Here is a 110,823-nt window from a genome sequence, read left to right as displayed (position 1 = left end):
CAGGGACTGCTGTAATTGCATTAATAGAAGATGAAGGCCCATCTGTCCTGTTTCCTCCTGCTGGCCAGCAGAGCTGCTTGTCACCAGCAGGACTAAAGTCCCAGCCTGGAGAGCCATCAGCCTGCATGGTCACCTCATGGTGTTCTGTATACCCAAGCTATAGCTGTTCAGCTACGGATTAGAGTAAAAATGGAAATAGAAACGTGGGTGTCAAATGGATTTATGGAGTTGGGTACAGAATGAAAAAAGTGGGAGTCAGTCGCCATTCCAGTTCCTTGTTCATTCTGCTGCCTTGTTTTCTTACTAATTAACTTGCCAGGATCCTCCAACCCAGAAGCAAGCTCTGTTCCTGGAGAAGCCATCTGAGCTCCAGGAGGCTGACTGCTGGAGAAGGAAGGAAACAAGACCCACAGCAACAGCTCCTCCTTATGGCCTACCTGTGGTTCTATATCTACTGGCAACCCCATCTGCCAGCTGACTTAAGAAAGCATGGTAATAAATCTGGGATCAAAACACTGTTAATGTCCATTCTGCAGATCACACAGCACGATGCTTTCGTGTTTCACAGACTCCAAATGACCAAAGCTTCCCAAAGACCTTCCCTCTTTGTCACGTCAGACTTGTTTTTACAGCCATCAAACATGAAATACTTCTGAACAAATCTGAGGCAGTTACATTTCCTATAACTCAGCCACATTCATGAATCTCCCACTGACACACTGGTAGCAACTTCTTAAATAGCAGCAAACTTACAACTTCCAGATTCAAGGGGAGAAAACAATTCTCATCTATGACCCTACCACAGAATACAAACGTTTTCCTTTCCAACTATAACAAAGTACATCCAGACTGACAACCAAACTGATGTCTCTCCTCCTGCCATAGGTAACATTGAGAACTATAAAGGGAAGACATGCTACTACATTTCACTTCATTGTAACCTTGCTTCGCTAGTTGCAGGAACTCCAAAGATCAGGCAAACACTGCTGGGAATGACTTAAGAACAGCTAATCCTACATGAGGGGAGAAGGATGGAATAGATGACCTCAAAGCTCACACCTCACCCCATTATCTTCCATTGTTTCTAAGAGGAATAACACCACATGGAAATGACCCCATGGGCTCAAAGTAACTCACTCCTCAGGGAAACTCAACCTAAATGAAAATATATTATCAATTATTGCCTGCATGGAGCCTGTATTTTCAAACAGCTCAGTGTGAGCAGCATCAAGCTATGACTAAACTTGTTATTCTCTTCTTAAATACGGCAAAAATGTGTTTTCTCTTGTGGTTTCTCAATCCCCTTTGTTGGCAATCTGAGTGGAAAAGCTGCTTAAAACATTCAAACAAGAAAGCATCAAAGAATGTTGGAGGTCCTCATAGTTTGGTCAGAGCTCAGGGCAGAAGGAACCTTTCTGCAAGGAATAATTCATGCCTGTAATAATTGCTGCATGCATTTGATATGTAAAAAATGAAACAGAGCAGCCATAAAGGCCTAGATGTATGTTTAATGTGAGACATCCAACAGAACATTTCCTGGGTCTCAGAATCCATCAAGCACACGTTGATGGATTTACAGGTTTAGGGTCTTCATACACTGAATGCTACCCTTCCAGTTGCAACAACAAACAGGAGTATCTTTAATCTTTGTACAGCCAAGGTGTTTGCTTTATATAACTTACTGAGAAGCTGCACGTGGCAAATTTACCACTTGATATCTATAGTTTAATTTCTTCCAACTTCAGAGTGGATTTTGCCTGGTTAGAGCTGTCCTGGGCCAACATGAGCACAGCCAATTACTGAGACATTTACAGGGACAGAGCTGGCTGGATTTTCTTGGGGTTGCATACCCTAAAGGATGCTTTATCCACAACTACTCAAAGGTTCCTGTTCTGTTTCCCCCAAGGCACCAGAGATGAGGGCTTGCATCTTGAGTTCACACACACAGACACACACAGCACAGGGGGATTTCACTTAGAGAACCCTGAGCAATTGAAAATGAACGAGGAATACAGAAATCATTCCCACAGTCCCTTAAAAAATAATAATACTAAAAATAAGAAATTAAGTCAGCACTTTAAAGGCAGAGCAAAGACACGATGTGAACTTTTCGCTGTAAACAAACACATGAGAAATCCATCATCCCCAAAGAGCTGCTAAGACGGGCCAGATTCCCCCGCCCTCTCTGTGTATCTAAGATTGCAGGAAAAAGTGAAGCAGGAAAATGATCTATAATCCTCCTGGGAACCATCCACTCTCCTCCCCCCCCATCCCCAGTCACTTTTCACCTCCCCATCCCACATGGGGAACGAAAGACAGACCCTGCAGTGCTTTGGATATGACCAAATTAGATCTTACATGAAGAAAGGGGATCATGGCCCGGCCTCAGCCCCATCCCTGCCTCAAAGCCAGCAGGATGTGGACAGCCGCAGCTCGGCTCCCCACAGGTCCCCCAGGATGCATGCACAGCAGCAGGGCTGGGAATGCAGCCAGTCCATCCTAAGAGAGCACTCATCCCCTGCACTGCTGCTGGGTGTGTGCCTTCTCAATCGCAGGAAGCAGTGCTTCTCCAGTTTGGGATTCTCTGGATGTGTGCACCCGCAGTGAGGTGTGGTGACATCTCCAGCTCAAAGCCCAGAGCTTGCTAACAGTGCCAGAGAACTGTGAAATAAGCAGCATCATCAGCAATGAATGTCAGTCAGATGGTGTTCCAACCCGCAGCACTAGTGACTAGATATTAAAGAAACGGACCCAAACGAAGTATTTTAGGTGGAGTCACAGCCATTCAGGTGGGATATTAGGAAATATGTATCCTAAGGAAGCAGTGATGCAGTGGCACAGCTGCCCAGGGAGCAGGGGGTCACCATCTCTGAGGGTGTTCGAGAACCATGGGGATGTGGCACTGAGGGATGCAGGCAGTGGGCACGGTGGGGTTGGACTCAGGGATCTAATAAGGCTTTTCCAGCCTGAACGACAGGGTGATTTTCAATTCCAAAACATGAGGATTTAAGGCTTGCGGGAAACAGTCTGAGAACTTGTGGAGGATGGAAGGAAAACACCCAGAAGACTGGGGAAAGAAAAAAGCACACAGCTGTTTCCTACCAGCAGATCTTCTATCAGAACACAGCGGGTCAGAGGATCCCATCGCTTCAGCTCAGGGTGGAAAAGATGCGCTCAGAGCTGCGCCGGGGAGTGAAAGCTGAAACACACGGCCTGGAATCTGAAACTTCAAAGCTGCTTCCGCTCATTGTCTTCATTTCTGTTGTGGCAGCCCAGATCTCAGCAGCCACCCGGAGCCAGGCGTGTGCCAGCAGCTTCAGGAGTACAGCTAAACAGCCTGAGCTCCTGCCCACTGAATGCCTCCTGAAACAACAGCCTTACCAATCCCTTTGGAACGACTCCGCGACTCACCCACGTAACACTCATCTCACAGGAATGATGATTTCTGGATGTTGATGGGTAAAGCTGATCCAGCCAAGCTAGAAGTCTACATATTAGTATTCAGACTTTAAAAGGATTCCCTAAACAACTGCAGCTAGGCCATTCTGCAAGCAATACTCTTTAAGGAGAGCAAATGGATCAAAGTAGTATAGAAACACCTATTTTTGTGTATTTATTTATACAGATACACACAGCCCCACAAGCCTATGTCTTACCCTGTCCATCCCAACACCAGTTCTGACTGTGCCAAGGAGTAACAGCACAGTTTTGTGCCAACACACTGCACTTTCAAAGCCCATTGCTTTCAAACAACAGCACTGTATATGCACTCTCTCCTCCAGTTAACTCAGTCCTTCAGAGCTGCTGACACTGATGTAAACCATCACAGCTTCACCTCAGCTCCATGTTTGCTATTTGCCCATTCATGCTCGCTACTCTCAGACCTCGCAGCTGGACTCTGAGCTCATGCCTCCAGTGAAACCCATAGAGAAGGCTTTGCCCCATCTCCTTTGCAGGACAACTTTGGGCTTTCAATTAGACTAACACCCCATTATCTCTGCCACCACAAGACAAGGAAGAAGAGTTACCTTCTACTCTGAGACAAGAAATACTTTGAAAACCTGCTGCTGTGAGAGTCCCTGCAACACTATAACAGGATGGGAAGTACAGCAATAACAGTGGGGTGGCCACAACCCACAGCAAGCCCTCCAACCAAGACCTCTCTCTCCATATCTCATTTGCCATGACTGAACTCCTTATGCCTTAACAACCAAATAGGGGAGCAGAAATGTGAAGAAACAAAGCCCTGCATGACACCTGATGCATTCTGGTGACAGCCACTTGAAAGAGATGCAGCCAGTCGATCTGCAATGAAATCTCCAATCCAAACGAATGTTTGGGAAAACCCTTAAAGAGGTGCCCACAACATAACAGGCCTTCCCATCTACCAGCTGATTACAGCTATCCATTCTGAAATGTATTTATCATTCTGTCCCAAGGTGCACTGATGATCTGGAAAGCATTCAGCCCCACGTTAAGATCAAGCCAGTATTAGACAAGGGCTTCACCAAAGCAGATGAGAAGCTCAGTAGCATGAAAAAACCCAAATGCTGAAGTATTCATGCTTCGAAGAAAGTTTGCCCTTTGGGTTGCCAAATCATGTTGCCTTTTGCCATCCCTATTCACAATGAAGACTATGTTGCTATAGTGGATCTATTGAAAGTGAATCTATTGCTTTCATCCATCAGATGAAGGAAGGCATTTAGGAAAGATACTAACAAATACCAGCTGGGTTAATGCTTTGGAGTTACACAGAGCTGAGCATTCCATTCTGTAGTTGTTTACAGTTATGCCTTACTCCTCAGCACTATGACTGTGCAAGAAACTTGTCAGCGTTCCTCTGTCTCAGGTAAGAGTTTATCAGTGTGACTAAGAAATATAGAATGTTTAGGCCAAGGGTTTCTCCAACAGCCAGAGCCTTGTTTGCAGCTACGCAGCAAGGTGAGAATGTCACTTTGATAAGCAGCATGTAGCCTTGTTTTGGTTATGCTTTTCTGAAGACCAGCATCACCGCTATCCATTGGGATGATAGATTTTGAATAGCAGAAAAAAAAGAGCAAACAAGCCCCAGCTGTCAGCAGGGTTTTGGTTACATTAACAGGTAGAAACTTTATTTCTTACCTTGCAGGCTCTGCAGTCAGAGGAGATTCGCTCCCATTGGACTGTGCAGCAGCAGGAAGACTATCTGAGATGTCTTGATCTCCAGCTCTTGCCTCGCTGCTCTCCTGGGGGCTCCTCTTTGTGCTGTGCTCATCACCCAGCGGTTGGCCTAATTCTGAGTCCTGTAGAACACTCTGGAATGGAACAGAACAATTCAGATCCTGCTCTTTTGGGGTGCAGGTAATGCTGGGGAACCTGACAGAGTTTTGCTGTGCCCTGTGATGGGCAGCTCCTGTGGCACATGTTGTTGCTTCAAAGGAACTTGCAGGTTCCAAAGCCAAGCCTTTTTATTTTCATTTTTTTTCTTTTCCTAATGGCAGAAATAAGGAAGGAAGTGGTTTAAGCCAGAATTAAACATAAGGGACAGAATGGGGAGAGAAGAATGCAGCAACTGTTCTAAAGCAGCTCAGGGCCTTCCTGACCCAAGGAACGAATCACTGCTCTTTTCCCAAGCCTGGCAAACATTTACTTGCTCAGTATCTTTGGAGTCAAAGAGACAACACCAACGTCAGACATTCCAATGCTCAAATCCAAGCCCAGATTATTTCCCACCCAGTTCACCAATGTTCAGAATGTCTCTGAAGCCTGGCAGGTGTCCTGATTCACTGCCATGCTGCATTTCTGTCATAGTAGCCATAAGAAACTATCACGTCCGTTGTGTGGCTATGAAAGTGTCTTATGTAAATCTGGTAATGCTGACCCTCTTCTCACAGGTAAACATTTACATAGGGTCATCACCCATAGAGGAGACATACAAATCCACACAAACAGCTGGTTTCATGCTGGGGAGGAGCAGAGCCCTGCAGTGGCAGGCTGTGCCCATGGGGTGCTTCTACAAGACCCAGGGGCTGCTCATAGCAGAGAACTTGTGGGTATTATGTTTTATGTCTTAGCAGAAGCATCTTTGAAAGGTAAAGGGTTTATCTTGTTCTTGATGCAGTCAGTAGATCTCCCATGGTGGAAAGTCATCATTTCCAAACTTACATTTCTCTTTGTGAACCTGGCATGCCCTCCCACGACCAAAGACATCTCTTGATGAGAACCAGGAATGGGAAACACCCGGCAGACAAGGAGGGCCCATATAACGAGCAACTGAAAAGGTCGGGGCACTCCAAAAGTATGAAAAGACTTCCTTTAGATTTAAGGCAAATTTGATTAACTCTCAAATCCTCTGTCTTTCCCCATAGGAACCTCCCTCACTACTGCTCTGTTTGCAGAAGTCCCCTTTATCACACTGCCTTCCGTTCGGACAGTCCAAGGGCTCTGGGTTTCATGACTGTTAAGCACTTACCCAGCATGTGCTGACATCTGGCATTTGGAGTATTTATCTAAGTATATACATTGGCCCCAGAAGCACAGCATATAGCAAAAAACTTCTGGTACGTTCAAGTAAATTTAGTTTTCCCAGACAGAAGAACAAAAAAGAGAAAAATAGAGTTTAGTTAGCATTCGGGGTTTTGTTTTGATCTTGCCAGATTGTTTTAGGAAGATTTGCTATTGTTTGCATTGAGAAAGTTTGCAGAGAATTCATTTCAGCATGCATAGATGTGTGCAGAGAGAACAAACCAACTAAAGCACATTATTTATCAAATGGATACTTACAATGGCCTTGTAAAGGACCCCAATGCTCATCTGGTTCCAACCCCCTGCTATGTGCAGGGTCACCAACCAGCAGCCCAGGCTGCCCAGAGCCACATCCAGCCTGGCCTTGAATGCCTGCAGGGATGGGGCATCCACAGCCTCCTTGGGCAACCTGTTCCAGTGCATCACCACCCTCTGGGTAAAGAACTTCCTCCTAAGATCCAACCTAAACCTCCCCTGTCTCCGTTTAGAACTATTCCCCTTCATCCTATCACTGCCCACCCTTGTTAACTGTTGTACCCACTCTTGTTTTTTATGCTCCCTTCAATCAAGGAAATAACACTTCTGGGGCCATACATGACCATGCTGGAACCAAGTATTTTTCCTGCCCTTCTGCCATCGGCACCTCTGATTTCCTTCAGCTGAAGAGCACTAAGCTCTCAGTATCGCACAGCGCTTCCCAGTGACCACTCACACATGGGATCAGCCACCTCCTCTCATCACAACCAGGGTATATCCCTGTTAGAGAGCACCTTCATGCCATGACTTTCATCTGCTGTACTGCCAAGTCTTAACATTAAAAGAAAAACACAATGGGAGAGGCAGATTGAGATGAGAACAACTGCAACAAATCTCAGTTCAATACACCATACTAAGTGTGCTATACTAAAGACTATGCCTAACACTTGCCATAGATTGCCATGCAAAACCACTGCAATCAAGACCCAAGCCTTGACCAAATCTAACAGATAATCAGGACAAGCTCTGAAACATAGCTCCTGTTGGAGCAGTGTGGGCTCCAATTGCTGACAGCCACTTTCTTTCTGCCAAGCAGCTGGAACAACCAGCAAACAAAGCTGTCCTCTTGCCTTGTCACCCAACAACACACTTGGCCAGGAAATGATGTTCTCAAGGGAAGCTCAAGAGAGGAATTTAACAGTAATATGTAGTAAAACCCATAGGCCAGCTTACAACTCACATTTAGCTTACTAATTAATTAATCACAAAAGCATACGCTCTGTGAATCTGTGCCAGCCAATGGGAAAATGTAACTCCATTTCTCTATCAAGTTTCTTTAATTTAGGAGAGTTACGCAAATCAGGAGCTGAACTTGCTTCACAGAACACGTTTCTTTTTAGCTTTTAATGAACATCTGTGGAAACAATTAACAAGCCCGTGTTTTTGTTCAGAAGGATCATCAGAAAGCTGATGTCAAATAAATGATTTTTGATGTTCCAACTCGCGCAGTCTCTGAAGTGATTTACTGCAGGAGACGGCAGCTAAATCCACCCTACAGCTGAAGTGGACTGTGCTCCTATTCAAAAGGATTCTCATGATGGGAAAAGAAAAATGAATTGAAAGACTTAATGAAATAATTACATTTAAAATCACAAACGTGGGCTCTCAGGAGTTTTGCATCTAGCATAGTTTAAACAAACAACAGAGTTTGTCACAGAAAATAAGCAAACAACAGGAGGAATGCTAGACAGCCCACATCTGAAGGCACGCTCCAAGCAAGTGACCACCCTGCTGTCTCCCTCTAGCACAGCAGCCCCCACATCCCTTCAGCTTCCCAGCACAGCATCCCTCCCTGCACACTGCCCTTATAGCAGGCATGAGCATACCCAGCTCTGGCTGCACCTGAAAGCAATCATGGAAGAATTACACAAAGTTTCCACTCTCAGCAGCTCCCTGTGTTTATGGGAGGGGAGAAGCCAGAACAAGCCATAAGGAGTCTCAATTGATAAACCAGAACCTACATTAATCCATGTCTTCCCCTATAAGCTTTTGAAAGTTGATTTTAAAAGGTGAGGCTGTGGCAAGCACTGGTTCATCTGCTTCAAGCATCCCCATTGGGACAGGCTGTTGCCATTTCGAAAGCAGTCTTTGGGAGCTCCCTTTGGGTTCCTCAAGCACCATTCCTGCCTGTTCTGCCAGTACAGTTACTGAGTACTAAATTAAACTTCTCAGTGTTTAATCCTTAATGGGCTGGAGAAATGGTACCAAATCCGATAATGAATGTACGTTGTTTTTACAAGCAATCAGCAAAAGTACAACTCACAGGACAGGAACGGGCTGGTAACTGACATATCAGGCCAAAAATGGAGCTCCATATGAGATAGGAAGAATTACACTAAACCTTGGTTTTGTCACTATGCAGTAGAGCCAAGCCCTGGTTTTAATGAACAACCTGTGCAGCAACCTGCATGATCCAGCATCCACTCATTGCTGAGGGCAACTGCTTGTGACCACTTCTTGCTTTCTGTGCTTAAACTGACGCTTGCCAAACACTGCGACTATTTGGATGTAAGTACTACATGATGAAGGGAAATCTCCTTCTGGGAGGTTATACCCATATAGATTTTTGTGACTGGAGTGGATATCTTACTTTACCAGTAATGGTGTAATTTGCTGTTGCTTCTGGCTTGGTTAATCTGTCCCTCTTAGGAGCAGCATTTTATGCTCATGCCTTTTCTAATTAAAGCCCTCAGAGTGATTGGAATACCAGAAGATTGGCTTGTAGGGGAAGCCTCATTTAATCTGCTTCCAACAAACACAACATGCATGGATTTGAAGCTTCTTACATTGTAGGCACCCATGAGCTTCTCCTAGAGAAAAAGAGCTACTTTCTTCCTGAGAAATAAATCCAAACCTGAACACTTCAGTTGCAAGCACAACCACGAAGACTATTGTGCATATATTTATACACATACTCACATATATGTCACCGTGCTATCCTTGGTTTGGCATGCTTTACAGAACACACAGCTTCCTCTGGACTACAGCAAGAGCAGTTCAGACCTTCAGGCTTCATAGCCCATGTTGTGACCTTTCCAACCCACTGAGAGCTTAACTGTTTATCTCCAGGTCCTTGTAACATCAAAGAAAGTGTTTTGTCAACCACTTGCTGTTGTATTTGAGTCATGTTCATAGCATGGGCCTGCACTGGGCTCAATGAAACACACTACACAGCTCACTTCACTGTTCTTGTTAACCTCATCTTTCCATTTGTTTACATTATTGAAGTCTAGCAGGCAAAGGAAAATTCATACTTTTCTTCGTAAGTCCTTTTGCTTCTCCGCAGCTTTTCATGTTCCCATACAACCAATAGTGGTGGGAAATGTTGGCCTGCCATTTTCTCACTATTTCTAAGTAGAAAAATACAGGGAATAATTATACAACTTCTTTGTAGTAGCATAATATATCTCTTTTCTGTACCCATAAGTATACATTTCCCATTAGAGATGGTGATGTGAAGATTACTCTAACCATTATTTCAGAAGGGAAGGAGTAGATTCCCAACTTCCTTTTCACAGTGCCTTCAAAACCCTCCTGCAACTCTGAATCTTCATTCTTCTTTCATTTGCCCTCATTCATTTAAAGAGAAGATAAGAGCAAGTTACTCACCATGAACATCGGAGCAGTAGTAGTTATTGGATGTAAGCATTAATGAATGACTGCACGTACAATAGAAGTATGTAAGGACCAGCAATGTGAACATTGCCATTGCCACTCCATGCTACTAAAAAGATATGGAGCAGACCTGCTGTTTTGTGCCCTCTTGATGTGAATGGAAGGGGTGACAGGCAATGATAACTTGGAGAGCAGAAGGGGTGCATCCCATGTAGGGTGATCGTGTACCTCATTAAAATGCGATAGGCACAAAATTATGCAGAAAATTGGGGATGTGTGTTTGTTGCCAATTGAAAAGAATGGAATGTACACAGATGTTATTGCACTATTCGAGAAGCATGTAAACACACAGTATGAGCACCACAGCCCAGAGGAATTTGTCTGGTTATCCATGGGAATGGGGATTGAAGGCAGGGAAGCTGCTTGAGGGCTCACAGCATTCTGTGTTAATCCCATAATATTGGGATCTGCGAGAAGAACCGTGCCAATTAACTAGATCCAGTAAGTTGAAATATGGGAAAAAGTTATAATGTGCAATACTAACTGCAGAACTGGGCAGCAGTCAGATTTGTTTATAACAATTAAATGGTGAGACTCCAGCAGGATCACAGCGTGACGCTTGAGACAAACAAATAAACCCTTCAGAAGTTACGGCCCCTCCAGCAACTATGCATTCGTTACCCGTCTCACACATCTCACAGCAAAAAGCAAACAAGAGCACACAAAACAAGATAACCACACATTAGGATTTATGAGTGAAATGAAACCAACAACAACATGGATGAGTAACAACCAGCTTCGTCTGGCTCCCTACTTACTCGGAAAGCGAGGAGAAGAAAGGATAAAGCAAAATAGATAGAAATGATTTCTGCGGTAACTGACTTTGAAATTCCCTCTCCCACTGTGGGGCAGAGCGCTGGTTGCCAGGAGCTCGTTTCAGCTCCTTCAAAGGGCTTTACAAGTGCTGGGTGACTTGGGCTTCTCTGGAGTCATGGGACCGGCTGTTAATGATGATGGCTCTCCTTAGAACTAAGCAGCAAGAGTTAAGAGGCTCCAGCACTGCATATTAGAGGTTCAAGCACAGCACTGCTTGGCTACCATTGCTGCATATTAGAAAATCTGTTCTGTTGTAGCTCTGGAAAGGTTTGTGGTGCCCAATAGTTGGTTAGTTTTGTTGTAGTAAGCTTGGCTTCCTTTACAAGTAGTGCTTAGAAGATGAAACATGAGCCCACCCAAACATCTAGGGCAGCAGTAATACATCAGTCTCTATGAAACAAGAAGCCTCGCTCAGGTTGTGTAGGTGATTTTTCAACACTTGGCTTTCCGGAAGACTTGGGTAAAACCTGAGGACTGGCCTTGCCATTCCTCAGTACCAATGGGTGGCTGAAGAGGTGTGTCTGATGGGCAGCAACTACTGGGGTCTTGAAGGGTCCCAGAAACTGTTATACTTCTGAGAGCTTCCCACTGAAGAATACCTCCTTTCCTTCCCATACATTTCCTCTGCTAAATCAGGGAATCTCTGCTCTTCTGGCTTCCTTCTTGTTCAGTTTAAACATATTTATCTTCACATGGAGTTTTGTTTTTGAGGAGAATGCATCCTACAAAGCACTTACATTTAGTTCAGCGTAAGCCTGACATGCTTTGCCACTGACAGGTCCTAGTTCAGAAGCAAGATGTGTCATGCTAATAGGGCAGAGCACAAGCCTAGAATCTCTCAGCAGCTCAGATTCTGTGCACTGCTGGAGCAAAACAGACCATGGTTAGTGTACGTAAAGTCACTTTGTTAAATATACTGCTGGCCCCAGCTTCATTTTATCTGTTTATTGTCTTTGCTCATTTCTACTAAATTCACACTATATTTTCCTTGGAATCAGGTCTTTAAAAGACAGAGAGGGTATTTATTTTCTGTAAGAGCCTACTACGTTCCTCATAGTAGCACATTTATCCCGCAAATCTTTCCTCTTATTAAATAAGTTCTAAACTTAGCACAGACTCTCTCATCTTTAATGCAAACCATGTGTAGGGCTTCCAAAGGGCTCAGCTGAGAGCTAGAGCTGGGGAATGGTGTTCTCTGATAAATACATAAACAGAAACAACAACTCATGTCAAATGGTACTGCCTATAACAACACCCACTGCTACACTTCAATTGTGAGAGAGCGGAAAGGGAAGCCAACGTGCAAAGAGGGTCAAATACAGGCTGCTGCTCTTAAGCATAGATTGCTACCAAAGAAAAAAGTTAAAAGAAAACAGATTTATTTTATTATTATTACTATTTTTTTGTTACAACTTGCTGAAAACCTAAATGTTCACTGCCTGGCAGATTTGCACTTAGTGTCAAAAAACAAAAGCCAAAAGCAGACGCATAAGAAAAAGAACAGCCAAGCCTGATGCTAACGTTTTGAAATGCAAACCATGCAAACCAGTTTCATCGTACACTACCTGCTGTGCTCCTTGGCTTGGTGGCATAAGGATGACTCGATTTGCACTGGGAACTTCTGACTAAAAATAAATGCATTTTAGAATTCCAGTGACTATCTCAATTTTGACGAGTTTTAAGGGATGTTTTCTCATTGAATGTTCAGCAGATTAAGTAGCTTTTGAGATGTTGTTACTTTCTGAGTCTCAAAAACATCCCAAGTGAAGGAGAAGAAATTCCCATTATTTATGTAGAATCATAGAAATCATAGAATCACCAAGGTTGGAAAAGACCTCTATGGTCATCCATTCCAACCATCCTCCTATCACCAATGCATACACGTGAAGTTACTTGAGTTGACTTGAATGAATACATCTTCATGTCCCTGACTCTTGAAACATGCTGGGACCAAACCCTGTGGTACCAATACCACTTGGCCAGAGCATCCAACAGTTACAGCAGACCTCTATTTCAGATAACTCCTTACAACAAAATTTGGCTAACTTTTAATACAGATTGTTTTGGGGGAAGGCCCACTTTGCCATGCACAAGGTACAGTGGCTTTACTCAGACCTGAAGAGGAAACAAAATGAACCCAAATGCATTTTGCCGGCTTTATCCAGATCTGGATAAAGAGAGGATGAAACGTTCTGGTATTTTAATTGCTTAAATTAACAAATCGGAACTTTTATTTTAATGTATAGCAACATAATATTATCTGATGCAATCCTACCCAGCCAGGCACAGCACATGGCTTCCCTTCAGTTCAACAATTCAAGGAGAGGTGACCAAACATCAACACACACTAACAAAGTGCTCTTCTTCTCAAGTAGATATGAACTCAATCAGCACACCAGGGTCACTTGTTGACAAGAATTACTTTGTGTCAGAGCCCTGGAGGTGCTCGGAGGCACTGCTGGCCCCCAGGGCCTCCCCCACCCTGTTCATGGCCCTAAGGCCCACTCCAGGCCAACATGGCGCGCTCCACATCAGGCCTGCACAGCCGTGGGCTGACAGCAAGCACCCATCTTGTCCCATCCCCATTCCCTAGGAAGGGCCCATGCCTGGGGCTGTCCCAGCTGCCCTGCTCCTGGTGCTGGGGACAGCCTTGAGCAATCCTTGGGATCCCCACAGCTCCTATCCCACAAGCAGCAGCCACCCACACGGTGTTGAGGCGCGATGGGGCATTAAGATCTCCAAATTGAAAAGCAAACAAAAAGTTGCCCTCAGTTATCACTGACTGCAATTACATACGAGTGTTAGTGGGAGAGGCAAATGGCTGGTGAAACAGATGGTTTGCTCTCCGGCAGTAGGGAAGGGAAAGGCAATCATGCTGTTGCACTCACCTGATTTTCTGCACTACTGTTCTCATTGCCCATTCTGATGCTGACGTCCAGTATCACAGAGCAATTAAAAAGACCACTGGAAGAAAGGAAAAAGCCCTTAGTCTTCTGTTAAATAAAAATAAAGCAAAAAAAGTCAAAAGAGCTCCGAGTTTCAGAGGAGCATCATCTCAGTCACCCTGTCAGCTGCCCCTCCTGACCTTCAGTTTTACAATGATTTTAAATCACAGATTAGGGACGAGAGCTCTTTTGTAATCTCTCCCTGCTGCCTTTCCCACACTGGCTCTGCTTGTGCTGACAGACACTCCCTGAAACTCAGCTTTGTTGCTCTGCTTCTGGATTATCCCATGTCATTTGAGCAGAAAGGCATTTTCCTTGCCAAACCTCCTTTGGATGGACAGCCCATATGAAAACTTTATTATGTTAACTGTATTCAAACCACTTTTCTTTCCTGGAGACTCTGGCCTGAGCTGCAGGCTCACTCTGCCTAGAACCACAGCATTATACCTGGCTGTTCCTGTAACCAGAAACAATTTTCCATACACACCCTCAACTTAGAACAGAAAAGATGTCATTCCTTTATCCTTATTGCTGAAGTCGTACCATGCTTTCCCAAGGTAATATTCCACTGACAATCTTATGACCTAAAACACATCTTCTCTACGCTTGACAGGATCTGCCCACCTTAATTACTATTGGTTTTACACTAATTACTTAATTTCCAGAGCAGTCACCAGCAGCTCTGCAGGCGGTGCCTCCCCAGGCTCCATGCTTTCGCTGTGTTTTAAAGGCTGCTCAAATGGAGACAGAGCTGCAGACATTTGCTTCTTGATGTAGACATTAGACTTCTTGATGTAGGCATTTAAATCTGTTGTATTTCCTGTATCATCAGGTAGGTGAATGTTACACACGCTCCCCCCTTCACTTCTTAATTCATTTTTTCTCTTTCTAAAGAATGTTAAGATTGGTTGGTGGTATATATCAAGAAAACCTCCATTAAAGCCAGGCTGCCAAAGAAAGATTGCACGTTGTTAGCCAAGAAAACCATATAAGCTTTTAAGGAATGTTATTAGTTATTACTGCAGCAGGCTTTTTTTAAACTTGAAAGGTTATTTTTCTTCACAGGAGGTTTGGAGGGAGAGGAGCTCAGTGCTGTGCTTATAAGCTATGCTCTGTTTAAACTTGAGTGTCTGCAGGGGATATACCGGTGCTTGAACTTGCTCCCGTTGAAATCCCTGGGACCAGGATTGCACTTTTAGTGATTAATTAGCAGCCCTCGCTTTTATCTGCTGTGAATACTGCCAAATCCTCTGCTGTTTTAAAGTAGTACCGGAACTACATGGAAGAACATAGGTGGTATGTTCACAGTCGCTGCTCTCCGAGCACAAGGTGCTCCATTACAAAGTGTGCATGTGCAAAGATTATCAGGTGCAGCTCAGTGAAACGCTCCAGGACAAAAGATTATAATATTTTAAATACATATTGTTATGACAGCATTCTCACCCACTGAGCAGTTAACTAAGGTTACAGTGCACAGGAGGGAAACAGCTTATCTATGACAACAAGCTTCCCCCAACAGCCACACGCTCCCCTAGGAGAGAACATAGTGTTATTTCCTTGCCACTGACCCATCAGTTTATCTTTTCCCCAACCCTTTTCTGCTCCCACCGACATCATGTGGAAACCAAAAGCTTTCAGAGCATTCTATGAGCGCTCACAGTAAGAACAGAAGTTACCCCAGTGCATAATATGGATTCAAAGCTTCTGCACCAATGCCACAATACTGACTGTTCGTAACAGCAGCAACAAACAGGTTGAATTTGTCATTTTCGCTTGAAAGCAAAAAGATTCATTGTCTTTTATTAAAACGCGGAGGCACTAAAGATAAAGTTACAAAAAACGTGGCTCAAAGTTTGGCTGTTGGAAATGTCCACCAATGCATCACCTTGTGTTTATCGGCTCTTTTCTCTGCTTAGAGCATGAAATTTCACAACAGCCACACAGCTGTGCATTAAATTTTTCTTGATAATAAAGATAAAAGTGATAAATAAGGAACGATGCATATATTCTCCATTAATCACAGAATCATTAAGGTTGGAGGAGACCTCCGGGATCTTCAAGTCCCAGCCGTCAATGAGATAAGTGAGAATAATAACAGTGAGTGAATTGCACTACGGAGTAACAAAGATATTTCTCCACATTACAATCTTATTTCCATCCTTTTTACATGCACTGTCTTCAAAATAATATCTCAGCGCACAAGCATTGCTTACATGGTAAAATACATGAGCTTTACCATATGTATGGGATTTCAAATCAACATTATAAACATGCTAAAAATCCATTCATTACAGAAACGTGGGTTCACCAAAAGATAATCTTTCTCATCTTTCTGCGCTATCTTTTACAATTTACATGTCATCATTAAAATTCTTTTAGCACCACGTATCTCAAGAACGGCTCACTGGTACCAACTTGGACATCAGCCTACAGAGACTTCTGTGTATATACGGCAGAAAAACCGCTTTCCTGACAATGAGAGAGAGAAGGTTTAGCTTTACACTTACGTTCTGGCATAACCTGGCAGTGCTGGGCGCAGCGATGCTTTCAGAGCACGTCTTCAAACCCTTTCTCCCATCTTTACCTCTTGTGTTTTTGCCTTGTTTTCCTCCTGCCTCTCCTCTGCCCAACATGAAATGTAGGCTTTCAGGGGGACCCACCTTCATAACCTGCTCAGCAACCAGTCTGCCTCCACCCCAGGCAAAAAAGCAAACGAGTTATTCCTCCTCCACCCGGCCTCCCCCTGCTCCACCAGGCCGCTGTGGCTCAGCCTTACATAAATCCTCTGCTAATGGTTTTCAACAATGTCAGCCTGGAGAACGCAGCCTTTGGTCAAAGCATATTTCACTGCTGGTGTCCCTCGGCCTATGGTAGAAGAGGTGTTTCTTGCACTGCAGTGTTGCCAAGAGAAAATTAGTACAGGGGGCAATATCTGCTCTGCATTTTGTTTGTGTATTTCATGTTGCCTTTCATTTTGTCCCGGTGTTGTTGAAAGCTCCTCTTGACAGGACAAGGGGAAACGATTTCAATCTAGAATGGGGGAGATTTAGGTTGGATATAAGGAAGAAGTCTCTTATGATAAGGGCGGTGAGGTGGTGGCACAGGCTGCCCAAAAGGCAGCGATACCCCTTCCCTGCAGATACCCAAGGTCAGAGGATGGGGCTATGAGCACCTGGTGGAGCTGTGGGCGTCTCTGCTCATTGCAGGGGGTTGGTTGGACCAGATGGCCTTAAAATGTCCCCTCCCAACTGAAATTATTCCCTGACGCTTTGAAATATCTGTTACTAAGTGCTCCTGTTCCAGTTGTGCTGCAATCACTTCCAGTGCAATTGTCCCGAAGGGCGGAGATGTGATGACAACCCTTAGAAATGTGATGTTGCAAGAAGTATAGGTATATGGGTAAGCTAATTGCTGTTATTGATGCACATTGTCTGTTCAAGCACAGTTCCATTGAGGGGTTCTCAGAAAGACAGTTGAGAACAAAAGGCAGTGCAGCAGTGTTTCATTACTGGTAGCTCCAAGGGATTAATGTGTTTGTGCCCTCACAGCAAAGGAATAGCAAACTGTTGGGTTACTGTACCTGGAAGAGCTGCAAAGCAGTGTTCCTGAGTCCAGCACACCCAGTTCCTATCTGACATGAATAAGAGGCAGGAATTTCATGTGGCATCTATGTGTTGGGCCTGGCATTCCTGTGGTCGTTCTCTGCCTCGGTGTACAAACATCTGGCTTGAGAGCATGAGGGTATGTAAAGGGGCTGGAATGAACAGCTGCCAGGGTGCCCTGCCTTTACAAGCTCGTGTTTTTTAATGAAGTCAGTGAAGCCTCCAGTGCTACGATAGCACTTTAACCCACTGTTACTGGTCAGAATTCCCCAGGTCAGAAACAGATTATGTGCATTCCCTGAGCTTTTTCAGGTTTCATGTTAAGGTACATGTGAGTGGGTTTAGTGGCACCGGGCTAAGACAAAGTGTCACATAAATCTGTGCTACACCTCAGAGAGCTCAAAATGAAGAAGTCACAGTCTGTAGTGAAGCTCTGGAACTAAAATGCACAAAAGCAGCTGCCAGATTCCCTTTTCTCTGTTCTCCCCATCCTTCTTCATGATCCAGAAAACTGAAGTTCATCAAATTAAAGTTTTAGTATGAGCTTCCTTAGCAAACAAAATAGAGCCACGGTAATATTCACTGCCTATAGACAATGTTTTTGTTTAGGCTCTCTGCCACGAATTTAAGAACAAAGATCCTGTGGGAGCTCAGGGAAACACAAGCCTGACAGTATATCCTCACTTCTGCTAGCTGGATTATTTCCTCAGAGCAGAAACTGAGCTCATATTTGGTGCTATTCCATTTCTAAAGATAAAGCGAGAGAATGCCATGAGGTGAGAGCAAAGCAGCTGCCTTGCAAAACAACGGTCTGGCACCCATGATGGGGAAAAGGACCTTTTTGGTGATTGCTTATGATTTCTGGTTGTGTATTTGTCTTTTTTATCAACACGTGTGCAAGGGAGAAGCCCTCTCTCTGGTGGGTGAACCTTGTGTAAGTTTGCAGAGCCACGCAGACAGCTGCTCTGCTGCCAGCAGTGAGTCATGAGGGAGCAGCAGACATGCTATGAGCAGCAACTGCTCCGAGCTCCGGGCCCAGAACAGCTCTGTCAGACAACGCTGACATTACACTTTGGCCTCGGACAGAGACCAGAGCTTTGGCCTCATCGGTTTTCTGACCCACTCTGGTATCTCTGGCCCTGTCCCAACCATGCCAAGCAACCTCTACTCACTGCAAGTAGTTCCAACCTATGCAGACGCTGCTCATCTGCTCTGTACCAGTAGGAAGTCAAATCAGTTTGCATAAACCATGACTTGTGAGAGCAATCCTCATCCTCTGATGTCTCAGTTTATTCTTTTTGATTCCATGACAGAAGAAGATGAAGAAGTACTCACACTGGGCTGCTTTCCTGTGATCCTTCATCCACTCTTCTTCCTGCAGGCAACTCCAACTCTTTCTTGATCAAAAGAGGATCTAACCCAGGAGGATTGGAGGACTCTGAGCAGGGGGAAGCGCAGCTCATTCTGAAAGGTGAGGTATGTATCTGGTTAATGAATTAAGCACTTCAGTAAGATCCAAATAGTTTGGCATGAGTTATTAGACTTAATCCTATTATATACAGTATTTGGCATAATTACCAACCCCACACTACTCGGATAGCTCAGTTTTATACATAGAATATATGCTACCTAAAGTATTCATATGGGACAATTTAGCATGAGCTCAGTTTGCTCGATGTTAGAAGTGCTACCAAACAAGACAGAACATTTTAATGTTTCTTACTTGCACATGACGGATAAGACACACCAAGCAATAAAAGACTGCTGGAGCGCTGAGCATGAAGTCATGCACCAGCTGTTCTTGCAGGTAGGAGGAAAGAAAAAGGGGAGTGCTCAGAACTGTACTCTTCTCCAATATAACTGAGATAAAATAATTCAAGCTAATTGCCTGCAGGATAAGAACCTGGCACGGAAATAATCTGATCAGTGGCACATGGGACACTTTGGGGTGCCTCTCTGGAAGACATGGGACTCAGCTAAGCTGTGTGTGCTATCTGCAGTCACACAGAGACGGCATGGCCACCTCAGGGTGCCTAAAATGGTGCTCACTGCCCATGTCTGCAGGTCTGGATTACCTTTATCTACACATCTAGCTTCACATATTTTAAACACACATACATTCCCCTTTTTCACACTGATTCCAAAGGACCTAATCCTCAGAAGTGATGCCAAAAGTATTTGGCAAAATTTGAGAGTCCAAAAAATTTACGTCCAAATATCAGAGCACTTTTCTCTCCAAACCACACTTATAACACCATATTTATTCACCAGGTTCCACACACAGAACTGAAGTCAATGGGAAGGCTGTTAGAACTGGGGAAATGCGTCTCTGCACTGTAGTAGTGACTGTCCAGCTGTCCACATCCGTTTCTGGGCATGGAGAGGAGAACAAGGACTTCTCAGGTAGGTTCCCAATGCCACAAGCAGTGAACAAGGCTTGGAGCTGCCCCACAGAGCTCAGCCGCTGGTCTGTGCCTATCATCGCACAGGGCTGCATCTGATTTCCTTGTTATTACTGCCTGCCTTTTGTAAACAGCCAATTATGACTGATGACAAGTATCTCACCCATACTGGATCACGAGACACACATGACTGTATAACCCAGGTCCATAGCCAACTTGGCAGAGCGCACGTGTGTTTTTACACCAATGCACAGTCATTCACTCAAAGGGAAGGATGCGTGTTCCTAAAGCTCAAAGACGAGGCAGAAGAACATTCCTCTGACTTGGGGTGAGTTCTGGAAGGAGTGGTGGCACCTCTGATGTGAAGGCCATGTTTTTGGAATCACTGATAGGTGGCTGTCCTGATGCAGGGCCCAGGCACAGCACTGGGGCGGTGATACACAGCTCAGAGACACAAATCCACATTATTCTCACTCATGATGTTCTGTGGTTTATCAGTCATGAGAACAAGCTATGAAAATAAGCCTCTTGGGAGGCTGGTATGTCAAGATAATTTGCTAATAGCACGTCCTGGGCTTGGTTTCAGACTCTCGTCCAAGCAAGTGCACCAGGTCATGGCAGGGCTCATGCTGGGAACTGAGTCACTGGCCTCTGAAACACTCTTGCACTCAAGATAGTGTTGGGAAAGCCATGTGTCATTGTTTACCAGTATGCTGAAGGCAGCTGGAAGAAGAAATATTTCCTTTGTAATGAAATTTGTAGAGTAACACCAACCTTCTGTTCCATGAAAGCTGTTACGTTACATAAGCACAATGCTTGCAGGTAGGTAGGACTGGCGATGGAAGGTCTTTACTGGTTTGCAAAGCAGGGTGACAATGACAACACTTTGCAAAGTGGAAACTGAGGCACAGAGGGGTTGAGTGATCAATGCATTGTGTAGTCCTGGACTAAGCTTGAAACCAGGGCCAGTGTTCTGCACCCAGAACAACACGCTTTAGGAACTTTTCTCAATGATGTTACATTGATTTGATCCTGCACAGAAAGACCCCATTGCATTTCAAGGCTACAGGTCCTAAATACTTCCTTAGGCTCATTTGTAAGTGCCAGCCAAGAACGTTTTTCTGCACAGCAATGTCACAGGGGTACCATTAAAGACATCACAAATAAATAAAGTAAAGCAGTAAGGCTGAAATCCACTGGACATGCTAAAGATAATAACAGCATAATAATGAGTGCTTCATTATTGGAATTACCACTCCTCCATCATCTTTATAACATTTTTCAAATGGATGTAATGAGTTGAATGCTTAAGGTGAATATCAATTATACACCCATTTCTCCCCTTGGCTCTTTTGACTCAGTGAAGCAGGCATGCAAAACAAGGCAATGAGGTCAGTTAAAGACAGTGCCTGAAGTCTGTATGATGATCCGGTGACAGTGATTGGTGCCTGCGATGCACTTACTCTAAATTGGAGCTCTCGATGTTTGCTCCTGTGGTTGTGACTTTTTTAAGAGATGATCTAATGGTAGGAAGCTGTCCTAGCAATGTTGGTGGAGATATAAAGTTAACTGAGCCGCTCGCTGTTGTTACAGATGGCACAACTCTTCATCCTTTTGACAGACATAAACCTAATCAGCTCCTCCTAACGACAGGTTTAAACTCATCTGAACACATTGCCTTGTCCAGCTGGGCCTTCACTATTTATACGCATGTTATCATTTTCCAATAATATAAACAATATCCAGTTTCAGAATTTCACTCTTCATTTACAGGTGTATTTTCTGCATTAGTGTTTCCTCGTCGTTAGCAAATACTCAGGGCTCGGGCTTTGATGGATTTTAACTCAGTCTTGCTTTTGATTTGGGAGGATTCCCTGGAGATCAGGCTCAGAAAATAACTGTTGTTAACGTGTAACAAGGAGCTGAATTTACATTCTACATTTTAAAGCAAAGATCATCATACAGAATGTAAAACTGGGACGAAAATCTTCAGAAATCATCTGCAATATTGACTTCCTGAGTCTGGAAACAGCCCGGTTCAAGATGTCAGTTCCCCATTTAATCTCAGTAAGATTTTAACACCAAAATCTAATTAGGCATTTTGAACATCAGCTGTAGTTATTTTGGTTTTGGTCATTATGACAGATGGAACTTGACAGATGAACGGATGAAACTTGATTCCACAGTTGGTTTCTATTTATCTGCTGTTTATCTATTTGTCATTGAGCCGTTCTTTCAGCCCTGGGAAAATTAAAAAAGGGTAATAAAGTGAATGGAAATAAGCAACTTTGGTCCAGCTTTCCTCCAGCCGCACCTACAATGTCTGTAACCAGCCCAGTCACTTCAGTCCGGTGACTGGAGTCATATTTGGATGTGGACTCAGTTCTCCCAGTTACAGCAGCTGTTTTTAATGAACCACAAAGCAGTCGGAGATACCACTAAATGAAAAAATAACAACACTTCCAGTCCTAACATGAAAGCACGATCGTCTCTAGTACCCAATGAGTGGACAGTAACTGTATTTTAAGTCAATGCGGTGAACACAAAATAAGGCTCACAGCTGTTTGTCCAGTTTAAAGGTCATATAAGGTTGCAGGATATGCAATACCACCCCCTGTAGCTAATGGGATAAACTGAACTGAGATTGTATCTTCTTGTATCCAGATGTGATCATTCTTTGCTTATGTGATCAAACATCCGTATACTGCAATTCACCGAGTTGATGGAGCTGCATTATTTATGGTAAGTGCAAGAGCTTATAGATTGACCTCAACCTCTTCAGTCTTCAGATATAAGAACAGAACTTGCTATGGAAAGATATGATGAGACTGTAGAATACATTAATGCAAAAGGCTTAAGCGCTATTTCCCAAACTCTTGAAACAATGGGATAATGCTGGGCCTAAATATAATGTGCATAACAACAAAGAAATGTTAAGGCTGGCTTATTACAGTGCAAGAATGTCATCTTTTGTAACAATATGTCAGTGCTCCATGCTCCTGATGCACATCACCTCTGATGAGAGCACTGAACTAAGAGCCCATCACAAAAACTAGGAACAGACTTGAGGTAGCTCATGAATTTAGATGTCCCCCATCCCACGGCATCGTGCAGAGATTTTCATCTGGGTTCCATAAAATCGTGCAGTGCTCCAAATTTGTGGCTAAAAGCAGCTTTTTCTCATAAAGAAAGTGGTTGAGTGTAATTTTCAGTTTACAGTTGGAAGTGGCACGGAAACTGTGAGTAATAGGCAGTGCAACAAGTAGGCAAGCAGCTTACTCCAACAGCTAGTAGCAATTGGTGTAGTTTCAGTTCAATATGCTGCATATGGAGTGCACACAGACACACAAAGAAATGTTGTTTGTGGGTTTTTTTTTGTTCTTCCAGGTTTTATAGAGTAAATATATTTTGGGAATGGGAGAAAACATCCTTAAGCTATCTTTCCTGAAAGACTGCTTGGCAAATCCTTGCCGCTTGGTCTGATTTGATCACTTCAGTCAGATCAGTTCTGCACACACAGCTGTTGCATTGCATTCCTCCTAAAGGTTCCTGTTTTCCTTCATTATCACTAAAGAGATTATCTTGCTTTCTTAATCACATTTATGCTGGTCTTGTTTCCTTCTAAAACACTTCTGTTGCAAATACAGCAACTGTTCTCAGCCAAAAGAATTATTAGCATGACACCTAACTCATTGTGGTTGGGTAGCTAGAAAAGGTTTTTATGCTATATACCCAGCCTGTGTGAATCAAGAGCATCTTTTCTGATTCAGAAAAGCAGATTTCATTTAGAGAAATTAAATCATTCTTACCTTTTACTCATGCAGCCCAACTTTATTGCAAGGAGTCCTGTACAATCCCCCACAGCACGCTGCTGCTCTGGATATCAAGCAAACAAACACAGCCTGATCCATTTGCAAGGACTCAGAGCTGGCTGAGTCTTGGTTTGCCCAAGCACCACGGGTGCTAGCTGGATCATATGCTTACTGTGAAACCAGAGAACTAAATGAGTCTGTCAAGTCCTAACTAGCATTTTATGACAAATTTATTTTGGCAAGAATGTATAGAGCAGTATTGTGTCAGACTTGCTGAGCCTTGTATATTCTGTATCTGTCTTGATGACTGACGTATTTTCACAGCATCCCGTGTGCAAGGGCGTCCAATGGAAAACAACACAAATTAACTCAAACTTTGTTTCCCCATGTGATCTTTAGGAGCCCATAGTTAAAAAGGATTCTGTCAAGAAAAACTACAGTCTGTGAAGTCTTTACTCTGAGACTGGCTGCCAGCAATGCAACTCTTCAGTCATTAATTGAGGTGGTTGAATGTAGAAGCAATTGAATTTAAGCTCTTTACTTGGGTTTAAGCTTAGATCAGAGACACGGGGCAAACATTCACCCTCTTCTGGGTTGTTCTGGAGTTGAGGGGCTTCTGTATGTTTCATTTCTCTGGCATCACAAAACACACAAAAGCTGATCTGACAGTTTTCTGTGGCAACTCCACCTCCCCATCCCTCCTGAGATTGGTCAGCTGTCAGTAGGAAAGCTTGCTTTCACCTTCCTCATGGCAAGAAGCAGCACAACACTGATTAAAAGCTGCCCAGAACTACAGGGCAGTCATTCTCTAATACTGCCACAAAAAGATGAGAGGCGGAAGAGGAATTTATAGAAAGCTTCAAGTGATGAGAGGAATATCCTTGATATTCTTCACCAATAGCATCTTCCTTCCTTCCCTCCAAATGAAGGGGAAACTGGAAATGAATGCAGGGAGCCCAACTCAATTTGAAGGTTGTTCTACGGTATGAACTTCCACAGGGATGTCTCCTGCTCCCTCTGCCATCCCCATAATCTGTAAGCTCTCCAAACGATTGCTTCTCTTTCTATTCCTGTTCCGCTCAATCTACATCATGCAACGCAAACTAACCATCAATTTACAATATAAGTTGATTTTTTTATAAGGGAGAAATAATGGTCTGCAGGCACATTCTGCAAGTGTGAAGTGCACTGTTGGACCTGGGGACATTTGTTTCACTTCCTTTTTCCTTTCTTTTTGTAGGCTGACAAGCTGCCTTTGGACAGGTGTCCTATTAACCTGTCCCACAAACCAGTTCCTAGCTGACAATTCAATCTCAGCCAGTCACTGACAACTTGCTTTACTGATAAACGACCAGGACATCAGATAACATAGACCAGCTAAGACCTTTCTCCTGAATGAGGTTGCCTTAAATTTCTTGCCACAGCCTGCTTTGGGACTGTCAAAATGTTTGATGAAAAATACTAACTGGCTGATGCATACATGTAAATGTAGATGCAGATGCAGATACAGATGTGGAGGACAGGGTAAAGGAAATAAAGACAACAAGGCTTAGCTTTTCTGTCCATGGGCTCATCTGAGCCCTCTGGCCAACTACCAGCCCTGCTACCAAAACACAACAGCAACATAAGACCTTTCTATTAGAAAAATGCAGAACTAATTGAAGTTGCTCTGGCCTTATGTGTTGGCAACGTATTTCAATATAGTAATAATGGTAAAAATCCATGTTAGAACTAATGAAGTACTGTTTGAATCTCAGTTCTCTTATCAGGACAGGCTAGGAGTGTCTTTAGATACCTGAAGATCTATAAGAAAGAGGTTTGGGTCACCGGAGGTAACTTTCCACCTGTAGGTGTGGATGATGGTCAGCTCTCACTTAGGAACACGGTTAAACATCTGCACAGTCTTTCTAGAGAGCAGCCAGCTAATTTTATCCCTGAAATTCTGCGTATGAGACACATTCTTGTCGTTACATGGCAACGTAAAATCAACAAGCAACCCTTTCTGAAACAAACCCTTAGAACCACCTCTGAAAAAAAAGAACCATGGAAGAGTTCCATATTAAAAACCTCCAGCATTTGCAAATAGCTATTGCAGTCTGTAACATTGCAGCTTGTTTTTATGATAGCTGTTTTAGGACATGCGTGCTAATATCAGTCTGTTGGTCTTAGATAGATACTATTAAATAGTCATCATCCTGTTGTCTACATTATAGGTTATGTGGATTGTAAAACAAGTTATACGAGAGATCATGAAACTAAACCTCAAAGGAACCACTGTGTTTTTTTTTCTGGTAAGCAGAGAAGTTTCTTTTACTTATAAGCCACTCCTTCCACCTTTTAGTAATGTCTAAAGCATAATTAGCAAACTGCTTTGAGTCTAGACATTTTTAACTTTAAAGAACTAGTAAAATATTACTTACCAGTTTTCCTCTAGACTAAAAATGAAAGCACACCATTCAATTTACCACTGACTTTTATAACCTTCCGCGCTCCTTCTCTCCTAGCTGGTGTATGGATCCCCTTTCTCCCTGGATCACATGAAAGTGTTCTATTAATGTGAATTGGCTTATGTTTGAGAACACTATGCTGGAGAGCTATGAAGTGTAAGGAATCTGACCCAGGGATCTGCAGGGCTGTGACACATCAGTTCTTTACAGGAATTCTCAGTTGCTGGTTGGGAATAACACAAGATAGGTCCGTCCATGTCGCACAGCCTGCTGTCATTGTTGATGTTAGTAAACCTTTTGCCTAAGGCGGTGAGACAAGCTGTGTGATACACCCCTGTAACTGGAATTTTCCCCTCTGGCAGTCACTCCAGGGCTGTAAGTACCGAGTGTCAGGCTGCCTCTCCACCTGACTAACTCAGTAAGTTAGGAATACTATTCACCACCAACACGCACAGCCATAGCACGGCTAGAGAAAAACACTACAAGTCAGCACTGCTCGGCGTATTGCCCAAGGAATGCTTTGCTGGAGCTCAGAACAAACATTCGAAGTCTGGGAATGCTATGAGAGTACCTGGCAGTAGAAAAGTCTCCTGCCACCATTCCATTCTAAACCTCTTTGCCAGTGTTTAGTCTTCTCTCATCCACACGCTTGGCAAAGAGGGAAAGCATCCTGTCTCTTCCCACTGCGGATAAGATGGATCTCTCAGCCCATTTATCTGAATGCAGTAGTTGAAGAAAGACGCACAACTGGGTTTTATTTTGCTCTCTTTGGAACAAATCTGACCTATCTGACACACAAGTGGAACATTACCTTTGTGATTCATTGCAGTATAGATGACTTCACTATCAAATCCCACACCAGGGGTGGGAGAGAAAAGAAAGGAAACCCACACCGATCACCAAAATGACTTTAAGTAGAACACATCTTCTGTTCCATCATTCCCCTGAAAGACCCTCCCTTGGAATATGTTATTTCAGGCTGGAAAAAGTTGTTTCTTTCTTCATAGATTAAGTTACGTGCCTTTAACCACGTGTAATAAAAACATAATGAGTGCAGTGCAATGTGCGAAGGAAGGACTGAATTGTTAGCATAAAGCCCAGTCACAGAAGCACTTAGATTCAGCTTCATTGTTTGCATAGCGTTGGCAATGTCTGGAAGGTGATAACTGCCAGAGACTGCTAAAAGGAAAAGGGAATTCCTATGGATTTTCTGGGGAGAGAGAAATTACTGCCATATCAGAAGTTCAGCATCCAAATAACCGCATGCAGTTATGCACAATATTGTGGCCACAGCTCCACAGAGCACAAACTGTTGTTGCAAAAACACGTCCTGCGTTCGATTTTAATTCCTCTGTTTCTCCATTAGAAACGCATTGGCCGGACCACCAAGGCAGCAGCAGCAGCCTGGCTATTCTCCACTCTGCTGCATCATTGATGGATGTATATATTTCACGATCCCTCTTTCCAAGTTCTGTTTTCTGTTTTTAATTTTTACACAAATCTCTCTTTGAGTACAGTGAGAAAGTGGAAGGCGTTGGGCGTTTTAGTCTGTGCCAAGCGGGACTCTCGCATGTTAATGGAGCAGCACTGTGTCAGTCTTTCACTTAATGAAACAACCCAAAGCAATGAAGAGTTCCCCATGCCAAGCGAGGTTCCCTCCTGTCTGCTTTCTCCCCCCGACAACACAGCAGATGGGGTCCCATTATAGAGTTCTGTTCATAATTGCTCCTCTGAAAATACCTTCTTGCGCAGGCACCATGTATGCTGTGATCTGATGGGCTGTACCCGAACCCACTGTGCTGGAAGGAGATCTGGTGCCAGATTTTTACCTGCCATTGGATAATCTGTAAACATGGAAAGAAAAGCTCCCGCAAGAACCTTGTGTCTAAATACAAATGTGCACTTTTACATTAATAAAATAAGCAGCTTGCAGACCTTGACCTACCCAGAGACACACAGTGAACACCATCGGTAATTAAGTTCTCAGCACCACAAGGAATAGCATTATTTCTCTTTATTTGATGTCAATGGGGACTGCTTTGAGCTGCTTCCTGAAACACAGCACCTGTCTGAGCTTCTGTGTGTGGTGAGTTACACAAAACACGAGCTGCTAAGAACGAGAAATCGCTTGGATGCTGTAGCCAGAGTTCCGTCTCGTTTGCTGTCCACAAGCACATCAGCCAGGACGCACACTTGGCACAGCGCTTCCACCTGCCCGGTTCCTCACGTTAGAGACGCTCAGAAGCACAGGAAGGATTTGCTGCCGCCGCGTTTAACGTTAAACAACTTTTAGTCCCGAACAAAACGGCTGCGCCCTCTCCCGGTGCTCGCGGTGGGGCGGATGGGGACGCGCGCTCCGGGCGGAGCTCACTGGCAATAACCGCTGCGGGCGGTTTGATCACAGAACGGGCCGAGGCCGCGAGATCCGACCCGCTGAGGGACAGAAGCGCGAGCAATGGCAGCACAGCCCCAATCCCAACCCCAACCCCAACCCCAACCCCAACCCCAACCCCGCAGCTCCCAGCCCCGCACGCCCCCCGTGCCGCGTTCACTCAGCGTCAGCGCCGCCGGCCCCGCCTCGCTGCTGTGCCGGGTGAGCGCGGCTCGGCCCGCCCCGCCCGCTTTTTCTACGGCGGCCGCGCAGGCCCGGGCGCCGGCAGTGATGGCCGAGTCGGATGGAAGCGGCGATTCCTTCTCCCCGCGGAGTTCCGGCGCTGCCCGCAGCCGCCTCTCGCTGCCTTCCTCCTCTCGCAGCGGCTCCGTCTCGCAGCGGAGGCGGCGGCGGCTCTCGGGTAGCCGGGGCCGCCCGCCGGCCTCCGAGAAAGGGGATGAGGAGGATGAAGAGGAGGACGAGGACGACGGAGAGGAGCCGGAGAGCGAGAGGCCGCAACAGCCGGGGAGCTCCGGAGACGGCGGCGATGAGAGCAGCAGGAGGATGATCCGCAACCAGTACCGAGAGCTCATCTGCAGCGTGCAGCGTGAGAGGGGGCTGCGGGGCCGGGGGCTGTGAGTTAGGCCGGCAAGGTGCTGCAGGGCTGGAAGAAGGATGGGGACTGGCTTTTTAGCAGGGTCTGCTGTGATAGGACAAGGGGAAATGGTTTCAAATGCAAAGAGTGGAGATTTAGACTGAATATAGTGAAGATGATGTTTATAATGAGGGTGTTGAGGCACTCTATGGGCTGCCCAGGGATGTGGAGGCATTTCAGCCTTGCAGACACCCAGGATGAGGGGATGGGACAGTGAAGCACCTGATGGGGGCTGGCATGTCTCTGTGCAGTGCAAAGGCTTGGACCAGGTGGCCTTTAAGGTGCCCTGCCAGCTGAAGCAATTCTATGAGCTAAGTGCCTCTAATTCTCCAGCTAAGTGCCTGTATTTCTGCTTCTTCCACTGAGGTTTGCACTGTGCTGCTTTTCTCATTAAGGCATTACGACTGTGGTTTAGTAAGCAGTGCCAAACGTAGCGGGATCCAGTGCTGATTGCTTCCTGCAGGCTGAATGTGTAGAGCTGTTATAAAAGAATACAGTGTGGTTTATGGATGGGCCAGTCTGTGTTTATGTAGGAAAAAACAACAGTGCTGTCCAGGCCAGGACACTGAGTGTGTTCCTAAAAGAATGGGAGTAACTGAGAACTGCAGGGCTGAAAGCCTTGTTAAATCGTATGTTTACTTCACATATGAGTAACTGTGTTTGAGCTGGTGATGTTCAGAAATCACCTTTGTTTCCTGAAGTCCATAATTGAAATGGATAAGGTGAGCAGCACAGAAACCCCAGCAGTAATTAGGGGCTGCTTTGGCACAGATATGGGCATTTAGCAGCAGCCAAGAGGAATCTGGGATCTATCAGTACTGAGCTTTGCAGTAAAACTCATTGAATGTATGTAATTAAGACAACTTCACTATGGTGTGGCGCGCAGGCAGGACAATTTCAATTGAGGTGTATGTATGTATGCATTGATGCTTCTGTATTTAAATAACATAGGCTTTCATTTGTGTCCTTTCCCTTAGAAAATCGCGAGGATATGCTGAACTCCAAGAGCAACAGGCTGACAGAAGCTTTGGAGGAAGCCAATCAACTCTTCAGTGGAGGTAATGAATTCTGTATTCCTTGTCAGAGGTGATTGCTTGACAGTGTGAGGAGATGAAGCCCTTATATACAAAAAAGAGCAAGAGGATGAAGCTGGCATCTAAGTACTTTATCAGAAATATTAACACATAATGTTAAGATAAAGAGGAATTGTTTGAATAAGGTGTTATGAGAAGAAAATCTAATTACAGTAATGTTTGTGCTTAGAAATGCTTCATGCTTTATCTTGACTGTGTAGGACAGAAGTAGTACACAAAGGATATAATTGTAGATGGGTTTGTTTCACTTGGAGAGGGAAAAACCTCAAATGTAGAACGAGATGCATTTTTCATCGTTACAAGGTGACCTGTTAGTTCTCTGTGCTTGCCCTTGTTCAGTCATCCTCTCCTTTTCCCTTTCCCGATGGAAATGTATTATGTAACTAAGTGCATTGGGGCTCATTGCAATCAAATGGTTTACAAAGCTGCGCGTTGAGGATCTGAATTTGGTTTTTGACAATTGTGTATTGCTAACATCTGGTCTTTTTTCTTCTGGAACAGTCTCCCGAGCACGAGAAGCTGCACTGGATGCCCAATTTCTTGTCTTGGCATCAAATCTAGGAAAGGAGAAAGCCAATGAGTTGCGCTCAGAGATCACAACGTTTGATTCACTGACATTTGCAGAAGATCTGGTAAGTCCCAGAGTTGGGCTTTGCCCCATTTCTTTATAAAGAATCATAAAAGAAAGGCCTGAGATTGTCAGGCAGCACCTGCAAGTTCTGATGGGACATAATAGCTTTCTTCTGAGGTTCTTTGCTTAATGTTCTGGGTAGTTTTGTTAATTGCTTTAAACCACGTATTCAGCATTTGTGTAGGTAAAAATCTTAACTTGCCAATGTAGGCATTTCCCTCTCTCCATTGTTGTGCTGCTGCTGCTTTATCACAGTTCAGCCAGTGCATGCTTTCAAGGCAGTCTCTTGTTCTTGATTTCATTGACTGGATAAGCACTACGCTCCCATTTTCATGTGCTAATAATTAGAGAACAGAAACTCCTGTGGCTTTTGTCTAGGATTGATGATAACCCTAAGCAGTGAAAAAGAAAAGTCTGTTTGTATTCACCAGTGTCTGCTGTCATTTGTAATGTAAGAAAGAGGAGTTTGTTGAGGAGGGAAGAATACCTTTCTTTGGATCTAGTGAAGTGTTTGGAAGCTTAAGATCCTTTGAAATGAGATAAACTTAAGCTCTATTTTCTTACAGTCCATCGAATGGTTTTTCCATGCAGTGGTTGGAAGAACTACAAGCCAGTCATTTCTATGTGAAACTGATTCACTGCAAAACACCGATTTTTGGATTTTCTCATCTAGTGTAGATGTCTGCTGTTAAATCCTCTATTTAGATACACCATGACTTGCCTGTATAAGCTACAAGTCTGTGCTTTTTCTGTATTGATTGTATCTTCAGCAAGGCCATATTTCTTATGCTACACTGTGACATTAAATAGTAATTCAGTGGGACAGGCACTGTAATACAGCTTTTCACCATTGATCTGTCTACTAATCTTTCTTGATGGGAATTCTCATTGCTGTTTTCTTTTTCCTTTCATAGCTTACATTCATGGGTATAAATCGCACAGAAACAGATGGAAACGATAGTGATTCTGAGAGCATGTCAGGTGGCTATTTACCCAGTAATGCTTGGTATAAGCTGGGAGAAGAAGCAGAAAAGTACTTCAGGAGAGCACCTTCTTTTCACTACATGTAAGTTTATTGCAGCACAAGCAAACAACTCTAAGTGGTGTTAATTCTGACTAATTACCTTTAATGCCCTGGACTCAAGTAGAGTTTAATCTTAAATGAGGTCTAAGAGAGGTGCAGCCAGGATCCACCCGTTTTGCTCACACAGCTGAATTGCCTTCACCTGTGCTCCCAGGGCTGACTGGGTCCTTTCCCCAGGTGCTCAGGCTGTGACTCAACATTTCCCAAACACAAATATGTTATTTTTATTCTGCCTAGGTTGGGGTCTTTCAAGTCTGAGCCTCCTGTTCCCAGGCAACGAATTGAGAGGCAGAGAAAGGCTCCAGGAGGGAAAGAAAAACGGGCAATGCCCGCTCAGGTTTGTATACTGCTGTCTTTATTAATGACCTGTTATAACAGGGTAATTTCGAGGGACATAAAAATCTTTCTGTTACTGTTTTGGGATTTGTAACTCTTACCTGTGTAGCACTAAAAGATTCAGACTTTACTCTTATGCCTGTTAATTTATGTGGACTGAAGGATTTCATTAACTGAGTGGAATGAAGTTGGGCTTATGGTCCGCATGTTTATTTTCACTTTCCCTGCTAGTTTCTTGTCAAGGATTCACTTCCAAGAATGGTCTTTCAAACACATTTTATAAATATAAAAATAATACCTACAGTGGGTGACTTGACAGATGTTCCAAAATCTTTAGAAGCCCAGTGGAGCTTGTATGGCATTACTGCACGTGAAGAGGTATCAAATGCCCAGTTGTATCCACAGAACTGTGTCAAAATAGAGCAGAGAATGGTGGGGCTTTTCTTTTTTGCTCCATTTTCAAAGAGAAAGATGATAATAAATGTCTCATGGAGTTTCCAGCTTGCTGTGATCTTGCAGGTCTGATAGTGTAGGAAAGGTTTTTCTTAGGTTCTTTAGTGTCTTTCTAAGGTGTTGGTGCATCTCAAAGAGGACAGAGGTTGAACTGACTGAAGGAAATAAAAGTAAAGAAAATGATAAGTATTCTGATTGCCTACCAATTCATTTGCATGGTTGGCCATATTCGCCTGGAACAGTAATCATCAGAAGAGATCAAGGCAAGTTCAGATTAGCTTATTTGCTCTGCCTCTGAAAGGAAAGGCTGAAAACACATCAACTGAAAGGTCACTGCTTGTATCGTGCAATGGGAACTCATTCCTAAATCACTTTGTAAGTTTTCAGATGCTGTGACTGTATGTGTGATATAGAGAAGATGCTTTCTGTTACATAATGAGTTCATAAAAGGTCAATTTCATGTTCTTATAACAGTTAAAAAAAATGGAGGAGTCTCATCAGGAAGTTACAGCAAAAGAAGTGGAGAGGATCTTGAGGCTGTTACAGACTCATTTTAGAAATGATCGTAAGTATGACTCAATTTAGCTTTCATAGCGTTGATTTGAGAACATGAGTACTCTTACCTTCCACAGTTAAGAGCTGCTAAACTATAGAGGCAAAATGAGTTGGAGTGGATAAGTAGAAATGTTTATTCTGAAGGTCATGTGCTGGCTGTGTATTCCTTATGAAATCTAATCAGTTGAGGTTTCATTTAGTCAAAGAAAGATTTGATGTTGGAAGGGACCTCTGGAGTTCATCTGGTCCAAGCCCCTTGCTGATGTAAAGCCAACAGAACCATGTCCAGCTCTTGGACCTCCCTGAGGAGGGAGGTTTCAGAACCTGTTTGATGGCAAAATCAGTTTCAACTAACTCTGTGGTATCGCCTGTTTTTGTTATTGTTTTTTAACTGATCCATTTTGACTTTGCCAGCTTGTACTCCTATTTTCTTCTTTGATCTTGTGGTCGATCCAAACTCCTTTGCACGCACTGTGGAAAACATCTTCCATGTGTCCTTCATATTAAGGGTAAGGCAGAAGAAGTTCTTGAAATCTTACCTTAGATGCTGGAACTAAATGGAAGTCTTGCTTTATTGTTGTTGTTTTGTGTGATATTGAGATAATAGGATTTAAATATTAGAATTCCTGTTTAGCTTTCCACCAACACTTTATGGTATTTTGGAAGTGGAATAAAAAAGAAAATGGACTATGTTTGTACTGATCTTTTCTTGCTTTTGCAGCCACTTTCACAGTGGTGCAATGATTGCTATTAATATCCTTCCCAAAAAAAGAGTTCAAGCATACACATGTTAGTATAAAAGAGTTATGACACATCAATATTTACTGTATTCTCCTTTGTAAGCACTGTAATTAAATATATTCTTACTTCTCCCTAATTAGGAGAATGTATGCTCTTGTGATGATGTAATGTATTAGTGACTACTTAGACACATCAGTCCATTATCTCATTCAGATCTAACATCTGAAATCTTCAATCCTGCTCTGTTTTTAGGATGGCTTAGCAAGATTAAAGCTGGATGATGATAAATTGCCAGTAATAGGTATGTAAGCCTAGCTCTAAAAAAAACTGTTTAGATCGCCACAACACTGAAAAGTAGCTGTATGTTAATGTGCTCACAGAGATGTGGAGTTGGAAGAGCAGAGATTTGAGGATGAGCAGTGAATGTAGCTGAAGGCGTGAAGAGACTTATGAGACTAATTAATTGATAAGTTTGAGCCGCTTTAAATGTAGAAACATGGAAGACCTCTGTTATGGTAACTTCTACAGATTACTAATAATAAAAGGTTATTCTGTTACCTCCAAAATGATATTTGGATTAATAAGTACATGAATACTGCTGCATTTTGAGGAAAATATATATTTGCTATTGCTCATCCAAGGTGAGAAATGCTGCAACTCACAGTTGGAAACTGCAGCAACGGTTGGAAAGGAAATGCTAGGAAAGGAAAGGAGTACGGAGTCTCCAGCTTTCCTTCTCACAGGGTATCAATGGGATTAAGGTTTGGTGGGATTTGATAAACCACTCAGACCCTTCTGGGGAATCTGGAAGGAGATAGTTGATAGTACAGGCTACTGTTAGAGGGGACTTTAGTGGGGTATGTGTTAGTGGTATTGATCTTTGGGAAGCTTTTGCCTTTCTGAAGGACGCTGCCTTTATAACTGTAAAGATACTGAAAATACAATATCTTGAACAGAGCCTGTCCAGAATGCTGAAGGAAGAAATGATGACCACAGTGCTCGAGCACGGAACCAAGTTGTCATTTCCCTGAGCCATGAGGAATGGAGGGTATAATACTTGATATCTTCGATTCATTTCTTTTCCCTAAAGGTTAAGAATACAGCTGAGAGCTGTGTTGTTTTGTGCTCAGATGAGGATGAATATTCACATATTACTACTATTGTCTCATATATTACTGCGTTTAATTTCGTGGCTTCAAGAACAACCACAAATCTGATGAATGTTTTTAACTGGCAGAAAATGGAGGAGTGGGATGGCAGTTTGATCTTTAATCCGTGAAGCCCTGCCAGTTTAAGTGCTTTTGACTTTAATGACTTGCTTTTACTACTTAGTTAGGACTGTGTAATCACACCATCTATTATGTCCCCTTATATATGATATTTCCTCCTAGAAATGAAGTACATTTTCCTCTAATTTTTGATAAGGTTTCTTAGCTGTAAAAATGTTCTCCTCAGAATGTGCAGAACAGGCATTCAGAATAATGCTTTAGTATGAGAAACCTCATTTACGCCTGGTGGTAATTGCAGTTGTATTTAAACAGTTCAGCCCTGTAACTTAACATATTCTTCTGCCATTTCTAACTAGGAAATTGTAGAAACATATGAAATAACAGAACCTATGATCATCCCTCCTAATAGCAATGAAGATGAAATGGAGACGGCTTAATTCTTTAAGTAAGTTCTCTTAATACATCGAACTGAAGATACAGCATGTGAGTTCCTTATGCATGCGTGATGATACATGTAGAAGCACTACAAGCTGGGTAGTCGTGTGACATCCTGGCTTTCTATATTCTCAATCTCTTGATCATCTAGTCTATATGGTAAATTAACTGACAGGTTCATATTTGATGGCAGTTCACCTGCAGGATGTTATATTGAAATGTCAGGCTGTGAAGAATCACATTGTAGTTTCTGTAGTGTTTCTTTTAACATACTAACAGCTGAGCTGGTTAAGAGTGGTCTGAAGAAGGGCTTAGCCTGTCTGGTTCCCTCCCAAATCCTTTGATCAATAGGACCGAATTACTGTATTATTTGTGTGGTAACTTCTGTATCTTAATTATTACTTTGTTGTTTTGTTTTTTTTTCCCCTCTAGGTGCCTTAGAAGAGAAATCTTAATTCAAGGATACCTTTTTATCTGTATATATTGTAATATTAAATTTATTTTTTATTGAAACGTGAAGTTGTCTGGTACATTACGGTTAACCCAATACTTCCAACTGATTACGGTCTATTTATTGCCGTGTGGAGATTGAACGCGGCCTCAGCCCACCCGTAGCGGTTCAGCATGAGGTGACTGAGGAACGCGGGTACGGGTCGCTGTGCTGAGGAGCGCTCAGGGCCTGACGGTACCGAGCCGGGCGGGGCGGCGCTCCGGGCGGGGCCAGGCCGCCATGCGCAGCGCCGTGGTGGAGTACCGGGGCTGGAAGGAGGGCTACCGCTGCGGCTACTGCGCCTCGGAGCAGGGCAAGGTCTCGGCCGGTGAGCGGGGGAAGGCGGGTCGGGCTGGCGGTGGGAGCCGCGCCGCTGTGGGAGCGCGGCCGCCCTCACTAAAGATGGAGGAGCTCGGCCGTCTGTATGGGGAAGCGCGGTGAAGATGTCGGGGTCGCTCCTTCCGGCTGGCTCCGCCCGCGCCGTGCCCGCAGCAAAGATGGCGGTAGCGGCCGCTTCCGGGCGGTGCGGAGCGCGGTGTGGGACGGCAGGAGTCGGGGAGCTGCCCTGAGCCCGGCGGCGGCGAACATGGCGGTGGCCGGCAGCTCGCCGACCATCGTCGAGTACTTCGGGGGAGAGGACGGCTACCGCTGCGGCTACTGCAAGAACGAGAGCGGCAACCTCTCCCATGGTGCGGGCGGGGAGCGGGCCGGGGCTCTGAGAGGGCCGCGGGAAGGGAGGGCCGTCCCTGCAGCTCCTTGCTCTGCCCTGAGGCAGGATTGCACAGACAGGGCCGCGTCCAGCTCTTACCCGCTGGCAATAATACTCAGCCTTAGGACCTTCTCCTTAGGCTCCGTGCTGTGAGTCCCAAACGTGACAGATGCTGCTGTTTGGTCCTCCAGCGGTAGGTAGATGCGTGCGGAAGTCACAGGTTGTTGTGCTCTTCGAGTAGCAGAGGTGAGCCTAGAAAGCCAAAACGTCGTGTTTTCCAGGTGACTTCCTCACAGCAAGACTGGGAGCTTAAAGCATTTCTGTTAGGGCAGCCCAGAGCACCATCCCAACCCCAGGGGAAGAAATAGGAAACCTGCACTTTTGTTGCTGTCTCTCTAATGTTGAACGTGGTGTTGATGTTAGTCACTGATAAGGCTGATGAATACGCCGTGTCCTTAAGAGACGTCTATTCGTGTCATGTTAGCTGTGTAGCTTTATGTAACTTCTGTAGAACTTGTTACATCTTTGCGTTAACGTGTAGTTGTTGTTGCCAATCAAACGTGCTGCTGTTTCTTTCAGGTATGTGGGCACATTCAATGACAGTTCAAGATTACCAGGACCTCATCGATAGAGGATGGCGAAGGTAAATTTAAAATGATACCAAAACTTCACTAGCTTGGATTCATTCTCCTGTTGTTCTCCTCTAGTAGAATCCCCTGACCACAGAAAATGCTCCTTCTCTTTTCCCTAAGATCTGTTTCTAGGGATGCGTGATTTATTATCATAGTTTATTATCAGAAGTTGCTGAGCTAATAAGGGGCAGAAATGGAAAAGTATAATGTGTTCAAGGGGGAGAGGGCTATCACTGCTGCACTTTCCACTGTGTTACAGGGAGCTGTTGTCACCTTGACTGTAGTTAGTTCCTGGGAATAAGTGTGGGTGTTCAAGTGGGAATGTGCTGGAGAATTCAGGGTATTGTTCTGATACATGGAAAGCACTCGAGATGCAACATGCTTTTCTTAGCTGTGCTCTCTGGTGAACTTTCGTTAATTAAAATGTATTTATTCTAGATGGATAATGTTTTAATGTAGCAGCAAGAAGCCATAGAGCTTCCTTCTCAGCTTTAGATACTATTTCTGTAAGATTTTGTTGCTACTTAAACAAAAATGTTGCTTCATGTTGCAAGATAAGCAGCGTTGAAAAACAGTACATATTTATTGTTATTTTTAGAAGTGGAAAATACGTCTACAAACCTATCATGAATCAAACGTGTTGCCCTCAATACACAATAAGGTAAGAGACTTGGATTGTAGTATTGTAAGTGATTTGACCGTTCAAAGTGTGTCCAACCATTATGTTTGTTGGCTCGAACACATAGGACTTAAGTTCATCTGCCTTTCATTATACCAAGTATATTCTGGTTAGTTTGTGTGCAGGCACGTTGGCTGCTCTGTGATATTGCCACTGGCTCTGTGATGTTTTCCTGTATGCAGTCTGTACCCTTCCCTTTTGTTTTGCGTTGCTGTCCAAGGCAAGAGTTCAATGACTGCTGTTTTGTTTGATGGTGCAGATGAACCAGAATGCCTGTCTCTCCAGAACTGCTTTAGTATCCCAAATAATTGAGGCTGTCAATTGAATAGGTAAAAATGATTCTAGATAAGCTTTTCTACCCCTAGAGGTTATGTTCAATGTTGTCTGTAGATAAATAAGTGAAAAATTCTAGTGTGTTACACTCCTAGGGAGATCTTTTCTTTCTGCAACACTTCAGATCACAGTGATATGCTTTTGTGATTATTGAATGCGTGTGTATTGCTATAATAATGGTATTATGGAGAACAGGAGAGCATAATTTTATCAAATCAAGAATGTTGATAAACTATTTGGTCGCTTATTATTTCATCGATTTCTTTATATTTTGAAGAAATATATGAATCAGTCCTAACTTTATCTTTAAGATGCCAGGCGCTGCGTTTTCAGACCTCCAAATCTCACAAGAAAGTTCTGAAGAAAATGTTGAAATTCATTTCTAAAGGAGATGTTTCAAAAGCAGTGGACGAAGGTAAGAAACTCCTAGTGTTGGAAAGACTGATGTTTGCAATGAGGATCAAGTTGCTGACTGAATGATTGAATGGTGCCAGTGTGATTTGTTTTGTTGTTTTTCTCCATTCAGTCCCCTTTGTAAAGGCCTGACCAAGTTATATCTTTACAGTGTTTTAAATTGAGGACACAGTGCAGTGCAGCAAACAGATTGTGGCAGCTGCCTTCTTCCACTGGAGGATGTTTCACTGCTTTTTGCACATACCGGTGTATTTTCACTTTTATCTCCAGACATAAGCTTGCTTTGTAACTGATGCTGTAGGGAATCAGATTGTTATTAGCTGTCATAAAAGTGATAATCTGGAGATGGCCAAGCAGGACAGTGGAAAGGAAGGAGAAACAGGAAGAAGGGTTTCTTCTCCAAGTGGCTGAGAGGTGACACACTTGACTTACCAAACACTAAAACCACCTAATTTTAGTTGTGGAGGAACCTGTTGCATCAGTTCTGAGACCTAATATCCCTCTTGTAATATGATGTGTAGTGTGAAATTAGTGATGACTATTCTTTTCATTAAAATGAGGCAAATCTCTTATCATTTATAAGATGATGCTAGTAAGACTGGCAAAAAAGCTGACAGTTTTCAGACTATTCCAGATGTATCCGTTGGAGAAACAGTTGCAAAGCTGGAAATCAGTTGATCTCGGTGCTAACAGTGCAGGTGTGAGCTGTGGTTACGCAGGAATAAATCAACTCACACAGTTTTTGTTTACAGAAGAGCCTATGGATTCCCATATAGAGGATGCAGTCTCATGTGACTTTGTACACAGAAGTGAATCTCATGTCAGTGAGGCTGAACTGACTCCCTTAAATGAGGATCACGAAGACAGAGTGGAGAATGAAGATGAAGACAAAGGAGAATCAAAAGAAGAGGTGAATGCGAAGAAGGCAGAGCTGGGTTCTCTTCAGATATGTGGAGATCAAGATGCAGCAGTCCCTGGAGAACCATCACCCTCTACAAAAACTGTTCATGCACCACCAAAGCCAGGTAGTTAGTTTTAGAAACCATTTAATTTCTGGTTGTAATTGGAGCATTTTTTCATTACTTGCAGGTTTTTATAATCCTTCTTTTTATGTTGCCTTGTCATTCAGGAAATGGTTCCTTCTTGTTCTGTATACCCTCACCAATTTATGGAATTAGAGCATATAAATTGATAGATGCTGCATGTTACTTGTTTTTGTAGTTTTTCCTGGAAGTTGCATTGATTTCCATGCTCAGCTTTCCAGTTTAGTTACTGAAAATACTTATATACAGCTGACAGTTGTGATGTTTGAAAGCTGTATAGACTGTGGTCATATATGTCAAGGTGACTGAATGTCATCAGACATTAGGATCTGTATCCAGTTTGGAATACTTTTGTGTGCAAAAAGGCATCCAATCTAGCTTTGCCTTTCTCCTGTGTGGATACTGTTGTTCAGACTTAGGTACCTTGAGGTGTGTTTGTTCTAGACGAAGAGCTGGTGCTGCAAGAGTGCTAGCTGCAGGGTCAGGTTAAGGCTTAACATGGTTTCATGTGCAGCAGTGGGAAACCAGTTTGAGAGCTAATAAGAATACTGTAAGTATTGTTTGTACACTTCATCGTATCTGTAGGCTGTCTTGGTAGGCAAAGTGTACACCCCGTGAATATACTCCACTAATTACTTGCTTAAGGCTGTATCATGTTTTCATCGCCTGTTTGCCACAGACCTGACTGGCACTAGAACTACACCCAGTCTAATGGTGCGTGCTTAAAGGAAATTGCATAGCTTTCCTGGGAGGGAAAAGTAAAGTATAGATACTGCTCTTCTGTAAGGAACAGGTTTTCATTTGTTTGGGAGCTTGCCATGTTTTAGATTTGGGATAACCAGCTTGGAAAAGAATATTGAGAGCAGGTAAATTGTAAAATCTCTAGTAGTTTCTCCCTTGTTGTGAACTTTGTGTTACATTTCTGTAAGGAAGTATGTTAAGGCAACCTTGAACCTTGATCATCTTAACTGTTAACACCATATGTCACAGCTGGTATCCTCTGTGTGCCATGGCTCTTGTATGTTGCACTTGCAGAGAAGTCCTTGAAGGTCCTTGGATAACAAGGAAATGCTGGGAAGTTGTATGGGAACTGCTGAATCAGCCTGAGCCACTGATTGAGCACCTGGAGAAGGTGCCAGTCAGCCCTAGAGCAAAAGTGAAGGCAATTCAGGTGTGTGAGCAGAAGGGGTGGAGCTTGGCTGCACCTCTCTTAGACCCCATTTAAGGGCTGACTGCCCTTAAGGATCTCTGGTTGGAGATCCTCTCCTTAGTGTGAAGTCTTTCCTGCAAGCCTAGCTCTTTGGAAGCAGATAAGCATCTTTACCTTTCCTTTAAAATACCATCCTATCTGCAGTGGTCCCTTTGCTGTTATATTCCTCTATTGCCCTTCCACTGTGTTAATCTTTCCAATTGTAACAGACATTTTGCTGCTGGAACGTTCATACAGAGTGCTGTGGATTGCCACTCTTATTGCTTCTGGTATGCTCTGTTCTTGTGGGGTGTGTAAGAGGTGCCAATGGGTTGTTGTAAGCGTAAGGCATCTGAGTAACAGCCTGAGTGGGAAAAGGAAATGGATGCATCTTACAAATGCTTTGTGGTCCAAGGGTTGCAGGTGAGGCAGTCTCATCTTACAGGTCACGTTTCCAGTTGTGTGCAGTTTCCACATTGCAGAGGCACAGATGGTATTGTCTGGTTTGCAGTTACATGGCTGGTAACTTTGTTTGAAATCCTGGTGAGTGCTGCACGTTCCATTGTTTCTGCATATGTTGGGACATCGATTGTATAATCAGCTTTGAGTCATGTAAACTTCACTTTGGAAACAAGCTATTATGGAAATGGACAGCAGGTGGCAGTCTTGGGTAGTGAGAGCTGATTTGGAAAGGGTTGAAAAATAGTCTTCACTTATGTTAATAATACCGAGTAACTTTAAACGCTGCAAATGCAGATCAAGGGAGTTTGAAACGTTGTTTTTACTCGGTGTTTTGGAAAGAGAGGGTTAATTTTATAGAGGTGAAATATTCATTAAAAGGGAATAATAAATTCATCTGAACTTTATTATTTGTTTCGAGTCCCAGGTCAAATTTAGTTCAAAATTGTCCAGATAGAGAGATGTTTGGTTTTCATCTTGGAAAATGTAGCCTTATTCTGTAATAAGGTTGTTTAATTGCATTTTTATTCTTTTATAAACAAAACAGGTCACTGTCCTATAGGAACGAATGGGCTGTTTCTGCACAGTTTCAGATGGGAAAGGTTTGCTTATGTCTGCATGCACATCCATTGTTTTAAAAAGTTTTTCTAGCTAACTTATAGCTTATAGAAGATACGAGACATGAAACAGAACCCAAGGCAGATGAAGTGCTATAACATTCTTCAGATTTATCACGAGTATTTTAAATAAACTCATCCACTGACTTGTTTAGCCCTGGTCAGATCGCGTAACATCTGTAATGGTCTCGGGATATTTGTCCTTTTCTGGAGAATACTTTTGTCTGAATGAGACAAAGATCAAAAGGCTGTAGGTGAGAGGTAAGGATGTTCGGTTGTGCAGTCTGCTTGTTCAGCTGTAGGAAACCTGAGGGGTGCAGATGTGACACCAGCTTTGTTTCTGAGATGCTCTCAGCACTTCAGCTTTCATGGAGCTCACATGGAACAACCGGATTGGGGAGCCCCGAGGAGCTTGCAATAGCAGTGTACTTACAAACTGTTTGCAAGTGTTTTCCGTGGCTCACACAGAGAAAGTCTTTAAATGAGAACCAGAAACACTGATAACAATGTATACTGTAGGTTGCAGAAAGGTTGCTAACAAATAGTTTTCAGTAGCTTAGGCGTAAAATCTGCTTCCCTCGTTCCCTTCCTCTCTTGTTCTCATAAAACTGTTATCTTTGGTTTCTGATTTATATTGTACCTCTAACTAGAGCTTGTGCTTGGGGTTTAATTAAATTATGTGCATCTTAGAAAAAGACAGATGGCCATTCTTTCTTTTTTTCCTTAACCATCTTCACTGTAAAATGAGCCAGGAGAAACAAAAAAGATAGTGTTTTCCAGTTTATATTGCTATTCAGTATGTTAGTATAAACCAAAACAATTATACCCAGTGTGAGTTAAATCTTCACAGTCTGTATGGTCTGTGCATTAGAATGGTTTACTGATGCTTGAAAATTGGTTCCAGTAGAAAGTATTTTGACAATTTCTATGTTGTATTGGTAACAATAGATGAAGCAGTGACTCTGAAGGCTGCAGTTCTATGCAGGTGAAGTGAATGTAAGCACATTGTGAGCCTTTCACCAGTGCTCTTACTTCTTCCAGTCTGCAGAAGGAGGCCACTGCTTGCCCTTGTCTGTGGGGTTTGAAGTCATTTTTGGCCACAAAGTTATTGGTGAGAAGGAAGGAAAGTTCCAACCGCATTTTCATAGGCCTTCTGGAAGAAATGATTTCCAAGTAGTTTCCAGCCCTTCTAGAAAGTAAAGTGGGATAAGCCGTAGTTAAGTCTGGGTTTGGATTGTTCTTTATTTCTCATAAATATTAGCTGAGTTGGAAATGTGTTGTCTTCTTAATGCTTCAAATGAAAGCACCTCACCATTCTGGGTACGTTCCCATTAAGTCTTTCAAAAGGTGCCAGTGCGTCCTTTGCAAATATATGGATTTCAGGAGGAAGCTAATGGCATAAAATACTGCTTCAGCAGTCTGTCATAATATTTGTTACAGTTTTTGTTCTGTGCAAGATATACGACTCTGTGCTTCCCTCTGTGGGCCTAGTTTGTTCCATTATTCCTCTCCTTTTGAAACCGTTAGTATTATGGGATCAGTTTTGGCTTCCAGCTCATCTACCGCTGTATGTAAAATAATTAAAAATATAGAATGGGAGTCAATTTTATAAGAATTAACTGGATTTAACTGGCTGCTCATACAATTGTGAGTGCAGCTTTCCCTCTGTATGTAACTTCCTACAGCAGCTGCAAGTATCAGACAGGTATTCCCTGAAAATTCATGAATTCTTCCATTGCTGTTTCCAGCAATGCAGCAGCTTCATAAAGCTTTAAGGCAGCGTCTGGAATGGAGCTCTTCTCTGTGCTTCCTGGAGTAGCTGATAATGGTGTGTCAAGGTGAAAGAACCGAGTGTTAGGGGAAAATAAAATCTTGCTTTTGTAAACTTGTAGAAATCTGGATTTATGAATTTAAAATCAGTATCAATTAAAATCATGAAATGTAGGGAAATTGCAGATTGGGAATGGGTTATTTATTTGGTGACCATCCTTTCAGTGCATTTTGTGGATAGAATGGATCACAGTCATCTTTTTCTCCTTGTTTTAAGCAGAGCATTAATTTTATAGTACTTGTCTTTAATGCAGTAGAATAATTCTTTATGAATTTGACAGTGAGGTTTTGTGGTTGTGGGTTTGGTTTTGTGCTTTTTCCTTTCAATATTTGAAGCTGGTCCTGGTGCTGCTTGGATACGAGGCAGCATAATATCGTGTGTTCAACAGGAGCTTCTTGTTTTTCTCTGAGAGGGATTTAAGGACAGACTTAAGAGGAATTCCTCTTGTACTGCTTTTTAAATATATTCCTGACTCTGGGCTAGAAAGCTGTAGAGGAAAAAAATCACTACACCTTCACTTGGCACAGGGTATCATCACTAGCTGTAAGCGTGGAGGACTGTGTTATGTTCAGACCATGGTATGCAATTGCTGGTAATTTTAACCATTTCTTTTAGTCACCCTGTGAGGGCTGCTTGTTTCTTGCAAAACGTGGTGTTAGATTCTTTGCTTGTTTCCTTACAGGCAAAGGGGCTGATCTGAGCAAGCCGCCGTGTCGAAAAGCGAAGGACATACGGAGAGAAAGAAAACTGCAGAAACTCCTTCAGAACCAGAGGTGCACCCTTGAAGGCTCTCCACTTCAAGCAGAACATCAGGCTTTACTCTTGCAAAACTCCAAGTCTACGACGAACCAACCAAAAAGCATTGAAGACTTCATTTTTGTCCCTTTACCTGACGATGCACCACACAAATTGGAGGTAATGGCTCATTCACTGCTGTTGAAGGCAAATTACAGAAGTCTTGTTTTTGGACCTCTACAAATGCTTAGGTGTTCAGTTTCTGTGGCTTTATTAACTGTCTGTAGTTTAAGTCTTAGAATATATGTGGTACATGCTGATATATTTGGTACAGCTGAGCTCTGTGTAACCACAAGGGGGTAATCTTGCACTTGCAGTCAGTTGTAGAAGAGAGTAGTATAGTGAACAAAACTCTTGTAAATTGATTTCATACCGAGTGCCTTGAAAATGAAAGACTTTGAATTAACTGAGTGCTGAACAATGTGAGACATTCAATATTTAGTTCTGCAGCATATAAATAGTTAAACTACCTATGCTACTGAATCTTGGCTAGAAAGCAGTAACTGTTGATGAAACTAAACAGATGAGAAGATAGCTCTTATTTATAAATGTCTGTGGTATGTGTTGATGTCTTTGGAAACTGTAAAAGTTATGGTTGAAACCAGCATAATATATTGGTTTCGCTTAAATCTATTTTTACTATAGAAGTAGTTACCTGGAAGATTTTTGGACATGCTGACACTGGTTAATTGTAAACACAGTGTTTTTCTTCTCTGGAAGCTGGAAAGCTTTCTGAATATATTACATTTTCCTTTAGCTACTGATGGTATTAAAAATTAAACTTGAATTGTACTTCTGGTTCTTATTTGAAGTGGTAATGACTTAAAAGATGCACCCAGAGACCATGTAACTGATCTATAATTGCTGATTCTACCAGGTTCATGATGTTACCTAACACGTATAATGGCCTTGTGTGAATGTCTGAGAATGAGAATGATTCTAGCAGGTTTTTTTCCCCTCGGATCGTTCCTTGCTGTTGTTGACATGGGTTTTTCTTTGTAGATTAGAGCCAGTGGTATCTGTGAGAATGACCAAAGTGAAAATGCAATGTTGATCACGTAATAACACGCCTTTGGTCAGGAAGCAATCACTTTTAGTAAAAAACTGTTTAATTTATGGATTCTTAAAATTTATGTTCCTTGTATTTAAGGATGGTGTAGGAAGGACACAATTTCCTACCTAAATTAATTTGTAATTGAACAGGGGAACATTGTTTCCTCTTCCTCTTTTAATTTAAAAAATACCTGGAAATCCTCTTAGGACCACTGCAATGCAAATATGGTCTTTATCTAAAGAGGATAGATATGAGTCTTCCGAGTGCACAAACCCTTCAAGTATTTACAGTATGATGAGAAAACACAGGAACAGAAGATTGGAAAATGTATCAAAAATCTCTTTAAAATGTCAATCTGCTTAGCATTTGTGGGAATGAGTTCCCCAAAACCATTTATGTGGTTCTTCTATAGAGATTTTAATTAGTTCATCATTTGAAAACCTTGTATGTAATTCAATGTAAATACAAAAGCCTTCAATAGTGTAAAGTGAGGTAGGGTTCTTTTTCAGGAAGTGGAAAAACTCTCTCTGTTGTGATGCTTGTATATGTTATAAATGTGTAATTACTGCATGATACTGTAATAATAAATGTTTAACTTCTTCTGAAGGTGAGGGTGGTGAGATCATCTCCGCCAAGTTCACAGTTCAAAGCCACATTTCAGGAGTCTTACCAGGTCTATAAACGTTACCAGATGGCTATTCACAAGGACCCACCTGATAAACCAACTATAAATCAGGTCAGAAGGCCAAATGAATTTTATGCAAAGCTCAGCTTCCCCTCCATTTTGTGCATCTTGCGTAGATTCTAGAAGAAACAATTGTGGATTTTATATCCATCTTACACTCAGGAGCATGTAAAATACTGTATCAAGTACAATCAACATTCTGAAAGTGCAAACCTTTGATATCTCTTTTGAGTGCTATGAATATTTGGTCTTAATTGCAGACAAAAGTTGGGAGTTAGACAGCTATGCTATTGAATAAGAGATGAAAGAGATGAGGCTTTGGAGGTAAAATGTCATGGACCGTGTACATATAAATCTCCTAGGAACTGAAAATGGCTGGATGCTTGCCCTGATAAGTAGTCTCATTGGCTTTGATTTGAATGCATCCATATGTGGAGGAACAAGCATGATCAGGGCCAACATGTGAGTGAAGAAATTACCACACGTACAAGTCATTGGTTTGGGGGTCACTTAAATTATGTAAACCTCTTCGTTTTCCATTTAAGCACATCAAGTAGTGATCAGTTCACTCTATCTAAATTACACATTGTTACCACCTCTTGTAATGACCAGGCAATGTGTAATAGTTACCTGTGTTGGATGTGTTACCTTTTGAATACTACTAAGAAAAAAAATCAGAATATTGGAGGGAAAGTGTGTGTAGCAAGAATATGTAATTGCTAAACTGGGGTCAAGTGATGTGCCATTAGAAATTAATACATTTTAATAGTTCTTGGCATTGTACATTGAGAAATTTGTTGTTGCTTTGTTAGATTGGTCACAACATAGGTTGAGTGAGCTGGTGCTTTGGAGTGTTCCAATGTTAATATCATTTCTATTCTTTAATAGAGGTATCAACAGTCAAGGTTAGCCTTAGTTGCCATATAAATATACTTTTCCCTGTAGAAGGTTTACTTATTATATTTAGAGTACTGACTTCAAAGGCTTTGAAATGGATAGGAGAAGATCTTCCACTAGCCTTACCTTCAGAAGCATATTATCTGATTATACGCACTCAAAACAGTATGCTTGTATTTCCCTTGCTCTGAAGGTGAGGTTAGTACCTGTCTCTTTTGAGGACCCACAGTTCAAATCATCCTTCAACCAGTCAGCCATTTTATTTGCCAAGTATCAGATGGCTATACACAAGGACACACCTTCTGAATGTGGCGAAAATGAGGTACAGTTCACTGCATGCACCTTTATGAAAACGTTTTTACTGTGCAGTTAAATGGTGGGAAATGGTATCTAGAACGATTCTAGATATTGAAATGCCGGAGTGTCAGTTTGGGAGGGAAAATGTAAACAAATACGGGGCTCCTGTGTTTTTTAGTAAGTTTCTGCTGTAGGCTTTAATTGGGAGAAACTGAACCAAAGGGAAAGGGAGGATGCACTGCTCTCATGCAACGTTCATAATATGTTAATTTGAACTGTAATCACAGGATTTTCAAAGAGGTTTGGAAGTGGGATAAGGGTATGGAAGTGCCTTTTAGATGACAAGTGTCTTCTGCTTTAGAGTTGTTTGTTACTTCTGTGCTCTTCCTTAATTTTGCTTTGCTTTCTGTAACAGGTTAAGGTTTTAAAATCCTCAGTTTTATTCACGCTTTACTGCCAAGCATAGCTCTTAACTGGAGCCTGAGTTTGCAGTAGGAATGGTGCAAGAATACTGCTTGAGCTGATAACCTTCAATTCAGAGTGCATTGTGCGTGAATAAGTCTTCTACGATAGGAAAAGGTGTTTGTAGGATGCTAATCCTAATATTAGGTTTAAAACAAAAAGACAAGTTGGGTTCTGAGCAAGCAGCCATCTCCTGGTTCTGTGGCAGGTGCCACAATGTTTTCATTAGCAAAATTAATGAAGCTGTACCTCAGATCCATCATTACTATCTACTGAAAATGTAAGGCTTGAGTATCGATCTGCCAGAGCTTTTGGTTCTTGAGAGCAAGACTTGTGGAAGTGATACCTAACATAACAAACTGTGGCTGCTTTCCAGGCAGAACAGTAGAACCACATAACCATTTTTGGCTTTAGTTTGAGAGAATGTAAGGGGAGCTCGTTTGTAAGATCTCTGTGATGCTGCTGTGGAAAGCCATAAACTTTATTTCGCTTTGTTTTGTAACAGTAAGACTTACAACAACAACAACAATAATTGCTGCCTTTTTCTCAATTTCTGGTATAAATTGAGTTAATTATAACATGCTAAAAATTGGAAATACGTCAGGGAAACCTGACCTATTTAATAGATTTCTAAGAAGCATTACCTGGTCTGATCTGTGACTTCATTTGTCTGCTACAGTGAATGTATTTTAACCTTAATGCTTAGACACACTAGTATGCTTTTACTCTCAGAACTGTGTTGTTGCACTGACAGGGTGGTAAGAACTTCCTATGTCTACTTATTTGTTCAGATATGGATTTGTTTTAAATCATGAATCAAGGGCAGCATCAATGACTGCTTACAGCTCAGTTCTGAATGGCAGTTGGTGCCCTGTTTGTCTGATCCCTTTTGGGGCAGGGTATATATGGCTTGATTTAGGCTTGGGTTTGATGGCCCAAATCACTCATAATTCATTGTTTAAATTATGAGCTGAAGGAGTCCAGGGCAGGAGAACTGCTCTACAATGCGTTACACAAAAGGTATTTTGATCAGTCTTAGAGGCTCTAATACTGAATCTTTGTGGGAGGAGAACTATTGGAGTCATTTTTAAGAGTGGACAATACTAAGTAGGGTGAAAAACTGCTCCAAGTTCCATGGAAGGACAGTGGGAAGTGCCATCTGAAGGCCCTCAGTTGTTTTCTTGCTCTTTTTCAGGCTTTATTATGTTATACAGACACTGAAGCCAGGCATTTCTTTCAAGCATAGGTAACATGAAATTCTGTCCTATGCACAGGGCTTTGTCAGGCTACTAACAGGTCTGTTTTGGGTCTTAAAATGGCAAATATCCAGGATTTTTCTTTGGATCTGAAATCTAGCTTTTAATCTGTGCACATACATCTATGTATGGTAGATGAGCCTCTTTCAGAGAGAGCCCTGCACTTTCTTATATATGGGGAATTTCTTGTTTAGGAAAAGAATTCCATTTTACATTTGGCTCAACGTTTCATATTCAGAAACCAGCCTGCATTTAAATTCAGAATCCAACAAAGATTATTATGGGGTATATTAACAAGTTCTTTTAGGAATATATTCTTACACTGTTGGCATTAGAGCTGCCTGTGTTAGCTGGACTAGTTTTCATATTAACTATATTACATTAAAATGCAATTTTAGAAATGGATTTATAATTTTATAATTTAAAAATACCACTATTATGGTAAGTTATAAAATGGTTCACAGTATTACCATACTTGAACCATTAAGCTGATTATTGCTCAGCGAATGTGGAAGAACGCCTTTTTGCACCAGTGCCGCATATATACAACTTTCCATCTCAATTTTAAGTGAGGAAGCAGAATAGATAGCTCTAGTAAAGCTTCTCTCTACAAAGAGTGATGTTTGGGAAGCAGGAAACCTCTCTCCCAGGTTTGTAAATCCAAGTTTCTCTGTCAGCAAACCCTTAACAACCCCCTGCATCTTTCATTTTAATAGTGCTCCCTTCAGAGCCGTATCTGGCTGTGATTTTACAGTGTGAGCTTGTCTGCGTGTGACAGTAAGAGAAGATGTTAGGGTTGAGGATGTAAGGCAGTTTATTAACTGCTAAATGAAATGCTAGAAAATAAATATTCCGTGTAATTAAGGAGACAAACTGCCTTCCCAATAAACAGTTTCTTTAGTGGCCCATGAAAAGCACTTCTACCTCCTGCTCTGTGAAACAGCACCAAGTCCAACAGGCTGTGTCTCTCTGAAGCATGCAGGTTTGTCCAGTCCAGCTATTTAATAGTATAAACAAAATAGGAAAGAGCTCTCTGTCTGTTGAGTCCGTCTAATGGTGAAGATTTTCTGGATGAAGTTTATTTTTGCATACAGGGCTATCAGCTCTTGATCCAAAGCAGTCAGTTTCTACTACTTCGCAGCAGCAGCTACAAGCCTGAGTTCCACTTGAGACCAAAGGTGTGTGGATTGTAAGTCCTGTTCATGCTGCTGTTGGCATCTACCTGGGTTCAGATATTAGTCAACCTCTAGTAGGTTTATTAAAACACTTTCTGCTACTGTACTGAGTTGCTGTCTCATTCGAAGAGGGTGGTTTCTGTAACGTTCTGGCAGTGCTCTGTAGCACAGCTCACGTTGATGCAATGTTATCTACGCTTTATTTCTGAACTGCCTTTCTTAATCGTCTATACAAATGGTGTTCTTGTACTGTGCTATCTTCAGTACCTCCTTGCAAGCTGTCTGTATTTAACTTTGGCTGGCAATCCCCTGCTGAATGCTTTGGCTATCAAACAAAACAGTGTTTTGTCCTTTGTGTTCATTTAGGCCATACTTTCAATTAAAGAAAAAGGAAAAAAGCAAAAACATTTTACTTGTTTTACTACTCTGATAACCCTGTTGCAGGCATCGAGTAACATAAGATAGTGCAGGACTGTGCATTTGGTAAAAGCCAAAGCCTTATCTGTTTATTCTTTAACTTGAGTCATGCTCACCCTAACGGGGGTTTTGGATGCTATCTTTATCCGGGCAGAATGCAGGTGCTTGATAACCATCTTTAAAGCTGGTCTCAGGTTTGAAAACGGTGAAATGAGGGAGACGATATGAGAATTCCTTCTGGGCCAGCTGCTTTGTGCTTGGGTGGTGAGTTCCAGCTTCTGTGATGAAGGTCCAGAAAGAACAGCTGGACTGAAAAGAACAGCACCTGCTGAGAAATGTGGGCATGGTGGGGATGGGTCAGCAGTTGGTCTTGGGGCTCTTAGTGGTCTTTTCCCCACACTTCAGGGTTCTATGACACTATAAAGTGGGAAAGTATTAACAGTGAATGAGTATGTATACAGACATGATACATAGGTGTACAAATCTGTTTCTTCTGCCTGGATGTTGTGTACGTAGATCTCTTTCTGTGGTCTATGGCGGTAGTTCTTGTGCACTGTTCCAAATAAAACAGGGCTATTGTTTGCTAGCATATAACTTCTTGCTGAAGTAGTGGAAGATTATATTCAATGTTATATACACAACTTCACATATTGCGCTTATAAAAATCCCCTATTGTCAGCAATTACAAGAGTTTGTGTGTTCACGAGTTACTTTCTTTCTTTTTTTCCTGCTTGGGTGGTAGAATAGCATTTCTGGGAAAAATATTAAGCTGTAATGGGGAAAAAAGAATTACAACAATGAAACCTGAATAAGGATGGCTTCTGCAATGAGCTGGGTGATAGTGGGCTGAGCATCCTTTCATTAAGCAAGCATTGTTTCCCTGTGTTCTGGTGAAGGATCAGCTGGAGCACAAAGCTGATCAGCAGATCCAGAGTACCATGATTATGCAAATAAAAGTAACGAATGGCACTTTGTCCCCTTTTTTCCTTCAACTGTGGTAAGAATTACGACTAGTCTTCATAATGTAGCTTTGTCATAATTTCTGTGCAATGAAATGGATACATGTAGTTTTGTAACCGGTGTTTTATTTTGGTTTAGAAGTTTAGCAACAGGCATTTGAATAGCACTGGATTATTTTTCTGGGTGGCACAGTAAAATCTGGCTTGCATTTTTTTGTTAGCAGTCTTTATAAGAGTTCCTGCATACAAGACTGCATATTGCAGTTAGTTTATATTAAAACATCATTAATTTAAAGCAGAGGTATTGAAGTTGTTTTTTGTATTTAGAAATCAAGGTCGGTTCATCCCGAGTTGCTCTCTTCTAATGCATATACATGAACTATAGTGTTATTGTTTCCTTGTGGCTTTTCTCTTCCATCTGGCAGAGCTCGCTCTGTCTGTGTTGAATGTGATGCAGTATATAGAAGAAAAAAGCTGTAATGTTATTGCAAACATTTATTCTCAGCTATTTAGTTCCATTAGTGCTGTAAAAATAGTGATATGTTGGCTATTTATTTGTTAAAATAGTGAGACTTGATTTATGCATGCAGTGAACTTCATCAGCTCTGACAGCTTGTATTTTCCTTGGGTCTTGCTCCTATAGGCAATCAGTTAAACCAACTCTTATCCCCAAACAAAGCACAATTGAAGCACATTTTTCTTTCCAGTTTAATATGAAATAATAATATTTTTTGCTTGCAGGCTTGATGGCTACTGCTTGAACACTACTTGGATTTTCACTGGAACAACCATAGCATACAGCTCAGTGTATCGCTTCTGTTGTTCAGCATACCAGATACAGCCATACCTGTACCAGCTGCTCAGGTTGAGTCAGGTGTGGTTTCCTTGCATTGCACAGCTGCTAGATGGAGGTAGCCTGCCGACAGAGCTTGGGAAGTGATGGGCTGCAGAGCTGAGAAGAATCAGGAGTTAGGAGTAGGTCCTGTTGGCATCTGGGATCTGGATTGAGCTTTACAGCCTGGATTTACCACCCTGATGTAGCTGTAGGTGTCAGTGTTTGTCACAGGGGAGTTGGACCAGGTGGCATTTGAAGGACCCTCACATCTCGATTCTATGACTTTCCATGAAAATTTAATGAAGAAAAACTATAGATGATGAAATGATCCATAGAGTTGTGATTGGTGTAGAAGTTGGTACAGCTTGCGTGCTTAAACAGCGCTAATGGAACGTGTGCGAGCTCGAGCACGTTGTTAATTATCAATTAACAATTAAATCAAATTGCTGCTCTCTTGTAATGTGGGTAAGAGAAAAAGTACTTACATGTTGTCAAATAATTGAAGTAAGGCACATGAACATGAATGATTCTATCATTTACCACAAATTCTTATTTAAAGGACTGTTTGCAGACAATGTTCTGTGCACTTTGGGTCCAAATTCCTTGCTAATACCCCTGATGCAGCTGTATAACCAGCTCTGCAATGGTTGCACTTCATGCTTTGTGGGGCTGTGCCACTCTGATGGTACTTTTTTTTTGGCCACTTTAAGAAAACAAACAGATTAACATTATCAAATAATGTTCCAAGAATCAGGTACGTCATTAATGTGATTTTTAGTCTTCTTATGGTGGTGTTTGCCTTAAGGAAAAAGGCTGAAGTGTGACCGAAACAAGCAATGTGCAGTGATACAAGTATAGAAAACATTTCCATAAATAATCATAAAAATAATCTACAGTAGTTTCTAGAAAGAACAGTTTATTGCTGTTTGGACCTACTGAAGCGAGTGAATTATTTAACTTTTCATGGGTGTTTTATAATGACAAGCTTGTAGAAGAATAGTGTATGTGTGTCAGTTCCCTCTGCAAAGCTGGCTGGACACTCGCTTTACTTTGTGCTTAACCAAATATTTGTCTTGGAAGGAAAGAATTTAACAACACACAAAAGATATGCTGTTTGAAAAGGTGCAAGAAATTACTGAAATAGGTATGTTTGTTTTTTTTCTTTTCTAGCTTCTTTAATTGGCTCCCAGAAATACACTCAAACTACTATAGGAAACTGAGCAAGGAGCCTAGGAAACGCCGAGGAGCACATGCTGATCAACTCCAAGTTGGTATCAGCAGTCGACTCCAAACCCTTAGGTCACTCTAACCTAGTATCCTATTTCTTTGGCTAGTGAGAGAATGTGTAAAAGACAAACCAAGCCTTTGTGGTTATTGTAGCCTCCTTAGCTTGCCTAGGCAGCAATGCACTTTTTAGAACGCTCTTGAATGCGTTTTTGTCATCAGAGTTAATGGCAGCACTCACTGGTGACTGGTTTGGTGGGCCCAGACCCTTTGCCATTGGTATCTCTTACTGTGCTGGCTTACAGAGCTGGTGCTGGTCTGCCTGCTCCATTCTCTGTATGGCATTCTGCTGTGGATCCATTGATTTTTATTCTTTAATTGCCTATAAGAACCCAAACATTTAGGTGTCCTGACAACTAAGCCAGTTGTCCGTACTGTTTCATTTCAGTTTCTGCATCCCAGTTTACATGGTTTTCCTTATTTTGACACTGAATTTTCTACACAAGCACTTTACTGTAACAGATCTCTGTTATTTTAAGAGTGATATTCTCTTAGGAAACAAAGGCAGAGTGATTTTGGTCACTCTGTAATGAACTGAAATGTAAATGTTGTCCCATCAGCAACTATTTGTTTTGTCACTCTAATGATCCTTGCTGTGAAAACTGCACTTTAGACAGTCATAATTCAAATTGACTCTTTCCCTATTGACTGGCTTTCAAATGCCTATATTTCATCTTTGGCTCTGTGCTCTCTAAAGGCTTTTTCTTTTGCTGTGTATTTCTGACTTTTGTCACTCTGCAAGTGAAGATGAACAACGAGAGTTAATGTTTGACAGCGAAGATGTATTTATTTCAGCTTGTAAGTTACTGGGCTACCAGGTGAAACCCGTGCTGGGTTGGCATCCAAAGCGTCTGAATGGCTTCCTTTGCCTGTACAGCCTTCCAGTTTTATTGCAGCTTTGTAAAGGTGTGCATGTGCTTTTACTAGGTTATCTTTCTGCTCTCTCCTTCCAGTTTTAATCCTTAGCAGCGTAATCTTCTCTCAGTCAACTGAAATTAATTTGCACCGAAGAATGGATCTTGGGGGTTTCATATATATAGTTTTTAAAAGACTTGAAGCTTTTGAAATTCAATTTGAAATTAAAATGAGAAAAGTATGACTTTGTGAAAGGAATTTCAATTGTGCCCATGTGACAGGTTGATTTATTTTACATAAACACCAGCTTTTGACTGCATTTCTTTCATGGTCCGTTGGTTCATTTTTTTGGGCTGTGTTCATAATCATCCTGCAGTCTTAAAAATGAGTTTGTTACTCAAGAAAATGAATCTCATGTATAGCTGAGCTTAAGTACACATGTAGACAAGGTGTTTTCCTGTGTTACAATGGGTGGTGTGAATGGAGAGTATGTGTTGAGATGGCAACAAAGGTTGATAACCGAGGTTGGAGCATCTAAGATATCTGTTACTTTCCTACTCTGTGTGCGAATTAAATTCTTCCTTATCAAATGAATCACTTCATTTGATTCACAATTTCCTGAACTGTTCTTGAGCTTGATTAAGAAACCGATCTGACCTGGGAACTTCAGCAAACATAAAGGGATGAACTAATCTGTAATAAAACTTGCAGTGTTTCATTCCGTTAAGTCTGCGGTACAAATTCAAATGCAGTAAATTTTTTTCCTAGCCACCAGTGGAGACGGTTGCAAGTAGAAGTTATGCTTGGAACACTTGGAACGTCCCCCTCACCCAACGTGGGGCCTGGAGAATCCACACAGCTATTTGAAAAGTGGTGTTGGCTCCGATCTCTCACCCATAGGGTTTGACTCGCACTATAAAGCTAAAGTTGCAGATTAAGAACTATCGGGGGTCTTCTGACATCAAAATTAAGAACACATGGTTTATTCTTCTGGTGCCTGCGCATTCTGAAGGCATTGGCTGTAGTGACTGATGCACGAGCACCGGAGGAATTTGTAGATGTCTGTTCTTTATTTATGGGAGCATAACTCGATAATTCAAAGTTTGAGTTACTTTTGTTCTCCTCAAATACTGTCTATGGGTTGTTGTTGTTTTTCTCCATCGTGCTCTCTGTCCCTACCCAGCAAATCATAACAATTCTGGAGCTGAATTAAGATATCAAAGTAACTTGTTTTTCTAAGCTCGGTAATTTAGGGTGCTCTGGTGATGAGCACATCTAAAATAGCCAATTGTGGAAAATGCACATTACTTTGTTTTCAGTAGCAGCTCCATAGATATCCAGTGTTTATCCTAAAAGTTTATCATTCATTTACTTCTCAGAAAGGGTGTTGAGTCACTGGTATGGGCTGCCCAGGGAGGTGGTGGAGTCACCGACCCTGCGGGGTGTTCAAGGAACAATTGGGTGTTGTGTTGAGGGACATGGTTTAGTGGGAGCTATTGGTAATGGATGAACGGTTGGACTGGATGATCTTTTAGGTCTTTTCCAACCTTGGTGATTCTATGATTCACTCGTAGGTCAGCTAGAATATGACTGAGTGTTTGAGAGGGAAAAGGTATCTGAAGACTGATTCTGTGAAGCCCTGATTCTTCTAGCATCAGCAGCGGAATACCTTTCAGTGCATCTTAAAGGACAGTGAAGTTCAGTGTTCACTTTGAACTACACTGGGAATGGTCCACTTAACATTTGCAGATCCATATATATCCCAGCGGCTGCATTTTTATTAATAAAATCTGATTTTATAGCTTTTTTGGAAGGAAAAATGTAGTAGTTATAACTACTTAAGCTATATAAAGAATGTGGTCCTGGGTGGCTGAGGCTGACGGGGTGTTCAGGACCACATCCAGGTAGGTCTGGAGATCTGCAAAGAGGAGACCCCAGCACAGCTTCCTGGTGGTCAAATGCTTTGCAAGTAGTTCCCTGCCTTTTGATGCATCTCCCTATAAGAAGAAAACTCTTGTCTCATTTAGCTGAGGAATTTGTAGAATTCTTGACCAAAAAACTCTTGTCAGTGATTGGTTTTCTTGTGGGTATTATTGTACTCTTTTTATCAAGCCTAACATTTCAAGTTCCTGTTTATTATTCTTTACAGTTTGTTAACCACTGACTTATTAAATCATTCAGCTCATTACAGGAGGGGAGGGAACTGTGTAACACAAACTTAGCTGTTTAACAAAGGAATGTTTTGGGGTTAAATACAGACCAGAACTTTGTAATATCTTTTAATACGTTTTATGTAGAGTCTACCAGTAAGGAAGTATTTGTATCAAATAAGTAAATGCTGGTGAGTAAACAGCTATTATATTTTACTGCTCTTAGAATCTTGACCAAGCTCCAGCTCATTAAAGCTCGCCTATTGTTTGATTATCTGTAGCACAACGTTTCATACTGAGTTAAGAATCCAGGCTTGAAAATATTTGCACTTTCAGGAAGTTGGTTCGTTTTTTTCCCTTTCCATCTTCTTTATATTTGACCAGACTTGCTTCTAATAGTGATTAGAAATAGCCTTGATCAATTCATACTGAGAGACGTGATGGCCCTAAGCCCCATCCTTTGGTGATGGGACATGCACAATGGAACTGTGTGCCCCGGTGGCGCAGCGGTAGAATTCCCGTTTGCAACACCAGGGGGCCCGGGTTCAAATACCCCCTGTGGAGCAGGGGGTAGAAGTGCCGCTCTGCTACACAGAGGGCTCGAATCCCGGGAGTTGGACTCGATGATCTCTAAGGTCCCTTCCAACTCGCACAATACTATGATACTATGATGATACTATGAACTATGGGGAAGGGTTTCCTGTTGCAGGAGGTCCCACAGAAAAGCAATGTGTAATTGAGAATACAAGACAGATCTGTGTTATGGGGTGATAATTCTCTCTCATCTCATTTTTAAATATCTTCTATTTTATAGGGTTAAGTGACTTGGATAATTATTTATTGTATTTACTTGATCGCTTACCAGAAAGGGGGAGTTTGTTGGGAGATTTTATTTCAACTCCTGAAATTTGTTGTTTTTCTTTTCAAGTTATAATGTTTTGAGAGCATGTACTTGTCTGAGCTGTAATGTATCCTGAAGCATTACTAACATTCTTATTGTTTTTCTACTTTGCATATTTGGACCGTCTTCTGGGCCATATTTTTGATGTCTCTACCTTGATGCAGTTCACACGATTCCTCTGTGATTCTCCCCTTGAGGTAAGTATTAATTCTCGACACAAAATGTATTCTTTCCTCTTCATTTTCTGTAGTTGGTACATTATGGGTCTAGATGGCACAGATGGGTGTCACGGTGTTGTATCATCACAGCCAGTAAGCAAGGTAACACTGAATCTGTAAAGGAGTCTGAGGAGGTGGATAATGAGCTACTCCTGAATTTCACATAACTGCATGAGGAAAATAAAACAAAGGCAGAAATTACTGTACTTTTCTTTTAAAGAAAAGAGTATGTTACTAAATAATTTACTGACCATGTATTTGACTCTAGTCTGAGTTAAGACTTGTGGAGAGATGCTGCTGTTTCTTTTCCAACAAGCAAACTGTAGTAGATTTGTTTCACTGTCTTTCTTGTTAGTCTTAAAGAGTGAAGTACCGCGTGACTGTAATGAAATTGTCAGGTTATGGTAATTACGCTGGTAATGCGATATGTCGCAGTTTGAATGAATCCATGTGTGGAGAGTTTGTTGCTTTTACTCTGCTGAGTCCACTGGCCTTTGCATTCCTGAAAGCTGAAGAGTAATAGAGCTCATTAGGCTTTATAGGAAAAGGGCTTTTATCACCTCGTCAACTCAGGCAGCAGACTGCTATTATATTCTTAATTTTGTATGGCTACGTCAATGTTGATGCACGCTTCCCCGCCAGGTTTATACCACTATTGTTTCTTACAGACACTTTTTATTGACATTTCGGAGCTTGAATTAAATTTTGTGTGGCACCACTACAGATGTCTTCAATTAGATGAAGTTAAATAAAAGAGGTTGTGTATCAGAGGCCAAGAGATTCTTGAAATTCTTCATTCTGAAACAGTTGCCACAAGAAAATCTAGTAGTGAGCGGCCTGTTTACTCTTTAGAACAAAAATGATTTAAAATCAATTCTAAGCTTTACACAATTTCAATTTGTAACTTATTTTATTTTAATTTTAATAAATAAGTAGCAATGCCTGAACTCTTCCTGTCTTTATTTCTTCACCTTACTGCTGTTTAGTTTCAGTTTTGGCTCTGGGCTCTGGCAGACAAGAATAGAATAGTTTAAAAAATACAGTTTGCAGAAGCAGAAAACTAGGCAATTTTCTAGCAGTAAACAGGGTACAGCAGGGAACTGATTTTGGTTTTTGTTCCGTGTTCCTTTCCTCTCAGAAGCTATATCTGAATGTTTGTCATTTTACCCCAGTGGTTCAGCACAGGAGAATGGCTTACCATTGGAATCACAGAATGGTTGGGTTGGAAAGGACCTTTGAGCCCATCCAGTTCCAACCCTCTGGATGGTTTTAGGGAGGTTGGTACTTCAAGATGCTTAGGTTTCCTTTTAATCTAATTCTATGATTTTCTGTTATGGGCTGCCTTTGCACTCAGCTCTTGCTGGCACAGTCTGTGGCAGTGTTGAACCATGGTTGTAATAGAGAAGTGTTTTCTTGTGTTCAGAGTGAATTTCATATGTTTATTTAGGTAGAGCCCATTGCTTTCTGTCCTGTCAGTGGGCACTGCTGAGAAGAGCCTGGCTCCCTCATCTTTACTCCCTCCTGTCAGTTGTTATACATATAAACAAAACCTTCCCGCAGGTTGTCTGATTTTGATCTCAGCTCTTTCCTTGTATGTCAGATGCTTCAGTCCTTAATCATCTTTATGGCCCTTCATGAGTCAGTCTGTATTTCCCTGTTCTGGGCTGAGTGCTCCAGTTGCATCCTTACTAGTGTGGCATAAAGAGGGATTTATGCAACAGAGCTACCAATGCCTCCCCTTGAGCTGCTGGCTTTTTCTTTCCTCATTTTTTTCCCCCCCTCTTGTTTGGATGGAAGCCTGTAGTGCTGCATCTCTGCTGACACAGCCTGTATTTGTAGGCCTCATCTTCACTAATCCCTAACGAAAGGAGGAGACAGTAGTGAACAGGAGATATGTTAGTAACCAAGAAAGATAGTAATTTACCATATGGCAGGTTTTGAGTGTGTGCCTTTGGGAGAAGAACTGCTGGAATTAATCACTTCACTTTGGCAAATAATTTCCACTAGAGGTAGAAATCAAGAGTTTCCCTGTTGTTTTTTAATTTATTTTGTATAAGGTAGCATGGATTTCATATTTTATTCCTTCTTCCATCCACAGCAGAGAGTAAAATGGAAACGTTCAAAGTAGGAGTTGTCATGAATCCTCCCAGAGAAAAACAGTCTTGCAGTTATCAGAGTTAAGACACGTTTTCATGGTGGATGGTACAGCGCCTTCTATAGCTGCATACCAGTCTGGGTTAGAGGTTAACTAGTCTAATTTCTATATTATTAATAACACTAAAATGTGTTAGAAGTAAAGTGAAAGACCAGTGTGCTTTGAAGAAAATTGAGTGCTCTCACCATCAATTGGGGTTTCATTATAAGCACTTATTACATCGAATTGTATTAATTAGGGCAATGTGTAATGCCAGACAATATTAAATATTTAAATGTTAATAATGTGTTATAAATTATGACCAATCAGCCATTCATGAAGAAAATATAGGGCAGAAATAGCTACGAAAACTAGGGAGTATTAATAGTTCCTAATAATAGCACATGTAATTACGCCTTAACTCTCATAGCCAGAGTTTTAGCTCTAGTTTTAGTGGTTAGTCTTTTCATATAACTTATTTAATGAATATAAACAAAACACATGGTTAGTTTTAAAAGTTTGCATTTCTTTTTTACATGTGTTCTTTAGGATAGTGGGGCTTTTGCTTCAGATGATCAGCAGCTCCTATCATTTCAACATTAATTGCATAAGGAAGTAGGAGGATATTGGTTTGGATCTCTCTCTTTCCATGTAACATCTCTCACATTACATGTGTTGATTCATTACCCGGAGAAATGGTGATGTTCAGTAGCAAGAGCAGCACGTGTAGTATAAAAGCTAACGTGTTATTTTGTGTTGATAAGTGGTCTCCTCTCTAGTGGGACATGTATGATGTCCCATGTATATTTCACGTAGCCTTTGACAGTCATGGTCCCCTGTGGTTGTATCGGCCATGTGAAATGGTATAGCCTGCTCAAAGAGAGGGTTTCCTATGCTGGGCCTGTTACACATCTAATGGTCTGAATGGTATGTGAGAAATCAAGGCCAAGGAGCCAAGTATTCATTGAGAAATTGGAGAAAACACAGTACTTACAAATGCTACAAAGGATTATATTGTATGAAAACTTTTCAAGGAGGAGGAGAATGTGCTTTTAAAAAATGCTATTTACTTTATGTAACAGATCCCTGAACATTTTGCCTGAAATGAGTACTGTGCTTGTTATCCTTGTTAAAGAACACAGCCTCTTTTATGTCTGTAGATTTCTTTGTAATTGAGTTAGTGGAATAACACTGTAGTTCATGCCTCACTAAAAGTTCTCTACTGAGCTGATGCTGCAGTTGGCAGATGTGACTGAGCCCATGCTATGCCATTCCAAGGTAGGGCTCCCTTACACACAGCAGTCTTTTACCTGTAGGAGAAAATCCTTTCCATGTTGTTGCAGGCAATCTTTTATAACATTTAATCATTTCTATGCAATTCATTTTTGAAAAAGAAATGCAACCTGCTTTATCTGCTTATTTAAATCAATCATGTTTTTTCCCCTTGGATTGATTCCATTTTTCTGTTGCCTGCTGCACCGTGGTGGTTAAGAACTTAACCTGGTCTCTTAGGGTTACCCTTAAAGAGATCTTTCTTATTCCAAACTCTCAAGCTTTGAATATGACCCATCTTAAAGACTTTCATATTGGCTACATGATTTCATTTGGCTCTACTGAAAAACTGAGGATATTGTATGAAACAGTGATTACCCGATGTGAAGGCTTCTCCTAAATGAAGAGAACCTCACTATTCCCATCTAATATCCTCTTATTCTCCAGATTTAACTCTCATGTATTTGATCATTACACTTTTATGATATCTTCTGCTACATACCCAGTTTAATGCTACACGAGTGAATATTGTACAGCCTTTATTTTGGGACTTAATGGTTGGGTAAGTCTGTTGGAATGATTTTTGTCCAAGTGATTGATTTCTTTTGACGCACGTGGTAACAATTAGAATAACTTCTACTGCCCGTCATCTCTTCAGTCTACGCTACTGTATCAAAATACTTGATTAAACCCTCCTTCTGCTGTTGTAATGCAAAACAGTTGGTAATAGCAGGTAGTACTGTCAGATTTATTGAGTGAGAAGCTGCTTTCTGAAGATCTGGCTGTACAGTGAAAAGCACAACTAGATGGGTCATTTAATTGAGCACTGTGAAATTCAGGACTGAAGTAACTTAATGTTGGAGGGAAAGGCGCACTAGAGTCAGTTGCACAATGCAATTTAAATTAGGAGATAATCTTTGTAATATGAAGCATCCTGGTTTAGGCGCTTTTACCCAGTGTGGAGGTGCACTTTGCTGTGTGTTCAAAGCACAGTGTGCATCAGCAGTGGTCTTGCAGAAGCTGTTCTTTGTGGGCTGATGCCAAGAAACTCCATAAGTTCTGACGCAAGACAGAGCTCCAGGTTTTTAGATGCAAGTTCTTTAGTTGGTCATAAAGAGTAAAGCCTACGTAGTGAGCTGATAAGTGCTTTTTGTAAACCTATTCTCAAGGAATCTCAGTGGCTACACTGAGAAACTGAACTTCAGTGACCAGAGGTTGCTGATCCACAGATACACAACCAAGATGACGAAGGGCCCAGAGGGCAGGATGTGTGAGCAGCTGAGCTCCATGGATCTGCTGGGCACGGAGCAGAGCAGGCTCAGCCAATTCCTCATGGCAGCTCACAGGGAAATGAGGGGAAGCACTGAGCTCTGCTCCCTGGGGTCCGGGACCAGGCCTGAAGGGGAATAGCATGGAGCTGCATCAGCTGTGGGTAAAGGAAAAGCTCTCCCCAGAGGACAGCAGGCACAGAACAGCTGCCCAGGGCAGTGGGTACGGCCCTGAGCTGCCTGAGTTCGGGGGACTGCTGGGACACCACTGTCAGACATTGGGTTTGGGTGATGCTGTGTGGAGCTGGGGTTGGACTCGATGGTTGTTATGGGTCCCTGCCCACTGTCTGTGATTCTAAAATTCTATTCTACAGTGAAAATAAAAAATGATATAGAGAATTAATATTGTTTTCCCTGTTTCTCAAATTCCTGTTTTCCTTTCTCTAAAAGTGTATAGCAGGAAAGATTTTTCACAGTATTTTCTTTTAAAATCCCCATCTAAAACTGTTTTTATACTGGAAATCTACCAGTCTGATAATGAGATCCTGTTTCTTCTCAGGCAGAGAATCCACCGAATGGACCAGAATGTGGCTATGGTTCTTTTCACCAGCAGTACTGGCTAGATGGGAAGATAATAGCTGTGGGTGTCATTGATATCCTGCCCTACTGTGTGTCTTCTGTCTATCTGTACTACGACCCAGACTATTCCTTCTTATCTTTGGGAGTCTACTCTGCGTTACGGTAAGAGGATTTTTGTTTTCTGGTTAGATGTAATAGTAAGAGTTGATGCTTATTTCTAACTTGAGACTTAATTCCACTCTAAACATGCTGCTAACACTCTCGCTAGCAAAAATTAATTCTCAACAGTTAGCTGCGTACCTAAATATATTCTACATTTTCCTCATCTTTCTAATTAACTAAATACTTTTAACGATGAAAAACTTGGAAGGGAAATACCTGGTCTTTATTCGCTAGAGAATAATTTAGTATTGCTTGGTTTCAGCAGAGAGAAGTGTCTTTTTTGTTTGGATGGAAATAATTCTTCCTTTGCCTTAGCTTAGTCACCAAATGAAATTAATCACTTCTATACTTGTGTGCACAGTGAGATCGTAAAAGCTGTCTTCTGAATTAGTGGTTTCCTGCTATACTAGAGCTGAGTATATTTTCAGGTTTGTTAATCTCATTACCTTCTGTCTGACAGACGGAGTAATCCTGTGAATTTTAAAGCTTTAGGTTAACTATCACCTGTTGTGAGTGTATTCCTCTCTTTGTAGAGGTGAATTTTGTGTTTTGTGAATAATCTACTTATGAATTACGCAAATGCATCTGTCAGGAGCTGCCTCGCTAAGTTCACTGCTAAGTTGCTGACATCGGTTTAATGGTTTGTCACTGCAATCACACCTCTCCATATCTACCATGTGCTGGGCTTCCAGCAATCACACCTTTAGCCAGGTTAGTTTACTGAGTAGAAGACTGCTTCAGCAACCTGCTTATTAGTGAGCTGAGCTCTTAGTGATCAACCTGTTAGTACTGGAGCTGGTGCAAGAGCTATGGTGGAGCCATGAGGCTGGACAGAGTGCAGAACCTCCCCACTCTGGTAAGCTTCTGGATCGGTTAAGCTCTGTGAGCAGCTTTTCCTGTTGCTTTTGGCAAGAGTTGGAAAGTTTAGGCAGGAAAGGGCCTCAGGGCATCTCTGGTCTGGTTCTGGTTCAGATTGGGGTAACTTCTGAGTTGTTGTGTGATTTAATGTAACTGTCAGTGCAGCATCTCATTTGGTCTGTAGTTAAAAGAGTCTGAGTTACCACTTCTCTGAATCAGAAGGAATCAGAAGTAACAAGTAGAAAAACATTGGAATGACTGTGATGTAGAAACAATCTTGGTTTCTATTAGTGGTCAGGACTTAAATACAAACACGATACTTAAAATTAAACTTCTGTTTTTAATGCAAGTTGCCATAAGCAAATTCTAAGAGTTGTTTTTCAGTACCTTTATGTATCACATCACTTTATGTAATAATAGGCTGACATAATCCATGCTTATGAATTCTTGAAATGATTTAAACTTATCTACCTAATAAATATAAGGCTTTGTCATGGCAGTGTGCTTGTGTGGCTCAACTTGTGAAAAAGCAGCTTGTAAATTCTGCTGCATTTAAAGCAATAAAAGAGTTCTCAGTAGGCTTGGGGGGGTGGGGACAGCCTTGTTCTCTTTTCAGAAAGGGGGGGGAAAAAAGCCCTTAAGAGTTGGGGAGGATTTAGGAAGTTGCGAAGGAATCTGATACCTTAAAAGCTGTTGCCAATTTTACTCCGAGGAGGTTAAACTGCACTGCAGAGCTATCACTTCTACTTCATGCTATTCAGAGAATTTTTGCTCCCGAGTCGTAGAAAGGATGCAGTTTTGAACATCTTTTGAAATAAGGAGGCATTTGAGTACAGAGTCAGGAGAGAAGAGACTATGTGTAATATATGAGTCCAAGAAAAGGTTGGGGGAAGCTAAGCAGGACATACTGAGTGATTCTTATTGTTGTTTTTTGGTACCTACAATCATTAGCAGTAGGTAACCAGAATATTCATAATCTATGTTTTGTAAGAGGGAGAAAAATGCTTCAAGTTCTTCTGGAATTTAGCACCGAAATACTGAGTTTTGTGTTGATGAACTGAGTGTATGTAGGACTGCTACTACAGCCCAACCTCATTACTTTATGGTCATTAAAAGTTTTCTTCACTCTAAGTCTTTTCGAGTTGGTCACATGGCAAGGCAAAAGGCAAAGATGGGTGTTTTTAAGCCGCACACAATGTTTTGTTTGTTATCTTCATTGTTTGATAGAAGACTGGACCTTCAATAAGTCAAAAGCCAGGTGGTTGGAAAGAGTTTCTTTGAATGATGAAACAAATGTAGGGGTTGTATTCATAAATAATTAGTCCTTTTTGTTTTCCTTTCGTAGGGAAATTGCTTTTACTAGGCAACTTCACGAGAAAGCTCCTGATCTCTGTTTTTATTATATGGGTTTCTACATCCATTCGTGCCCCAAAATGCGATACAAGGTAAAGTGTGTTTTTACTTCTTTCCTTTGTGTACAATTATTCAAAGCATTTGACAGTTCTCATAGTAGCATAATATTTTTGTAAGTGTCGCTTTGGATTTCCAAATAGGCTTTACATGGTTAAACGTGGACGCTGGTTACTCTTTAACTTGACTTTGGATTATTTATTTTTTTTAAAGCTTAGCTGCATGTGGTATTTATTACAAGTTGGCTTAAAAGCTGTTCACTTGGAGAGATTTTCGAGGCTGACAGATAATAGTTTGTCATTTGCTTACCTGGGTGTCTCGTGTTTGCTGTATATCTGGCAACAGACTGAAATTCTCCCTTTTTTTGTGTGTGTTTGACTGAATATTTGTGGAACTGTTGCTTAGTGACCGTAGGCAGAGATAGCATGACTTCCTGGGGCTTACTCTGCAGATAAAACTATGGGAAGCCAGATTGTTAGGAATTTTGGATCAAGTAACAGAAAGGGTCAGGAGAATCCCAGAACGTTTGGCACAACCAGTATATCACCAAATCTCCTTTGTAATCCCTGTTAGGCTCTACTTTGTTTAGACTTATATGCCCAAGGGTTCATCTCTTCTCTGTTAGATCCCATCTTTTCTTTACAAAGATATCGTTCTTTGTCAATATTGCTGCACCGTATCAGAATAGTGAAAATTGACAGAGATTTGTTGAACGTTTACAAGTAATGATGTATGTTAATAACAAGGAAATGTGGAAAGCAAATGATATATAGCTCAAGAGTTCAGTGTGTTCTTTTTTCATCCTCAAAGCATGCAAAAAACCTGCATTTTCAGCTTGTTTTGAAATAGTCAAAAAGCAGTAAGTGACGGCTGTGAAAGAAAAGCCAAAACACTGAAATGAATTGTAAAGCTAAGCAATGAAGTGCTTCTGGGTGATGCTTTTGCCCTTGTGAAGTGGTTGGTAGAGCAGAGTAGGAAGAACTGCCTTGGCAGATTGAACGATTTAAGCAACGCCTGCTTGTCTTAGTGGCATAACGTGTTGAAAGCCTTGCCTGGCTCTGGTTTAAAGAGGTGTTAGAGGTTCCCTTTTCTTAGTGACTTCAGTCTGGGAGAAGGAAAGGCTGTAGGTAAGTGTTACTGAACAGGTGCCATATATGCAAATTAAATGGACTGAAGAGCTAACCACTGGTTTTTATTTTCTGCTTGTCACTTTCTCAGCAACTTGTCTGTGCAAGGATGTTTAGGAATGGAGGCTGGGAACAGCATCCTTCTATAAGCAATGTCATCTAAGAACACGCACGTTACATTTGCTTACAGTGCAATCACAGGATTTTGGAAATCCTAGGAAGCTTTCCTTCAAGCCACAGGTTATCACCAGTAGAAATTGCTTATGCTGACATTTCTATTTGATTTTTTTAAAAGAAAAAGGCAAAAACGCCTGAGTCTGAGCACTGGTTTTCACCATACTGCCTTTTGGAGCTCACGTTTGTCAGGCTGAATGCTTTTGAAGAAGCCTTTTCTTTTTTTCCTGCTGACAGGGGATGTGTAAAGAACAGCGACTTGATGTTGATTTAAGGAGTTTGACAGGGTTCCACTTTGCATTAAGTCAGTCTCAGTCTTCTGCACAAAACCTGGCTGAAATAATTGGGGATCTGTGCAACAGACTGTTCTGCTCGTTTATGTTATAATCCGAGAGTGATGAATTAATGTTGTCTGCACATGAACATAGCAGAATGTTTTAAATACACCGCTCCTAGCTTGGAGGTATAGATATCTAACAGCAAATGTCAGTCTTGTTCTACATGGGTACTCCATTGGAATGCAAGTTGTAGACATCTCCACTACAATCAGCAGTGCAGCTGTTGGATGGGTGGCTGCTGCTAAGCATGTTGGGGCAGAACTCATCTCATTTTTGGTGGCCAGCCTGTGACATTTTCATCTTCTGCTTTTACAAATGATACAGTTTTCGATGTAAATGGTGTGTGATGTGATGTCCAGTGAAGATCAGAGGCCTGAATGTAATGGAAGAGTATCCTCAAAGGCAGGGTGGGTTTCCAATGGCTCAGGAATAGGGCTGAGAAATCCTGAATTATCAGCAGCAAGCTAAATGGGTAAAGAGCATCATCGACCACAGTGGATCAGATTGGTAATTACGCAAGTCTTGAAAAGCAAGCTTTCTTTTGACTCCTTTCTTCCCTGTTCCTTTGGTTCCCAAACAACTTGCATTTGATTGCAATGTCATTTTCTCTAATGGCAGAGTGCCAGGGAAACTGCAGATGACAAAGGGAATATCTCATCATTTTAGACTAGTTCTTTAGTTCCCAGCTCTTCCTAGGCTTGTTCCGATCTATGGGTTAATGTTTACGTGCCAGTACAATAAAATCTACATTAAACTGAGACAGAAGGATTTCTGTAGTTCTAACTATATTAATATGGAAAAATATGATGAAAAACACAAAGCAGTGGCTTTATTCCATTTTTGGGGGGGGTTGGGAAGGGGTGGATAGATCAGCTACATACAAGATGAAAATGGTTCTGTGTTAAAATTCATGACCTTGTGGTTAAATTCTTCAGGCTTTGTTAGATGTGGTAGTTCTTATGTTGGAAAAGTAGTATCCTGGAAGAATTGCTAGCACTTGTAAGATGGAAAGTCTTTCTCCTAATGTGTTCTGGAGCCTGTGATAAAACTTGAAGTACAAGGTGGTGTTTTATCTTAGGATAATGCTGGACTCAGGTTTGCTTCTCAAGTGTTTATGTTCTGTGTCTGTAAACGTATTTTCAGCTAAAGACATTTGTTGACAAACATATATTCATAGAAATTCAGAACTAAACCAATGTCCACATCAGAGAGATACTTGAGAGCTCTGTCACTGTTTTAATTCTGCCAAGCTTTTGTCTGATTTATCCCACAAGATATTTTGCTGTGGTTCTATGTTATTAAACTTGCATTTTCCAGTTGCTGCTGAGCTCACTGTGATGCTAAATTAACTTCTTTCCATTGTAGCTCTTTGATATTGATTGAGTCTGTTGTTGGGTGACACCAGAAAGACTTTGATTTTGTGCTTCTGGTCTAAGTAGTAAGTCCACTTGCTGCTCCTCACTTTAAATCCTGTTCTCCTCTTAGTTCTTATATTGAGAAGGGAGTGTTGATGAAGTTTGCTATCTGAGTTTCTATACTTAGTGTTGTGGGTATTTTGTGATTATTATAATTTTTTAAATGCTTTTTCAATGTCAATGTTGGCATGCAAATAAGCGCAACCGGAGCACCTACTGTCTCTGGGTTTGGCCAGCCATCCCATTGCCCTGCTGTGAAGTCAGTAAATAAATAACATCAGCAAGCTTTGAACAGACCCATTACCTCCTTGCCTCACTATCTGTGTGCTATTTGAAGACCATTCTGTGATTTGAAGAGATGTTTTGACTGAAATCTTTATCCAGACTTGTCTGCAGGCCAAAGTAAATGGAATTATTTCAAACAGTCTACTTTGGTATCAAGGCATGGCCAGACTTCAGATAGATGGAATACTAGAAAGGGTTCTGAAATGTCAAAAAAGAAACAAAAGGCTGATTCATCTGTGATTAATCTTTCTTGAACTGAATACCTCAGGCTGACTGCGGTCGTAAGCGGTGCCCCTGGAATTTTATAGAGCTCCAGAGCCAATTTCTTTGGCTGATATTAGGAATTTCAGCATCACTCCTCCTGCAGCAGCACGATGCAGCAGCAGCCTGCAGCTCATGCTCCCATGTTGGTCTGCCTCCCACCTGGGGCTTTTTCACCCTTCCTGGCCATGGAACTCAGTTAACCTATACAAATAGCTTGGGTTCCCTGCATGGGCTGAATTGTGTGAAGGAAAAGTAACTTACCACAATGCAGACCTCTGTGATTTTTGGTTGTAAGCACAAGATGCCCCAATTCTGCCACTGAAATAGCTTTGAAAAGCGTCATATTAGAAAAAGCTGGTGTAGGTAAACCTATGTGCTTTATCCTTTTACTTAGCATGTATTAAAGCTGCCACCAGCTGTAAGCCTGTTTTTCTCCATGCTGTCACTATTAACAATGGGAATAGATGATGAACCAAATCAGGGAATGGGACTTGCTGTTGTTGCGTGCAATGCTACCTTCTGATAAAGAATTATAGGTTGAAAAGCTGATGCATACTCATAGAAAGACATACAGGTATTGACAGCACAATCGTTTTGGAGTGTTTTTTGTTTCTTCTTTTGCAGAACCGTTTGGAAACAAGATAACAAAAAGTAAAGACTGAATCATATACTAATAACAATTGTAATGTATAAGAAAATCTGAAAATGATGGATTGCAGAACAGAGTGGAAAATCTCCCTGCTTTTCAATGGCGTCCAGCGTTCTGCATGGCTTGTTACCATAGTTTTTTAGCCACGTTACTTGTACTTTCCTTCCACTTCTTCATGGGACTTCCTCTGTGGTCAGATTACTGCTCTGTGTTGGTATCAGCAGCTGAAGCCAAGCTCTCATTTTCTTGGAGCCATGAATGTGTTCTGTGTGTTCCTTCTAATGGTCTGGGTTAGTGACTGCAGGGAAAAAAGACCACTCTGAGTTATGACTTGGCTTTCGGCATTCAAACCCAAAGGGATTCTCTAGAACTCCTTGAAAATGGCTGGCCAACACTTGCAGTGGTATTTCAGATGATGGACTCAGCTGCTTGATGTCGTCCCCTTCCCCCACCCACCTTTATATTATTTGTTGCTTTCTTTCATAAAAGCTTTTTCCTTGCACATTTCATTGCCCAGAAAACTCCTCCTAGCTGCCTACAGCACACACTGGGTAAAGTACTGAGCATGTTGGAGTGAACAGTGATGGGATTGTGGAGCAGGGTGGATAGATAGTACCACAGGAGGGCAGAAAACAGTTCATCATAGAATATCCTGGGTTGGAGTGGACCCGCAGGTATCACATAATGCTAGTGGTAAATATTTTCTAGTATCTTCTCTTGACTTTGGACAGCGTATCACAGCTGCTCTGTTTCATTTCTTTTTTAATCCTTTAAGATATTTCTCTCCAGGTTGTGAAAATTGGGGCAATGGTGTCGTTATGAGTATTGAAAGCCTTTGTTCTGAGTAGCAACAACCATTATTGAGTGCTGACAGTGGATTTCCAATACAAATAAAAATGCTTAAAAGCAGAGTATCAATTTCCCTGTTTTTATGGCAGTTCAAGATAATGAATGCAATTACTATTATAATTTCCTCTAAGCTGCTGTGTTCTGTACGGTATATAATTGGTAAATGATTATGGCTTCTCTTTGGTGCCTGTGTTGTAGCTGTGTGAGTTTCATGCAAGATTTGCAGGGCTAAAACCAGTCGGAAACCACTTTACCACTAGAAACAAATGCAGAGCTCAGCCGAGTCTTTGGAGTTAAGGAACTTATTTCAAAGAAATGTTCAGAATCTTTTAAGCAATCCCAAATATGACGTGATTTAAAATACCGATATTAAAATATTTGGTGATGATAGTACTGATTCTGTTAATATTTTAATATCAGTAAAGAGTTCCTATTTCATGAACAGCAAGACTGCATCTGTGTATGAATATATATGAAAACATGTTTATAGTTCAGGTGTTCTGAAGAATAAAAATATGGTAGAGGTGCTATTAATCACCTATGTGTGTACATCAGTAGCAACATGTTCTATGTGTTTCACTTGCTGTATTAGGCTTTTCTATTTGAGTTGGTTTTTCTATGCTGTTTCTTTGATAAATATAGTTTTGCTCATATGTACGAGGCCTAAATAAGCAAAAATCTAAGCCTACCTTAATAAAGGCACCCGAGGAAGGGTACAGTTTATTCCATGTAGACTAATTCTGTACCACCAGATGTTTGCGGAGTTATTAGAGGTAACCTGTCTGCCTCTGTCAAAAAGAGCTGCTGAAAAGATTTGCTCAGGACTGTGTTAATAAATCTGACACAAGCCATCTTCTGCATGCTAATAGCTGCTTGGAAGTGTATCATGTCTAATTCATGGCTCTGCATGGTCATGAATTCACTGCTCGTTACTGCCTCGGACTGAATTTGAAGGGGACTTGTAGCAGCTATTAGCAATTAAAGTGAGAAGTGTAGACTGTGAAATATATAGACAAAAGTCACATGGGTTTGGTTTGTTTTATTTTGTTGCTTTTTTTTTTTGAGGGGGGGTTAGGGTGGGGGCGGAATGATTTCTTCCCAATTCACATCGTTAATTTCTCTCTGTCATCCCAGGAATGAGGTCATGGCTCGTGTTTCAGAGTTTTCCATTTATGATACTATAAATTCACTGGTCAGTGCTATAGTAAATGTCAGGTACATGCAAATCAATGTGCTTTTTCCCAGTCTCTAACAACAAGTGAATTAATGAAGTGCTGCTTTGTTGGCTTTGCTGCGTATTTTGTTGACTTAATTATTCGTGGATGCTCTTGCATTGCTGGTTAGCATCCTGAATTTGGTCAGTCTGTCTCTTTGGCTGTTCCCAAAGATGAGTGAATTTAGCATATGCTGAGGCAGCAACCTTACGATGCCCTGATGCACAGGGCTCAATGAGTGCAATGCCTTTGTTTCCCATGCATCCATGTCTCTGTGTGAGGCTACTCAGAGGGATGCAAGTTTTCAAGCTGTGGGCAAAACAGCAAGGATGTTGTGTCCTGGAGAACAAACAGCCCTTTAATTCTGTCACTGAAGCCACCGAGACACGGGTCAGCTTTATCTCTGCACCAGGTCTTTTGAGCCTGCTGATACCTGTATTATGGGAACTCTCACTGAATTTGGTTGCTCTTATTATATTCTTTCTGACTTGTGCTTTTCACTGATGAAATTTGCTTTAATTAGGCACTATTGTCAAGTAGGACTTATTTGATCTGGAAGCCAGGAACTCCTGCTCCTCCTGGCTCTGCTGTATTTCACCTTGCAGCCTTTACAGTAGGAGCTGGTTGACAGGTCAGTTAATCCACACAGGTTTTTAATGTTCTCCAACTTTATCAGAAAGATTTAATAGTGGATACTCTAATGAGGTCTGATTTTATTGAGTCTGTATTTTTCAGAATTATCACAGTATGTTTCTCTGAAGTGTTACATTTAATCTAGACAACTATTCTTTATTTGGAATGGTTATTTTCTTTGAGTTTATTTAGCTGCTCACTGTATGGAGTAGAAGTATATTAACGAGGTTCTATTATTTGTCCTTGGTCCTCGTATTACTCACAAGGAAGGTCCAGTTACACTTGTTACCTTTTAAGATGCATTGGAACGTGTATCTGCCAAAGATTTCCTTTGTCCTTATATGTTGGCAGTTATATCCTTATATATTTTTGTGCTTTATTTGTTTTTCATTGTGTTGTCTGACACAAACTTCCTAAACAATATTATTTCCAACCGCTCATCCACTCACCAAAATAAACCCCTCAGTTACTTTTAATGTTTTCTCCAAATCACATTTTTTTTTAATCCTCCTGCCATTCTTTATGATGTCCAATGGATTTTCTTCAGCACATCAGTTTCTTTCCAGCAGAACGATGCCTAAAATTAGGCCTTCAAATGCTGAGGGCATGCATTACTCACAATGAAGTTAACAATTCTTGTTAGATAAGATGATGCATAGACTCTAGAGACAAGGAGGAAAAAATGGGAATGGAGTATAAAGTTTTCAGAATGGGCTAAACTGGGACTTGGCTGAGTTTTTTTAATGCTAAAGTTGTGCCTGAATGTGAGAGCACAGCGTATATGACCCTGAATCTCACTCATGTCCATTCTGTTTTAACTAAGTGTCTGATACAAGTTCCTGTTTTCATCATTTAGAAGGGAATATTGCATGAAATGAGGTAACAGAGCATTGGGGGGCTTTGTAGTTGTTCCCTACAGGATCTATGGCCATTTTTAGGATGAATTTTGTCATCTTTATTATAGTAAGTGCTAGAAGTGGTTGTTCAAGGAAAAGCGCAAATAAAGAATAAACAAATGCCAGAGCACATAGCTTTAATACTGGATGGCACGTGTCAGTATTTAGTTGTTTTGTGTTGTTTTCTTCTTCTTCACAACACAAGCATGACCAGTAGAGGAGGAGCTTATTTCATACTATCCTGCCAACGTATTTCAGATACGTGTTATTTAAAAATAAATTTGTATTCTCTTTGAATCCTGGTAGGCCCCTGTATTAGAACAGCCAATGGAGTTATGGTTACACACAATTGTTGCTGCTCCTTTAAAGGTTTTCCTTACTTAATCAGAATCAATTCCCAAAGGCTTTCAAGATTTCCCTACTGGGGGAGGCCTCATGAGCTGTTGTCTTCTGCATGTAAGACAACAACCAAACCAAAACCTCATGCATGGTCCAGGCAGTGCCAGGAGATTTCAGTGTATCATGCAAGAGGGTTAACCTTGGGCTGAAAACTCGGTTTAGTTGGTTTCAGCTGAGGAACTGGACTGTCCTGAAAGGAATGAAATTGTTTCAGTTCAGGGAGATATTAATAGCAGTTATTTGCAGCATTATATGTGTAGGATGACTGTGAGATTCTGGCTAGAAAGCTTTCAAAGGACCAGATCATCTATTTTTTTTCTTAATAGAATGTTGCACTGTTTGCTTCTCTTTCCATTCTCACCCCGAATGAAAATGGTAATTCGAAAATGTTTTCACAAGTAAAACTGAGCCAGAATGACACAGGAGAAAGGGGATGAAAACGATCCCATTGTTAACTAATTGAAGAAGAATGGGTTCACGGAGCAAAAGTACACAGGAACCAAATGCTTTGTTTGATCCCAACACAAATGCACTGTTGTTCTATGAATGGGCAGAAGAGGAGATGAGCTTTTTTTGTTCTACTAATATATTGATTTTATTTAAGATACTGAGGCTACTATTCTGCAGGGCTACTTAGTGCTAATGTGTTCAGTAGAGTTTATTCATCATTTGTGAATGCTATTTTTCTCTTTCACATTCTTTTCATTTTATTCTTTTCTGGTTGGCACTGTGTGGCTTGCTATTAATCCTTCTTAATTATCTTCCATTCAGGGGTGGAGCAAAGGGGTTGGCAGCCATTTTTGTATTGCATTCTGTTTGGGGGGTACTTGCTGCTCTTTGCATCCTTAGATCACATCTCCCAGTGGCAGTGAAGGATGCTGAGTAAAATGCTGCATGCATCTCATGAATTATTTGGTTTTGATAGAGCTTGTTTTGGAAGCTTTGGAAGATGGTTTGGTGAATTCATCATCACAAAACTATTCTCAATCATTGAGTGTTGGTAAAGGAATTCTGCACGTTAAATTGTTTCCATCACACTGATGACTGAATCAGGCCCCTGTGGTGACAACCCCACCTTCTCATGAGGCTCTATTATATTCACTTTGAAAAGTGGGAATGACCAACTGCTAAGGTCAAGCCAGAAGCACACGCACATGCATTTACACAGCTAGTAGATGCAAAGCATGCAGGTACGATGACTGCTGTGGAATTCAGTACTGTAATTTCACTTTGTTCTGTTTTGGATGCTTAATAAAAATGGACTTACTTGACAAGAAATCCACTACTTGAAGTTTAATATTTTTGTATCTAATAAGGGAGAAATAATTTGTTAACATAAGGAGGGATTTTGAAAGCAAGTCAGTATGAAAAAGTGCATGTTGAAAGAATGTGTTATTTCTTGCAGGGTATGTTTGCAGTTACGGTTCCCTGTGAATAACTTGACAAAAATTCAATGCATCAATCTGTCTGGACGTATTTTCTGTGTTACCTTATGCTTGTTCGGTGTTCCTGTATTTGGATTCCTTCCCGTTTCTTATGTTTAGCTCAGCTCTGGAGAGGCTCCTGAGCATTGAGGATATTAGAAGTATTAGTTTAGTGTTTCTTGTGGCAATGAATGGAGCTCTGATCTGTATGTTTTGGTGACAAAACATACTTTTTGGCGGTGATGGTTTGTTTCCCCTTGAGACTGCTCCATTGTTATCAAGGATGGTTCAGTTCAGATGTTGGCTTACAGGTGTTGAGATGGGCACAAAGTGAGACCCGAAAGGTGCTCCTGGGAAGCACAAAGAACTTTGTGCACAGATGCTCCCCTCTCAGCAAACAAAGCAGCCTTGTTTAACAAACACTTGACAAGCTCAGCTGACCTAAAGTTAGAATGCTTATTTCAGGAATGGAAACTTACAGTGAAAATAAACATTTTTATGGGCAACAGAAGAAAGCTCTTTTAAAGTGTACTTCTTTGATGGTCCGGATTTTTGTACAGATACCTTTTTGTCTTTAGTGTTACTTACTGTTAAGTTCTAACACATGGTTGGAATACTTTGGCAAAGCAAACCTTCCCATTTTATTCCTTCGTGGATGGAAAGGCAATGTGACAATGCCTGACAGTGATGTGTCATTCCTGATAAAGAGTTGTGGGCACTTAAACGCTGAGATTTAATTCTTTTTTCTTCAGTTTTAGTATAATTTACATCTTTTTGTGTGCAGTATAAATGCGTTAGTTTGATTTTTTTTCACAATGTCATTTAGCCAATATCCGAGTGATTTTAAAGTGTTAATATGTAGATTCTGTTGGAATACCTAAGAAAGCAGCTGTCCCAGATATTGCGTGTGCTTCAGTGTAGAATAGTAAAAGGTGAAGTATTTGTCTCTTATTGGGTTATTCTTTCTACTGGTGATGCTTCAAAAACTTACCAAGTGTAACATACATAAATAGAAAGCTCCGAAGTTTTAAAGAACCATTTCCAGTTCTGGCGTATCCATTCAGAGTATTATTTCTTCTTCTTAAATGCATGCAAGCAAGTAGAAGTTAAAGCTGGAGTACCAGTTCTTAAAGTTATATTGCTTTTCAATGTGATGTAGTTGCACGAGCGCTGAAAATGCTTTTTAAATTCCTGCTTTATGTGCATAGAATAGCTTAATTTAAAGCCAGCTTCCCTTATCTGAATTCTTAACTGGGAGTGTATTTCAGCTCCTTTGAATATCGGCGATTCACAATTTTGAAGAGCTGTCAGTTAGGCCCCTTATTTATTATGTCGTCGAATACCGCACAGAATGAGTCAGTAGCTGGGCATGGAGGTGAAATATGGAATGACTCAGTGCAAGGCGACCAGCAGGCACAGACTTTCCTGGGCACGCCTTGTTTTCTTGCCCGTGGAGCCTTGTCTGGAGAGAATTTTGCCAAGTTCTGTGCATTTCTGGCTGAGCTTTTGGAAACCCCATTAAAGGCAGAAACAGAGATTTGGGAAAGTCTTGTACAGAGGCATTATTCCCATTGACGATGTGAGTTTGGCCAGCGATTAAAAAGCAGAGGTGAGGCTGTGATGGGTGTAGGAGGTAATGCAGAGTGGATCTTATGAACCACTGAGGGGCTTTGGGGTGGGTGGGTGGGTATGGAAGGTTGGGTCCAGAGCTGGAAGAAGAGAAACCTGTCTGAGGAGAGCAGTTTGAGGGATGTTGGGAAAGACGGGGAAGGCTTGGAGCTGCTGAGCATAAGTGAATGCCAGGGAAAACAGCAAAGGGCTTGGAGGTAACCACAGAACCAGCAGCTATAATGAGGAGTTGGGTTTGAGGCCAGACATAAGGGTAAAACACACTCTAAAGGGTTAGATTTGGAGAAATTCTTGGGCAGGAGGTACTGGGAGACTCTGCTCCCAACAGCAGGAAGGTGCTTTTGCAGGCATAGGGGCTGCAGCAAGGTAAGCTGCAGAGCAATGTGTGTGCTGAAAAGTGAAAACTGGTCTTGTTGGAGAATATACACGCTCTTCTCTCGTGTCGTCCTTCAGAGTTGTTAAGGGTCTTATTGGTAAAGAAAGAGAATGGAGTTGAAGTGAATCATGAGGGTAAGGTTTGGGGCTTAGTCTCTGCTTTTGCAAACGTCACAGAAGATTCCAAAGTTGATTTGCGTAGTTTTACTTCTTGGCACATCGTAATTCCATTCAGTGGTTTAAAAATGAGTAAGTGTTGTGCAGAAAGCCTTCACACGCACTTGTGTTGTACTGGTGAACGTTAGTGCAACACACACTAGGATGCTTCTGTCCTTTTGATTGTTTCACTTGATGGTAAATATAAGAAAATGTACGAAATAAAGTATTTAATAATTACAAGAAGTAACGTGAGCTCATGGCAGCTCTTTAAGGGAGTGATATAGGATCCCCATGATTGAAATACTCACCTTTTTCTTTTTTTTTGCCACTTCTCACAGCTGCCAAAATAAACTCCTTTTAAGATGGACTGAAGTCAGCATAGCTGGTGTGTTTCTAATGGAGCATTCCTCCTGAGGCCCTGGCTTGGGTTTTATCTCTTTGTCATAGCTTTTCCTAATCTCTTGTTCCAAGTTTATTGCTGGGGTCTCCTTAAGAATTTCTGCGGCAGAATTAAAGTAAAGCAGCTCCATCTCGGTAATCAGATGATTTGTGTTCTGACCACATATGAGCTTAGCTTCTTTTCTTTTTCTTTCCATTGGTTTCCCATAAATTTTCTCTTTAACCATGCTACTTTTTCTAGGATTCTTTAGTATCAACATCTCATATCTTTGTATGCCAAAGACCAGGATTCTACGAAATGCTATTATTCATGTAGATAAAATGTAAGCAGTGTAGGTGAGCAACTCCTCTGAGTTTCTGCGTGAGATGCATTGGAAAGAATAGAACTAAAGGGGTGAGAATCAGCACGTCTTTTAGAGCAGGAAGGAGAACACAATGGGGAGATTCGGGTTGGATGTTAGGAGAAATTTCTTCTCTGAAAGAGTGGTCAGGCTCTTGAATGGGCTGCCCAGGGAGGTGGTGGAGTCACTGGCCCTGGAGGCGTTCAAGAAACATCTAGATGTTGTACTGAGAGATGTGGTTTAGTGGGGAGATCACAGTATCACAGTATTGTGTGAGTTGGAAGGGACCTTAGAGATCATCGAGTCCAACTCCCGGGATTCGAGCCTTTCTGTGTAGCAGAGCAGCATTTCTACCACTTGAAATATTGAGATACTGGTGGTAGGGTGGATGTTTGGACTGGATGCTCTTGGAGGTCTTTTCTAACCTTGGTGATTCGGTGAATAATTCCCTTACACGTTGTTCACTTCTCAAAAGCAGTGTGAGATTTATGGGCTACAAGGTCAGTTGTGTTTAATATGAATAATATGGTTTGGGGATTACAGCATGTTGATCTTTGATAGCAAAGGTAGCCAAGCTTCCAAGAGTATCCAGTTGGGCCCTGAAAGCTCTGATTGCATAATGAATGTCGAGTTTAGATAAAATCACTCATGTTTTTGTTACTCAAGTGTCCGGCAAGCATTTGCACAAGCAACTGTGGCTTCTGTGGTTAAGTCCAAATTGTTATTTATTCGACAAATTATCCACAATCCGTACATTTGCTCAATGAACTCCTTTTAGAGATACACTTCCTTGTAAGTGAGATACTTCTGATGCTAAATCTGAAGCATTCAACCATCTTTAATATTAGTAAAATAAAGTTTGGTTCTTCATTCTGCGTGTATGAATCTCGAGGGTTTGTTTGTTTGTGATGTGGGAGAGAAGTGGATTCAGATGTCCAGCTCAGTCCTGCTGGCTGTGAAAGCAAAGCGTTGGGGTTACACTTCTGGGGTCAGCAGGGACCTTTTCTGTTTGTGGAATGAAGTCAGGGAGCAAGGGTCTGCTGGAGTACTGAGCTGCTGGGATTCCAGTGGGGTTGTCTTTCAGTGGGAGGACTGAATTTAATAAAGCTGATGCACTCTTTCTCGTGTTGTGCTGCTTAGCTCTAACGGATCGCTGTTGATGGCTTGGAATTATTTTGTTTGCGTAGTCTGAGAGCTTTGTTTTAAGCAGCTGGCTGGAAATGGAGATGAAGGCAGTCTTAATTCACTTTTAATAAAAGATCAATGGGTTTATTGTGAAGAAATAGGATACAGATGTAAACTGCACTTGATAAAAGAATTAAATGTGTGTTTAACCTTCCCTTTTTGTTTTTTCAGTGCTACTGGTGCTTGACCTTTTTTTGTTTTCCAGGCTATTCTCTTTCTTGGTAGTTTTACGTTTTAAGTTCTACTTAGACTACAAAAACAAACTCTGCTGATGTTTTTCCATCTCAAATGCTTACCAGATCCCTCAGATTTTACCAAATATTCAAGAAGTAATCTCCAGGCTTAAGTCTCATTAAAACCTTTGCCCTTCCTGTGGGACAAAAGTTCAGAGAAGTTCTGGTCAATTTTGATGTGGAAACTGTAAAACAAAAAATATCACGGTGTGAAGTATTAATTTAGGCTTGGCAGCTTCGCTGTAAAATGTGTTTCCAGAAGTTTCCAATTACAATGCAGCATATCTAATAGTACGATGGGGAAAGCACCTTAAAGGGGTTTTTTTTCTCTATATGAGGGAAGATGCTGCAGACTTCTTAGCCCTTAGAAATAACCCATTTGATTTAGTAGTTTCTGTGGATTGCCTTTTTAATTATGTCGGTATAAAGAGAGCGCCAACACTTGACTGGGAAACCCACCCTTGTGTGTCCCTGGGTTCCCACTTCCTCTGCTGAATGATTCATGGGATGTGGGTTTAGCTGGTAGAGGAAATAAAATACCTCTAAGGGAGGAAAAAACTCTTACCTCTATCATGCTTGTTAAAACTGTTTGCAAACAAACAAGGATACTGAAGAGCATCAATGGTTGGTTTAACTTATGGCTCCGACTCTGTTTTATGTCTCTGGTTGGTGAGACCTCTCTGTGTCATCGCTTCCGTTTCTCTCATCTTCAGGGAAACTTATTTACTCAATTCTAAATTTGAAGGAAGAAGAAACCTCAGAACTGTTTACTCATATTTGCCTCCTAAATTAAGTATTATGACCCCTCCCAAGTAAATACTGAATTTACAGGGGTGGATTTGGGGGTTGGAACTAGCTGGCACTGCTGGAATGTACCACCCACCTCTCGCTGGGCTCACATCTGCTGCTTGGTCTCCATACACATTTGGCAAGCGTCGATGAATGTCAGTGGGTGCCTTTTTCTCACGTTTAGGAATTCAGTTCCACACCTTTGCTCCTTACACACTTCTGTGTCAGGTGTCATTGTGTCAGACTGCATCTCTGGTGCCATCTGTCAATCACTGCCATACCACCACCATCCACCTCTGGCACTGTGGGCCAAGGTAATAAAATGGACATTACATCTGGATCAGCCCTCATATTTTGCTGTCTAGGGGCAAGATCTTGTAGGACAGTAAGTCATCTGTGTATGTAGGAGCCTATCTGTGCTTGCAGGAGAGGCATCCCTGTCACCCTGTGCTTGTGCTTTCATAGCTGTTCTGAGAGATGCCTCTTTGGCCAGAGGCAGAAATAGCCAGCTGAGAAAATGTCTTTAAGTCCACAAGTAACTATGCTTAATTGGTTTTGCCTGTTAATGAAAAGGAATACTTTTTCCCTAAACCTTAACTTGTTTAATCTGAGTAATAGTAACTAAACACTCTTTAGGCACTGCATTCCCATCCCTTCCAACTGTTTAGATAGTTGAACAGTTCAATGCCAGTTCTGTTCTTCAGGTTTAGAGAATTTCCTAATGCCGTGAAGTTGAAGTTCCTCTGTGGAACTGAAGGAATATTGTTTTCACTTCAGATGGAAATGAGAACAAAATTATTCTTTTATTCACGTGGACAGTTGTGACTTCCATCAGACATAACATTTGTATTTCTGACTCGAGCATTTAAACTTGATAGGACATACATCATGAAAGAGTTCATTCTTTTGCTCAAAATATTGTCAGGAGTTGAACAGAAAGAGAATTAAAAGAAGCTGGAATCTCTGTAAACATCCAGACAACGGCCTCCAAAGCCACGTGTTGTTGCACTGGGGTGCACCTATAAAAGAACAGCAGAGCTTGTGGATGTGACTTATTACAGAATGACGTTCATCGATGTTGAAAAAAATCAACTATTCATCTTCAGTACTTGGCAAAAACATGAGTTTTTCTTTACAAAATCATCACCATCGTGAGCTATTTAATTCAAACAAAGAACTCTAAATTGCATTGAGGGCACCATGATGAAATCCTTAGATGTTTGCAATCTCTTTACTGTATATCTGTTTTTCCAAGCTGATTTATGTAGTGAATGTCCAGTTTGAAAATTAATTAAACGTTGCCTCCATGTGGCTATGGGGACTGGGAGTAAATGGATTAAATGAGTAATGGCTCAAAGATAGATCTTTGTTTTAAGTTACAGGCCAATGAATAATGTTACTTATAATAACTTTAAAAAAAGATTTGATTAGGTTGTTGTTGCTGAGGTGGTGATTTTCTGTGTAGCAGAAGGGAAAATAAATATCCCTGTTTAGTTTTGGGTATGTCTGCAAATAATATCTTTTAAGTAAATCAAATACAATAGTGGAATTTCATCATGATTACCCGTAAGCTATTCCAGGAAGAATTCTGTGCACTGAAAAAGACAGTATTGCTATTTAATGGGCAATGAGCAAAATGCTCTATCACTAATGCAGTAAAAATAAAATCCCACTTACTGTGTTCGTTTTCTATTAAAAGGGTCTTTTCTTTTTGTCACTGTTACTTTGTGAGAATGAAGAACATTTGAGACAAGCTGCCTTCTGAGGTGCTGAGTTTTTTAGTGTCAGCACCAGCTCAACAGATCGCTGGAGGATAACTTAAACACAGATTTTCAGTAAGGAGAGCCAAAATTGCTCGAGTTCATCTTGGATAACATAAAATATACTGCGTTAATTTTACTTTATATTTTTTTTCAAGTGCTGAGGTTAAGTCGGTATTCCTGAGCTAATGCAGAAATTACTGCAGGAATAAGCTTGTGTTTACAGTGAAGCTGTTTCTTACTCAGTTTGTTTAGGTTAGATTAAAACTATTCCTTTCTCATAAGGAAGTCTGGAAACATGTAGCCAAACTGTATGTGTGCAACTGATCTGACTCTTCTTTTTCTCCTTTCCCCCCTTGTAGGGTCAGTATAGACCCTCTGACTTGTTGTGTCCGGAGACGTATGTGTGGACGCCCATTGAGCAATGTCTCCCGCTGCTCGAGCTTTCCAAATACTCTCGTTTCAACCAGGATGCAAAAGCAGGTAAGGTCACAAGTAATGATAAATGATGTAAATTGTCTCTCTTGTGTTTATTGCATATTGGTATCATTTGCTTCTGAAAAGCTGCAGAAATGTTGCCTTTAAGGGGGAAGAAAGTCTAAAATTCACAGCTATTCCTGCAAGCGTTAGTGAGTAGATTGTTTTCTCTCTGGACATATGCAGCATGAGTTTTAAATACATTCTGTTTTACAGGTAGTACGTAGTTCAGAATTGATGTATTTTGATGTTTTTTCAGGTAATTTTGTATGCTACTTTGTGAACAAAAATGAATATTTATTCCTTTCTTAGATTCTAGGCTGATGAGCGCGTAAAGAGGTAAAGTTAGAATCAGTGAAGGAAAGTGAAGTGCAAAGGCATCAGGTGTAAAGAAACAAACTGCTAATTTAGCTTTTCAATCTAGCTGAGATTGGGAAGAACACAACAGTAGAAACACCTTAAGCATCTTAAATTACATGGATCATAAGTCGTACATTCTGTAAAATAAATACTTATTGACTTGCATTGAATGGTCAAAAATATTTTAAAAACATCAGGTCAGATACACTGCTCGATATGGACACTGATTTAAAAGTTTGAATAGAATGTACATGGGGTGTACTATACAAATAGAGAATGACTGCAGGCAGCCGTGTGGTGTGGTGGGAAAAAGCCTTGGGTTGTTGGTTGGATGCGCTTTGGAAAAAAAACATAGCCATCAGAAAGCTCTGTTGTTTAAGGTATGTCTGTCCTCATTAACCAGATATGTCATTAGATTGGTGAAAGGAAATAGGAAATAAAATGAGAGGTAAAACGAAGAACGGTTTTGGAGGCCAGAGGTGTTTGAGAGATTTTTGTTATGCAGGAGGAAAAGAAGTGTATTCATTTAAGCCCAGGATTGACAACTAAATGACTCTGCCTTCGACGGTGTTAACCCCATGTAAGCAAAGGGGCATCATCTTCTCAGTTCTGTGGAATTCCTGTGGGATACCATGCTTTTTGGAAGCGGTGGGGTATAAAACATCACATCGTTTTCAGCACAAAATACCTCACTGCAGACATTACTGGAGCTGTGACTTACATCCCGTGGTTAAAGGAAATTAAAACATAGCTACGTGTTGAAGTGTATTAGGCCTGCTGAGAGCTTATAGCCATTTGAGGTTTAAAGATTTGCTAGCTGTAAGGAAGCTATTTCTCAACAGCAGAATCAGTTTCCTACTCCTTTTCTTTCCTCTCTACAATAGTCAGCAATATGAGTTTAATTAAGTTGCAGCAAATTACAAAATGAGCAATAGAAACGATGATTTGCCTTATTCCTTGCGAATAGCTTTCTATAACGCAGCCCTCAGTTATGTCAGTTATGTAGGTCATGATTTATCAGCATTGGGACTTCCTACTTATAAACTGAGGGTGATAACCAGACCCAGTAAACAACTGGGAGGAATGGTGTGGCTTACATTGTTGCCCGAGGCGATAAAACAGTCACTGCAAATGGTCATCTTTTAATATGGCCCGTAATGCCAGAAGATTTCTGAAGCATTACCTCACACCAGTTTGTTCGTCATATTTGGCAATTTTCTAACTCCTTTTCCCTCCCATAATAAAAAGAAAAGATAGCTAATAAATGTGCTAGATGCGGGTTATGAAAGTGCTACTTCAGGAAAGAGCGCTGCACGCTCTGACCTGCCAATTCTCTGCGATGGGAGGAGGGCTGCTGAGTATTCATACCCATTACCCCACAGAGCTCTTTGCTATCATCAGGTATTTGTTTTCTTTTCTGGAAAAAAAAGCCTGAAATAGTCGCAAAAAATAATAGCAAAAATTTTCTGAAGGATCAGGAAATGGAGGATTGTGTCTGTTTTACATTATTTGGTTGTCCCGTGCTTCAGTGTTTTCAAATGGTTTTGAAGTATTATTTTCCCTGCCCCTGTCTGACGTCTAGTACTTTTGTTAATAGTTGGAGAATGAAAAGAGGAGAGGCGAACTGAACAAAGCTGTTAACTCTTTATACCTCAGAGATGAGCCTAGAAAAGTGTCTAGCAGTTAATAACTGAATAAAGCAACCACGGGCACTGTAAGAAATCACCTTTTCATTACTTAGGGTGGCAAATCATGGGCACCCAACAGCTGAAGTAGATCCAGCTCTTGACGTCTGGCCAGTGTGCTGAGATTCAGCCTTACTTAACCTGAAAACACTCCAGTCGTACAGAGAAAACGATGAGTTGTGCCAGCAAACTCTCTGACTTTATATTTTAATAAACCATGCTGGTTAGCCTCTTCACGTGCAGTTCCTAGCTTGTGTTGGAAAACACCATTGACTTTAGGGGGGAAAGGAAAATGCATAGCAAAGCACAGTGCACAGCGTTGGCAGTTAAAAGGTCATTCCTTGGTCAAATGTTCTTGCTTTTCTAAATTACCAATTTTACCTAGATCGCACAAGCCTTACGTTGAATAGGCTTGGCATCCTCTTATATATGAAATAGGTTTGTTAAGATTCTGATGTGTTTATTATTAAGCAGCAACCAGTTATTTACATACAAATAAATCAGCAGTTAGTGAGGCAGGGCAGTAATTGAGGACTTGGATGGTGATGAGCTCTGAAAAATAGAGGCTATGCTAAACTGCGTTTTCTTGAGGTGATTTACAGGCTATGTGCTCCTGCTTTGTAAGGATGAAATATATATGGAACAGAGCTGCCAAAACTGATGGAATTGTACTGAAGGAAGTAGAAATGAATTAAAGATAACTCTGCAGGGAAGCACTTGTCTGTGACTTGGACAATACATTGGAAGTAGTGTCCAAACTTCAGCCACATGATAGTGTGGTGCTAAAATATTTGTGGCCATGGTCAGCCTTTCATGCAAGTCCACTGGTCTTGGTCCATCTGGTTCATGCAGAACTGGTCTTCAGGGTTTTACTTCACTGATACTTTCACTAACAGTGATGCCAATGAAATAAGTACAGTATGAGAAGTATTACAAGTAATTTACTTGGTATCTCAACATACTTTTATCCTTCTGCTTCCCGTTTTTCTCAATCTAACCCACTGACGTCCTCTTTTCAAACATCTGTTGAGGATTTCGGTTTGTTGTGCCTGAGACAAGATTGTGAGAATAGTTTTTGTGGAGTAAAATCTTCACGATAATTTGCTTTGGGGATGGTAATTAGATTACTGAGAAACTGCAAATCTGTCTTCCTATCACCACTAGTCTGTCAACACCTTCAAGAAGCAACTCCAGATAAGGATACATCCAGTTGCGGTGTAATATAGTGGTTTGAAAGCCCTTCAGCATGTCATGTAACTTGGGGGGAGTGTGTGCAAACTGCTGTAAGCAGGGTGGTTTGTTTGTTGCTTTTCTTCACACAAGTGAAAGGCAGTATTTGATCAGGGTCGATGGACATTGTCCACAGAAGTCACAGTTGTAATCTGCTTCCCATCCTCAATGTCCAATACTTGGAGCAAAGGCTGAGTTCACTAGAAAAATCTGTTGCAACTATTTCAGTAACCTGGATTTCCAGTGCCAACATTCAACACGTCTCATTTACAGTTTAGCTACTATTCTTTGCTAAGAAAAAGGACTTGTTTCAAACATGTTTTGCATTTATTACATCCATGAACATGGAGTCTTTCTTTGCTGGTTGTTCACTTCTGATGGCTCTGGTCATTAGTAAAGTAATGTATCAGAATAGTGTCACATCTTTGAATCTGATCAGCTGAATTAATACAAATGCCACTATGCATTCATGTTCATAAGCTTCGTGTAGCACAGGTTAATGATCATAGTGGATCGGTGCATTCAAGTTCTTGAGATTATGAAAATGTGGTCACAAAGATTTCACAGATGGAGAACTTTGAGCCAGTTGTTTAGAGCTGTGCCATCATCTGATTCCTGGAGAAATCGCTGGTCTCCTCAAAACAGCATCTGTTAAAGTTACGGTGTGGAGAGTTTTGAAAACATTTTAGTAAATTCTCTCAGATTAATAACTAAATCATTTCCAGTAACTAACTCTTCGCTTTCTTACAATAGCAATAGGCGGTGTAGACAGTGCCAGTGAGGTGTAGACAGTGCCAGTGAGGTGTAGACAGTGCCAGTGAGGTGTAGACAGTGCCAGTGAGGTGTAGACAGTGCCAGTGAGGTGTAGACAGTGCCAGTGAGGTATAGCCAGGCAAATTTTCACTCATTTTTTATTATACTTGGATTAAATTGAAATGACTGGCATGGGATTTTGGTCTAATATGTAAAAATACACTCAAATACTCCAGTGATTCTGTAATAAAAAGGTAACAAACTTTGTTCAGTTGGTTAATTTGTGGTACTAAGCAGCTGGCGCTGCAGCTTTGAAAATGGTATGGAACCACTGATGCATCAGAAGCAGTGCATGAATTGGACTAAGCATTGGAAGTTAGAGTGAATCATCAACTCCGGAGTATCACAAAACAACTGCCAAGAAAGAAAGGACTTAAGATTGTAACTTGAAGTACAATCACAATATGAACTCCATTTAGCGTTGTTAGCAAATCTCAAAGTTTGGTAAATATTTGTTTAAAAGTCAGTATTTAATGTTATGTTAAATGTGTCTGCATCTGACATTGATCGAGTAAACCAACCCTCCTCAGGAAGCACCATCATCTGACTTCCAGCACCACTCATGAACATAAGCTTTCACCCAAAGTTACCATCGTAAAGATTGTAATAGACAAGTGTGTATTTTGAAATCATGTGATTTTTGAGGACTTTGCCAGCATGTCCTTATTTTTCATGCATATACATAGAAATGATGAACCTTGGTTGCATGCGTGTTTGCTTGTGCTGTGGTACCGTTATCCCGGCCTTGCACGTGGAGCTGCTTGGGAACATAATTGATTCCACGTTGTAATTAATTTAGCCAGTAAATGGATTGCTGGAATCTGATTTCCTTAGCTGATAAGCTGCTGCCAATTGCTTCAGTTCTGCCTGTTTCATGGAAAAACTCGTGTCTGTATTTCTGTGCTTAACTCTTGTCAAGCAATTGACAAGGCAGGCTTAATGAGGACCTTTCCTTGCCCTTCCTTTGAGAAGTCCTCTTATCACTCCCTGCCATTTTCACTTGAATACAATTCAAATATTCTAATAAGCAGTTTTTAACAATTCCACCTTTCCAAATGTTTTCCTGTTCCCATCCTGTTGTTTGCAGCTGTGATTCTCAAATGCATAATCCTGTAACTCTTCCTCTAGGAGATGAGGTTGAAGTGAGGTGGGAGTTGACCTCTTCTCCCAAGTAACAGCAAGGGCTTGGGGATCTTAGAGATCTTTTCCAGCCTGAATGATTCTATGATTCTGTCTTTTGTATTGTCTTAATTCCTTTGCTTTTGCTGTCATTGCAAGCTTGACAGCTCAGTATTCCATTTTGATGGGGGGTCTGGAGGCATCATTAAAACCTGTCATTAAAAGTCTTTGGAAGTCTGGCTGGAAATGGTCAGCTCTGCAGCTGGAAGGGAAGCCTTCATATGAAGGTCTGAAGTCTTCAGTCATCAGCTGGCTCAGGGTCAGTCCCATGGGAAGATTTTGCTTCAGAAAAAGAAAATAAAGCTGTCAGAATGTTTTATTCTTGCACAAATATGTTGAAAGTAAGTATATGGGAAAAATATTTATAAAGCAGACTGGAAGAAAACAACGTGCTGGATTGCTGAAATTCATTGCCGTGGGTCTAATATTTCTGTCTCAGCCACAAGCAAGTTTTTAGCTCCATGGAAGCAAGTTCACAATCCAGAGTCACGATGGCCTGTTAAAATCACGCAGTGTGTTTTCTGGTTTTTATTGTGCAACACAGAATAACTCAGATATGTATGAAATGAGGCAACAACTCTGCTTCTGCGTTGTCAGCCCTTGTAAAATTGATTTGACCTTAAAAATGAAGTCTAAAACACATTAATGTGTCATAAATGTAAGCTAGATTTGCAACGCTTGGAAGTTGCTGAAGCTCATATAATTGGCATGACAGTCATGATTTGCTCTCATTAAGGACACTCTGGCCTTTTAGGCACTGGTCATGATACAAAACTTGGACTGACTAGCATTGTTTTGTAGTAAGAATATTACCACTTAAAGTAGAGTTGAGTATTTGGCTTTTCTTGGTCACTTGTACTGGTTTACAAGATACTTTAGTTAACTGTTGAAATGAAAATGCAGCTTATGTAGTGATTTTTGTCTTTAAAATCTGCAGTGAGTTGAGGAATACAATCTTATGCAAAATACATTCAGGAAATAGATGGAATAATCTGTTTGAGACGTCAGTTTATTTAGTAGCTTTAAATTTCTACTTGACTTAGTAACAAGGTATTATGCATTTTTAAAGAAAAATATTGATTCATGTTTTGCATAAGGAATGATGACACATTTCCTTTGCCCCAAATATAAGATGCTTGTTTAGCAGTTTCCATCGCTTATCTTTCCAAGGCGCATCCCTAACTTCTCTAACTTCAGTTCTTGATTGCGTGTTAATGTGCCTCTCCCAGCAGTACCTCAGCTGCTTTCTGTACCCACTACAGTTCTTCTAGGCTTGATATGCATGGTACATTTCAACAGTGCATAATTAAAAGGTGCCTGCACGACCAAACGTGGTATTTGAAACAGCCCAGAAACATACTGGGTATGCACTTAATATTCTTAATTGTCACTTCACGTTCTGATTTCTTGAATCCAAAGCAGTCAGGAGTTGTGTTGTGTTCAGAGATACAACTCCAAAAGAATTGTGTAGCTCATTCTGCCTTCTGGAAGAGCATCCACAAGTGAAATAATCTCTCTGCTGTCATGCCATCTTTAGGATTATATTCCATTTCACATAGTTTTAGCATCTTGACTTTGAGGACAAACTGGATATTGCTATAGGGAGGTGTTTCAGTGTCATTTAACTGACATTTTCCCTGGTACTACTAGATCTGTTTGCATTGCATCCCTGAAAAGCAAATCCTTGGAGAATTATCCCTACCGTTTAAATCTATCCATTTTGTAGGTAGCTCTCCATCGTGATGTTTCACAATAATAAACTGAAGCAGATTAGAATAATCAAATTTTATGAGAGCTCAGAAATTCCCTTAAGATTTTATACTTGCTGTTTTATGTGCCTCCTCCTCAAATGCTTCCAGAACAGCAGGCCATGCTCAGATTTGGGCACTGCAAATATAGACAATATATTTAAAGGATTGTATTTGCACGTAAGCAGAAGATTTGCAGGTTGTTGTGAATTATGGCTGAAAACCTGTGAATCACTGTATGCTCAGGAAAGGTTTTCCATTTGCCCCCTATTCATGTTTACTACTAGAATAATAAGAGTCAAAACACAATGAGTTATTGTTTCCGCATGGCACAGCAGGGTTAGCAGATTCTGAATGCATTTGTCAAGTGATTAGTCTGCTTGTTTCTAAAAGCTGAATTGCAGATCATAAACCAGTTGAGTGATTTCAGGCACAAAGCCCAAAAACCGTCGTGTTTGTGAGGGATCTTCAAGAGTTGCCCTCATTCTACTTTTAAGATTATAATTCTTCTGTTGCTTTTTTTTTTTCCTATAAGAATCATTGATAATATTTAGGTAAGAACTTTTTTTTCCCCCTTAGAAACCTCCTATTTTTGAAAAGCAATTTCAGAAGTTTTTTTTTCTTGTTTTCAGCGAAGAGTTGGCTGATGGAAAATATCCTGACCATTTCACTGTAATGGCTTTTTGACTTGTGCTTCCTGGTTTTCATTAGGAATTCTGTTCTTATTTTCATCTCAGTTGGTATTTGTATACCCCAAGGCAAACCGCGCTTTCTTAATATGTGAATGTAGTATGAAAGAAGGAATATGCAAAAAAAAGTACAACATTTCAGTATACTGGTTTACATAATCATAGGATGGCCTGGGTTGAAAAGAGGACCACAATGGCCATTGAGTTTCAAACCCCCTGCTATGTGCAGGGTTGGCAACCACCAGACCAGGCTGCCCAGAGCCACATCCAGCCTGGCCTTGAAATGCCTCCAGGGATTCATAAATTGCTCATCTTCTCCTGTATATTGACTGCTTTCGTTTTGTGGATGATTTCCTATGCTTTGCTGGTTGAGGAAAAAATGAATAGTGGTTTAAGAGGGGTAAGAAGAGTTTTAAATCAATACATTATTCTTCTGATTGGGGTGGCTTAGCTTTCCAGTAATTTGTATCTCGTATCTTTCAGTTGTACATTTGAAAGCTTATTATTATTATTTTTTCCCTTTAGAGTCCTTTGTTTTGAAATATTTGGTGATGAATCATGACAAGGTCATGTAAGCAGATGTTACATTTGTTTTAAAACATTCTACAAGCCTGTATTATTTTTCAAACAGACGAACATTGCCGTGGCACACAGGGCAGAGAATGGATCTTTTGATGGCTTTTACACCAATTGAGGTGTCTGTGCTTTTGATGGTGAGTTTGTGTGCACAGTGAACTAAGAAATCCAGCCAAAATCTGCCAACACAGTACACGACCCAGTCATTCCTTAGACCACTCCTTGCTTATTCTTTTACTGGTAGGCAGGAAAGTATCTGATGCGTGTTGAGGAAATCCTTTGCTTCTTGTTACATTTAAAGAAGTCTTGTCAGGCACTTGCATGAGTTTTCCCCTATAGAAGTTCATTGTGACTTTTTGGCTTGCAGTGAGGTCATTTTTTGCTCAGACTTTTGTATCCCAGCACTGATCACATGGGGAATGGGTGTTGGATCTCAGCTGGTGTAATGTTAAATATAAAGCAACCTTTATTATGTACTGGGTAGCAGAAGAGATTTAATCTTAATTTCTTTTTTCCATAAGCAATATTGGAGCCCAATCTATTTATATTTTCTATTTAATTCTTGTAAATCCATCCTGCTTGGGCTTAAATTAAGAGTGAAGGGATTACTTGCCTGAATTCACATGATGTTACCTCCAGAGCATAAGCAACCGAAAGCTGATTAAACTTACAGGTTGGTGTTGTGGCAACAGAAGTTCCTATTCACCTTCTTTAAAAGCTTTGTCGTATGCTTGTAATGATTTCACTGACACATAACATTTCATGGAAAGATTTCCTGTTCAGATGGGCTTAAGTTGTATCTATCTATTTAATTATTCTTGAAGAAGGTCATTTTACCACTTAAGATTCTATTTTTGGCATCAGTGGAAAAACATTCACTTAAACCATTTTAAGGAATTTTGGCAACTGAGGACTCTGTCCTTCCTTTCAAAATGCATTCAGTGAATCAAGAATCAACGTTTATAGAGAAGCATAGATATACCCAGTCAGATACAGGTTTGTAGGATGAGACATATCTGGGCTTAAAGACTTTAGTTATTACCAAGTGTTTATGTATGTAGTTTGTGCTTTACATCAGTCCTTAAGTTCCAAGGAGTCTGCAGTGCTTGTATTTGGTGTTTTCCTGATTACTCAGGAGGGCCTTCTGCTGCCTGCAGGTAGTGCTCTATGGTTGTGTCACAGTCCAAGAAGGTTTGACCTGCAGCGTGGCTTGGCAAGCTCTGCTTCAGAAAGCACTTGGCTGCAGCGTTCAACAGATTTGCTAGAACCTGGGCAGTAATAACTGTTTAATACAGCTATAGAGCTAGTGCTAGCATGGGTCTGATTCCAAGGATAATGCACCAACTGTGCTTGATGTAATGAATAAAAGTAGACTAAGTGTGTAAAAATATATGCCGAACAACAAGAACGAAGTTCAGCTGAGCCAGTGAGGCTATAGGGGAATTCGAGGTACAGTAGCTTTTAGTTACTGTAAGAAATTGAAGCTGGGGCCAGGAACGCTTGCAAGCCAAAAGATGAACTCATCCAGAGTATCAGGCTTCAGAATTATTTAAAAGCAGTGAACATCAGCAGTGAGCAGCTCTGAAAGCGCTTTTGGCAGGAGATTCTTTATGAAGGCTTGGCAGAAATCCAGGTCAGGACACAAACTTATAGTCAGCCTAGAGGTGCAGTAAATATAAACTTTCCAATTGAAGAAGTTAAAATAACTTTATGGCTGTGTCACCTCCAGGAGTTAAAACTTGCGCATTTTTCCTTGGTGAACTTGGGGAAAGATGGAGAATGTGGTAGAAGAGGTGGTGGGACAAGGAGCCTGTTGGGATGTTGGGAAAGGTACTGGCAACACATCAAAAAACTGATGGGTTTCAAAGAAGGAGAGGGAGCCTCAGCGAAATGCTTTTGACTTTGGTGTTTTATCTAAAGCGATTGCCAGCCATAATTAGCAGAGAGTGCAATCTTAGCGAATACCGCTCAGATTTTCTTCCTTCAAACCACTTTTTTTTCCCCCTAGTTAAGCTTTAAGAAATACATTGTACTTTCTGTGTTAGGAATCAAAACACAGATAAAAGAAATGAAGTCATTCCCAACTTTGTAAAACAGACTTCATTAAGTTTCACATACTAAATTCAGGCAATCAGCAGAATGTTGGAGTTACTGTGGATGAATGGGGTAGTTCTTGAGAGTGCCTTGCTACAAAAAGCATTTAATGACCTCCTTTGTCTTTATTGAGGCAGAAAGAAGACCCAGAATGGAGCGTTAAGCTTTTCTATAGCAAGGGCTACATGTGAATAGAGATTTGCTTTAGAAATCAATCTGTATTCTTCCAGACTATTTATTCAGTTTACCTGCGGTGAGTTGGAAGGATACTTACATATGAAAAGCAGGTGAACTCTATTTTTCAGTCTTCAGTAAGTTTCAGGTATGTAAACTAAGGCAAGGTGACCAGTTTGCTTCCCAGAGCTGTTGCCTTACCCTCTGTGCTTTAGGTCTGTTGCCATTTGTGCAACTTGCTGTGAAAGTTGTCTCTTTTTGTTCCCTTCTAAATAAAGACAGATTTTGCCCATTAAGAAGCCACCAATTTCCACAGCAGTTGGTTTGATGTTGAGTTGGCTGGAGCTTGGTGTGGTGGTTACTATCCTCATCCAGTCAAGGGAGCATGAAATGTTTAAACTTGAACATGAACACACACAATATTATAACATGGGGTTGGCTCAGGGCACGGACCTGAGCAGATAGTTTATCACCTTATGCTTACCTGGCACAAAAGGCATGAAGCGTTTTGCTGTTTTTTACCCATTTCCCCTGTCAGGGAAAGGGAGTGCTTCAGGCTGGTGTGTTTTGTGGAATTGTGTAGTAATGAAATTGCAATATGGCAACAACAGGAAGACTTTTCTGCCCAATTGTATTTGAAATCATTTCCCAGCTATTCCCTTCTGGCATTGGTCTCTGGTGAATATTAAGTGAATGTGAATTTTAAGGTGAAGCAGTAGAGATCCTTTCAGTAATGCTATACGTTGCCGTTAGGAATGAGTGATGCATGATTTTTTTCCACACACCACAAATGCCATTACTTTGCAAACTATACTTTCAACCATAATTCAAGTAAACAGGTTTGCAGGTCAGCTCTGCTTTCATCTGCTGTTCATCTGTGGGCTGGTTTTATTACTTCAGGTAGTTTCCGTTATGCATATTGAGGTTAATTGTGAACATTGAGATCATAGAGACAACGTATGTAACTAATATTTATGGCCTCTGATTCTCTTTGCAGTTGATGAAGATCGCATTAAGGAACTGGGCAGAGTTCGAGTACTTCACAAGAGAACCGTAATGCCTTACAGTGTGTACAAGAAGAGGAGGAAGGGGCCGAGCGATGAAGCCAGCGTTCAGCAATATGCAAGTTTGGTTGGACAGACGTGTTCAGAAAGAATGTTGTTGTTTAGAAGTTGAGAAACCATCAAACGACACTTTGATGGCACAACCATCATTTATTGCACTGCCACTGGATGATGTAATGTAGCTGTGTGTTGGTATGCCTACTACATGACAATATGAAGTACAGGTATATAACTAGGCTTGTGTGTATACACGGAACTGAGTTTAAAGACAACTCCAGTGAAACTTTTAACAATACAGCAAGGCTTTAGCAATATAAGCTTGGGAAAACGTGCTTGCAGTACATTTTAATTAAATAGTTCTTGCCTTTCTTTGCATTCTGAGTAATCCTAAGTATCTAAGCAAAATGGAAAACAGGTGTTTTTTTTCTGCAGACAAAGGTTGGCTAAGTCTCTGTTAATGTTAATTAAATTGCAAGTGTTTTCAAATAGCAGCTTGGCTGTCTGCTATCTGAAATTGCCATTAAATCTGTACTCACATTTATATGTTCCTAAACTATTGCAAGAGAATCGAGATGTGCAGTTACTTTCCAATTGGAAACCTGGCATGGTTTAATTATATTTCAACAGGAAGAAATTATTTTCAGTGCTCATTCTTCAGTAGTTTAATATAACAGGTAAGCATCTGAGATTGTACTGAGCATGGAATCATAGTTGGTTCTCAGTGACAGGAGATGCAGCACTTTGGAAAACCTCCCTTTTCAGAAATAAAGCAGAGTAGTTGCACTGTGAATTTACCAAAGAGATGCAGCCAAGTGTCACGGAGCTCTGAGAGGTTTTTGTTGTTGTTGTTGGTTGTCTGTTTTAAGCCTTATCCTTTATAAAGAGTGGATATTTTAATGCACGTCACTGATTTGAAATGGAGTTTGGGATATTCGGCTTACAGCTCTTTAGTGCAAAATTCAGAACTATGCTAAAAACGATATAAGGTACCACTGCTGGTGCTTGATGCAGTTTTATCAGCACAGTTGTATGGGGAGACTTGCATTTCCTATTCCTCAGTCTTTGTGGCTGTTCTGTGGGTTATTAACATCTTTAACTTAATATTCCTCTTGGAAACAGAAAGATGTGATGCGTTATCAAAGCACTTTATTACTGATACAAAATTGGTTATTTCTGCCAGCCTTGTTACCTGGATGTATGTGCGTTATCTGGAACAGCGAGGTCTGTGTGCTGTATGATCTGTGTCTGCCTACGTCTCATCTAACCCCACTGCTATGAGACCACTAACTGCTATTTATGGCCATCACAGGGAGTTGTTTTCTGTGGGTAAAATGCCACTTAGCACTCAGTCAGACATTGGAATGGTGTAACATTGTCTGCCTATACTGTTGAAACTTGGTGATGCCCATAGAGCTTAAAAACAAAATGAATGAGAAAATCTTTTTGTGTGATATAAAATCAGTCAAAAAGGCACAAAGAAAATCCACAGTGACTCAGAATCTTAAAGGTAATAAAACTCATTTACTGAAGGAACCTGAACCTGGAAGTTCTTTACCAAGAGAGTGGTGAGGTGCTGGCACAGCTGCCCAGAGAGGCTGTGGATGCCCCAACCCTGGAGGTGCTCAAGGCCAGGTTGGATGGGGCACTGGGCAGCCTGGTCTAGTATTAGATATGGAGGTTGGCAGCCCTGCATGCAGCAGGGGGTTGGAGGTTTGTGATCCATGAGTCTCCTTCCAACCCAAGCCATTCTATGAATTACAAGGGAGCAGACCTATGTTAACAGCCAGAGCTTGGAAGAGCTCTGTCCTCTGTGCCCAGCATTTATTGCTGATTTGCCTTCTAAGTATGTAACAGACTTTTTTTTCCCTGATCCTCTTTTCTCACTGGGAGCTTTTAAGGACTGCAGTCAAGGAAAAGTGAGGTATGTATAAAAATGAGAACAGAGTACAACCTGAAGTTGTTGGTGGTGCGACAAAAACATAAATGACCATTTCCTGTGAGTTCCAAAATGGTGCTTTTTCATTTTCTGACCTCCACTGAAACTGCAGCAGGGCGAGCTTTTGTTTCTTAATGAGATAATATTAAAAATAGAGTCAAAACTGAGGTGAATTCAGGACTTGAGCTCATTAGATCCATCTCTCTGCTATCTGGCATGCTTTGTTGGTGCTGCTTTAGCAGGACATTAGCACAGTATCTTCCGGTGCTATTTCAGAAGCTGAACGGAGTCCTGAAGACAAAACTCTCTAAGCTTTGGCATTGATTTCAGTGGAGCTGAAAATTCACCACTACTTTCATTTTATTTAATGAGATTTCACTGAGAATCACTGAAGATATTTAATTTAGTACAGAATACTTTGTAAGGATGTTTTTTTTTTTTTAGTGTAATTAGTTTGTGAGAGTTAATCCCTAAAGTCCAGGTTGCCTTGTTATCTAATGCTAAATGAGCATGAAATGGTGGTAAGAAAATGCAGAGCTGTGACCAATGCTTAAAAAACCCATCGTGCTTTGTTTTAATTGGAAATAAGTGGGGAGCTCATGCATTTCCAGCATCAACACATTGCAGTGGATGCAAAAGAACTCGCATGTTGAGTTTGTAATTGCTTTTCAGCAGACCTGTTTGACTTGTAAGTGTAGCAAATAAAGCTGTTTCTAGTCTCTGTGAGTTATTATAAATAATATACAGCTTCGAGTGTGACTTCTGTCTTACTTTGTAGGAGTGAATTACCCTGGGTGTTGAGAAGTGTCCAACGAGCAGCAAAACTGGAGAAGTCAAAGAGCAGCAGAGATTAGAAGGTGTGCAAATCAATTCAGAAAGTTTGCCCATATCTTAGAACTAAATCTATGTATGTGATGTAGTTAAGAGTTTACTTGTATGCCTTGAAACAGAAGCTGTTTGTTTTTTTTCTCTGGGTTGAATAAAATAAAGCTGTAGGCTTTTCACATTAGGTGAGTAAATAGGGCTACTGACTTTAATTAGGTTCTATATACCGTTTCCAATGGGCTGAAATAAGCAGCCCAGGACTGCACTGCAAAGGGTGCAGACAGTTCTTAGGATGGAGACCATCACCACGTTTCAGGGCAATCAGCGCTTTCCAGAAGCACTGCAGCCTCATATCATAGTCACCATGTTTATAGAGCTGGACCTTCAGAACTTCTTGCTTATAACATCACATCCTGAGCATAAAGAAAAGCCAGATAGATTATATTTCCACTTGCCAAATAATTTGTTTTATTCAGTGAGCTGAAGCAGTGGAGGCTTTCCAAGCCCAGACTATGGCTGCCCTATGGAAGCACAGTGAGGAGCTGAGCTGGCTGCTGGTGGTCCTGGGTGGCAAAGAGGAGCAAAAGGTGGCTGCCGTTCAGAGAAGAGCTAGCAGGTAAGCAGCAAAAACCTCAAATTTAAGGCTGAATTAGGTTGAAATGCACCTTCTGTGCTTGCATAGGAGCAAAAAAGTGCAGCTGGATTTGAGCACTGTGCTGCTCCTCCCTTTGTTCCCCTCCGGGCTGGGGCAGGGGACCAACACGGTTGCCTCCCCCACTGATGGCAGTTGGACTGTTTCTCCCCTAATGATAGCAGTTCTTTATGTTCCTTAGCAGGACTTCTTGCTGGGAATGGTATCCTTATCCTTGAAAGCTGCTAATGCCTGGTATCTGATTTCCATCCTTGTTATTGCAAGTAACTTGGTTCATCCTGCCTTCCTGACTGAAGAACCATGTTTTAGTAAAACACGTTAAAATTGAAGAACACTGAAACCACAGTTCGTCTCCTCCAAGGTTCTGCGCTGCAGCCACCAGGGGGCACATTCCAGCTTGTGAAGCACTAATGTTATGCCTTGTCTGAGCCTTTTGCATCTCTTCTATTAACTCATACAAAGCTTTGTGTTCTGCCCTGTGCTAACTGTGGCATATCAGGGGAAAAGGAACATTCAGGTGAGGCGGACAAAGGTGAATGAAGCAATTTTTTATAACAGCTTTTAGTTGTTATTTTCCAGACAAGTATTTGAACATCGGATTTATTAGGTAAGTTATACTGTGGTTATATGTATATATATATACTGAAACAAAGATCCATGAAATACATAAGGAGGGCCCAGATGGCAGAGCTGAATCCCTCAAAGTGCTTTGGATGCTGTTGTAGTGGTGAGCTGGGACAGGTTGCCCAAGGAGGCCGTGGATGCCCCATCCCTGGAGGCATTCAAGGCCAGGCTGGATGTGGCTCTGGGCAGCCTGGGCTGGTGGTTGGTGACCCTGCATATAGCAGGGGGTTGGAACTGAATGAGTGTTGGGGTCCTTTTCAACCCAGGCCATTCTATGATATGTAGTTTCAGACTGTCCAGTAGCAGCATGAATGATGCCTCACACAGTGTTTACTGAATGCATTCTGACAGCTGCTCTGCACTTCCCAGTAGAACTGCACCAACTAAATCAGTACTTCTCAAGTGAAAAGTGCTATCCAAAAATGAACCAGGTGCGCTTAGGTGAGGAAACACTGGAGCGCGTCATCCAGGGATGTGGTGGAGTCTCATGATCCAGCTATTTGCCAACCTGTGTGAGCTATTTTAGGGCACCTCCTTTAGCAGGGCTGGACTTGGTGTTCTCAGGAGATCCCTTCCAACCGCTCCTGTTTGGTGATTCTGTCTGTGTGCTCACATCTTCTGGGCCAGGACAGATCCATCCTGCGCTCACAGCAAATTGAGCAGCTGTGTTTTCACTTCACGATATCTTGTCAGTGCTCTTGCTAATGTCCTTTCTTTTCAGAAGCTGACTTTTACTATTACACACATATATATTATACATATACATACATACATATATATCTATGTAAGGGATTACTGCTCAGTTCACGCCTGCCCCCTAATCCACACAAATTAATCTCTTTGTCAGCAAGGTTTTTGGCAAGGTTTCCAAGGTGTTGATTGTGAAAGCCAGAACAAATTGTCATTATTTTTTCTTTTTCCTCCTTATGCCTCTTCTTTTTAACCTAAGTTGTTTTCATGTCAGAATTCCTTTCTCACCTATGCAGGGAATGAAATGTTGCCAAAATAAGGTTTCTATTAACACAGTGAACTTAGAGGTCAGGAGACTGCAATGCTTCTCTTCACTGCCAAGGGCACTGCAACCCATTTGTTTTGTGAATATGATACTCGTCTCTGTTGCTCAAGATTAAAGCAAAGACAGAGCACTTGGGGGGGCGGGGGGGGGAAGAAAGAGTTCCAAATTGTATTTATTATTCCTCATACATATAAATTATTCTGGTGCCCAGAAACTTGGAAGATGAAGCAGTGACAGCTGCTTGCATGTGTCCTCCAACTGAGAGTGTCCTCATCCCTGACATTTTTGCAGCCCATAAAATCCCAGATGCAAATGCTCCTTTCTGAGCTGCCTTGGGTGCAGTCACACGGACAAGAGTTAGAATGTTGTAAGGTCTGGAAATCAGGCTTGGTTATTTATTCTCTCTCTCAAGAGTTGGAGGCCTATGTGAAATTGAGTACATACCTGACCCTTAGACCTCTCAACATCAGCAGTGCCACCATTGGACTAAAGTGGGACTAAAGTATGACCAAAGTCTGAGCAGCCTTCTGCAAATTTGGGAGTCAACTATTGATGCTAGGACTGAATGGTGCTTTACTTTCACTATAGTGGCATTACCACCTTCAGTGGCTTCAGTCTGCTACTGACCCAACTCCAGCTTTGGACATTGTGAACTCCTGCTGGTCTCATTACTAACGCTTTTCCTTTCAAATCAATACCTTCTTCAGGTGGCAACTCTTTAAATCCTTCAGTGTTCACGGACAAGTGTGGGTGATTCTGACATGGCTGAACTCTCATAACACAAACTCACTCTACCAAGAGGAGCTAAGCTGTCGAAATATACTTCCCATCTACAACCAGGAATGCAGTTTCTTTGCACACTGATTTTAGTTTGTAGTTTTAAGAGGTGATTTTTCCATTCATAACTCTTTTGTCGGTTTGAGTTTTTTGCTTTTTTTCCAGTGTTTTCAGTTTTTCCTCTGCACGAAGAAGCTGCTTTTATTTCTATAGGCTCTTTTGAAACTGCTGCGTTCATCTGTAGCTGGCAATTCAAGAGCATATTCAGTCAAGCGGTGTGTTCTTCATTATTACCTTGCAGAGTGACCTCTTAGGAAGCAAAGAACGCATTGACATTTACAGTTAATAATCTATTGATTTACGGTACAAAACAAAGGCAATCAACGGGAGAGCTGTAATTGTTTCATTAAGTCTTATGAACAGCACATTGTACATTGATCCAGCTTTACAATGTCACAACTCTCCTCGTGGTGGGCGCCTTGCTTTTCAATTTGCTGGCACTTCCAAGTGCTTTTGGGAGTCTCACAGTATCCCATGGTTTTGAGTCACGCTGTGATTGCATGGCAGGTAAGCTGCTGTCTAATCTGGTCCACTGAGTGCAGAAGGGCTTTATGCCCTTATATAGGCGCTGATAACTTTAGAGGGCACTTTTAAAGAAAAGCAAGATCATGAAAATCAAAGGTGTAAAATATGCTTTACAGTTGTATGCCGTGCCCACGCTCCAGGCACGTTATATCCCTAAGGTTACGCATCAGGAATAGGGATGAAAGCATTGCGGCCAGCTTTGCTGGATGTAAGGAGTGCTCTCCTTTCTTGCTAATGAGAGTGGACTGTTCTGTTTTCTCACACCTCAACGCATGAAAACCCAAGCTGCTTCACTTTGGAGGATGCCCCAACCTTTATGTGTTGACACAAGAATGTGTCTACTGAGGATTTAGGTCTCAGGTCTCCTTTAGCTCCGTTATTTTTCTCCCTGGAGTTGACGCTGCAGAAGGAGGTGGGTATCTGTTGCTGATGCTCTGGCCTTCAGCCAGCCTGAGGTCTCTTCTGAACAGGTTCCACAGAGAGCAATCCTTCCTTCGTACTCTGCATTGAGCAGAAATGATGTAGTGGTTTGGGAAGCCAGCAGTCTGTCCTCAGCAGAGGTCCTGCAGTCACTCCTGCTATGCTCTCATGGTTGGATACTTCATAAAAAGTTTCATTCTTATATAACAAAGAGGTTTTCCTGCTCCTGTTCTGGCCAGCATCTGGAATCATTTTCAAACCTCTCCGTACCATTGTTTATTAGCGTATTTCATCGTACAATGAGGCTTACAGCCTCCCGACCCATACAGCCATGCTACAAATGCAACACCTACCTGTCTTTGCATCTTTTTTTCTGAATAGGAAACTTTTGTGGATCAAGGAATCACCACGTACTGCAGCACAAGTGTGGAAAGGTGACGTCTGGATACTGTTTTCTTGCTGAGTTAATCCTTGTTTTTGTGAAGGAGTGTAATAACAGGAGAAGCCGTGAGTTACCTGTAGTATTTATTTTGCTGTCAATGTGAACAAAGGAAAGTGGAAGGCTTTGCACTCCGACCAGTTTTGTAATCTGCCTGCCATTTTAAGTGAGGGTTTCGTGCTTTGGGTAACGAGGCTTTTCGCAATAGATGTGGTCAGGTCAGCTTGAATCCCTTCAGCAAAATGGCCAGAGCAGCCACAGCTCTTCTCATAACATTGGTACAAACCTTCAAGAAGCTTCTAATGATTCCGATGTTTATAGCTTGGAATATTTTGCGCACATGTTCCAACTTTGCATTCACAACATTTGCTAAACCAACAGTCTGCAGCAGACATGATAGCTACCATCAGGAAACTTGTTTGACAGTTTAAACAGACAGCATCTGTGTTTCCTACATTTCATAGTACACAAAGAGAATGAGAATTGCCTGTAGCTCAATTAATTCAAGATGTTGTCATAGGATGGGACTGTGTTTTGGAGATGTTAAAAACATCTAATTGGAAAAAGGAATTTTGCTCTCGTAGTTGGCTGAGTTTCATCAATATCACCTCCTCAGTGGAATATTACTGAGAGCAGTTGGCTTGAGTTTGGGGAATTAAGATAAATTGGCGTCCATCAGGGCTGTCCTCATGCGCTTCCAGCTACCTGGTGGCATTTTCACATTTCAAAGCAAAGCGGGGACTTGAATTGGGTGCTACTTGAGCATCTTTTTGAAATAAAAGCGAGATAATCACCATGATTGGCAGAAGGGAAAACAGAACCAGAATTACACCACACATCAAAGTGTGACCCAGCAAGAACAGCTGAGGGCAGCACAACCTGTTGGCAATGGGCACCTCTTGTGGCACCGTGTTTGGGCTCATAGAGCAACATGAGCAGATGCTGAAAGGCAAGCATTGGGAGGAATGTGTGGATGACTGTGGATGATGTGAGAGCCAGGACGCCGTGCTGTGGTCTAGCATTGCTGTTTGCTGTTGGGGGCTTAGAAATGTACAACATTTTGGCTGTAATCAACAAGACCACATTTTTGGCACCCGCTTCAGGAGTTTCCAGATTTTCGTTGCTATAAGGAGCACTGATAAAAGGAAAATTCACACCTTAGTGACAAAATTTCTTATCTTGTCTGAGGACTGGATGGGGAGCAGAACTGGGAATGGGAACTCTGACAAGCAGGAATCGTGGACCTAATTGTGAGAGCTGTGTTCAGTAGCACCTGAGTCCATGATTTCATCTGTTGGCTGCAGGGAGGCTCCTTGCAGAGTAAGCTGTTATTCAGTGTGTTGTCTCTGAGCCTCCACCTCCTGAAACGTGAGCTCCTTCTGTCTCCTGAAGCGGGTTTTATGCAAGACTGTGGATGTGGATGTGCTGAAACAGAGGCTGCCCTCTGGAGTGTACAGCTGTGTCAGTTTGGGGCTTTTCCTGGGTGTCTGCTGAGAAATATTTAGCCACAGAGCTTTCTGTTTTTTTTTTTTTTTAGCAGAGGATGTACAGCTAAAATAATGCATATTTATTTGAAAACGTATGGGCTGACCTGCCTGTCATCTCTAGGGAGTGCTCCGTGGGTCAGTCAAAGTGAATGAAAACCAAATGTGTCTGTTTTTCATGTTTACTCTTTCCGTAAACATAGCACATATGCAGCGTGCAGCTGCTATTCTGAAAGGGTTTTTTTTTTCCCCCCAATATTTGGGAGATCTGTTTTAGGAGTGTTTTTTGTTGATAGCTCCATAGGAAGAAAAAGTGATGCTGGACCACTTAGCAGATCCATCTATCAAAGTGTCTGGAAGAATTTCAAGTAAGGTAAGACAGTAATGAAGCAGAAGCTAAGACAGCATCAACTAGGTTTGAGTAAATAAGAGGTTGAAAACTCTTTTCAAGTCCAGTGCCTTTTCCCTCAGCTCCTATTAACTCCCAGAGAAATAAAATGAAAAGGTACAGAGCATTTTTCCTTGGGGGGAAATTACTCTTTATCTTTATTGATTAAAGCCACGGGGCTGTGACATACAGCGCTTTGTTTTCGTCCCCTCCTTAGTCATCCCTTGTTGTTGATTTTTGCTTGTTTGATGAAGTGTTTTCCAACCTCGTTTGGTAGCAAAGGGCTCCGTGGAGATGGAGCTGTCGTGATGTTCTGCTGTGATGCCGTATGCAGTGCAGCTGGGCACACTGTAAAACCGAGTAAGAGGAACTGGCTGAGCTAAGATTCACATCCTTGTGGCAAATTAATGGCATTTTAACCTTAAAGTTGGGGGAAATAAAGGCTGTGTTTTGCTACACAGAGGCAAGGTTCTTCAGTGAAGGCAAAAACCTGACCAAGCACTCCAGCGTTCACTGACCAAAATGTTCAGTCTGCTGTGTTTATTGCCAGTTTACTCCTTCCACAGTATGAATGAGGGTACCATTTCTATCTAGGTAGTTCTGGTGTCGCTAGCCAAGTCTCTGAGCACTGAGATCTGTAAATGATAATGACTGTTGGTTGGAAAAGGGCATTGAATTTTTATGGAGAAAGACCAGTCCATCTGATGGGGCTGGTGGTTAGACTGGATAATCTTAATGGTCTTTTCCAATCTTAAGGACTCTATGATGTATCGAGAAGTCAAATAGGATTTTTTTTCCCCGCAAAGCCCCATTATGTGGGGATCTGAGCTCTCCTGTTCCTACTCATCTTGTCCTTTCCCCAGCCAGCAGCTGACCACAGTGGCACATGTGACTGGCACACTCAACCTGGGGGAAGTGCACACAATGAACCCCTTTCCTGGTTGAATAGGCTTGCAGAATGTCAACCAATTTCCCCAGACAGCCGGGACATTTCGGAGTCATTCTGTATCCTTTTATTGCCGTTGCCATAGCAAAAGACACTAATTCACCTTTGTGCAAAACTTAATAAAGATCAGCCCATCGTTCATTTGTCTGTGGGCCATCGGAAACGTTTGTGCTGAATTTTTGAGACAGGCTTTTCACAATCTATTAATCCACTCACTAAAGAGTTGGTTATCTCATTCGGGATCTTTGCGGAGCACCAGGAGTTGCCTTTGTCTGGAAATGGGCAAAAGGCACCTCGTTACTGTGGTTCAAATGAAGTGCCAGAGTTACCCTTAGGCTGAGCCTTCTTCGGTCTTCCGAGGAGAATGGAGCTGGCTGTGAATTGCGAAGGGGGGTGCATTGCAGAAATAGGCTTTTATTGGCTCAATTAAAAGGGGGTAACTGAAATATAACAATAATGATAGAATCATATCATAGAATTCTAGAATGGCCTGGGCTGAAAAGGCCCACAGTGCTCATCCAGTTCCAACCCCCTGCTATGTGCAGGGTCACCAACCATCAGCCCAGGCTGCCCAGAGCCACATCCAGCCTGGCCTTGAATGCCTGCAGGGATGGGGCATCCACAGCCTCCTTGGGCAACCTGTTCCAGTGTGTCACCACCCTCTGGGTGAAAAACTTCCTCCTAATATCTAATCCAAACCTCCCTGCCTCAGTTTAAAACCATTCCCAATAATACCAAAAATGTTATAAGCAAAAAAGTTTCTCACATTCAGCCAAACACAGCAGTTCCCTCGTTAAGGCTGTGCAGTGCCCCAGAGGTTCATCTCATCCCAAAGCCTAGACTGGGCATTTGCTGGCACAGCCAAGCTGTGGCCATCCCCAGCCGCGGTGGGGATGCCGCATTGTGCTGCGGGCATCAATGCTCTCAATGGGATTAGGCTGCAGCAGGGCCGAAAGGCTGTGGGAAAACCTGCGTGTGTCGTGGTTCCCTCGGCTGCTGTCGCAGCAGAACGTCGCCGTTCGGCCGACAATGGGGTTAAAAAGTAAGAGCAACTGTTGGTGGGGGCTTGGGTTTGAATTATGTATTCATGAATCTGCATAATGGCCTTTCAGCTGTGGCATTGTTATTGGCAACACAATCTGGGAATTGTGAGAAGAGAAGGAGGGCTGAGGGATGGAGAGGGGGAAAACGTGGAAGAAACTAAGACTTAATCAAAGGAGGGTGACAAAGTGAATGAAATGCGGTTTTCTTCCCTGCTTACGTTGTGACTAAGAAACAAGTTTTCAGCTGGAAATGCTGACTGCTCTCACAAACTGGTAATACTTCTGCTTTCTCTCTGTCTGATTGAGGTCCCTAGGCAGGGATGGAGCGATGCTGTAAGTGCAGGCATTGTATGTGCCTGCTGATCCCCGCTCACCCCAGCACAACTGGATTTTCCTGTCTCTTACACAAGGAAGAGGAGCAGTGAGTTTCTCTTCGTGCTCAATGTGGGAATTGCATGTCATGGGGAGGAAGGTGCTTCGTTGGAGAGGGATGAGGGCAGTGGCAGGCAGAGCAACAGCCCTTCCTCTCTCCCTCATGTCCTTGAATTGGTAGAGCCCAACACTGAACTCCAAGCATGTTTTCTTGTGAGAACAGATGATATTCTACCATTTAGCATTTCTTTCAGATTGCTTAAAATAAAATGAAAGGAAAAAAAAACTGTTTTCTTCTCAAACAAAACCTCCCCAAATCCATTCTAAAACGTCAGAGACCTTAGCAAGCCATAACAAACCTTCCTCAAAGCATTCAAGACCTTCATTCAATATACCCAATGTGCTTCTCGACCCGGAGCACACATCCCCTTTATTCCACAGCTCAGGAAAGTTGAAGAATTTTATTTCTACTCCAACTCAATGTGCAATTTACACGAATGTGCCCAAATAAACTAGTGGATTTGGCACAGCCTGCACGAAATTCATTAGTAAAACATACATTTTTAGAGTCCCCAATCGGTTGGATGTGGCCTGCAATGCTGCTTAACAAATGTTCACATTGTCAGTTGTAACAGCCTCTGGAATTTGGCCCAAAACTGCGATGCTTAAAGCACAAGGATTTTCCATAGCATCTATTTTTAGTAATTAAATAGAGTCTGCTTAGACTAATACCTGGACTCCTACTGATGTTCGATGTATTTATTCTCACTGTGAGGTCAGGAGAAATGAACGCGAGCCAGTTCAGCAGTGCTGCAGTTTCTCCCTGCTGGATAGCTGGAGGTCAGTGAGATTTATGATCCCTGTAGGTGAGGCACAGCCTCAATGGCACAACAAGCTGCAGGCCGTTCTGAAGCATGGTATGCAACTAAGTGTATTTCCAGAAATGTGAGGTGTCTGTCTGCTGTAGTGACTTCTTGGAAGCAAACTGGGCTATGCCATTTGGTGGGGCTGGCACTGCTCATATTGCCTTCTGTTTTGCCCTAGAATCACAGCACGGTTGGGTTGGAAGGGACCTTAAGCCCATCCAGCCCCTCACCTGCTATGGGCTGGCTGTCCTTCCAGCTCAGGCTGCCCAGGTCCCCATCCATGGATGTGGGCACATCTAGGAATGGGCACCACAACTCTGGACAGCAATGCCAGGGCCGCACTGCCTTCATTGTGATGAACTTCTTCCTAACATCTGATCTCAATGTACCCTCTTTCAGTTTATAAAACCATTAGGCCTTGTTCTGTTGCTACAATCCTGATGAAGAGTCCTTCCTCAGCATTCTTGCAGGCCCCCTTCAGGTACAGAAAGGAGGCTCTATAGCCTCCCTGTGTGCTCAACCGGTGGATCAGCCCTTGGGCTCACTTCAGGTTCGAGTGCTGTATCTACATCATGACATCAGCTCCTTCAGATACCGAAAGTACTGCAGTATTCTTTCAAACAAAAGCTGGGCTGTATGCACAGCTGCTCTCTCACCTTACCTACCTCTTGTGGCACTCGGTGGATTTTGGCTGGTTACGTAAAATGAATGGCTTTGCTGTTGTGATCATTCAGCACCAAGGCATGGATCCACACTGAGATAAATAGGAATTGCAGCATGGGGCAGAGTGGTTGTGGGGCTCTCCTCAACACATAGCTGCGATGGAGACCACTTTCCCAAGCAGAACCATGTCTTCCTGCAAGGCTGGGTAGCCTTTTTCTAGGCCTTTAATGCTGCTTTTCCTACTTGGAATATGGCATTCGAGCTCCACCTCCAAGCCATTAAGCTTTGTCTCCAGCCCCTTGCTCTGCTCTGCACAAACAACCACCATTAATGCTCCTTCTGGACTCTTTGGCTGCCATGGAGGCATTTCTCCAAGCCTAGAACAGTTCCTTTCAGAAATCTCTTCTGCTGAAGAAACAGCTCATTCCTGTGTCCTACAAATGATCCCACTCCTATTTGGCACTCTGTTTTCCCTTCCAAATTAAACACAGATCAGCAGAGCGCTTTGCTCTGCAGTGCAAGTATGCTTCCCTCCTTCTTCTCCATGGTTTTTCAAAGGGATATGTGTGAAAGGAACAATATCCCTCCTGGCAAAGGCACTCCATCCACTCCTGGCCCCATCTTCCCACTTGAGATAGAAAAGAAAGTTGACTTTCATTCTCTCCTCTTTTTCCCTCATGGCAAGCTCTGAAGTCAGTCTCAGTGCCTGTTCCCATTGCTTGCACAAGTGTTTTTACTCTGAAATTTCAAGTTGTTTGGCAGCCTGAGTCCATGCAGCCAAGTCCGAACTTGTTTTCTTGTTAACCTTACGTGAGATTCCACAGTTAGAGCATTGGCGATCGTTGTATTTCTTCCTGTCACACCTCAGATGTGTGACAGATGTGTACAGGAGAACTCCGTGTTCATCAGCCGTGTGTGTTGGCTAAACGTGAGAGCTGGGGCTCAGGCACACTCAGATTTCTCAGCGTCAACACAGATTTGGAGCAGGCCTTGCGTGTCCTCCTTCTGTAATGGAGATGCATTTCATTGTCACGTAAGCTGCAACGAAGGAATGTTTTGCTGATTCTCATCACTTGCCTTTGCACGGGGCTAACGCCCGGGGGGCTGTAATGCCTTGGCTGAAGCATAGCAGCTGTATGAGAGCACATCCAGGCCCTGTAAGGTGTCCTCCTCACAAAGCTGGGACCTTCAGCAGGAGGGGATCTATGGCAGGGTAAGGAGCTGTCGCTGACTTGAGGTTTGTGCAGCACTTTGTGGAGTTATGGTGGTTTATGAGACGTGGAGTTGGAATTACCCTCTCGTTTTGACTTTCTGTAGGTAGACCACCTCATCCCTGAGGGTCCCAAATCACTGTGGAGAAAGCCGCTGTAGGTGCTACAACTACAGCACAAAGCCCTTGGCTTGGCATGTTGGGGATTTACTGCTGGGAGATGATTAACATTCCTGAGGTAATTTTAAATTAAATGAAGGAAACCATAGCATCAAACCATAGCGCTTCCAAAGAATTTTTGTAATGGAATAGCACGTCTAGATGGCTGCGATCTGTTTGATTTCTCTTAGGCTGGGTTTTTAATTTTATTTAACCAGTGCATGAAACAGTATATCCAGAAGCCCAAGATGTCATTTTTGGAAAGGTATGAATACCTCCTTGGCAACGCTTGAGAGGAAAAATGTAGGCAGGTTGTAGGGCACAGGCCAAAAAGCTTGTCACTTCGGATGCAGAAAATGAGGTCACCATTAATACTTTTTTCTGCTGTTTTTAAACAGGTCGGTGGATAAACTACTATCCAGAATAGCAATTCAGTGGTGTAATTTGTGTTCCCTGTCCGTTGTGTATTGACCCACTTCTGACTGATCTTAAGAAAGGTAGGAGATGCAAAGCAAAGAGGGTACGGCGTTAAATAGCATCTTACGGTGCCTTCTTGTAGGCGCTGTTATTGCAACCAGCCTGTTTTCCATAAACACGTGGTTCATACAAGAGATTCCTGCACGTTGCATTTCTGTTGTGCAATAACATGTGAGCGAAAGTAACCCAACTGCAGTGACTTCTATTTATGCTGTGCTTCTGCAGGAAAGCAGGAGGAGTTTCATTGCAGCTGCTTTGGGAAGCAGCACTTAGTTGTTTTTGTCTGCTAATTCCTAGGCTGAATGAAAGCAGCATTGCTCCAAAGAAAATGGTGCTCTTCCCATGGTGTTGATAGAGAATCGTGATTCATTGAGCAAATGCAGTGAGGGAGATGGATTTCATTCTAATTCTATAATTAATTGATTTATCAAGAAATTGACTCATTTTTCCCCACTTTTTCATGCCGTTCTGGATGTGTGTTTGCTCGTAGCCCCATGTCAGGTGTAGAAGTTGTAATGAGCAGGGGAGGCTTCTTAAGATGTTTAACATTGAGAGTTAAAGTGTAAACCCACTTGGATTTAGGTAAGACTTTGAGGGTCCTCGGTAATGACGAAAATGAGCTAGACAGGAAAAGTAAATACTTTGTGGTATAAGAGTGCCAGTGTCCATTTAAAAGCCCAAGCTCTGCAATCCATACAGGACTGAACAAATAATTTTTTCCCTTCTTTCTGTCAGTGAATGACCTCTTTCTGTGTCAGCCCTTTCGCTCCATGTTGACTCAAAGCCACTTCTTGTGCCTGGTGCTCTCAACTCTCCCCTCGCTGCCACTCCACACTGTGACAGATCTCCCCCTGGTTTCGACATCGAGCTCCAGGCCCCAGTGAAAAGCATTCTGCAGCGTGAACAGAAACTGCCTGGCTGTGGCATTTCCTCTGCGTGCCTTGCATCTCTAGCATTATGGCTCGGCTCTCCTCCTCCGCAGATATCGCATCCCGCCTTTCTCCATAGCTGATTCCCAGATGTACTCAGCCTGTAGCTTTGTGCTCTTCCTGTTCTTTGGTTTCAGGGTGATGGCACGGCAGGCACAGCCCTTTGTTCTGATGTGACTTGTAAATACACTCAGGTGCCATTTCAACAGTGCAAGAACAGTTTAAAAAGTGCAAGTCATCTTGGC

At 41.7% G+C, this 110,823-nt stretch overlaps 2 protein-coding genes across 5 annotated transcripts; both read left to right on the top strand.

Moving 5' to 3' along the window:
• Window positions 1–28,840: 28,840 nt before the first annotated feature.
• On the top strand, window positions 28,841–36,371 carry NSMCE4A (NSE4 homolog A, SMC5-SMC6 complex component). Its single transcript, XM_072340303.1, has 11 exons — window positions 28,841–29,217; window positions 30,243–30,323; window positions 30,861–30,991; window positions 31,905–32,056; window positions 32,312–32,411; window positions 33,338–33,428; window positions 33,833–33,927; window positions 34,412–34,460; window positions 35,116–35,207; window positions 35,745–35,833; window positions 36,256–36,371. The coding sequence occupies exons 1-10, from the start codon at window positions 28,902–28,904 to the stop codon at window positions 35,823–35,825; spliced, it is 1,188 nt and encodes a 395-aa protein (XP_072196404.1). The 5' UTR covers window positions 28,841–28,901; the 3' UTR covers window positions 35,826–35,833; window positions 36,256–36,371.
• A 158-nt stretch (window positions 36,372–36,529) lies between these two features.
• ATE1 (arginyltransferase 1) lies at window positions 36,530–97,457 on the top strand. 4 transcript variants are annotated; one of them, XM_072340478.1, is made up of 12 exons: window positions 36,530–36,641; window positions 37,602–37,665; window positions 38,253–38,315; window positions 38,978–39,081; window positions 39,833–40,105; window positions 44,902–45,134; window positions 47,844–47,972; window positions 58,406–58,438; window positions 63,693–63,874; window positions 66,078–66,177; window positions 83,042–83,162; window positions 94,702–97,457. In XM_072340478.1, the coding sequence occupies exons 1-12, from the start codon at window positions 36,554–36,556 to the stop codon at window positions 94,878–94,880; spliced, it is 1,569 nt and encodes a 522-aa protein (XP_072196579.1). In that variant the 5' UTR covers window positions 36,530–36,553; the 3' UTR covers window positions 94,881–97,457. The 4 variants fall into 4 exon arrangements, with proteins under 4 accessions (XP_072196579.1, XP_072196578.1, XP_072196577.1 ...); XM_072340477.1 differs by lacking the exon at window positions 47,844–47,972 and adding an exon at window positions 46,676–46,804; XM_072340476.1 differs by lacking the exon at window positions 36,530–36,641 and adding an exon at window positions 36,688–37,002.
• Window positions 97,458–110,823: the final 13,366 nt, after the last annotated feature.

The sequence above is a fragment of the Excalfactoria chinensis genome, chromosome 6 (assembly GCF_039878825.1).
Source record: "Excalfactoria chinensis isolate bCotChi1 chromosome 6, bCotChi1.hap2, whole genome shotgun sequence".
In the NCBI taxonomy this organism is placed as follows: Eukaryota; Metazoa; Chordata; class Aves; order Galliformes; family Phasianidae; genus Excalfactoria; species Excalfactoria chinensis.
Note: the sequence above shows the minus strand (reverse complement) of the source record. Positions and strands in the feature narration are given on the sequence as shown.

What these genes read in the sequence shown, in the direction of transcription:
- NSMCE4A (XM_072340303.1), top strand. Translation starts at nt 28,902, where the DNA reads ATGGCCGAGTCGGATGGAAGCGGCGATTCCTTCTCCCCGCGGAGTTCC. An exon ending in CAATCAACTCTTCAGTGGAG is followed by an intron (nt 30,324 to 30,860) that starts GTAATGAATTCT and finishes CTTCTGGAACAG; the next exon opens with TCTCCCGAGCACGAGAAGCT. An exon ending in TGACATTTGCAGAAGATCTG is followed by an intron (nt 30,992 to 31,904) that starts GTAAGTCCCAGA and finishes TTCCTTTCATAG; the next exon opens with CTTACATTCATGGGTATAAA.
- ATE1 (XM_072340476.1), top strand. Translation starts at nt 36,738, where the DNA reads ATGGGGAAGCGCGGTGAAGATGTCGGGGTCGCTCCTTCCGGCTGGCTC. An exon ending in ATCGATAGAGGATGGCGAAG is followed by an intron (nt 37,666 to 38,252) that starts GTAAATTTAAAA and finishes TGTTATTTTTAG; the next exon opens with AAGTGGAAAATACGTCTACA. An exon ending in CAACCAGGATGCAAAAGCAG is followed by an intron (nt 83,163 to 94,701) that starts GTAAGGTCACAA and finishes TTCTCTTTGCAG; the next exon opens with TTGATGAAGATCGCATTAAG.